This window comes from Enhydra lutris, unplaced genomic scaffold, assembly GCF_002288905.1.
Source record: "Enhydra lutris kenyoni isolate GAN:26980312 unplaced genomic scaffold, ASM228890v2 scaffoldscaffold113, whole genome shotgun sequence".
Classification (NCBI taxonomy): Eukaryota; Metazoa; Chordata; class Mammalia; order Carnivora; family Mustelidae; genus Enhydra; species Enhydra lutris.
Window position 1 is genome coordinate 578,278 of NW_019154197.1, and position 142,660 is coordinate 720,937.

General features: G+C 39.9%; 2 protein-coding genes across 7 annotated transcripts in view; one reads left to right on the top strand and one right to left on the bottom strand.

Annotated features, from left to right (window-relative positions):
* The first annotated feature begins 9,000 nt into the window (after positions 1-9,000).
* LOC111139709 (amyloid beta precursor protein binding family B member 1 interacting protein) lies at positions 9,001-119,762 on the top strand. Its single transcript, XM_022492056.1, has 14 exons — positions 9,001-9,378; positions 54,526-54,597; positions 60,068-60,155; positions 63,117-63,409; positions 66,220-66,297; positions 72,380-72,539; positions 73,748-73,869; positions 90,194-90,280; positions 92,618-92,761; positions 97,180-97,290; positions 107,728-107,826; positions 108,406-108,511; positions 116,482-116,585; positions 118,931-119,762. The coding sequence occupies exons 2-14, from the start codon at positions 54,526-54,528 to the stop codon at positions 119,438-119,440; spliced, it is 1,974 nt and encodes a 657-aa protein (XP_022347764.1). The 5' UTR covers positions 9,001-9,378; the 3' UTR covers positions 119,441-119,762.
* A 16,258-nt stretch (positions 119,763-136,020) lies between these two features.
* Positions 136,021-142,660, bottom strand: part of LOC111139706 (UPF0061 protein ETA_18310-like) — a 38,170-nt gene continuing 31,530 nt past the window's right edge. For 2 of the 6 annotated variants that reach the window (XM_022492048.1, XM_022492053.1), the window contains 2 exons: positions 141,805-141,884; positions 137,534-137,889 (listed from right to left, as the gene is read on the bottom strand). In XM_022492048.1, coding sequence (XP_022347756.1) covers positions 137,767-137,889; positions 141,805-141,884 — 203 coding nt within the window. In that variant the 3' untranslated portion in view covers positions 137,534-137,766. Of the gene's footprint in view, positions 136,767-137,533; positions 137,890-139,087; positions 139,800-140,575; positions 141,245-141,804; positions 141,885-142,660 lie in introns of those variants that run through there. The other 4 variants (XM_022492049.1, XM_022492051.1, XM_022492050.1 and 1 more) reach the window with 4 other exon arrangements.

Here is a 142,660-nt window from a genome sequence, read left to right on the forward strand (position 1 = left end):
TTCTAAACTTTTAAAATATGTAACACTAGTGTTTCTTAAACCATATGCTTTTTTTCAGTGTTCAGTCCCAGTACAAAACTATCTTTGCTATAGAAACACACCTACAACTATTTCAACATTTTTCTTTTTTTTTTTTTAAGATTTTTTTTTTTAAGTTGACAGAGAGAGAGAGAGATCGCAAGTAGGCAAAGAGGCAGGGAGGTGGGGGGAAGCAGGTTCCCCGCCAAGCAGAGAGCCCAATGTGGGGCTCAGTCCCAGGACCCTGAGATCATTACCTGAGCCAAAAACAGAGGCTTAACCCACTGAGCCACACAGGCATCCCTATTTCAACACTTTTCTAAAGTACACACAAGACCCTGTAATATCCAACAGCTTGTTGTCGCCTCTGGGATGAGGCTGAGCTTCCAAAAAGTTTGCAGTGTTTGATTTCCTATTTCTTCCCATTCAATTTTGTGTTCCCTCTCTCTCTTTCCTGTTCATATTCTAGATCGAGGCTTCCAACTATAAAATGTTTAGTTTTGACAAATCTAAAGCAGTGATCCTTTCTTATTTATCAATATTTGTTATAAACATTAATATTACAGACAATTTAGATTTCCTCTTGTTTTTGATGAATAAGATTTTAACTCAGATTTAATATATGTTTTTAATTACATTTTTGAAATCATGAATTAGGTAACGGTCCAAGGGGTGAAGGATTTTTTTTGTAACTCTACTGAGGCACAATTGACATATATTAAACTGCACACATATAAGTAGACTTTCCAGCCAGTTTTGACATATGGATACACCAATGGAAACCATCAGTAAAATCAAGATTATGAACACATTCATCCCTCCTAAAGGTTTCCTTGTGTCCCTCTATAATCCTCCCTTTCTCGCTCCTCCCTTCCTTTCTCAGTGCTTTTTACTCACTACAGATTAGTGTGAATTTTCAAGAATTTATACAAAAGATGAGATCGAACAGCATACGTTCTTTTTTTAATCTGGCTTTTGTCACTCGGCATAACTATGTTGAGATTCACCCACATTATTGGGTGTACCGATAGTTTATTCCTTTTTGTTGCAGAGTAGTATTCCATAGAGTAATTACTACACAATGTGTTTATCCATTCACCTATGATGGAGATCTGAGTGTTTCCAATTGGGGCTATTACAAATAGAGCTCTATGAATATTCATGTAATAGGTCTTTGGGTGGACATATGATTTTATTTCTCTTAGATAGATACCTAGGAATGGAATGGCCAAGTCCTATGGTGAGTGTATGTCTAACCTTTTAATAAACTGCTAATTTCTAAGTGGTTGTACCATTTCCACTCCCACTAGCAACGTATGAAGAGTTCCAGTTCTTCCACACACTTTCCAACATATGGTATGCTCCATCTTTTTAATTTCAGCCATTCTAGTGGGTGTGTAGTAGTGTCCCTTATAGGTTTAGTTGGTTTTCATATCTACACTTATTTTAAGATTTTAGAAAAGGCATCAGTAAGTTTTATATTTTAAGTATTGATTTTACACTGTGCATAGTCACACCCTTCATACTAACGGCCCCAAACCACTTCTCATCAGATTTGGTCTTTCACACAAAAGCTGACTGGTGGTAGCTGCCATTTGCTGTCACCATGTGAAAGGAAATGGGGGTGGGAAAAGAGGAGTTTCAGACTTTGCTAGAGGTAATACTGAGTGACCAGAAATTTCATATTAAAAATTTAGCATTCTCGAGGTGCCTGGGTGGCTCAGTTGGTTAAACATCTGCCTTCTGCTCAGGTCATGGTTCCGGGGTCCTGGAATCGATCCCCGTGTCAGTCACCCTGCTCGGTGGAGAGTCTGCTTCTCCCTCTCCCTCTGAGCCTACCCGCTGCTTGTGCTATTGCTCACTCTCTCTCTCAAATGAAAATCTTCTCAAAAAATTTAACATTCTCAAAATAAACAAAGAACTCTTATAACCCCACAATAATACAACAAAGCAAAAGAAAGTAAGAAAGAGAGGCAAAATATCTGAATGAACACCTCACCAAAAAAAGAGACACAGATAATAAACAAGCATATTAAGAGATGCACAACTTCATTTGTCATTGGGGAAATGCAAATCAAAATGACAATGAGATACTACCACGTACCTATTAAAATGGCTACAATCCAAAAAACTGACAATGCCAATTGCTGGTGAAGATGCAGAGCAGCAGGAGCTCTCAATGATGGGTATGGTATGCAAAATGGTACAACCACTTTGGAGGGCAGTTTGGCAGTTTCACACAAAGTATACATAGTCTTATTATATGATCCCGAAACTCTACTACTAGGAATCAAGTCAACTGATTTTAAAACTTACGTCCATACAAAAATCCTGCCTATGAATGTTTAAAGCAGTTTTATTCATAATCACCAAAAATTGGGATCAATTGGTGAATGGATAAACAAACTGCAGTTTATCTACCTAATAGAATACTATTCAGTGATGAAAGGAATGAGCTAGGAAACCACACAAAGACTTAGATCAGTTTAAATGCATGCTGCTAAGTAAGTGAATAAAGCCAATCTGAAAAGGCTACACACTGTATGATTTCATTTCTATGACATTCTGGAAAAGGTAAAACTGTAGAGATGGTAAACAAAAATGCTGTTAAAAGGTAGCTATTGGGGTGCCTGGGTGGCTCAGTGGGTTAAGCCTCTGCCTTTGGCTCAGGTCGTGATTCCAGGGTCCTAGGATAGAGCCCCACATCGGGCTCTCTACTCAGTTGGGAGCCTGCTTCTCTCTGTCTCTCTACCTGCCTCTCTGCCTACTTGCGATCTCTATCTGTCAAATAAATAAATAAAATCTTTAAAAAAAAAAAAAAGGTAGCTGTTCAGGGGTGTCTGTCTGGCTCAGTCCGTAGAGCATGTGACTCTTAATGGAGCTGTGGGTTTGAGGCCCACATTGGGTGTAGAGATTACTTAAAAACTTTTTGGTTTTAAGAAAGTAATGGGGTACCTGGGTGGGGGACAACATTATTAATGTATTTAACACCACTGAAGTGTACACTTACAAATGGTTAAGGTAATAATTTTATGTCATGTATATCTTATCACAATAAAAAAATTTTAAGGCAAAATAAAAAAGAGATAGAAAGACTTCCTGGTGGTCCTCTGGTTCCTAGTGTAGCTCCCCATGGGGCCCAGTGGTACTTCCTGTCTGAGTTCAGTGAGCTATCAGAACTTCTCTACAAGAATTGCTTTTGGCTTAAGCCATAGGTAGCAAGGATCCCTGCTTTACAGACGCATGCTCTGGAAGACACAATGTATGCATATGTATCTCAGTATTTCAAAGACGTTAATGCTTATTGAGTGATCTACCACTGGGCTCCCATGGGCATAGCCTCTGTGCAGTGTCAGTGCCAAGAAACCATCAGGCAAGTTTAATTTTCAATCAAGTCCATATTTCTTAAAATTCCTTTCCTCCCTTCCTTTTCACTCTCTACCACTCTCTTACCCAGCAGTGTCCCCAAAACATCTTTCTCCCTGCTTTGCTTTGAGCTCCCTGCCAAAAATCCTCTCCCAAGCTTTCTTGGGCTCTCTCTCTTCTTCCCTAACCTTCTCCTCCTGCTGATTTTTCTTCCATCCAGCCTGTCTAGTACTCCTCCCACTGACTATCACTCAGGTGTGAAGCAGGAAAGGAATGTCTGAGAACATTGGCCAGAGGACAAGTAGAGGGTCAGAGGTCAGGCAGAGGGAACATTTTGTTAAAGGGCAAGAAAAAACACATACACTAGATACAAAACATATAATTAGTAATAACATACTAATTATACACTTTTCTGACTAAAATAGAAACCACAGTTTATATTTTATCAGTTTATATTTTAAAAGGCCAAGCACAGAAGCTTTACTATGACAGAAACATGAGCTATAGAGGTACCCAAGAGGTCTTGAGTATTGCTTGAACAAACCACTATTGCTTAAACAAACCAAGACTTAGAGGCTTAACACAGCTATTTATCATTATCTCTCAGGAATCTGTAGATTGATTCAGCTCATCTGGGTGTTCCTCCACATACTCTGGTGTTGCTGCATTTAGATAAGAACTGGGGCTAGAATCTCCTGAAGGTTTGATGGGGCTGGGTGTACAAGATGGCGTCTTCAGCTCATGTCTGAGGTGGCCACTCTTCCCTCATGTGCCCTCTCTCTCTGATGGGATAGCCTGCTTCCTGGGTGTTCAGGGCTGAGAGAGGCAGGAAGAGAGGCTGCCAGCCAGTAAGTGCTAAGTCCCCCATCCCTTCTGCTGTCTTCTATCGATCAAAGCAGTCATAGAGCCCATGCACATTCAAGGGGGATTCCACCTCTTGATGGAGAAGGGAGATATGGTCAGGGCCATCTTTGGAAAATACAGTCTATTGCAGATGGTGTAAAAGTTATATGTTTAAATAAGAAGCAAATATTCCCTACAGTTAAGGATAATCCAAATAAAATGAACAGGAGAAACTTTATGAAATGTCAAACCAAAGGAAACCCTCCCCATCAAAAAGTGTCAGAAATCTTAATTCTGGTCAGTCCAGGTCCTTTGCCAGAGGTGAACACTCTTAAGCCAGAAGGCGGAAATGGGCAAAAACACGTGTTAGACTTGGTGGACATGCCAAAAGAGTAAGATAGTAAGTCATAGTTGAAATCCCAACTCAACTTAAACTGAGTTCCTCTGTGATGCCAGGGTCCACGTTGTCTATCCACTAACCATGTTTTGCAGACATATTCCAAGGAGATTGCTTCACTAGGGGAAATTTCTCCCATACCATCATCCCATGACACTCTGTTCTTCCTCACCTGTGATTCATTCAGCCCTTGTCTTCCCCACATCCCGAACTCTCTCACTGCCATTCCTGTATCATGAGGGGATTTCTGGAGTGTTCCTCTGTCCTGGCAGTTTAACTCTGCATTTTCATTGCAACTTTCTCAAGGAAAAGTAGATTATTCTCTCACACTCCATGTACCTTAAGTTTAGAAGGTGAGTTTGCCCTTGTCCATGCTCCGCATTACTACTGGAGGACTTTAAGTGGTTTCTCCTTTTATTCAAAACAAAAGAAAGCAAAAAGCAAGGTGACTTCTCTTGAGGTTCATACCATTTGGGCAGGCCACTCTGTCTACCGCTTCTGATCTGTCATCTCCACAAATCCCAGTCAGTCCTGATCTCTCATTTTGAAACCCTAACACCTGACTCCCAGTCTTCCTTTAAGATGACTTTGTATCTTGTCATCATTCTGTTTGTCTGGAAGAGCCATGAATTATACCTGTTTCTTGTGTTCTCATCCAGTTAGCATTCTGCTACTCTGAGAAGTGGCTCAGGCTCAACAGTAAATTGTGGGCTGCCCTAATCCTGGATGACTTAAACAGTTACCTGGGATGACATTTATAACCCCTTGGCCTCTCTTTCCTTGATCACCTCAGCCACCCAAACCTATGGTCACATTCTGGACATTGTGAGCTCCCATAATCTCAGTGCCTCCAGAAGCAAAATTCAATCTACCTACCTTCTGAACACAACAACCTATCCTTACCCATAACAACTAAACTTTCTCCAAACCTATGCAACCTAGTCCTGCAGGAGAATCACATGACTGAGCAGATTACTTACACCATCACTGTCGATTTCAAATAGTTTCTCAGGCTGTTTCTGGAAATCTCATGAAATTTTTCTGGTCAACTCACTCTCCCATTCTCTGCAAGGACCTTGTCAAACTTTTTCCAGCTTCCCTAATTTAGGGCAGTCTTTGATAGTCCCTCCTATCTCACTCCCAGCAGAGGGTTCTACTTCTTTTCTTACTTTACAAAAGAAAATAGTCTTTAAACTAGAACTTCTGCATCTCACAGCTATCAAAAAGAAGAAAATTCTTGTCAACTCCAAACCCACCCTCCTTCCTTTCTGGTAAAATAGAGGATATCTTATTTCTCTTTTTTAAGGACCAAACAATACAATGGGAAAAAGACAGTTTCTTCAGTAAATGGTCATGGGAAAACTAGACAGCCACATGCAAAAGAAGGAAGCTGGACCACTTTCTTATACCACACACAAAAATAAATTCAAAATGGATTTAATGTGGAACCTGAAACCATAAGACTCCTAGAAGAAAACATGCAATAAACTCTTGGACATTGGCCATAGAAATGTTTTTTTGGGCTCTGTTTCCCAGGCAAAGGAAACCAAAGCAAAAATAAACTATTGGAACTACATCAAACTAAAAGCTTCTGCACAGTGAGGGAAGCCATCAACAAAACCAAAAGGCAACCTACTGAATGGAAGATGTTTGCAAATGATACATACAATAAAGGATTATTATCCAAAGTACCTAAGAACTCATGCAACTCAACACTAATAAAACAAATAATGCAATTTAAAAATGGGCAGAGGATCTGAACTGACATTTTCTGAAGAAAAATAGAGGGCCAACAGACACATGAAAAGATGCTCAATGCCACTAATTATCGGGGAAATACAAATCAACACCACAGTGACATATCACTTCACACCTGTCAGAATGGCTAGAATCAAGATGAGAAATAAAAAGTGTTGGCGAGGATGTGGAGAAAAGGGAACACTTGCATGCTGTTGGTGAGGATGTTAATTTGTCCAGCCACTCTGGAAAACAATATGGAGGTTCCTCAAGAAATTAAAAAAAAAAAGAAAGAAATACCCTATGATCCAGTAATTCTACTTCTGGGTATTTGCCAGATGAAAATGTAAACACTAATTTGAAAAGATATGTACATCCTTCTGTTTATTACAGCATTATTTGCAATAACCAAGACATGGAAGCAACCTTAGTGTCCATCAGTAGATAAAGATAAAGAAGATATGGTATATACATACAATAGAAGATAACTAAGCCATAAAAATGAATGAAATCTTGCTATTTGTAATTATAGAGAGGGACACAAAAAGTATTTTAGTAGGTAAAACAAGTCCAACAGAGAAAGACAAATTTCTTATGATTTCCCTGATATGTGGAATCTAAAAAAAAAAAAAAAAAATGAACAAAGAAAATACAAAAACAGACTCATAAATACAGAGAACAAACTGATAGTTGCCAGAGATGAGGAGGTAGAGGGATGGGTGAAATTGATAAAGGCAATTAAGAGGTACAAACTTTGTTATAAATTAAGTAAGTCCCAGGAATGAAAAGGACAGCGTGGGAAATATAGTCAACAATACTACAATAATTTTGTATAGTAATGGGGGTAACTACACTTACCATGGTGAGCATTTTGTAATATATATAATTGTCAAATCACTATGTATGACTTGTACTATGAACACCTGAAACTAACATAATATTCTACATAAACTCTATTTCAGCTTCAAAGAAAAAAAGAACTTAAGAACTTTTCATCATCAGTTATCTCTACTCTCTTTAACATTTAACCTTGCTCTTCCTTCTCTTGGAATGTCTTTCCAAATCCTGGAAGGGCTGCCCCTTCCATTACTTTGCAAAGAGGTATTGGCTGCCCACTCTTCCATTCCTATTAAGTTACTCCGTTTGCTGTACTTGACTTTCTATATAGTACTGACTGTTCAGAACCTTCCTATGACTTCCCATCTCACAGTGAAGTCCCTACCATAGCCAGAAAGGACACACATGATTGGGCCACAATTTCCTCTTTGATCTCATATACCACTTGTCTCCCTCTCACTCTGCTCTGTCCATATTAGCTTACTTGCTGTTCTTCCAGCATCTCAAGTGCCTTCCTAACCCAGAGCCTTTGAATATTGTCATCCAAAAATCCACATGAATTAATCTCTCATGTCATTTAGGTCTGGCTCTTCAAGTGACACTATCAGAAAGATCTTCCTTGATAATCCTAATTAATGCAACGGCTCCATCCCCACTACTAACACCCTCACCTTTTAATTCCCTTCAATATACTTCTATTACTTAACATATTAAATATTAACTTGCTTTCTCCCATCTTGAAAGTACCATCCACCAGAGCAGGAACTGTTTTCTTCACAACTATTTTCATTGTTCTTAGATGAGTAGGTAGGTGCCTAAAAGGTTTTTTTTTTTTTTTTTTTTACTAAATAAATGACGGAACTATCTTAATTTACCTAATTATTTTACACGTCTAATGTATGTCTTTGTACCTTCACCACCTTCCCCACATAAAAGCCCTTGAGGACACAACTGTATAGGGGAAGAGGAGGTTAATTCAACCACATTTACAAATCCTAACTGTTTTTAACTTCTGTATTTTCAGATCTCCCCACCCTCAGGAGGCTTCACTTCCAGAGTCTCGGGTTAGTTCCAGTCAGTCCTTCGCTATTACAAATCCTGTGGCCAAGAATGGGCGTGGGTATTGCAAAACTTCTTGTCATCACTCTACTGTCCTAATACATTCCTAAAAGTGGGATTTCTGGATCAAACGGTAACTGCATAGACAAGTTTAATAGCTATTGCTGAATTCGCCTCCACGGGATTCACACGATTTTGGATTTCCACCAGCGATGTGTGTGAGCCCCCGGTTTCTTTACAGCCTCACCCGCCAACTCAGTGTGGTTAAGCTTTGGGGGCGGGGGTGAGGTGGTTGCCAATCGGACAGTTGAGAAATGGGCTGAGCCGAGAAGGCCCTTCCCCACCAGACCCCCGACGTCCGATGCCCCCACCCCGGGGTCGGGCAGACACCGGCCCCCGGGCGAGCGCGTCCCTGCGGACTGGCGGGCTGACGCGCAGGCGCGGGGTTGCTCTGCGCCGCACTCCCGCGCCAAGTCCCCCAAGGGTGGGCTCCGCGCGGGGCGGGAAGCTCCGGCCTTGCTCAACTGGCACGAAAGAGGAAGCGCAGAGGGGCTGAAGTAAGCACTTGGGAAGGCCGTTGCAAAAGAGGTCAGGGTCTCGGGCTTCTGAGGAGCCGTGCTCTGGCCACACCCCCTTAGCCACTAAGGAGCGACGAAGAAAGATCAATTAGCGAGGGGGATTCTCAGAGAAGGGGGCGCGCGTGGGGGAGGGGCGGGAGAGGAATGCCCAACTTTTCCCAGAACTTAAACTCCCCCCCCCCTTTAAGGGTGCGGTGTAAAGGAGGAGAAATAAGGGAAATGAGGCACAGACCCGATGAGTTGGGAAAAGCAGCCCCCGAGAGTTAGGAGCCTTCATCCACGCGTCCTCCCGCGGCTGTGCCTCCAACCGGGCGTCCCCGTTGCACCTCGATGCAAAGCGGCGCGGAGGGCGCCACACGTCTGCGCGCTGCGTGGGAAGGGCAGGGCTGACACCACTTCCTCCCCGAGGCGGCGGACCTGAACCCGGGTGGAGCCCAGTGGAGCCCCCGCGCCTTCCCTGCCGCTGCTCAGCTCCCGGCCCCGAGCCCCGCCCGCGGTCGCGTCCGCGCAGAGTCCCAGCTGAGTTCCCGCGGAGCCGTCAAGGTAAGCGGCGCCGGCCGCTCCGCGCGCCCTGCGAGCCTCAGCCGGGTCCCTCGGGGCAGCGGCGGAACCATGTGTCCCGTGGGTCTGGTCCCAGCTCCTGGCCGTGGCCCCGGAGAACTCGCGCCCTCCGCTTGGCCCTCGAGGGGAGCGCGTACCCGGGGTCCCCTCTGCTGACTTCAGCCCTGGACCCAGCTACGCGGAGGCGGGGGGGAAGGTTGGGGCACGGGCTGCTCTTCTCCGAGTCCTCTTTTATCACTCTTGAGTGGTTTCCTGCGCAGAAAATTGCTTCACGGACAGACGGGGAACCTAAGCCTCGCCCGTGCAGCAGCCCAGGAGCCCCCAACCTGACCCCTTGAAAAGCTTGCCTGGGGGGCATTTCAGGGCACTGTAGGTTCAGTGCAAGTCGTGTGAGAATTTGAGAGAGCCAATCGCAGTCGGACGTGTCTTAGGGTGTTTCCTGACTTTAAAACTTTTGGACGACTGTTCTTTTCTTTTTAAAAACATCTTTACCAGTGATTGGCCTTTTCACTTGAAAATAAGATAGAAGAACGATTTGGACACCAGAAGTCAGTCTCTTAATTTGGCTTGGAGTGAATGTCCAGAGTGCCATTTTACAGTATGAAGGAAACTGAGTAGGATGTCGTATCTGGGAGTCCCCCTGAAGACTTTGCCCCCTGCACCCCTGATTTTCCCTGTGGGGACGTATTTCTTATTTATACCATTGTGGAACATCAAACATGTAGTTTCTTAGAGTGGTACCACTCAGAGTAAAGTGGTTCCAAAAGGACTTTTTTTAAAAAATTTCTTTATTTATTTGACAGAGAGAGAAATCACAAGTAGGCAGAGAGCTAGGCAGAGAGAGAAGGGGAAGCAGGCTCGCCACTGAGCAGAGAGCCCGATGTGGGGCTCAATCCCAGGACCCTGGGATCATGACCCGAGCCGAAGGCAGAGGCTTTAACCCACTGAGCCACCCAGGCGCCCCCCAAAAGGACTTTTAATGTGTTACTAAGAGAAAGAGAAAAGGGGTAACCGAGGAAGGTAACATAGGGGAAAGGTACATGAGTTTATTACTCCCCGGGATATTATTTCTGGCTACAAAATGCGGTTTAAATAAAGGCAAGGGTACTTAATTCCTACTACTAATTCTCAGTTCTAGGCCTCTGAACAGGAATTTCAGAAAAGAGAGCTTTTGTCCACTGGCAATTTTCCCTCTGGCCTCACTGAAATAGTCTTACAGTTAAAGACTGGCTAGCAAAATCCACAGAAATCTGCCAAGAAATCTTCTATAATGTCTTCCGGTGGTATTTCCTGCCTGTTCAATATGTTGTGAAAGATCTCAGGAATATCATGTCATCTTGAGCCTGTTAATACTTAATAATTTTCACACTGATACTAATATTTGTGTCTTTGTTGCGTCCTTGGAAAATTTGGATTATAGCTCCATATATGCCTGTAGCTAGACAAGGGTGACTTTGATTTAATTGCTTTAACCTCCCTGGACCTGAGATAACTTATTCGTAAAGTGAGATTGTTGGACTAGAGGATGTCTGTCATTACAGCAGCAGTTGGAGAACTGTTATAGTTCTTTGAATTTGTCTTGTCTGATATGCTGGCAAAGTTAGAATTGCTGATCACACAGAAAAGAACAGAGAAAATGATAATGACAACAGATTTGTTTTTTAAAGATTCTATTTATTTATTTGACAGAGAGAGATCGCAAGTAGGCAGAGAAGCAGGCAGAGGGAGGGGGGAAGCAGGCTTCCTGCTGAGCAGAGAGCCCAACACACAGGGCTGGATCCCAGGACCCTGAAACCATGACTGAGCCAAAGGCAGTGGCTTAACCCACTGAGCCACCCGGGCGCCCCATGATAACAGATTTTGCTAGAGTCTAAAATATCAACATTTTTGAGGCCTTTTGTTTCTAAGAAGTTCCTCTATAAAAATAGTCAATTTTGAGTCTGTATGTAAGATGGCAGATTTCCATTCTGTTGGAAAACTGAGATGGGGAATTGATGTGCTCAGGCTTGGGCAGGTGGATATTAAATTTCAAAATTCTCCAATTATTATTTCCAAGAAATATAACTTTATAATATAGATTATTTTATGATTTAGTTACTTTAAATCTTAAACACAGTACTTGGTTATGTAGTGTCCATTAATTGTTTCGCATTTATATATCCTAGGAATTTATACCAATCACCTACTTTTTTAATCTTTTTTTACTTATAATTAAGAAGTTCTAAGTATTTTCATATTATTATTAGAATGAGCTATTTATAAAATTTATTGCCAAAATGTCTCTGTTTGATATGCTACTCTGAATTTCTTCAAACCATACTACTTTCAAAATCATTATTATTTTCAGTTACTTCTAAATCCTCTTCTATCCTATTTTAATTATCTTTACATCCAAAACCTTTTAGTGAATCCACAATCTTATAATAAATTAACCTGGCATTTCATAGTTTACCACAACAAAATATTTTCCATTTTAAATACCTCATGAGTTAATTTATAGGCAATAGAAGGATCTTAGTAATTCTTGCCTCAAAATAGAATAATTCTTGGGGCGCCTGGGTGGCTCAGTGGGTTAAGCCTCTGCCTTCGGCTTGGGTCATGATCTCAGGGTCCTGGGATCGAGTTCTGCATCAGGCTCTCTGCTTAGCGGGGAGCTTGCTTCCCCTTCTCTCTCTGCCTGCCTCTCTGCCTATTTGTGATCTCTCTCTCTCTGTCAAATAAATAAATAAAATCCTTAGAAAAAAAATTGAATAATTCTTATTAACATAAGTAATATTTTAGTATATAAATATGTCTATATTTTATGTCAGTTCTGTCATCCTGTGTGGCAAGTAGCTTAAAGTTCAAGAAAAATATTATAAATTCAAGTACATAATAAATGCCAGGATTTGAAGTATTAGATTGGTACACTGATTGTATAGTCATGTGTACCTGTATTACAGTTATAGTTGTCATGGGAAACATGATTTGTAGGGGAATGAGCTACACTCAGTTTAATGGGCTAGACTGTACATGTGGCATGACAAGGTGGGGCCTATGGACAGCTTCTAGGGACTAGAGGATGGGACCTGCCACCGCCACATCCTCATTACCTAGCCAAATTCCTGGGACCATAGCTGGGACTCAAAAAGTGTTTGCTAAGTGTCTAGATAATATTAGTTCCCCTTCTGGGTTGTACCATCAAAATGTCACAGGTCCCTGACCTAGGCAGCCCCGTTGGTACCAGTCCTGAGGTCTGAGCAGGTAGAGATGGAGCATCACTCCAAGGAACCATTCCTTCCCAGCACACACTGTGAAGCTTGAATTCATGAAGCAGTTTCCAGATATTTCCTGAAGATTGACGATGCACTTGAATCATTAAGAATCATATAGTAAGAGCTATCTTCTTTCTTCTCTGTCAACTCGGTTTCCTCTTTATCACCAGATGATGATTGTAAATAAATAGTCTTTTTATTTAGCTTAGATTTTGGACCAGACTCTGCTAATTAATTAAGGTGTGTCATTACACTAATCCTCACATCCTGAGCCTATGCCGTTGTTATTATCATTGAGGAAATGGAAGCACAGAAAGGTTAAGAGGGTTACACAGAGAGTGAGAAGAGGAGTTGACCTTTGAACTGAGCTAGTCTTATACCAAAACCCTAGGAGCTGTCACAAGGACAGAACTCAAATGGTGAAAAAAAATGGGACCTTTCCTCAGTGAACTTCTAGTCTAGTTGGGTGGGGGGACATTAATGAGCAGTTATAGTTCTATTCATGACCAGAATTGTGTGCTGTGGAGGCAGATATCAGATCCCTATACCACAGTGGGGTCAGGGAATAGGGGAGGATGAAATGAAGGTAACCAAGGAACTTGCCTTGCTATAGTGGGAAGACAAGATATTATAATCACTTGTGAAGTTATTATCTTTATATATGTCTTCTGAAAAAGTAATCTGCTTTGGCAGCCATCACATGTTTTCATTTTTATCTTATTCTCATCCCTCTTGATAGCTTGCTGGGTTGATTTAATCAATAAAGCAATGAGTCTAATTTTTTTGTTGTTTCTGCTGGGGACCTTTCTGATTTGATCTCTTATCACGGACTCATCAGTGAGATGGTTATGGGCTCGGGGAGGGTATAAGTGCTAAATCAACAGCAATTATGTTTCCACAAACTGGCTAGAAGTTTTATGCCCAGAGAGCTATATCATATCAAACTGGGGGGAAAATAGTGGTAGTAGAATAAATAAGTGCTAGACTGGATTTATTTTTGTCCTTCTTTTTTTATTATGAAGTGTTTCACACATATAAAAGATGGTGTATAATGTATATGTAAATTATAATAATAATAATGATGCCAATACCTGGATACCTGTCACCCAGCTGAGGAAGTAAAATATTACCAGTGTATCTTCTGACTTCCTCCTAATTGCATTCTCCTTTTTTCTCAACAGACACAATCAGTATTGAGAATGTGTTGATTTTTTTTAAAAAAGCATTTAGAAAGCATGTATATGCATTTGTAAACATGTCAGACTGGGAATTAAGAGTACATTGGCACTTGGGAAACTGAGATTAGAATCATGCCACCATCTGTAGGCATGATTATAAATAGAGTGCCCTGTTAAGTGAAGACAACTTATTTTAAATAACATAAAAGCAAAGTGGCTTATAAATGATCAGGAGTAAGTACCATGGAAATAGTTAAGGGTTTATCTTAGTCATTACTGAAATGACCAAGATTCACCAGTGGATAACTATATCTTTTAAGGGTAATAAAGAATATTTAATTTAGGAATTGCTCCTTTTTTAATATTACTTAGATTTCTACTTTAAATATAATTCAGTCATTTGAAAAATATTTGCCAAGCACTGTTTCAGCACATGTTAGCGAACAGGAGAGGCAAAGGTCTCTGCATTTATGGAGTTTATATTCTAATGGAAAGATACAGACAATAGTCAGTAAACAAAATTAATAAGTAAATAATATAGGTAGTAATAAGTGAAAAGTGTCAAAAAAAGAGTTGAGCAAAGTAAAGTTGTAGTATGTATGTATTTATTTATTTATTTAAAGATTTTATTTATTTATTTGACAGACAGGGATCACAAGTAGACAGAGAGGCAGGCAGAGGGTGTGGAGGGAGCAGGCTTCCTGCTGAGCAGAGAGCCCGATGCAGGGCTCGATTCCAGGACTCTGGAATCATGACCTGAGCCGTAGGCAGAGGCTTTAACCCACTGAGCCACCCAGGCGCCCCAAAGTTGTAGTATTTAATAAGGTGGTCAGGCTTGGCCTCATTGGGTAGATACGATTTGAAAAAATTTTGATGGAGTTAACTAAGAGGCTGTGTGGGAGAACTGTGTTCCCAGCAGTGGGAACAGCCAGGGCCAAGGCTATAAGGCAAAGGTCTGCCTGGTGTATTCAAGAAACAAGAAGGCCCATGTGACTAAAAGGTATATGAACAGGAAGAGAGTAGCAAGAGGTGTGGTTGGAGAGGAACACAAAGAGGTGGCAGATCATGTAGGGTCTTGTGTCCCATTATAAGAATTTTCGCTTTTACTCTGAATGAAATTGAGGAGTGATTGTAGGATTCTGACGAAAGGAGTAGCATGATCTGACCATTTAAAAGGCTCACTCTGACTGCTCGAGAATAAGATGAACAAGTAAGGATGAAAGCCAGGAGCCTGTTAGGAAGCTTTGGGAATCACCATGTATTTTGAAGGTAGAGCCAACAGGTTGTGGGGTTTGAGAGAAAGAGGAGTCAGTGATGACTCCAAAGTCTTGGCCTAAACATCTGGAAAATGGAACTACCATCATTTGACAGGGGGAAGTTGGAAAGGAGATGGTCAGAAGCTCAGCTTCAGGTATGGATATGAAATATCAACTGGTAATAACTATGCACTTATTAGATAGGCTAAGGTCATTTAGGCTAAGTAGTTATTTGGGAAGATACTGTTATTTTGATTTTACAAAATTAGAAATGATAGTTTGAGAGTTAAAGAAATAGAACATAAAACCAGATTTTTTAGGTCCTACAGCTTTAACCATTCTTTCAAAATTTGCTGAAGAGGGAAGAAAAGAAAAAAAAAAAAACCTCGCTGAAAGGGCTGACCAATAATCTTTATTACACAGATAAGAACATAGTCAACTAATCAGTACTCTTCCACCTCTGTGAGACTCTAGACAAGGAAAATTATTTTTAATGAGTGGAAAAGCAAAAAATAGATACTAAAGATCACACATAAAGTGCTAACCAGTGACATGGGCATTATGTAATACAAGGTTTCTGTGATTGTGTTTAACAGAAGATTCTGAGGGACAAAGGATAGAGGCCTTTTCCAAAAAGATTCTTATCTCAACCAAAGGTTAAGATATTTATATTTTCAAAATCTAAGACCAAATTCAGAAGAGAGGGGAGCTTTCCTCTTGGCATGGCTGGATTTCAGACAGATGCAAGTGTTTGAGCAGGGCTAAAGGGTCACTAACAGCTGAAGAAGAATGTTAGATGACACCATTATAGTATTTGAAAAGCTGAAAGTACTTCCTGCTTCATTAAGAAGTAGACTAAAATGGTGATAATTTATACTTCATTTGTTCTGGCTATAACAGGCATCAAAACAGCATGGTTATGGAATGTTAGTATTTAGTGGAATGCTGCTTTAGAGGTCGATGACCGTTTAATAGACTGTTTTTCACCAGGCACAACTCCAGTTAATTGAAGTTAAGCTTCAATTAAGTTTATTAAGATTTCATCTCAAAAATAGAAGAAAGGGGGCGCCTGGGTGGCTCAGTGGGTTAAGCCGCTGCCTTCGGCTCGGGTTATGGTCTCAGGGTCCTGGGATCAAGCCCCGCATTGGGCTCTCTGCTCAGCAGGAAGTATGCTTCCCCTCTCTATCTGCCTGCCTCTCTGCCTACTTGTGATCTCTCTGTCAAATACATAAATAAATAAATAAAATCTTTAAAAAAAATAGAAGAAAGAATTCATTAGGGGTGAGGGGAATACCACAGATTTACAGTATATTAATTATGTTACTAATTAAGTAAATTTATCTAAGACTCTGTTTATAGTACAACATTAACAAACTCATTCATGCCTGCTAATAATATAAAATCCACAACTGACAGGTCAATGAACTGAGTAGCTTTAGGATATAGTATTAGTTTTTCTGGTTTTTTTTTTTTTTTTTTTTTTGAAGAGGATGGCTTCCTTCTGATTAAATTCCGTAAATGATATGGCTTAGCAAACCAAGACTATTTCTTAACATGCTTACTAATTCAGTGACATTATATTTACTGTATTGCAAGCAACAAACATAAATGAAGGTGCTCGGGCCGTGACTGTGGGTAAATGCAATGCAGTGCTGTAAACACATGGCTCATAAGACCACTAGTGAATACAGAAGCTGAAATTCCAAGGTAGCTCACTCCACTGACTATCAGAGCAGAGAAGCATCCCTCAAAGTGAGGCTTAGAGAGGGAGTACGGTTCTTACACATATCTTTGAGTTGCATGAAACTGCTCAAAATGCTGCAATCAGAATTTTATTTTATTTTTTCAGTTTCAACACACATCTATTGAAGGCCAACCATGTGCCCAGGGTGAAGGATATAAAACAGAATAAGATGTGGCCCCTGACCTCAAGAAGCTTCTAGTTGAGTGGGAGAGACAGGCCTGTAACAAACATGCATAAACAAATATGCAATGATAGGTGCAGAAATAATATGGTGAAGAAGGCACTATAGAGAAGAGATTAATGGGGGGTGACCAAGAGGCACTTTAAAGGATAATATAGGTATTTCCGGGTGCCCAGTGGAAGAAGGCCACCCGAGGCACATGTATGAAACAGTTTGGCAGTGCTGGAGCATAAAGTACAGTGGGAAAGGAAATGGGGCAATTCTGATTTAACACTTGGTGAGTAATATTCAAATTGGATTCATATGATACGGTCACCACAATCTACCATCTTTGAGTCAAACGTTTAGGCACTTGTAATAACAGAACTGTAGCTCTCTAGACCAGCCCTGTTCAATAGAACTATAATGCAAATCATATGTATAACTTCAAATTTTCAAGAAGCCACATTAGAAGCAGTAAAAAAAAAAAAAAATCACTAATTTTAGTAACATACTTTAATTCCTATATATCCCAAATCGTCACTTAGCTGATTAATATTAATTATACTAAATTGCACTAAGCTTAAGTAATACTAAAATTATTGGTGAAGTCGTTTGCTATTTTTCTTCATACCAAGTTTTTTAAACCAAACATACTTTACCCTGATAGCACATCTCCGTTTGAACTAGCCACCATTGAAGGGCTCAATGGCCTCACGAACTACCGGCTATCAAATTAGGTAGCGCAGCTCTAGATGATGGCACAATTATTGTTACCCTAACTATGTGCTGACTCTTCAGATGCATGGAGGATATTAGATGAATTACGAAGTAAGCTAAAGGGAAAAAGAAGGGAACAGCATTTTCTATTAGTACGGGATCTATCCCTGGAACCTGATTTTAATTCATATTTAAATCTGCTCTCAAATACTTTATTAGTCCTCTAGCAGCAAAAACAAACAAACTTAGATTATCTTGCTTACGTTCCTTTTTACTCTTTCTCTTCCCCTCCCACCCTATTTTTTGGATTCTGCCTAATACTAACAGGGACCGAAAAAGAATGGAAATAAATGGTGGAGCAGTATGCTCTAAACCCACATCCGCCAAAATGTGAACTGTTGCCCTGGGCGACGGTGGTTACCACCTCTCTCTCTGAACCACTGCCCCCCCACACACACACCCGTTTCCACCTACTAGTTCATAAGCATCAACAGCAACTCTCTTTGCTGTGGTTCCCAAGTCTAGAAATACACCTCCTGGGGGGTTCAGGGAGGGCAGGTAGTGATAAGATTTGGAAGATGGAGTTGTTTTGATTCATGGGTTTGGTATGAAAAAGCCTCAGGGATATTCTGATGCTCTCTCTTGTTCAGAATGGTTAAGAATCTCTGTCGTAGAAACAGTACTTACAGATGTCCTTCCCAGTGGCCCAGTCCTTTTAAAATGCCTGCTCGATGAAAAAATGGCAGTCCAGCTAAGGTTCTAGGTATACAGAAATGCAGCAAACAAAAGTACCCATCCAGTTGTGAACACGGGAATGTGTGTGTGAATATGTGACTGACATTTGTCTACTACTGTTTTAGAGAGAGAACGTAGTAATAAAAGTAACTATGATGTTGATAACAATAATAGCTGATACTATCACTTTCTATGCACCTGGCACCCTACTAAGCACTCTACAGACACCAGCCCATGCCCGTGGGAGAGGGTCTGTTTTTCATTGCCATTTTACAGCTGAAGAAACTAAGCCAACCCGAGAGGTTAAATACCTGCCCAAGATTACCCAGCTGCTGAGTATGTTTACTGAGTAAATAGTGTGTGTCAACACTTGATGAAAATACAAGGTTCTGTATCTGAGCTCATGATGTAGTGTGAAAGACACACAATTATATTAGAACTGGACATGTAGACGTTATAACAGAGGTTTGAGCAAAGCAGCTGTCAGTTTCCACCTCTTAATAATCACAGTCCTTGTTTTCTGAAGGCAACATGGAGTGCTCATTGTGAACATGAACTTTTGAGTTAGACCCAGGCACAGTCCAGTTCACCACTTGCTAGCTACGTGAGCAGAAATTACTTAATTTCTCTAGGCTTGAGTTTTAAAACTATAAAATTAGAATAATGTCACCATGTCAGGGGTTGTTTTGAAAATTAAATGAGACGCTCTGGGTGCCTGAACTGTAGTGATTGTTCCATATTTGTAACTCCTACTCTAGTTACTTTAAAGTTGGTGTTATGGGGCGCCTGGGTGGCTCAGTGGGTTAAAGCCTCTGCCTTCGGCTTGGGTCACAATCTTAGGGTCTGGGATCGAGCCCCGCATCAGGCTCTCTACTCAGCAGGGAGCCTGCTTCCCTCTCTCTCTGCCTGCCTCTCTGCCTACTTGTGATCTCTGTCAAATAAATAAATAGAATCTTTAAAAAAAATAAAGTCGGTGTTAGTATATATTAATAGGAGCTAGCGTATAGTGAGTTCTAAGTGCCAGCCATGACACTCTGCCAGGTACCAACAGAGTTAAGGTATAAATTTTGCCTCTGCAACATAGTCTAGAAGATAACAGTACATACTAAGAGATAAACCATAAGGAAGCTGATGAACTGTCAAATTAGTGATCCTCACACTGCTGCTACCGGATTGAAGATAAGGGTAGATCACCAGGATCCAACAGTGAGCCTTGAACTGTCCTTGCATAGTGGGTAGGACTAATATAAGTCAAGAAAAAGAAGAAAATAGCACAGAGACAATACAAACAGTATATATGGAGGGAGAGAAATAAACTACTTTCACTGTAAGCAAAGGTTTAATGAAAGATGTTGGTGAATTTGGAGTGGTGTGTGCGGTGGATTGTTGATGAGCTCATCCTGGAAGATATTTTCTCTTATCAGCTTTTCTAGCCAGCTGGGAACAGGCCAGGATGGCCTGCACACAGGCAACAATGAGGGCCATAGATCAACCATCTAGCCTCGGCTTCCTGGCTAGACTAGACTAGACTTCCTGACCTACTCCTTCACCTTCTGCTTGTTTTTCTCTGATTGACATGGACTTTCCAGATTTGGTGTTCATACCCTTTGGAAGAAGAGTGTTCAGATAGCCTACTGACTTGACCTTGTAGACAGCTGATGTTCCTTGGGCTACAGTACAAACCCTGATCACTCCTGGAAAAGGCATCAGGGGCCAGTTGCCCCTGGTGCATATTGACAGAAGAGGGCTTTGAATGGCCCTCCACAATTTGATATAAAGGAACAAGAGAATAATTTCATTTCTGACAGGCTGTCTCTGCTGCACAGCTTCATTTGTGTTACTCAGGAACATGCTGGGACAATGAGCCAGATGGTGTAAGGAGTTCAAACTCTTTACCAAGAGGCAAATAAATGATAGAGATGCCATATTTTTTAGGTTATTGAAGTATGAAGGTGAGCCATGAATCAAGTGCTGTGAACTTATTATCATAAAAAAAGGATTTAAGGTTTGTAGTTTAACTTAGTAAAGTTACATGGTAGCTGCTCTGTGAAACACATATAAAACACATATACTTCTAAAAGTTGAATTTCACTCCATATCTGTTGATTCAGTTGTTTGGGGTTCTTGAGGTTTTGGGGTATTTTCTTTTGTTTTGTTTTGCCGGAATCTGTGTATTTTAAATCAAGGATGAATTTCTATGCCAGGTTAGTCACTAATCTTTCTATGGTTGGACTCAGTCTAAGCCAGTATTGTTGGAGTTTGGTTCTTTGCAGGAGCAATGATAAATTTACCCTAAATCCGTTTGGAATAGTCCTGGACTATAGCACATAGTGCTTGCTGTTACAGTTTCTTTATATTTTTATCAGAGTGGCTGGTTCACTGCTACATACGTTTGCATGAACGACTCAGTGAGTATTTTCTGATTCAATGTGCAGAACACTGTTAGTTATTACATCACAGAAAGGGAAAAAGACCTTTTGGGGAGGAACTTCAAGTATAAAAAACACTCTGTTCTCAATAGTATCCATTAAAAATGACTCGTACTCCACAAAAATGAACTCAAAATGGATCATAGACCTAAATGAAGTGCTAAAATTGTAAAACTCTTGGGAAAAACATAGGATTAGGTCTTTATAAACTTGGGTGAAGTAATAGTTTCTTAGATACAATACCAAACAAGCACACACATGCACAAATAGATAAATGGGACTACTTTCAAATTTAAAACTTCTGTGCTACGAACAGTGCATGTGTGCCATCAAGCGCCATCAAGAAAGTGCAAAGACAATGCACAGAATAGAAGAAAATATTCTATTTGAAAATTCTATACAGAGAGTTCCTACCTTATAACGGTTCGATTCATAGTTTGTTTGTTTTTTTTCAATTTACCATGGTGTGAAAGCAGTGCTCATTCAGTAGAAACTGTACTTTGAATTTTGGATGTGGATCTGCTCCCAGGCTAGCAATACGTGATGCTGGGCAGCGGCCCCAAGCCTCAGCCCTGCCAGCCTCACGATCACGAAGCTCAACAACTGATGGGCTTACAACTGTTCTGCACCCACACAACCCTTGTGTTTTTCACTTTCAGTGCAGTGTTCAATAGATTAACATAAGATATCCAAAACTTTATTATAAAAGATGTTTTGTGTTAGATGATTTTGCCCACCTGTCGGCTAATGTAAATATTCTGAGCATGCTTAAGGTCAGCTAGGCAAAGCTATGATGTTCAGTAGCTTCGGCATGTTAAGTGCATTTTTTACTCAGGATTTTCACCTTACGATGATTTTATTGAAACGTAACCCATCTGTGTTAAGGGACTTATATTCAGAATATTTAAAGAAGTCTTATGACAACAACATAATAATACATATAAAAGACATATAATCCGTTTTTTTATTAAATTTTTTTATTTTTTTATAAACATATTTTTTTTTTATCCCCAGGGGTACAGGCCTGTGAATCGCCAGGTTTACACGCTTCACAGCACTCACCATAGCACACACCCTCCCCAATGTCCATAACCCCATATAATCCATTTTAATACTAGGGAGAGGCTCTGAGTAAACTTTTCTCCAAAGATATAGAAATGACCAATTAGCACATGAAAATTGCTCAGCAACATTAGACAAATGGGAAATGCAAATCAAAACCACAGTGAGAACTTCATGCTGACTAGGAGGGCTATACTTAAAATGACAGACACACGTATTGATGAGGACATGGAGAAATTTGAAACTTCATACACTGCCAATGGAATGTAAAATCCCACCACAGATTTGGAAAAACAGTTCAGCAGTTTCTCAAAAAGTTAAAGTTATCATACAACCCAGCAGTTACATTCCTGGGAATCCTAAGAGAAATGAAAACCCATTCCATGCAAAATCTTGTACACATATATTCATAGCAGCATAATTAATAATAGCTGAAAAGTGGAAGCACCCATATGTTCATCAGCTAATTAATGGTTAATCAAAATATGGTGTTTCAATACAATGAAATATTCAGCAATAAAAAGAAACAAAGTGCTGATATTACAACATGGATGAACTTTGAAAACATCCTAAGTGAAAGAAACCAGACACAAAAAGCCACATTTAAAAAAAAAATTTTTTTATTTAAATTTTCTATAGTTAGTGTGAAGTGAAATATTGGTTTCTGGAGTAGAATTCAGTGATTCATCACATAAATACAACACCCAGTGCTCTTCACATGCACCCTCTTTGATACCCATCACCCATCCAGCCTGTCCCCCACTCACCTCCCTCCATCAACCCTCAGTTTGTTCTCTATCATTAAGAGTCTCCTAGGGGTGCCTGGGTGGCTCAGTGGGTTAAAGCCTCTGCCTTCAGCTCAGGTCATGAACCCAGGGTCCTGGGATCGAGCCCCGCATCGGGCTCTCTGCTCAGCAGGGAGCCTGCTTCCTCCTCTCTCTCTGCCTGTTTCTCTGTGATCTCCGTCTGTCAAATAAATACATAAAATCTTAAAAAAAAAAAAAAAGAGTCTCCTATGGTTTGTTTCCTCTCTCCATTTTTTCCCTCTCTCCCATATGTTCACCTGAGTGAGATAATATGGTGTTTGTCTTTCTCTGACTTTTTCACTTAGCATAATACACTCTAGCTCCATCCATGTCATTGCAAATGGCAAGATTTCTTTCTTTTTAACAGCTGAGTAATATTCATATATGTATGTATATATGTATATGTATGTATATATGTATATCCCGTCTTCCTTATCCATTCATCAGTTGAATGGACATTCGGGCTCTCTCCATAGTTTGGCTATTGTTGATAATGCTGGTGTAAATATCAGGGTGCATGTACCCCTTAGAATCTGTATTTTTGTATCCTTTCGATAAATATCTTGTAGTGCATTTTCTGGATTGTAAGGTAGCTCTATTTTTAACTTTTTGAGGAACCTCCATACAGTTTTCCAGAGTAGCTGAACCAGTTTGCGTTCCCACCAACAGTGTAAGAGGTTTCCTCTTTCTCCACATCCTTACCAACATCTGTTGTTTCTTGCATTGTTAATGTTAGCCATTCTGAAAAGTGTGAGTTGGTATCTCATTGTGGTTTGCATTTCCCTGATGATGAGTGACGTTGAGCATCTTTTCAGGCATCTGTTAGCCATCTGGATATCTTTGGAAAGGTGTCTATTCATGTCTACTACCCATTTCTTAACTGAATTATTGGTTTTTTAGGTGTCAAGTTTGGTAAGTTCTTTATAGATTTTGGATACTAACCCTTTATCAGATATGTCATTTGCAAATATCTTCTCCCATTCTATAGGCTGCCTTTTAGTTTCTCTGATCGTTTCCTTCACTGTGCAGAAGCTTTTTATCTTGATGAAATCCCAGTAGTTCATTTTTGCTTTTTGTTTCCCTTGCCTCCTGCAATGTATTTAGTAAGAAGTTGTTATGACCAAGGTCAAAGAGGTTTCTGCCTATGTTCTCCTCTAGGATTTTGATGATTTCCTGTCTCACATTTAGGTCTTTCAGCCATCTTGAATTTATTTTTGTGTATGGTATAAGAAAGTGGTCCAGTTTCATTCTTCTGCCTGTTGCTGACCAGTTTTCCCAACACCATGTGTTGAAGAGACTGTCTTTTTTCCATCAGATATTCCTTCCTGCTTTGTTGAAGATTAATTAGTTGACTATGTAGATGTGGATCCAATTCTGGGTTCTCTGTTCTGTTCCATTGATCATGTTTTTGTGCCAGCCACCATACTGTCTTGATGCCTACAGCTTTGTAATATAGCTTGAAATCTGGAATTGTGATCCCTCTAATTTTGTTTTTCTTTTTCAATATTCCTCTGGCTATTCGGGGTCTAAAATACTAATTTTAGAATTGTTCGTTCTAGCTCTGTGAAAAATTCTGTGGTAATTTGATAAGAATTGCCTTAAATGTGTATATTGCTTTGAGTAGTATAGACATTTTAACAATGTTTTTTCTTCCAATCCATGAGAATGGAATGGTTTTCCATTTCTTTGTGTCCCCTTTAATTTCTTTCCTAAGTGTTCTATAGTTTTCAAAGTACAGATTTTTTTCTTTTCTTTCTTTTTTTTTTTTTAAGGGATGGAGAAGGGGCAAAGGGAGAAAGAGAGAGAGAATCTTAAACAGGCTCCATGCCCAGCACAGGGCTCGATCTCACAATCTGAGTTCATGACCTGAGCCATAATAAAGAGTTGGACGCTTAACCAGCTGAGCACCCAGACACCCACAGTATAGATCTCTTTAGTTAGGTATTTTCCTAGGTATCTTATTGTTTTTAGTGCAATTGCAAATAAGATCGATTCCTTGATTTCTTTTTCTGCTCCTTCATTATTGGTGTATACAAATGCAATAGATTTTTGCACATTGATTTTTTATCCTGCAACTTTGCTGAATTCATGTATTAGTTCTAACAATTTTTTGATGGAGTCTTTTGGGATTTCTACATAGAGTATCATGTCAAAAAGACAACATATTTTATGGTTTCATTTCTATGAAATGCCCTAAATAAGCAAATTTATATGGAGAGAAAGTAGATTGGTGATTGCTTAGGGTGGGGGAGGAAAATGGTGAGTGACTGCTAATGAGTATGGAGTTTATTTATTTATTTCTTAAAGATTTTATTTATTTGACAGAGAGAAAGAGACCGTGAGAGAGGGAACACAGGCAGGGGGACTGGGAGAGGGAGAAACAGACCTCTTGCTAAGCAGGGAGCCCGACGCAGGGCTTAATCCCAGGACCCTGGGATCACGACCTGAGCCGAAGGCTGACAGTAAATGACCGAGCCGCCCAGGTACCCCAAATATGGAGTTTCTTTTAGGAGAGAAGAAAATGTTCTAAAATCAGATTTTAGTAATGGTTGCACAACCCTATGGAAATACCAAAAACTATTGAATTATAAACTTTAAATGTTATATGAACTATATCTTAATAAAACTATTTTTTAAAATATGGCATGCAGGGCCTGTGTTCAAGGTGCTGCTCTAACCCCTAAGAATATGAAAAGATGCATTAGAAAAGACTCCAGTACCTTAAAGAAAGCATCTGGTGTGCCTGGGGATTATAAAGAAAAAGTAGTTATAGCAACAGCGGAGGTTTTATGGGAAGAGCATGATGATGTCTGGAAGATGAAGTGGGAGAAGTTGTTGGGGACTGGACTGTGAAAGAACATAAAAGCCACACTAAAGAATATAGACTGTATCCTACAGACAGGAGAAAGCCACTGAAAAGTTTTGCTAATTGAAAGGCTATGAAGAGTACTGGGTTTTAATAAGAAAACCCTGATGGCAATTTAGACACTGGATTAAAGGAGAGACTAGAGGTAGGGAGATAAATAGTAAGCAGATGACAGAGTCCTGGTAGGACCTGTGGAGAGGACCTGAACTAGGGTAATAGTTGTGGAAAGACCATATGGGACAAGTTCAAGGGCATCAGGAAGGCTGCATTGACCAGACACAATGGCTCCAGCTGGGGACCTCAGGAACAGATGTCTAACAAGATGCCCCTGAAATTCCTGAGAATGACTGAGGGGAGATCATTGGACTACAGGTAAAGACAAATGTAGTCTTGTTTTTTTGTTGTTGTTGTTTTTTTTTATGTGGTGGGAGTATTATCTGGGCAGAGGGATAGTCATGTCTTGGTGGCTCCTTTGAGCCGTAAGTCTGAGTCTGGTCATCGCAAAAACCCATAGCTCTGAGGTTAACCCACCCTGTGTTTCTTCGCTGAGCCTGTTCTTGCCTTGTCTCATCTACTTTTCCACTTCCTAATGCTTCTGTTTCAGTTCCACAATTCTTGTGGCTCACGCACTTGACTTCAGTGCCTTCTGCCCAAACACCCAGTCTCAGCCTCACTTCACTGCACTGATCTTCCCTGGCATCTGATTAGCACCCACAGCTGTGCTGACTTTCTCCCCAGTTCCCAAGATGATCGCTAATTTAGATCTTACTCCACCATGACCTTACTCCACCCCCACGGCAAGCCGGGGGGTGGGGGAAGGTGGGGGTTGAGGAGCAGGGTGGAGAAGAGGAAGCTGGAAGGGGACCATGCTGTGGTTGAACCACTGCCCTCTGTGGGAATGACCTGTGGACAATGGAAGTATAAATGCAGGACTCGGTGTGAGGAGAGAAATAGAGACATGGATAAGCAAGCTGTTTCTGCTTCACTCTGCAGAAATATCTACAGAGATTAGATAATAGGAGTAAAGATAATAGAAAACAAAGATCAGGGAGGATCTACCCCAAAAATAATCCTGAATCACAACTAAAATGACTAAATCATTTTTATGAAGTGGTAACTTCATTGCTGCCTTTGTTTCGAAAAGTAGTTATAGCTGCATCTTTATTCATATTTGTGAAATCTGGATATTTTTATGGTCATACCTTTGCCAAGACAGCCACCTAGATAACAGGAAAATGAGTGGAATGGAAGGTGTGAGGACTTAATGTGTGGTTTCTTGGAAGTTTTACTGAGCCGTCTATCTGGAAAAGTTCATGAACACCTGATCAAAGAAACTAACAAGGAACAGTTTCCCATTTTTCTCTCTGTGTCCCTAATAAAATTAACCTAAATTGTCTCTTAATATATCATGTCTTTTATATCAGGACATCAGTGAACAGTTGCAGTGTTTTAAAATAAATTATTGGTGGTAAAGTTGGTGCAAAATAAAGATTATAATATGCCAGCCAAAAACATTTAGACTGCATTTCATTTTATGTTTCCCATTATGGTAAGATTATAAAGCACCAAATTCTTTAATATTCTTCATTTATTTCTACATTTGTTATGTTCCATCATTGTTTTATTCTTATACTATTACTGGTTTGCTTTAATTATTATCATTGTGGAAGGCTTTCATTCTCCACCCCCCCTCCAAATTTCCTCTGAATTTGACTCTGGCTAAACCGAGTATGTGTGTGTGTTTATGTTTTCCTATGGCTATTTTCTAGGTAGTTTGAAATTGTCCTTTTGAAATTTTTTCCTCTAATCCCAAAGTTGTTAGGGAAATACCTTTTTCTTAAGGATTTCTTTTATTTATTCAATATCTTATTAGTATTTTCCATTTTATTGTATTTAACTGGAAAATACAGCCTATACAATTTCTCTTTTAGATTTATTGAGATTTTCTAGTATATGACTAGTTTTCAATAAATATCATAAACTAAGGCTTAATTTTTAATGCAAAGCCTGATTTTTACTCAAATCTGTTGTAATATCTTAATTTTTTTCCATTAATCAATCCTATATAGGGAAGAAATGTGTCACCACTGCTAAGGACATAATTTTATAAGCCAAATCTTTAGTATTATTTCTATATGACATTGATTTGTCTTCAAAATAATTTGAATACATGAAAGTATCTATTTTTGGCTAGAAAGTTTAATAATGAATCATTTCTGAGTCTAGACAAATAATGCTAAATTCTTAGTTGCTGTTGTTGCTCCAAAGAAATAATGAAAGTAATTAGTTTCTGACAAGAAAAACACTCCCTGGAAAGCTACTAAGCATAGTAAAAATAAATAAATAAATAAAATAAAATAAACTGTCTTTTGTAAAACTAATCATAAAATTCACCAGTCAGAAGCAACACATGAAGGATACATTTTCATTTGAATTTTCTTTTCACTAAGAGCATGGGCAAGAAAGATAAGGAACCGTTGAAATACCCTTCCCACCTCAAATTGGTCACCTCAAATTGATTTGGCAATGTTTTGGAGAGGAAAGTCACAAACATATGGGGTGGAGAAGAGTCCCTTTTCCCTTTTTTTTGTGAGCAGCTCTCACAGTGGAATTTAATGAAAAAGAAGCTTATGGAATGGAAGAAAATATCTGCAAACCGTGTATCAGATAGGAAGTTGACATCCAAAAATAGATAAAGAACTCCTACAACCCCATAGCTACAACAACAAAATCAACAACCCAATTTAAAAATAAGCAGAGGACTCAGATAGACGTTTTTCCAAAAAAGACATACAAATGGCCAACAGGTACATGAAAAAGTGCTTAACATCAGGGGTGCAACAGAACCACAGTGCAATATCACGTCACACCTGTCAGAATGCCTGTCATCAAGAAGACAGGAAATAACGAGTTGGCGAGAATGTGGAAAAGAGAGAATCCTTATACACTGTTGGGAATGTAAATTGATTCAGCTATTATGGAAAACAGTGTGGAGGTTCCTCAAAATATTAGAAATAGAACTACCTTATTGTCCAGCAATCTCTCTTCTGGGAGAATTCATCCAAAGAGAATGAAAACAGGATCTCAAAGAGATACTTGTACTCTCATGCTCATTGCAGCATTGTTCACAATAGCCAAGATATGGAAACAACGTAAGTGTCCATCAATGGATGTGTGAATAAAGAAGAGGCAGTATATTTTGTAAAAGATTTTATTTATTTGTCAGAGAGAGAGAGCACAAGCAGGGGGAGCACCAGGCAGAGGGAGAAGCAGGCTTCCTGCTGAGCAAAGAGCCCAATGCAGGACTTGATCCCAGGACTCTGGGATTACGACCTGAGCCGAAGGCAGATGCTTAACTGACCAGGCCACCCAGGTGTCCCGATATGGTATATATGTATACATAAAGGAATATTATTCAGTCTTGAGAAAGAAGGAAATCTGGCCATTTGTAACAAAACGGATAGACCTTGAAAGTGCTGTGCTAAGTGAGAGAAGTCAGACAGAGAAAGACAAATACTATATGATCTCACGTAAGCGAGAGTATAGACTCTAAAAAACAAAGCTCATAGAAACAGAAAGTAGAATGGTGGTTTCCAGGAGCTGGAGGATGGGAGCATTGGGGAGAAGTTGAAGGGTACAAACTTGCCACTAGTAGATAAGTAAGTCCTCTTACCATAGCATAGAGATTATAGGCAATAATACTGTATTTTAAACTTCAAAGTTGCTAAAAGACTAGATCTTAATTGTTTTACCACAAGAAAGAAATGATAATTATGTAACATGATAGAAATATTAGCTAACATGTGGTAGTGATCATACTGCAGTATATAAATGTATCAAATCAACACATTGTATACCTTAAACATACATAATATTTTATGCTTAATTATATCTCAATTTAAAAATGTATATAATATGTATTAACCTCTGCTTTTGCCAGCATGCCCTTTAAATCAGCGGTATGGACTTGAACCCAAATGTGACTCTTAATTCTGTTTTAAATTATGAAATTAATACATGATGGAAAATTTGGAAAATAGAGAAAAAGAAACCAGCACCCGAATACAAGCACTACTTCACATGTTGATTTATCTTCTAGTATTTTTTATTTGCCCCTTGTTTTCTTGCATTATTGTAAATTAGAATATAAGTCATTTGTATCCTGCTTATTTTACTTAAATATATGGTTAAAAATAATAGCCATTATTTTTAAAAGTAACCAAAAAAAAAAAAAATACATTGAAAGCAGTACCATAATAGTCCTTCCTTTATTTGTTGGATGTTCAAATTGCTTTTAATTTCCAATAATGCTGCAGTTTCACCTTCAGGCATATAGTGTTCTTTCATAGTACGTAAATTGAATTAAATTTTTAAAGGCTGAATAAGTAAAACAAAAAGAATGAATATTTCTATGATATTAGGTATTTAATAAATATTTGTCAATGAATGAATGAATATAAAATCCTTCACTACTTGTAATGTTCAGAAGACAGAATCTGGGGCCCCTGGGTGGCTCAGTGGGTTAAGCATCTAACTCTTGATCTCAGCTCTGGTCATGATCTCAAGATTGTGAGATCTAGCCTCGCATCAGACTCTGCACTGATCATGGAGCCTGCTAAAGATTCTCTCTCCCTCCATCCCTCCCATCACCTTCTCAAGAAGGAAGGAAAGAAGGAAGGAGGGAGGGAGGGAGGAAAAAGAAAACAGAATCCATTTTAGTTTAAATGGAAAGGAGTTTACTACAAGGCATATGACTGCATACAAAACTGGGGGGGCTGGGGAGTTCAGTTTGATGTTGACAGTTAGGAATAACAGGCTGGAGAAATGCCCAACTGTACCTTCAGAACTGTTGTGGTGAAAGGTCACTGCTGCCAGTACCCACTGCTCAATCTCAAATGATAGGGACACTAAATTCTATACCTGAAATCAATATTAAACTGTATGTTAGCGAACTGGAATTTAAATAAAAACTTGACAAAGGTAAAATAGAAGGGACAGGACAGCTGTGCCTGGAAGATTGTTTGTCCACATGTGGCTTTCAGTTATGTTGCTTATTTCCTTGCAGATCCATATCATTGTGTCTCCTTGATTTGATCACAAATAGAACCCTAACTGCAAAGGAGTCTGGGAAACATTATTTCTAGATTTCCAGTTTCAGGGTTATGGGAACACATCATACAAGGCACTAAGAGAATGTGTTTCAGAAAGCCACTTAGTAATATCTGCCATAGAATTATAAAGAAGGAAAGGGGGGAAGGTTGAGAGGAAGGGGAGAAAGAAAAACCTTTTTTCTATGACTCTTACAGTTTTAATGTTACACGCAAATTCTTCACCCAGTTTGAATTTATTTTGTGTATGGTAATGGCATAGGGATCTAATCTTATTTTTTTCCAAATGGATAGCAATTTCTTAAATAATTTCTTATTTCTGCTGATTAATTGCCAACTTTTTCATGTATTAAATTCTATGATCTCTCTGTTCTTTTCTATTGGTTTATTTGTGTAAATCTTAAAGTATCAAATTTTTTCTTTAAAATAAATTTTTGGGGGGCCCTGGATGGCTCAGTCATTAAGTGTGTGCCTTTGGCTCAGGTCAAGATCCCTGGGATCAAGCCTTGCATAGAGCTCCCTGCTCGGTGGAAAGCCTGCTTCTCCCTCTCCCACTCCCCCTTCTTGTATTCGCTCTCTTGCTGTGTCTCTTTCTGTCAAATAAATAAGTAAAATCCTTTAAAAAATTAAAATACACTTTTTTTAATCTTAAGTACATTACTTAAGAATAATCTTTTATTTCTTGGATGAAGTTTATAATAAGTGTGTCTGCTTTTGTTCATTTGTTTTACTCCATCTGGAAATTTGATTGAAATTGCAGAAAGTTTTGTATTCATTTAGGAAGAATGATAACTTCACCATATTGGATGTTCCTTTCTAATAATATTTTCTGTTCATTTGTTCAAGTTCAAGTTTTCTTATATGCCGTATAGATTTCTCTATCTAGAATAAACAAATTGCTCATTATTTATTTCTGTATTCTTTATAGCTTTTATTGCTGTTACAAATTTGATTCTTTTGCCATATCCTTTTCTAACATTTATTGCTGGATATATAGGAATGTTGTTTTGTATATATTTGTATCACATCTATCTAATTAACTTTACTTTTTGCTTATATTCCTATGTAAACATTTATGTCACGTGTGTATTATACTAATTTCATCTTTTCCCTACTGGCTGTTAGCAAATCTGTTGAGGGGCTTTTGTAAATAAAGTTTGAGATCAAAGATGGTGGTGATGTAGGAGGACCCTAGGCTCCTCTTGTCCCATGAACACAACTAGATAAATGTAAAATCATCCTAAATATCCCAGAGACTGGCCTGAAGACTGACAAAACAAACTCCACAACTAAAGGGAAAGAAGAGGCCACATTGAAGAAGACAGAGACTTAGACAAAATGCAAAGATGGAGGAATTTATCCCACATGAAAGAACAATATAAAGCCACAGCCAGAGATCTTAGTGAAACAGATATAAATAACACGCCTGATGGAGAATTTAGAACAACAACCATTAGGATATTCACTGGGCTGGAGAAAAGAATAGAAGACACCAGTGAGACCCTTACCCTAGAGATAAAAAAGTTAAAAAAAAAAAGAATCAGAGATGAAGACTATAATAAATGAGATTGGCAACAGGCTTGATTAAATGAACTGCAGGCTGGAAGAAGCAGAGGAATGAATTAGTGACCCAGAAGATAAAATAATGGACAATAATTAAGATGAAGAAAAGAAAGAAGAGTGTACAAAATGAGAATAGATTTAGGGAACTTAGTGACTCCATCAAACATGAGAATAGACTTAGGGAACTCAGTGACTCTATCAGTAATAACATTTGTATTATAGGAGTCCCAGAAGAAGAAGAGGAGGAGGAAAGGGGGCAGAAAATTTATCTCAAGTAATAGTAGCAGAAAACTTCCCTAATCTGGGGAAGGAAATAGACATCCAGATCCAGGAAGCACATAGAATGCCCATCCAAATCATCAAAAGCAGGCTAGCACTGAGCCATATTGTAATTAAATTTGCAAAATATAGTGATAAAACAAAAATCTTAAAGGCAACAAGATAAAAGAAGTCCTTAACTTACAAGAGAAAACCCATAAAGCTAGCTGGAGATTTCTCAACAGAAACTTGGCAAGCCAGAAGAAAGTGGCATGATACATTCAAAGTACTGAATGGGAAAAAATCTGTAGCCACAAATATTCTGTCCAGCAAGGCTGTCATTCAGAATATGAGAGATAAAGATATTCCCAGACAAACAAAAACTAAAAGAATTTGTGACTACTAAACCAGCCCTACAAGAAATATTAAAGGGGACTCTTTGAGTGCAGAAGAGAGACCAATAGTAACAAAGACAAGAAAAGATCAGAGAAAATCTCAAGAAACAATGACAAAATAAGTAATAAAATGGCAATAAATACCTATCAACAATTATGAATGTAGGAAACAGTCAATAAACCAAAAGACAACCGACAAAAGGGGAAAAGATATTTGCAAATGACATATCAGATAAAGGGCTATTATCCAAAACCTATAAAGAACTTATGAAACTCAGTACCCAAAGAATAAATAATCTAATCAAGAAATGGGCAGAAGACATGAACAGACATTTCTGCAAAGAAGACATCCAAATGGCCAACAGATATATGAAAAAGTACTCCACATCACTTAGCATCACGGAAGTACAAATGAAAACTACAGTGAGATACCACTTCACACCAGTCAGAATGGCTAAAGTAACCAGTCAGGAAATGACAGGTATTGGCGAGGATCCAGAGAAAGGGGAACCTTCCTACACTGTTGGTGGGAATGCAAGCTGGTGCAGCCACTCTGGAAAACAGTATGGAAGTTCCTCAAAAAGTTGAAAATAGAGCTATCCTACGACCCAGCAATCACACTACTGGGTATTTACCCTAAAGATACAAATGTGGTGATCCGAAGGGGCACGTGCACCCCAGTGTTTATAACAACAATGTCCACAATAGCCAAACTATGGAAAGAACCTAGATGTCCATCAACAGATAAATGGATAAATAAGATGTGATACACACACACACACACACACACACACACACACACACACACACACACAATGGAATACTATGCAGCCATCAAAAATGAAATCTTGTCATTTGCAACGACATGGATGGAACTAGAGGGTATTAGGCTGAGTGAAATAAGTCAATCAGAGAAAGACAATTATCATATGATCTCTCTGATATGAGGAATTTGAGAGGCAGGACGGGGGTTCATGGGGGGAAGGAGGGAAAAATGAAACAAAATGGGACCAGGGAGGGAGACAAATGATAAGAAACTCTTAGTCTCACAAAACAAACTGAGGGCTGCTGGAGGTGGGGGGAGGGATAAGGTGGCTGGGTGATGGACATTGGGCAGGGTATGTGCTATGGTGAGTCCTGTGAATTGTGTAAGACTGATGATTCACAGACCTGTACCCCCAAAACAAATAATACATTATATGTTTATAATTTAAAAACAAACAAAAAAGTTACTTTGAATGTAAAAGGACTAAATGCTCCCGTGAAGAGACATGGGGTGTCAGAATGGGTGATAAAAGACAAGACCCATCTATATGCTGCCTACAAGAGATTCATTTTAGACCTAAAGACATCTGTGGATTGAAAGTGCGGGGTTGGAGTTAGATTTATCTTGCAAAATAAAGTCTGAGTAGCAATACTAACATCAGACAAACTAGACTTTGTTGTTCTTGTATTGTTTTTTATCCTGCTTTGTTATCAGGGTAGTACTGGCCTCATGGACGGATTTTGAATGTGTTCCCCCATTCCATTATATGTAAGATTTTGATGATGATTGTCATTATTTTTTTAAATGTTTAGTAGAATTCACCAATGAAACCATATGGTCTTGGGCTTTTCTGTGCTGGGAGATTTTTGATTCCTAATTCAACTTTCATTCATATTATGGGTCTAAGAAGATTTCCTCTACTTGTGGGAGTCAAGATTCATGATTCAATCATAATAACTTGTGTATTTTTAGGATTTATCTGGTGTTTTTTCGACATTATCTGATTTGTTGGTATATAATTATTTATAGTAATCTGTTACCACTTTATTTCTGTCGTTATCTGTTGTATTGTTTTCTCTTCCATTTCTCAATTTGGTTTCTGAGTCTTCTCTTTTTTTTCTTAGTTAATGTAGTTAACCTATTACCAGTTTAATTTTTTGGAAAAAGTGGTCTTTACTTTTAATGTCATGTTATGGTTTATTCTAATCTCTATTTTATTTATTTATGATTTTTCTTTGTTACTTCCTTCCTCTAAGTTTCAGCTAAGTTTCTTCTTTTTCTAGTTCCTTGTGGTGTAGTGTTAAGTTGTTTATTTGAACTTCTTAATACAAGCATTTATAGCATAAATTTCACTCTAACATCTGCTTTTGCTCCATCCCATAGGTTTTGGAACATTGTGTTTTCTTTTTCTTTTGTTTTGAGACATATTTTGAACTACTGTTTGATTTCTTATTTGGCCCATTGCTTGTGCAGCAGTGTGTTGTTTAATATTTACATATTGAATATTTAATATTTTAAAATAAAAAGTTGTATTGCCACTAGCCATGGCTTGTTATCTATAGCACTTTTTCCCTTCAACAGCAGACTTGAGTAGTTGTAATAGAGACTATGTGATCTGTAAAACCTCAAAGGTTTACTATTTGGCTCTTTATAGAAAAGGTTTGCCAGGTCCTGCCATAAAATATCTATAAATTTGAAATATTTATTCTGGCTTTGTATTGTCTCAGACTACCAAAATAGACAAATAATAGCAATAATGATGAGATTCTTTGACTTGTATCCAACTTTAATAGAGCAGTTTCTGTGTTTTACAATTAGAATCATGGGTGCCAGGGGCACCTGGGTAGCTCAGTCAGGAAGCATCCAACTCTTGATCTCAGCTCAGGTCTTGATCTCAGGGTCAAGAGTTCAAGCCCAATGTTAGGATCCATGCTGGGTGTGGAACCTACTTTAAAAAAGAAAAAAGAGGGGCACCTGGGTGGCTCAGTGGGTTAAAGCCTCTGCCTTTGGCTCAGGTCATGATCCCAGGGTCCTGGGATCGAGCCCCACATCGGGCTCTCTGCTCAGCAAGAAGCCTGCTTCCCCCCTCTCTCTGCCTGTCTCTCTGCCTACTTGTGATCTCTGTCTGTCAAATAAATAAATAAAAATTAAAAAAAAAAAAGAAAGAGTTTGGTAAATTCCATCTACAAAAGAAAAAGAAAGAAAGATTAATGGTTGCCATTGGTTTCTGGTAGATACCCTTATCAAGTTAAGGAAAGTAGGAAGGAAAGGAACTATTTCAACTTTGAAGTTAAGGTTTTAATTAAGAGGTTTTAATCAGGAGCACATATTGGATTTAATCAACCACCTACCTGTTCACCATGCATTAAGATGATAATATGGTCTGTCATTTAATATTTAAGTTCGTGAATTACTCCAATATATTTCCTACTGGTAAGCTGTCCTTGCATTCCTGGTTATTATGTATTAATTCTTTTGTATATTTCTGGAATCGATTTTCTAAAATTTTATATGGGATTTTTGCATCTATCTAAGTAGTATTAATTTTTCTTATTTTTTTGATTGCTTTTTTAATAGCAACCTATTCCTGTTGCTATGTTATCTTAAAATTCTCTGAAGACAGCAGTTGAAATTTTTCAAAAATTTCTTTTTCATTTCTCTCATTTCTGTATCCTCCGGGGTCAGTGTCCTGGTTTTTAGTCTTGAGGCTCCCATGCTCTTGTTTTTTCCTCAAATATTTCGTGACCCTTGTTGTTGATTCTTAATTTTAATGAAAGGGCTAGAATAATATAGGAAAATTGTATGGATGTACTTGACAGCTGTTACAACCCTCTTTTTTGGCTAGAAAGCTGACTGTAGGGTTGTTTCTATAATTGAATGTGGGGGTTAAAGACAGGCAGCTTTCCCCTTTGGTTTGTATAACAATGAGGCATATAAATTTTGCCCCTCCATAAATGCTGTTTACTGAGGCCAGCAAAGCTTTGTGCTGGAGGTGGAGCACATGAGAGTTCTTAGTGCATTTCACTGAATGTGAACATTTCTCTTTCCACGCCCTTCTGATTAACTGATTGAATGAATTGTTAGCTGGTTGGATTGGAATCTGCCTGTATGTCATGCATCTCCAACTTTCAAGGCACCGCTTCCCTTGTTTTGGGGCGCTTAATACTCAGCTTAGGAACCAGTAAGACACTTCCCATGTTATTTAAGGCAAAGATTCTTGCCGACTTTAGACTGGGGCAATTGTGACTGCTCATTTTTCCCTGTGCCACAGAAACTAAATGGTCCATAGCACTCAGTCCTTTAAATAATTACTCCTCCAGTTGGGGGGTGCCTCCTTGCTGACCCTGAGCTTGGGTGTTTTCTTGGCTCTATCTTAAGCAGCCCTCCCCTAGACTGTTTCCTTAGCTCTCATTAATCACTATTACGGTCCCTTCTCCTTAACATCTTCTAGAAATTCCTCAAATTTTTTAGTATGGTGATGCCACTCTTCTTTGCTTTCCAGACTGTTACGTAGTCATTTCCTTAGACTTTTAGTGGAGAGTATATATTTACTGCCCACTATTTGGAACCGGAAGTTGTCATTTTATTCTATTTTATCATAAACCTGAGCTTAAAGGATAGATAGGATAAATATATTTATCCCTGTGCCTCTTTGCCCTTGAACTTTTCCCTCCAACTCCTGGCCCCAAAAACTTGCTTTCAGTCACTATAACTATTCCTTTTCTAGAATATCATGTAAATGGAATTATATAGTATGTAGTATTTATGTTTAACTTCTCTCATTTAACCTAATATTTTTGAGATTCATCCATGTTGTTCTGTATATTACTATTTTTTCCTTTTTTATTGATAGTAGGATTCTGTGGAATGAATATGCCACAATTTGATTATTCACTTACCAGTTTTTGGTTTTATGAATAATGCTGTTGTGAACATTTAAACACATTTCTGAGTGAACATATATTTTCACTTTCCTTGGGTTAATACCTTAAAGTAGAATTGCTAAGTTGAGTGGTGAATGTATGTTTAATTTTATAAGGTACAGCCATATTGGTTTTCTTTTTCTTTTTTTTATTATTATTATGTTCAGTTAGCCAACATATAGTACATCATTAATTTTTGATGTAGTGTTTTTCAAAGAAGCTATACCATTTTGCAATTCTACTAGCAATGTATGAGATTCCAGTTGCTGTACAATCTCATCAACACTTAGCAGTTGGTATTCTTTTTTTTTTTTTGAGATATAACTGACATATAGCTTTACATTAGTTTCAGGTGTACAACATAATGATTCCATATTTGTTTATATTGTGACATGATCATTATAGTTCTAGTTAACATCTATCATCACACATAGTTATAAAATTTTTTCTTCTGATGACAACTTTTAAGATCTACTCTCTTAGCAACTTTCAAATATACAATACAGTGTTACTAACTATAGTTACCATGCTGGACATTACACACCTGTGACTTATAACTGGATGTTTCTGCTTTTTGACCCCCTCATCCATTTCACCTGCCCCTGGTAACCATCATTCTGTTCTCTTGTATCTATGAGCTTGGGTTTTTGGTTTGGGTTTGTTTTTTTTTTTTTTAAATTCTACATATAAGTGAGATCATACAGTATTTGTCTTTCTCTGTCTGTGCATTTTAAATTTACCTACCTACATACGAAGCACCACTGTGTTCCAGTTACTATGCCAGGGCCTGACTATGCTAATTTAACTCAAAGTAATTTGATGAATTAGGTTTTCTTATTCCCATGTTACAGATGAAAAACCTGGAGTTCAACAGGTTAAGTTGCTCAGTCATGCAGTAGTTAGGACTGAATTCAGGTTTGACTCATCCAGTGTCACACTCACACCTAATAAATTTTCTGATGATAGAACAGGACCCCCAGTATATACCATTTGAAAGATGATCAAGGGTTATTCCAAGTTCCGTATTCACTGTTTTTATTTTCTTGATATATGAATTAAGTAGAGAATTGGCTCAGTGGGTTAGCCAAAACTGACATAGAACTCTGGAGCATTCTGTGTTTTCAAGTACATCATTTTCATTCTTTATTTGTGCTCTCCTCACAACTGTAAGAGAAAAATTTTAAATACTATAGCTGTAGACTGGGTGTGATCCCATGTAGACTACATGGAGAAAAATTAAGTTAAAAGGTCTCATTTGCCATATATAAAAATAACACCTATAGGAAATTGTGTGTAAATAGCCTTCACAAGAAAATTGAAGAAATGCGCATAGAGCCATTAAATATTCTCATATATCCACAGAACTGATAGGTGTCCTGCTTTGTTTCATAAATGTCAGATCTTAACTATTTTGCTGTTTGTGATGCTCTGTAGTTAGGTTAATTTCTGTCTAGTTAGCTTATTCAGGTACATAAATTTCTGTACTTTTCATGACAACCATCTCATAATTATAGGAAAATAAATTAAATTATCAATGCTGACATTGTTATGGATTATATATTATAATGATGTAATTACTAATAGTAATTAATAATAAGTTAGTGATCTTTGTACCTCCTGATGAGTCGGAGAATGATTAAATTCTCCATAGAAAAAGCATTAACTTTTAAGTTTTTTTTAATGGTATAATTGTATCATTATCAATATTTAATTTGCCATTTCCTAGTTATCATCTTTAGGTGGCTGCACACTAACATTTTCGGCATTTCTATGCACTGAATTTTGACATAAGCTAGTTATTTGCCCCTGTCTGATACTTATCTTTTCAGAGCTTCCATTCCTTCACATGCAAATGGGGATAATATATTTTGCATAGAAAAAATACATCTCTGTTTGTAAGATGTGTGTGTGTGTGTGTGTGTGTATTTTTTTCAGAGCAGTAGAAAGGATAAGAGGAGGTGTAGCATATAAAACATACTTCAGGGTGAGTAGGTGGAGCAGTCGGTTAAGAGGCCAAGTCTTGGTTTTGGCTGTGGTCAGGGTCTCGGGGTATGATCTCAGGGTCATGAGATCGAACCCTGCATAGTGTTCTGTACTCAGCGTGGAGTCTGCCAGAGAGTCTCTCTCCCTCGCCATCTCTCCCTCCCCACTGCACACATTCTCTCCCGCTCTCTAGGATAAATAAATAAATATTTTTTAAAAACATGGTATAGTGCTTGACACATAGAAGGTGCTCTGGAATTCTGCGCGTTATGACTCTTTGTCGCACTTATGTACTATTGCATAACAAACTACCTCAAACTTAGTTCTATAAAATACACAGTTTTATTATAGTTTTGAATTCTGTGGGTCAGAAATTCAGGCCACAGCAGAGCTAGCTTGTCTCAGCTTCATGAGGTCCATGACCTCAGCTGGTAAGACTTGAACATCTGGGGGTGACCCAAACAGCTAGACATCTGGAGGGTTTTTCACTCACCTGCCTAGCCTGGGATTGGTGATGAGAGTCCTCCTGTGGCCCTTCCAGGTGGCTCAAGCTTCTCACACCGTGGCACCTAACTCCTATATTGAACATCTAGAGGGAGTTCTGAGAGGCCCAGGGGGATGGCTTTTGAAGGCCTACCCTGCAAAGACACACAGTGTCAATTATATTGCATTTATCAAAGTGATCATGAGCCTGCTCAGATTCAGGGGAAGGAGACACAGATTCCACATCACAATACAAGAAGTCTCAAAGAACTGGAGGCATGTTTAAAACCACCAAACATCTATCATTGTTATCATCATTATACTGTGAATATGCTTTTTATATATGAGTGAAGAAGGAAAGTACTTCACAATCCTATAGGAATTGAGTCAATATGTGCTTCAAGAGTTTACCAGATACCCAGGACAGGAACATTAACTGACCTTGATTCCCCAATACCTAACATTAAACATTACATTCTTTTTCATTTTGTACTTCAAACAATAAAAAGATGTGATAATTTCTAATGCATTTTTTACATTGAGATAATGCGGGGTATGGGAAGTGCCTTCTGTCCTTGTGTTTGATGTAAAATACAAGCCATTTGTGTCTTGCTAAAAGTTTTGGTTTTCATAATCCCTTTACATTATTTGTTTTTGGAGTTTGCCATCTATTTATAGAGCGGTGGTTCTCAAACTTTAGTGTACAATAAAATCATAAGGATAGCTTGTTAAAAAGATTATTCATCCTCAACCCTGGAGTTACTGATGAAGTAATTTCGGAGTGGGACCCAAGAATTTGCATTTCTAAGTGTCTGGGTATGCTGCTGCTGCTGGTCTGAGGACCCACACTCTGAGAACTACTGTTGAGGAGGAAATGCTCAACCAAATCCTCAGATCAGCTTTGGCCTCACTACATTATTCAAATCTATGAACCTGCCATGTGCTTTCAAGCGTCTGATAATGTTCTTGATAAGATATATGTATTATCTAAATGATGACAATAGAGCATTTAACATGTATCAGGCATCTAGTAAAACCTTTTCACATATTAATCCTGATAAAAACCCAGTGAAATATTCCTGTATTATGGATTTGAACACTGTAGGTAGTTAAGGTTTCCCAGCCTCACACCACAGCAAGTGCAGAGCAGAACACAAGTTTTTCAGAATCAGAAGTGTGTGCTCATGCTCTTAGCTGCTGCATGTCCTTCCCTCTCCGACTGCCAAGAACAACTCCTCACCCCAAAAGTATTAACGTTCTCTCCTCTCTGATCCTGTATTATTGTATTCATGTCTCTATGTTGTTACGTGGCATTAAATTATTTGCATATCGTCATCCTCTTTAGATTGTAAACTTCGTTCGTTGGACATATGTTCGGAGTATGGATCCTACTACTTACCGGAGGGTCTGATGGGGTTTGCATTGCGTTAACGGTTCTTGAGCTAATGATGAATTCATAAGTGGAAAGTCCTGATATAAAACCACAACCTATCATTATATAAGTAAATGAGCTCATGTGAAAATGAACAATAACTTTGTGTATGTGTTAGTGTGTCCCCTATTTCTGTAGGGCTTATTAACCTAAGGGAACAATAGGGAAATATGGTTATTACAGTAACATAAGGAATAGCCCCTGCTTCAGCCACCCTAGATGGTGTCTCTACACCCCCACCTAGTAGGCTTTTCCAGGCTCATTCCTGGAGCCCTGAGCTCGTGTGAGCCCTTGGATGTGACTGTCATGAACCAGGGAATGCAGTCATTCCTGCTGTGATGCTGTCTTCGCAGGCTAAAGTTCTTCCTGTGGCCACTTTGCTTTTTCCTTCCTGAAGTGGCAGTGCTGCCTTCGTCTTTTGACCTCTGTGCAGTCAGTGTGGCCTCAGCTGTTACCCTGGGAAGTTCCAGCGTACTCCACGAAACAGACACTTGTGTTCGTGGTTTCCATTAAGGTCTCAAAAGATGTAGTCTTTGTTTTTTCAACACTCTCCCTTTTTCAACTCATGGCCTCCCCTCCCCCACCAGTTGCAACAAGAACATCCAAGGCCCTGTGTGGTTTCTCTGGTGGGAAGGGATGGGGCAAGAGTGAGGACTCTGGTCTGGAGACAGTTGACTAACAGTATTCCATGCTCTCATCACTATCCTCCTCCTCTCCAAAGCCATGATCTGACCTCAGCCTGTGTCCTTGCACACAGAACTTCCAGGCTTCCAGGAGGCCAAAAGATGGCTGTGGTTCCAATTGCTTAATAATGTGAGGACCTCTACTTCCTGAGCTCTTCCATCCAAGCCAGGCCTATTCTGTGCGCTTTACATGTATTAATTAATAGAATTCTCACTTTGACCCCATGAGGTAGCTTTTTCCACCCCTTTTTCACAGATAAGAAAACTAACACACTGAGAAAGTAGTAACTTGGCCTAGAGTTACAGAGCAGTGAGTGGCAATGCTGGGCCTTGAGCCCAGGCATCCTGGTTCTAAACTCTAGTCTTGTTCCCAGGGAACGGTCTTGTCTGTCCCCTGCAGTTCAGTGGGTCCCCAGCCTGAGGCCCTAGATGGGCCCACATATCATTGAGGGGGAGATAAATGCACACAAAACAGAAGCCCCCACACACACCACACCCTAGCTACTTAAGGAAGGTCATTTAGGACAAAAATATTAGATGTTTTTTGTTTTATTTAAGGAATGAATCATCTTAAATATGGGGGAGTCAAGATTCAGTTCCTTTCTTTAAGATAGAGTGTAAAGTATTGTCAGTAGCATCTTTGAATTAGTAGAGAGGTAATTTACTAGGAGACTTAGGGAAAGAATTAAAACTAGGCTGTCACTGAAAAAAATCTCAAATGTACCTCAGATTTTTCCAATGTAAATTTTTTTCCAGGGCATGTTTCACCCTGATAGGTTTTGCACACACCAGCAGTCACGGAGATGGCTGCAGATAGTTCCAAACAGAAATAAATGGCACAGTGGGACACACACTGCTTGAGCTCATTAACGCAGAATTTACACACTTGACCCTTATCATTACCAAGAGCCCCAATCTTTGGGGGTTTCTAGTGACAGGTGCAGAATATTGACCATGATACAGCCACAGAAGACTCACCCCACAGAAAGTCAAGAATTGGTTGATATTTCCAGTGTTATCCTTAAGCCAGGCTGGATATAATTTTTCTGCAAATGCAGACATCTGGCTCCTAGCATCATATCTTGAAAAGAAGATCAAACCCTAAATTTCCAACAATAGACACTTGATTAGATGATGGTGCAGCACATCCACATGAAAGATGCTGGAAGCCATGAAAGTGACTTTGGAAGAATTCTGAACAAGCACATTTAATTGCTGTGGCCCCAGAAAAGTTGTCTGTGTTATCTCGGTTTCCCACTCATTTCTGAAACCCTCTGTTGGCTCCCACCCTCAATGCTCGGGAGCTAACTGGGGACTTACATGCATTTAAGCCAGAGGTCATTTTTCAGTTCTCATCTTGAGAACATTCAACGTGTCTGTCATCTTTCATTGATAAGTTCATTAACGTTTTCTCTTTTGGAGGTGGAAAGATGCTGCATTGAATGTTTAGAAAGATTTTAAGACCTAAGAGCACAAAGTGATTGATAGAATTACATATCATTTCTTGTTAGTATTACAAGTAAAACCGAGTCTTCACAAATTGAGAATCTAAAGATGTTAAGACGTGCAGAACATGTCAGGACACACTCTTGTTCCTTAAAACCCTTAGAGTTCACAGTATAATTTTTAGGCTTATCAAAGAAAGTTGGCAATTTTTGTTTATTTCTTTCTTGGCTAAATACAAAGATTTATTTTTCTTTATTATCTTAAGTACTATTGGAAGTTAAATAGTAGAAGCTTTGGATAGGTAGGCGTTTAGTACCTAAAGGCAGTCTTTAGTGATGCGTAACCTGCCATTTCAGTCTCTTTGCACTTTGAAAATTACAATCTGAAAGCTTTGGCAAAGAATTGTATAAGTAGCTCATCCCAATAATAATACAAAAATATCTAGGACTTTTTAGTTATAAGTGAAAAAGTGTAAAAAATAATAGTGGATGATTGGTATACATTCTTAGGAGATAAAAATATAAAACTTTAACAGACACTACATAACCTAGCAAGTATTGTGTTTAAGATTTAAGGTAGCTACATCATGAAGTAATCCGCACTACAGAGTTCTGTTTCTCTGTGTGTTTTTGAATGTGTGTCATCTCTAGGCAGATGCATTGTGCCAGTCTGAGTGTATTTTCCACCCACGCTTCTGTGTGATTTGGGGCCCATGACTCAAACTCCTGAGCACATGATCCTCATCTGTGCAAATGGGAGAAATATTTATCCCCACATGGTTTTTGTGGGGAATAGATGATATAACATATCAGCAGCTCACAAGATAAGATTCTTTTCTTTTACACTGTCTTTGTCAGCCTCTACTCTTTATCTCCCGTGTTCCTCTTTCTTGTTTTGTTTTGTTTTGTTTTGCCTTGCTTTTTTAAACTCAGGTCTGTCTGACTTCAAAGATTGGTTCTCTTAGTTTCAAAACTTCAGCAACAGCAAAAAAAGCAAGAATTGTGCAACAGACATCAATATTCCCTTCACTCATATTCACTAATTACCTACATTTTATTGTATTTGTTCTATTTTTTCACTGTTTGTCTCTTAAGAACAAAGACCTCTTACACAATCATGATACAATTATCACACTCAGGGAACTTAATTGATTTAATGCATTTTCTGTTATATAGTCTCTATTCAAATTTTCCAAATTATTCCTATATCTTTTTTTTTTAGATTTTATTTATTTATTTGATAGAGAGATCACAAGCAGGCAGAGAGGGAGGAAGAGAGAGAGAGGGAAGCAGGCCCCCCACCTAGCAGAGAGCCCGATGCGGGGCTCAATCCCAGTACCCTGAGACCATGACCTGAGCTGAAGGCAGAGGCTTCAATCCACTGAGCCACCCAGGCACCCCAGCCTGTATCTTTTCTTATTTAAAGAGTCCAAACCAGTCACTTCGTTGTTTTTGCAGAATGTCCCTCAATTTGGATTTGTCTGATTGATTCCTCTTGGCTCGACTCAGGCTAAACATTTTGGCGGCGGCATTATGGTGACACCGTGTCCTCAGTGCATCACTTCAGGGACAATGGTGTCAGCTTGTCCCATCAGTGATGATCCTAAGTTTGATCATTTGGTTAAAGTTGGGTCCACCAGATTTCTACATTTAGAAAGAGCTAAGTAACATTTGTGTTACTTATTGTGTTGCTTCTAAGTTAAGTATTTTGGGATCTTACTCAGCCGTCTCACCTACCCTGGAGCTTGACTTAGCAGAGTAGGGAGTTACTCTGAGTCAGTATCATTCCCTAACCATCTTTCATCCATTCGTGCCAACATCCACCATTTATTCTTGCCTCCACTAAGGTGGTTGTAGAATCATTTTCCTTTTTTTAATCTGTCTTCCCTTAGCTTCATTTCTTCTCTATTATTGTCCCTTAAAACATTCATTTATTCAGCAGATACCATTGAAGGTCTTCCCTGACCAAAGCGGGCACTAGAAATATAAAGGTGAATGCTGCCCTCACGAAGCCTAAAGGAATATATTACATTTTATTCTTTAAAAACTTATTATTCATCCACTCACTGAACAAGTATTCACTATCACGTATCTACATTGCCCTGCTTGTTGGGATCTAGCAGTGAGCAAAAAACAATCAATTCCTGACTTCATGTAGCTTACATTCTAGTTGGTAAGTGGAGAGAGAACAGAAGCAGGGAAAATGGGAGTTGTGGAGAAGAGCTGATTTTGAAATAGGTCAGGGAAGGCCTCAGTAATGAGGGAACATGAAAGGAAAGACATAACAGCAGGGGAGAACAAGCCACTTAAGTGGGGAACAGGTGTTCCAGACCGAGAAAAACATGTGCAAATGCATGCTTATGGTGTTCAAGGAACAGCTGTAGGCTGGTGTGAGCAAAGAGTTAGATAAAAGCAGAGAGGCAGGGCGGGGCGGTGCTAAGTACTAGTTCAATGTGTGAAATAACCTAGAAGTTTAGGTTGGAGATACACTTTGGGAACTGGCATACGGTATTTAAAGCCTAAAGCAGCATGATGTCTGCTAGGGGATGGATGTAGATAGAGGCCAGGAGAAAAACTAGATCAGGGAGAGGAGTAGAATCAATGGAGGAGACTCAAATGAGAGGCCAGTGAGATAGGCAGGGATGGTTCCAGGATACCTGGGGCCTAAATATTGTATGACTTGGGGAAACTCTCTAAAAATAGAATACAAGGGGACCTGGGTGGCCCAGTTGGTTGAGTGACTGCCTTCAGCTTAGGTCATGATCCTGGAGTCCTAGGATCGAGTCCCGCATCAGACTCCCTGCCCAGTAGGGGCTCTGCTTCTCCCTCTGACCTTGCCCCTCTCATGCTCGCTCACTCTCCTTCTCTCTCTCTCTCTCTCTCTCAAATAAATAAATAAAATCTTTTAAAAAATAGAATAAAAAATTATGAATAAAAATTAGGAATGGGCGGCTGGGTGGCTCAGTCTGTTGAGTGTCTGCCTTCGACTCAGGTCATGATCCCAGAGTCCTAGGATTGAGCCCCACATCAGGCTCCCTGCTCGGTGGGAGGTCTGCTTCTCTGTCTCCCACTTCCCCTGCTTGTGTTCCCTCTCTCGCTGTGTCTCTCTCTGTCAAATAAATTTTTTAAAAAATCTTTTAAAAAAAAAGGAACAGAAAAAAATATTTATTTAGAGAAAGGAAATCTCAGCAGATTACCGATTTTTTAAAAGCACGTATCAAACATCACAAAATACAAAAAACAACACTTATTTTTATTATTCCTATTACTTACCTGATATAATTTTTTCGTACATTTTGGCTGCATATTCTTCAACCACCTCTCTCTATGAGGGTGAATTTGAAATACAATTTTCTATAGAGATAATAGATAATTTAGTCTTTCCTCCAGCATGGTTGCTCAAAAGTAATTTTATTATTGATGATTTTTAGAAAAAGTTTATTCAGTCTCATAGCTCTCTGTGGTAAGACCTCATCTGTAACTTCCTCTGTGGTTTCTTCCTCTGGCAGTGTGTCTTGCCCAGGAGAAAGACCTCAGAGAACTGAGGTGTTTTCTCTCACTAGTTGTGGTGTGGGACCCCATGGCTCCCAATGGCCCAGGAAGCAGCTGGTCCCGCTCAGCCAGGACCAAATGGCTATCAGTTCTTGCTACCTCTGAACTGCTAGGCTTGTCCTGGGGACAATGGAAGGTGGCCATGAAGGTGACCCCATGCAAGGAGCAGAGAAGAACAGTGTCTCCTTCAGATCTTCTTCTTGGAATAGAAGGTAGATTCCATAGTCCTTGAGATCTATTATGGATCCAACTCTTGCTAGAGTCCAGGTGAAGTGGAGGTAGTGCTGGCAGCCCACTGGCCCCACTCTAAGCCCTGGAACCACTACTAGGATCATTTTCCAATATGAGAACTATGTTCCATACTGCTGCTGGGGTGCTAGAAGAGAAATGCTGTCCTAGAAAGGACTACAAATGAGGAGCCCCAAAGCTTAGGCTTTTTTGGCTTCAAGTGAATTAGCCTCTATTAGGAGGCAAAGCAGGAATGAAAGCTTTTATGGAAGCCAGGTGAAAAAAGTATTTCCAAGAGAGTGATCAATGAATGGTGATAAATGTTTGTTTAAGATGCTAAGAATCAATCATTGGATTTGGCAACATGAAAGTCATTGTTAATGTTGACACACAGTTGGGTGACATGTGGGAACTGAAGTCCAACTGGGGAATGTCCTGGTCAGGGTTGGGCTGCTATAACAAAAACATGAACTGGGTGGCTCACACAACAAACATTTATTTCTCACAGTTCTGAAAACTGGGAAGTCCAAGATAAAGGCACCAGCAGATCTGGTGTCTGGGGAGAGCCCTCTTCATGGTTTGCTCATGGCCATCTTCTTGTATCCTCACATGGCAGAGGGCAGAGAGAGAGAACAAGCTCTCTTGTATCTTTTCTTATAAGGGTGCTAATCCCAACATGAGGGCTCCACTGTCATGACCTTATTACCTCCCTAAATCCCCACCTCCAAAGACCCTCACACTGGGGATTAGATTTCAACACATGAACTTTGAGGGGACACAGATATTCAGCCATGGCAAGATAGATTGAGGAGAAAATAGAGATGAGTAAGAGATGGTGATTATAGATAAATGTTCACAGGAGTTTTCTGTGTGAAAATTAATATCCATAGTTTTATAAGTGAGTGAACAATATATTTCCTGTTTTCTATTTTTGTCTCTTAAATAAAAACCTTAAATTATGTTGTCACTTTCGTTCGATGTTATGGTGGATCCCAAACACAAAAGCAGCTCCCCATTCCTGATATGGATGCTCAAAATAGACTTAAAACTTGAGAGGGCTGCCTGGGGGCTCCGTGGGTTAAGCCTCTGTGTTCAGCTCAGGTCATGATCTCAGAGTCCTGGGATTGAGTCCCACATCGGGCTCTCTGCTAGGCAGTGAGCCTGCTTCCTCCTCTCTCTCTCTCTCTCTCTCTCTTTCTGTCTGTACTTGTGATCTCTCTCTGTCAAATAAATAAAATCTTTTTTTAAAAAAATGCAACTTGAGAAAATCTCAAGATTTTAAAATTCACTTTTCAGCCTATGTATATCCAAGTGAAAGTAGTCTACAGCTTATCTCCCCGAGGTACAGAAAAGCCATCTAGACAGATGGAAGTGAGAATATTGAGTTCATATGAGTGTGTTTCCCTGTGTAAACATGCTGTTTACTTCTTTGTCTTGTTGAACATTTTGGGGGCTCTCAGCCATCTCACTTTTCACCTACCGCAGGACTTGACCTAGCACAATGCTGCACTCTGCCCTCCTCCACCCTGCATTCACTTAAAAACAAAGCAGTCTGGAAGTAAATACATTTAAAAATCATACCTTAAAAAAATATGGTAGCCCATCTCATGTTCTATGTATGTGTCTGACTCTACACTGTGACAAATTCTAAGGCTTTTGAAAGCACCTCCTTAGTAATTTTTAAATTGCGAAATAAACCATGTCATTTCATGATTCCTTTTTCAGGTACAGATTTTTTTTTTCCATCTAACTCTTGCCATCACAATATTGCTTACCGTAGAAGGCTGTTGTCTTGACTGTTCCTTTTGTGTAACCAACATCCACATGAATTTCCTTTGTGATTGTTATGTTTGGTCTATGTTGTCCATGTGATCACAGTGATTATCCTACTAACTTAATAACTATTAGTTTATTTCTCAAAATTTTTACTTATCTCAGGTGTACTATAAAAAGTCTGTTAAGTTGGCCCAAGTGATTTCATCTTAGTTCTTTCTTGAGTACTGTTTGATTTATGTATGTTTAGAGATGCTTCTGTTTCCTGTTTTATGTTACACAGAAGCTTTAGTTTCTCCTTACCCCCAAACACTGCAAGAATTTTAACCACGTGCTGTGTTGTTCCGTGAACCACTTCCTCTTGATAAGTGCTTTCATTGCATTTTGGAAAAAAAAAAAAAAAAAACTACAGTGAAAGAATCAGGTAGAATTCAATATTGTCAATTATTTTCCAGTCATACTGTATATTAGCTATGTCATAGTTCCCACTAGCATTTGTGATCTTCTGGATTCTACACTCCATATTCCATACTAAGTGTGATCCCTGTAATGAACAGATTTGTTTTTTTAATTTTCTCTTCTTTAGTTTCTGTAGTTGTAATGTGTGGGCTTTTTTTTTTTCCTTGAAAAAAAAGGAACACTGTCTGCTATTTTTTTTTTAATTTAAAAATCATGAAGATACCAAAGCAAATTCAAATACAGCCTCAAATTTTTCAACCTTTTTTCTTATGAATTCTGCTTATACTTGGGCTCAGGCAATCTAGCTATAGACTGAAAGGGTGGCTTATCTGCACTGAGATACCTAAGATAACTCAAAAGTTACAGTTTCAATGCAAATACAAACATTTTTTTTTTTACTATCTTCAAAATAAAGACATACAGTATGTAGATAAAGTCTAGGTATTTAATCCTTGACACATTGAAGAAGAGAAATACAGTTATGGGAACCTCTTCCAGGGGTTTGTGAACAGTGTCTGGGATCAATAAATATTTGTTGACTGACTTAAATTGTATAGCCTTAGGCAAATTACTTAAGTTCTAGGTGCCGTAGTTCCCTCATCTGTGAACTGGGGAAAATAAGTGTCCATCAAGGGTGGTTGTGAGGGAGAAGCTTATCAGCCAGGACATGGCACAGAGTGAGAACACCTAACAGTGTGTTGATAGTTATTTTGATTATTGTCGGGCAGGTGATCAAAGGGGAGATTGCTCGCTCTCTCAACCCACAGCCATGCACAGAACAGAAAGAGAAGTAGCATCTGTTCTGGTGGAATTTTGAAGACCAATTCTTTTTTTTTTTTTGTAAGATTTTATTTATTTATTTGACAGACAGAGATCACACTGAAGACCAGTTCTAACTTGTCTGAACTTAACTGACAGATTCATTTTAATGATCAGGAAGTCCTTTTTTTTACACATCCCTTGTTACTTTATTGTTTTAATTTTACTAAGAGATATTCTTTCATTCTGTTATTGGTACCAGTACCTAATTCATGTAAAGATTATGCACAACTAAGAGCACAGATGAAAAGATGAGCCTTGCCAAACATTCAAATTAGACCATCCACAAATATATACCTTAATCTGGTGCTACAAGAAAGCAGGCACTTGACAAAAGCTCCTTCTAAACATGTTTATAACACAAGATTCTTCACTGTATTGATGTTGACTGCCATGTCTAGGTCATCGGGGGTAGATTAATAGAGAATTTCTATGTGGCCTGAACCTGCACTTCAGTTCACTTCTTCCCATTAATTTGGGAGGGCATTTAGTCTCTCTGGGCTTCCAACAAAGCATTTTTAAACACAAAGATGAACAAGATCTGATCCTTCCTTAATAACAGCTTCCAGTCTGGAAAGAGGTTTAAACACAGTAACAAAAAAGAGCGTGATTCACTACAGCAAATGCTATTACTAGTGCTCATGCCAAGGACTGTATGCTATTTTATTTAAATGTCACAACAGTTCTATGAATTATATATTATTCCTCTCATTTTACAGACAAGGAAACAAATCTAAGGAGGTGAAACACCTTATCAGGTTTGTTCCTGGCGCAGGAATTTATTGATACAGTTACCAAGGACAGTGGACAGCAAATCTCTCTACAGGCTATGAAGATGCCATTGAAGTGTTTACATGAGAGCTGGATTTTGAATAATTAATAGGATTTTATGAAGGATAGGTAGATAGGGAAGCATATTACAAAGACATAGAGAATTTTTTAAAGCCTCTTCAAATAATGTCAAAGGCTAGTATCAAGGACAGGCTGAGACCTGAACTCTTTACACTTCACCATGATCACAACATGTTTTTAAGCAAGGGAGTGACAGATTCAAATTTGTATTTCAAATTCACTGTTCTGGTGGTGAGGCTTAAGGGGGGATCCAGGAAACTGGACATTGGATGAGCTGATGAGGGGCAGAACCATAGCTTAACAGTGAGGTTGAAGGAAAGGAGAGTGCTCTAAAGGAAAAACTAACAAGATTTTTTGGACTGTTAGATGGAAGAATGGGAGGAGTCAGGGACTAGGCCAAGGTTTCTAAATCAGACTAATAAGTGAATGAATAATGACCATTAACTGAGTTAGGGCCCATGGGAGAAGAATGCACCAGCGGGACAATAATAATAGAAGGGCTCATAGCAGACTATTTTTAGGCAAGTGACTCTGACAGATAAAATAAGGTCCTGATCTAGGTCCAAAATTATGGCTGGAATTGCTAATCCATTGTATGGATAGATTTTTTTTTTAAGATTTTATATATTTATTTGATAAAGATCACAAGTAGGCAGGGCAGCAGGCAGAGAGAGGGGGCGAAGCAGGCTCCCCACTGAGCAGAGAGCCCGATGCAGGACGTGATCCCAGGACCCTGAGATCATGACCGGAGCCGAAGGCAGAGGCTTATTAACCCACTGAGCCACCCAGGTGCCCCGTGTGGATAGATTTTTAAAATATGTATATTTGAATTTTATCTATGAAATTTATATACATGGAGAAAATAAATTACTTGAGGGTAAAAACTGAGTCTTAGAAATTCGAGCCTTCAGGAAGCACCGAGCATTATGGCAAATTCCGTTGTCATTCATACAGTCTTTCTAAGGCAGAATTTCAGTCTGGATATGCAGCCTCAACCACCCACCCCTCTCCTAGCTACTCCCTCCCCTCCAGAAAAAAAAAAATCTGTCTGCTAAAGTCTTATTCCATTTGTTTTTTTTTTTTAAATCAAGAGTTTGTTGTCCTTTCCAAGACCCAAAAGGAACTCAGAGATTACGTATTCACAGAAAGATGTTAATCCCACCCGATCATGATGCCACGCCACTTGTTTTGTTGCTTGACTGAGGCAGCCCTACCCTCGCTCTTTGGGTCTAATCCAAGTTACATTTTAGCTGTCAGGGCTGGGCTATTTTTCCATGCGCGTACATATGTGTATGTATATATGTGCATTTGTATACACTGTATGTATCTTGTTCTGTCCATCCCCAAAATGAGGTTTTCTTGTAGGGAGGATGAATGTGTGAGATGATTGCATTTACAGATTAATCTAATTTACTTTAATAAAGGCACTTAACTCAAATGTCTTCCTGTTTTTACCAAGGTTGCAATTGTTTTAAACCACAATTCATTCCATAGCAGGCGTGCTATGTAGGGACACAGCACAATCTTGATGTTGTCCACTCCTTCTGATAATCCAGTACCAACAGACTTCTGGAAAAGGGAGTGAAAGGGCAGGGGGCAAGATTTTACCAGATGAACACGGGAAGAGTTTCAGCAGAGGTCATGAGAATGCTGTTGGTTTTGAGTTATTTGCATCTTAGGTGTGTGATTCTCTCTGGCACGTCCCTCGCCACTGTGTATCAGTGGTGTGTACAGGCTGAGAAACTGAGGTCTTTGCGCTCAACAGGTTTTCTGACTCATCCGTATCACATTTCTTTTCATGAAATTCTTCATCATTTTAGTGTTTTTCTGAATTTAATGATTTAAGAAAAAGCTTTAATGTCTTTTAATGGCAGGGTTCTTATTATTAACATCATCTTTGGTTTCTATGAGTTTTTTTGGAACACCGGCTGGCACTTTTGAGGTCGGCAAATAAATTTATTTTTTTCACTCTGAATAGATTACTTTTCTCTTATGAAAAATTTAAAATGTGTTAGCACTAAGATTCTTTTTTAACTTGAAATACAATTTACATATCGTGTTAGTTTCAGGTGTAAAAGATAGTGATTGGACAATTATATACTTTATGAAATGTTCACCATGATACACTTACTCTTAACTTTCCCTGTTAATAATAATTCTTCCGAAAGTTTTTTTTTTTTTTTTTTTGGTCATATCGTACTGCATAATATTTCTAATGAAAATAAACTCATATAAGTATTTCTGGAATTTTATTGTTTATCCTGCCAGTTTACTTTTATTAAAGTAATAAATGAATCATCCATGTTGAGATTTTGAATACCGGATGAATTGTTGGAGGGGACAGCATGTGAAACCATGAGTATTTTGTTGACTTAAATACTTTCTTTTCTCCATTTTGTAGGTAATTTAAAGAAGGGAGGGCATGACTTAGGTGCTTTGTAAGCAACTGAGAGGGAATAAAACCACATGTAAGTGGTTTCCTTCCCCAACCAGAGGCAGGACCTGTCTGCAGCAGCCTTTCCTTCCCTGACTTTAATAAACACTAAGCCTGGCAATCTACACAAAAATAGGATCTTCCTTCTTTGTTATTCCACCTTTGCTCACTGATGCTATGTTTGCGTCCTCCTGACTCAAACTTTCACCAAAGACACCTGCAGTGTCTGCCTTACTTGTCACGCACCTGAGTGCTCACTCACCTCCTTATGTCCCATGGTCTGACCCTGAGCATTCACTGAATGGCTTCCTTAGATTCAAATACATGCTTCCCTGGCCACGTGCATGTTTACCTGGTTCTTTCCGATGTGTCTGCTAGTTAGGATGTGCTTGTCCCATGTTCTCATTGTCCTCTCTTATTTTAACTGAAGTCCCCTCCCCGACCTTTCTGATCAATCTAGTTTTGTAGGTATTCACTTTGTCCACTTGGCCCTGCAGAGACTGGTCTAGTCTGAGAAAATAGAGTCCAAGCGTTGCTCTGAGACAGTTTTATGGTTTGGTTCAGTCTTGGACCAAGCAAACTGGAGAGAAGGCAGGCATGGAATTTCAGGGTGAAGTGAACTTTTCTCTCCAAAGCCTTCTCTTTTCAACTTACTTGCCCATGGACAGGGCTCATGGGGAAAATAAAGAGGTGGGACATTTATCCAGGACCAGGTTTTTATTAGACTGTTTATATGTTGTTGCTTTTTTTTTTCCTTTTTCAGATGGGTGAGTCAAATGAAGATATAGACCAAATGTTCAGCAATTTGCTGGGAGAGATGGATCTTCTAACCCAGGTAAGGACCCCTTTTTAACTTTCAAATTAGTAAAAGACAGGTTTATAGAATTTGACTTTAATATGACAAGAGAGCTATCTTTAAAAAAAAAAATTGGAGAATGACAATATTGTATCTTCCTGATATAACTGTAAGAGTGATAGAGAATGAAACCAAGCTGTTTTCCTGATTGTACTCAAGGGGGTCAGTTAATTGACTGCATTGACATACATTGTTATCGCAGTTCATGTGCTTATCATGTTCAGATATTTAGCCAATGGACAAATTTTCCCCAACCAAACCCACACAACCACCACTACTAAACAATTTTTCCTGCTGTTACTTTTATATAAAGACTAGCCAAGGAGCACCTGGGTGGCTCAGTCGTTAAGCATCTGCCTTCGGCTCAGGTCAGGATCCCAGCATACTGGGATCAAGCTGCGTATCAGGCCCCCTGCCCAGTGGGAAGCCTGCTTCTCCTTCTCCCACTACCCCTGCTTGTATTCCCTCTCTCTCTGTGTCTCTCTGTGTCAAATAAATAAATAAAATCTTAAAAAAAAAAAAAAAAGACTAGCCAAGAAAATCACATGATCTTTAGTAAAAAGTACCAGTCTTTGAGGAAATGCTACGTTTTATTTTTTTTTAAGATTTTATTTATTTATTTGACAGACAGAGATCACAATTAGGCGGAGAGGGAGAGAAGAGGAAGCAGGCTCCCTGCTGAGCAGAAAGCCCAATGCGATGCGGGGCTCAATCCCAGGACCCTGAAATCATGACCTGAGCTGAAAGCAGAGGCTTTAACCCACTGAGCCACACAGGCACCCCAAAATGTTACATTTTAAAGGATAAATAGGAGTTATTGTGACTTCTGATTAGTGTGTAAAAACTTAGTCCTCTCAGAGTGGCATGAAGAGCACTCAGACAAGCATCACATCTAGGAAAAAGCCCCTGCCACCAGGACTAGATTAACTCAGAAAACCCCATTGTTGGGCTGACTGGAGCCCCAGGGCTGCTGACCTGAGGACCACTGATCCAGATTACAAAGTTAGGTGAGCATTAGTATGTCTTGTAGTGTTCTCATAAATGCTTCTTTGATTCAGAGCATAGTCAGCTCATAACTTTCAGTGTAATATAATAAAATAAGAATAATCTGATATTCTTAAATAAGACAGGGATCTTAAAAGTTTCCTATAAAATAATCAAAGAATAGTCTATGTTTTTTAAAAAAAATATTTATTTCAGGAAAAATAAATCCATTTTAGTTAGCATCTGCTTTATAGTTCATGTAAAATTCAAGGAAGTTTAGACTCTGTGAAGGAAGAAACAAAAAATGAGACAGTAGGCTTAGATGAAAAGGCTGCTGGTTAACAGTGAGTGTCAGGATGGTCACCACATTCCTGCAGAGGGTACTTCTTATGCTGCCCATGAGAGGGAAGGGTTTGGGTGAACATTTGTGGTCTCCATCCATTCACTCACTTCTACTCCGGTTGGGAGAGTGACTGTTCTTTTTCTTTTACTTTTTCTTTTTTTTTCTTTTTTTTTTCTTTTGTTTATTTGAGAGAGAGAGAGAAAGAGAATGGAGGAGAGGCAGAGGGAGAGGTAGAGAGAGAGAAACGCAAGCAGAATCCATGCTGAATGCAGAGCCCAACATGGGGCTCCCTCCCACGACCCTGAGATCAGACTTGAACTGAAACCATCACTCAGGCGATTAATCCACCGAGCCACTCAGGAGCTCCCTGTGACTGTTCTGATTGGTCGTGGTCTGAGGTTTTTCATAGTTCCACCACTGAGTGTTGTTACTCTAACTCAAGAGTGGGAAGGGGGCCCCTCATTGTGTCTTGGACCCCTGCCTCCCCTCAAGACCCTAATGGTGTTTGCTCTTTCTTTATCATGCTCAAATGGATATGGTCACAGGGCTTCCTCGGCTAATGCACTTCTCCCAACAGATAGGCCTCAAGATTTCATGGTAAAGAAAAGACCCCACTTTGACCTTGAGTCTAAAACCTAAGCTTCAATCCAGCCATTATCAAGTGCCCTGTGAGATTATTGAGTGTTTTCTGAGCCATTAGAAAAGCTGTATTTTTATCCTCACTTGTGAATTTTGTGCAATAGTCTTTCTTTGAAGCTGCAGTGTGGTTGGAATGGTTGGATTGAACCTAGGCTTCCTGATTTCCCAAAAGAAGCAAAATTAAAGGAAACTAGAATATAATAATGACTTTAACTTTTTAAATTTGAATAATTTGATGTAATTATTATATGTCATATAATATGTATTAATATATTAATATATGTTATTATATAAAATATAACATATATTAATCAAATTTAAAATAATTTGAATAATTTCAAGCTTAGAGAAAAGTTGAAAGAATAATGCAATGAACTCCCATTTTCTTTTCTCCCAGATTTCTCATTAATTAATGTGTTACTCCATTTGCATTATCATTCCCTATGTCCATCTCTTTGTCTCTCTCTCTCTCTCCATATGTGTGTGTGTGTGTGTCTGTGCATGTGTATGTATATATGTGTACACATACATGTATGTCATGGATATAGAAATTGTGTATGTGTGTATGTATGTATATCTGTGCATAGGGAGACATAAAGTCCAGAAACCAATACATATATTAACTGGATTTTTTGTGTGGAAGGGGAACCATGCCATTTCCACTATTTATATGAGAAAGATTTAAATAGACAAATATCCGTGAAAATATAAAAAAGAAGAGGTAATGCTACATTTAGAAAGATTCATGAAGCAGAACTAGATTCAAATATATACAAGAATTTAAAATATGATAAAAGTGGCATTTTAAATAAGTAGAAAAAAGAGAATTATTTAATAAATTGGGTTGAGATAATGTCTGGAAAATCAAAAGCTGGATTTCTACCTCATACCTCATATCAAAATGAGTTCCATGAGTCAAAGATCTAAATATGTTAAATATATATGGAAGGAAACATGAGAAAAATGTTTATCCAGTACTAAGATGTGGTACCCTTCCTGAGGAAAATAGGACACTCAAAAACCATGAAAGAGGGAAATATTTAAAAATAAAAACTTTAAATATCTAACATGACAAAAACAAATAATTAAACTGTGAGTTCATATTGATACCAAGAATAACAAATAACAAGAATAACAAAAAATAACAAAAACAAAATTACTTTATCAGTCATCATTGGAAATTGACAGAACATTAACTTACCACTCTGAAAATTGATAAAGAACCAAGCTTTTTTAAAACTCAGTCTTTCTATGGTCCCAGTCAAACTATATTTCAGACTAAACAAATGATTGGTGAGAGTTCTTTTTTTTTTTTAAGATTTTATTTTTAAATAATCTCCATACCTGGGCACCTGGGAGGCTCAGTGGGTTAAGCCTCTGCCTTCAGCTCAGGTCATGATCCCACGGTCCTGGGATCGAGCCCCGCATCTGGCTCTCTGCTCAGCAGGGAGCCTGCTTCCCCCTCTCTCTCTGCCTGCTTGTGATCTCTGTCTGTCAAATAAATAAATAAAATCTTAAAAAAAAAATAATCTCCACACCCAAAATGAGGCTCAAATCCACAAGCCTAAGATCAAGAGTCATACACCCTAAGGACTGAGCCAGCCAGATGCCCCAAGAAAGTTCTTCTTTATTATAGAATTCCAATTAAACATATAAAAGGAGTGAAGAATTAGAAAATCACCATTATGAAACTTCTGATGAAATAATTTATGATATGTGTATACAGAGCAGTGTTCTCAATCTTTAGTCATACACATATTACCTTCATGATTTTTGCTATGTTGCAACCCATCTGTCCTTTATTTTTCTTAATATTTGTCTTTAATTGATTTTTTAGAATTATACTTTATCTCAAGTAGGTTAGATGTTATAACTTAATTTTTCATAAATATCCAAAGAGGTACATGATAATTTAAATTTTGTTTGTGTTTTTGTATATCACCTAAAATCACCAGACACATGGAGAACATACTACATTCTTTACTTCATGTTGAGCTTTGAATGACTTTCCTATGATGAAGGGAGCTCCTTCTGGAAATCAGTCTCCTCTTTTCTCTCTTTCCATATTTTATTGGAAGTCTGTCTTATCAAACATCTATGTATTAATATTTTGTTAGAGAACTACTTCTAATTTCTTTGAATACCATAGTAAATTATATCCTGAACAAAGATTAATTGTGCCCTAATTGTGATGTTAGACTTCTTAGTCACAGCAAACGAACTCACTAATGAATTTCTTTGTACTTTCACTAAATTTTTTGTTCTGGGATTTGCCCCTTAGTTCACCTGTCAGCCTACCCTCTTCACAATTTTGCTGATTCTGTTTTTCAGATTGAATTCTGGAACGGCAGTCACTTTTCTGTACCATTTATCTTTGATTCTGATTTGCTTAGATTGTTTTAACTTCTTGATTAGTGCTCTTTTTTTTTTTTGTTTCTACTTATAAATGAGTGTATCCCATTACTTTATTCTCAAACATATAATGATTCTCTCCCTTCAGAAATTTAAGACATGAACAAGGATATTATTTACCAAATCAAATTAACATGAAAAGATGCACTCACTGTCATGAAACTGTTCATGTTTCAGAGTGGGGGAAGCACATCTCAAACTATAGACATAAAAGTATTTTTGAAAATTTAGAGAGGAGATGCAACATGGGGGGTTAAGGGGGTAGGAGAAGAGTAAATGAAACAAGATGGGATCGGGAGGGAGACAAACCATAAGTGACTCTTAATCTCACAAAACAAACTGAGGGTGGGGGGGGGGGGGGGGGGGGGGGGGGGGGGGGGGATTATGGACATTGGGGAGGGTATGTGCTATGGTGAGTGCTGTGAAGTGTGTAAACCTGGCGATTCACAGACCTGTATCCCTGGGGATAAAAATATATTATATGTTTATAAAAAATAAAATTTAAAAAAAAAGAAGTATTTTTGAAAATTTAGTAATATAGCTTTTAAATCATATAGGAAGGCACTTTTTCAATTAAAAACCATTATTTACACAACTAATAACTTATTCTTTCTTAATTTCTTTTTAACAAGGATTTTATTGAATAAGAGTGTAACATTTTACTATCTAATGGCAGATTCATCCTGAAATAGCTTTTATCTTCCAAGTAACTAGACATTCCTTTTCTTTGATGTCATTACTAAAGTCCTTCTAGAATTGCATATTCATGTCACAAATGCACCACTACAAGAGATTTTTTTTGTTATTTATAAAAATAAACTATCTCATGCTCATTATTCTCAGTTGACCTAGTTTGTTTCAGGATGCACCTTGTGGAACAATTTTAAGTTATAGTTTTCTGTATGTGAAAAAAATCACATAAAACATTTTCATGTAAGAGTACAGTTTTTAAAGAACATATTCAGAAAGAAAATGTGTAAATAATAAATGATTTTTGTCTTAATGATTAAAATATGCTCCAGACATGTTTGTATAGTGAATAACTTTGGGGGCGGGGATCTTTTTTCACAGAGCTTAGGAGTTGACACTCTTCCTCCTCCTGACCCCAAACCGCCCAGGGCTGAATTTAACTACAGTGTGGGTTTTAAAGATTTAAATGGTAAGCATAGTAATTTCTTTTTTCTTAAGTAATTTGAGATCATAATGATATCTAAAATCTGTACAAAACTATGATTTAAAACAAAAATGTAAGGAACCTGGATGTTTTAAAGTCCTGGATTTCAGACTGTGTTTTATGGTGTCTGGATTAAATTGGGGCCTAAGAAGATATTTTTGCCTACAATGAAAGGGAATACTATCCTGCATTTATGTAAAGTATCAAAACAATTTTTTTAAGTAACGGGAGTTTCTCCTCATTACTAAGCCCTTAGAGTAATAAGGTACAGTAATATAACAAAACTATTAATAAGGAAATGTCCCTTCAAGGGTAATAATGAATTATTCATTTCAAAATGATTGCTTAATATATGAACGGATGCTTCAAAATATATTTTAATTGATATATAATTAATATGTAATATATTTGCTCTGACATTTTTTCTATCCTCCCTGAGATGGTCACATTATTTTATTAACAAAATCTCTCTTCTTATTTAGTGTGGAGACATTAGCTCATGTGCTATTCAAATAGCAATGAATCTTGAAGTAATTGCTTCCAAGTTAATGAGAATTCACTGCAACTCTTGAGAAAGATTTCCAAAGATTTTGCAATGCCCACCAAAAAATGAAAAACAGAATAATAGAGAAGCCCAAAAATCCCAAATTCCAAGTTTTATTTCTGTCACTCACTGGGTTTCATTGCTTCTGTTATTTTCAATAATATTTTTATAAACCCTTAGGTGCTGTTGCCTGTATCTGGATAAATTATAATACATCTTTTCTGACTTCTTTTTTCACCTTCTTTTCTGTTTGCCATAAAAATTTACTGTTCCTGTCCATCATTTCCATCACGAATGATGGTAACACTCACGACATTTCAAAAAAAGCAATATACTTTGTTACAGTGTATGACATTAATAAATAATGTATACTCGTCCATGTAAACAATGCAGATTTGCCTTATCACACTCACAGTGGCTGAGCTTTAATCAATTTAATTAAAATTAAAAATACTACAATGACAGGCAACTAATCCTTTCTAAGCACTCAGTACTTAATTTCCAAAAGTTACTGAAAATGATAGAAACAAAGAAACCCAGCAGTATATAAACATAGTAATGTTAAAGTACAGTAGCAAAAAGCTCATGTCCTTAAGGAGATAAGACATATACCTGTGGCACAATTTGGGTCTAGGACAAAACCATTAAAAAGTACTAATATGTACTGAAAATTAAATGTGTTGGGAATTAGAAAAGAAATAAATGTTTTACTCTCTTTGCTTAAAACACTGCTAAAAGGAGTTAAAACTGCTTTGCCCAAAATCATTCAGAGAGTTAGTGACAGACTTCTGAACAGAATTCATGTCATTCTTATTCCCCAATTCTATATTGCTCGATTCTATATAGATAAAGTGGGAATTACAATTTGCTTTGGAAGTTGTTAATATGAGAATTATTATGGGAACTTTATCCCTAAAATTTTTATAAAGGATTAAAATCATTTGCTTAGATGGCAACCATCACAGTGTAATTGCTGGCATTGGGAAATTGTGAATGTGCTTTGTTTGTTCTACATATATTGTCTCTGAAAATTGTTAGATTAATTTAATTTTATGAAGAAGTCATATGCAAAAATCGCTTGGAAGAAAATAAATCCTTTTCACTCAGACTGGAGATCCAGACCTTAGTCTAAGTGCTGTATACACTAGAACTATTAACATGTGGACAGTATGCCGCATGGTGTTTATTACGATGTGTGGCAATAAATTCTTTTTCAAAACCTCATGCCTGTCGCTAAGTAGGCTACATTTACTCATTCCAGTCCGTCCTAACACACAGAAGGTGACTCCTTTTCCTCGTGGATTACTTCCATCGTGCCCATCCTGTGTTCATTACCTTTGCCATCCACTGAATGCCAGAGTGCTCTGCTATCACTGCTCACTGACCCCACTCCCTCTAGGCCTCACTGTAGGTCATCTTTCAGGATCACATGTCTGATCGCCAATCACACATGGGAGAAATTCCAATGAGAACTTCCTCCCTCACCCTCACTCTGAAAATCTATGTCTGCCCTTTTTTTAAAACTTACCTCGCAGCTCATCATCTTACAAAGTCTTTACCACATAACCCCAATTTTTAAAAATTGTTTTTTACTTCAGCCTCCTTAGTGCTTTATTTACTGCTGCTTATCATTAATTGTTCATTCTTTGAATCTGAGAGTTTCTCTAGTTAGATGGTGTCCCTACAGAGACGTTATCCTTACCACAGGTCTTAAATCATATTAAACCCCAGTTGGTTGAGACTTACTTTCTTCTAAGTACATATATCAGTGGTACTCTGTCTGCCCTCCTGAGACCTAGGGAAAACTCCCCTCTGTCTGTTCCCAACATGTCCCCTCCCCATCTCCTAAAACTCTCAGATTTTGCACCAGAATATACAAGAATTCCTACTTAGCAAGTCACGTGCTTGGATCTGACTTTATAGCTAATCTGTGAGGGTAGCAAACATATTTTCCTCCTTTTACTTGGTGGGGGGACAGTAGGGGAGGAATTCCGTTTTGTTGAGGCTTAATTGACAAAATTGTAAGACATTAACGTGTACAGTGTGATGACTTGATACATGTATCCCTGGTGAAAGATGTCCTCCATCGAGTTAATTAACCCATCCATCACCTCACCGTATTTACCCTCTTTGATATTGTTGTTGAGAACATGTAAGTTCTACTCACTCAGCACATTCCACTTATACAGTAGTGTTACCAACGATAGTTACTGTGTTAGATACGTTAGATCCTCAGGCTTTATTCATCTTTACCACTGAAAGTTTACACCTTTCGCCAGCCTCTCCCTGTTTCCCAGCCCCTGACCGCCAGTACCCAAATATCACTCTTAAAAATGGCCTTCTTTCAGTTTTTCCCGGTATAAATTGTTGTTTTGATCCTTAACATGATTTTCCCTCATCAGAGTCCTTAAATGCACTGGAAGACCAAGATTTAGATGCTCTCATGGCGGATCTGGTGGCAGATATAAGCGAGGCTGAGCAGAGGACAATCCAGGCACAGAAAGAGTCATCTCAGAATCAGCATCATCCCGCATCCCCGGAGATGCCAGATTTCAGCGGTGCAGGGGCTCTTGGTTATGGAGCAAATGTCGTTGCAGTTAGTGTCAGCCACTATGAGAATGACTTACCTCCCCCACCAGCTGACCCCATGGTAGACCTTCCTCTGCCACCACCACCGCCGGAACCTCTCTCTCAGGTAAGTGTGCGGGGCAAAGATGGCAGAACTCTTTGCTCTGCTACCTCTGCTTCCCGTGATCTTTGACTTTCTTCAAGAGGGACAGTTACATTTATAAGTCTCTGGAGTTCTGAGATACTTAAAAAACAAGGATACCGAGTACATTCATTGCAAAGCCAGAATCCTCCATGAAAAGACATTGGTGTGTATAAAGAATATATTGGGGCCATATTCAGGAGTGAATAGAGCTTGGCTAAAGTTTATACTTGTGTGCAACGTTCCCTGACAATACTCAGTTTGGGGGTAATGTTTTATTACCTTGGCATCAGCTGTGGAGCTGATAAATACATATCTGTGTCCGTGTGCTAACCTGGTACGTAAAGAATTGTAAGCATTCCTTACATGCTTCTGAAATTAAATGGAATTTTGTTGACTCTGGCAGCTCTGTTCAGTGGGGCAAAGATACCCGTGAATCATTAGTAGTGTCGTATTTGGGTGGGGCAGTTGTGACCAAGCAGGTGGTAAGTGCTCGGTATTATCAAATTTCTGAACACTGGGAAGCCATACATCTGGGAAACTTATATCATCATTATTTGGGACATTAAGTTATAATATGTCTTTTATAGAATAAAAAGAGCACTTTTAAGGATTTTCCTTACGGTAAGCCACTTGAAAAACACTTAAAAGTAAGAGCCCTGCTCTGTCTCCTGTGGCTTGCTCATTGTTGTACTGTGTGATGGTGGTCAGTATTCATGAATACGACCCTAGTAACCCTGAAAGTTCCTACAGTGCCTTTTGAATGAATAATTATTAAATATAAATCAAATATTAAGTCATACTCTATCATGTGTATTGTTCTATTGTGTACTTATTGTAGAAAATTATTTAAAAATTAGTGATCCATGCAGAGACTCTTTTATTCCCCAGCTTTACTTCCTAATCAACATATTACACTGTATAATTTTAAGGTGTATGACGTGATGCTTTGGTACACATATGTACTGCAATATGATTTTTATAACAAGGTTAGACACACCTCCATCACTTCACATTACTTTTGTGTGTGTGCATGTGTGTACATGCACATGTATGTGGTGTGAACCCGTAAGATGTGTTCTCTTAGCAACGTTCAAGTACACAATACAGTGTTGTTAACTATAGTAGCGTGCTGTACATTTTTAGATTCCCATAACTTATTTGTCTTATAAATGGAAGTTTGTACCCTTTGACCAACATCACCCCATTTCCCCACCCTGTCCCAATCACTGGCAACCACCATTCTACTTTCTGTTTCTGTGAGTTCGACTTTTTTAGATTCCACATATAAGTGAAATTATATGGTACCTGTCTTTCTCTGACTTATTTCACTTAGCGTAAACCCTGTAGATCCACCCATGTTGTTGCACATGGTGAGATTTCATTCTTCTTTATGGAAAAATATATTCCATTGTACATCTACTGCATTTTCTTTATCCATTCATCTATCCATTTATCTAACACTTAGTTTGTTTCCATGTCTTGGCTGTTGTGAATAATGCTGCAGTGAACACGGAGAGTGATTTCATTTTCCTTGGATATATAACCAAAAGTGGAAATTTGGAGTCATTTTTAATTTTTTGAGGAACCTCCATACTTTTTTCCATAGCGGCTGTACCAGTTTACCATCCTACCAACAGTGCAAAGAGGTTCTCTTTTTCTTCACATCCTCCCCAACACTTGTTCTCTCTTAACTCTTCAACAACTGCCATTTGAAAGAGCAGAGGCTCTTAATGTAGTATCCATGAAGATTTCTAGGAGGCCATGATTTCCTGAAAATATATGCAAAATTGAATGCACATGTAAAGCTTTATGGGCTTTCTGGCTTTCAACATATTCCTAAAGGGGTTGGTGGCTCAAAAAAAAAAAAAAAAATTAAGGATCATTGGTGTAAGAAGATGTATGTCTGCTTTCAAGTAATTGGGATGTAACCAGAACAGCTCATTTCCTCATCATTATAAATAAGTAGGAGAAAACTGAATGGGAAGAAACCAGAAACGGAGACAATCCATGGGAGACTCTTGACTCCAGAAAACAAACAGGGTTGCTGGTGGGCAGGTGGGTTGAGGAGATGGAGTAACTAGGTGATAGGCATTAAGGGGGGCATGTGATGTGATGAGCACTGGGTGTTACATGCAACTAATGAATCATTGAACACTACATCAAAAACTAATGATGTATTGGCTATTGAATTTAGATTTAAAATAATAATAAATAAATAAGAGAGTCTTAATCTATTCTTGGAATATTTGTTTACAAAAATCAAAGGGCTTTTGGGCTCATAAAATATTTCAGTCTATTTTCTGCCTACTCATGTGTTTTGGTCAGTGTTTTCTTGGTGAATTATAAGTTTGAGTCTAAGTCTTAACTTTTAGGAAGGTTAGTACCCCTTTAGGAATCGGGTAAAAACTAGGAGTTCCAGAAAACTGCGCTGATCCGGAATAATGTGTGTAATTTCAGGGAGTGCTCAAATCCCTCGAGATTCACTAGCAGATTCCTCAGGTCAGCCCTGTCTAGAGCCACTCAGAGATTTGTGTGGACCACGTATGTGAAGCACTTTTAGAGTTGTCATAAAATTTTTGAAGTTACTAGCCCCAAGATATAAAGTGTGGCTGTCTCTACATCTTTGGGCTGAAGATTTTTGTTATAGTCATTTAAATTCTGAAAATCAAACGTGAAATTTGGTGCCAACTGTCTTCTGTCAGCATAAGGTAACTGAGACGTTAGCCATGGCGTGGGTACCTCCTCACTGCTCTTGTCTAGTGGACTGTGTTGAATGTCTTGCTGTTTTACAGGAAGAAGAAGCAGCCCAGGCCAAGGCCGATAAAATTAAGCTAGCATTGGAAAAACTTAAGGAGGCCAAAGTGAAGAAGGTAAGCCATGAATCACGTTTGCATGGGGCAGTTAAATTAATAACATGGTATTATGCTGGATGATAAAAGACATAAAATTTCGAGTGGTGTCTTCCAAATAGTTGTAATTTTGTGAAAATTTTAGTAGAGATAATCACATAGTTTTACTTTCTGTGACATCAGTTAGCTCATTTGTGCCTGATAAATCAGGACCTCTGTTAGTGTAAATGTGGAAGCTTCCAAGTTTCCATTCCCCCGGGGGCTCCCTCCCTTGGGGGCACACCCTCTTGGGTTCTGCTCAGGTGTTCTGTAATAGTAAGTGGCGCCACCTTCTGGACGCACCTTTACGGGGTCAGAGCTCAGCTTCCCATTGACCTCACCTTGGCATTTCCAGGACTGCTTTGTGCAATTTTCACAACCTCCCAGGCAGCCTACTTCCCTGCCACCCGCCCTAGATGTCCTCCTTATGTCCGGAGATCCCAAATGTTGTTTTGGCTAGTGCTCTGGGTACAAAGCTGCATAAATTTTGAGTGACCTGCTTAATCCTAGTTTCCCAGTAAGCCTGCAATTTTGAGTGTTTTCTGTAGACTAGGTTTTCTAGGAACACATATATTATAACAAAAACACGTGTATTTAACCTCAGTGGAAGCACATACCTAGTAATAGTTAACTGTTAATAACAGTTAATTTGGCTACTTAGGAGAAAGAATATCTGAAAACCTGAATGTCTTCCTGAAGTGTGTATCAGGTCTAAGACCACGTAAGAACTTTTTACTTCTAGTTGGGTGAAAAGCATGAGACTTTATGTTCCTACAGCACCCCTCATGGTTCCTTGAATGAAGGTGTTCAGCACATGTTGAATGATATTCAGTAAATAGTCCTTGACTACCCCTGGATCCAGACATTCAGGGTTCATCTATGAGGTCTTCCCAGACCAGTCTGTTCATTTTTTACCATTTTAAACATGCATGCACTTTTTAGCATTATTCTTCCCAGTTCTCTACATTGATTAAATCCTGTGGCCAGTTACCGGAATCACACATCCTTGGCTTCCTTGCCCTTCTCTCCCCTCGTACTAACCTTATTAAACCCTAAATGCAGCTCTCCTCCCATTCAGCTGCTCTTGGTACTGCCTGGGCTTCCCAACAGCGCAATCACACACACCCGCTCACCAAAGAAATGATTCCTATCTTTCCTCTCCTTTAAAACCTCTGATACCTCTTTCCTCATCCACATTCTCTCAGCTAATGCTGTTGCTGCCTGTGGCACTGAGAAAATAGAAGTACTCAGAAGGAAAGGTCCATAAGCTCCTGACATATTTGCTTTCCTGCCTGCCTGCCCTGTGACAAAGAGTCCATAGTCTTTCCTGTTACTGTGGATGAACTGTTATGTTTCTGTGTGTGCTCCAGTTCCTGTCCTGTCTCTCCTCCCTCTCATGCTAAAGCCTCCCAAGGAACCCCATCTCACACAGAAAAGCCCAGTCCTCACAGCAGCATAAAGCACCTAGATTATCTGGCTGCCCACTGTCCCCCACCACCTATACCCCATTCTCACTACCTGGTCTCACCACTGCTCTTCAAACACTCCAGGTATGCGCTGGCCTCAGGACCTTTGTACTTTACCATGCCCTGCCTTGAAAGCTCTTCCCCAGATTCCAGTGGGTTTTCTCTGTTCCTCCCCTCAGTCTGGTCACCCGCTCAGTCAGGTCTCTACTTGACATTGCACATACACCCCCAATACCTGCAGCCCTTCCCTACTTTCTTCTTCTCTTCAATGCTCATCACCATCCACATAACATCCTCCTACTTGTTTATGCTGCTTATTGCCTACGTCCACTCCCCACACCCACAGAAGTTCTTCCAGGGGTTTTGTGTTTTCTTCACTGATGCATCCCCATCTCATAGAGCAGATGCTGGGTTTACAGAGGTAAACCAGTTCAGGTGTGGTCCCTGCCTACGTAGAGTTAAATTCTAGAGGAATAAGTGTTAGGAAGGAAGTAAAGCAGAAAAAAGTGATGAAGAGTGCCCGAGTCACTTGTAGATGGACCTCGTGATGGGGGAGGCCCTCTGCGGAGGCAACACTGGAACAAAGACCTTGGCGCGAGAAGAGCCCAGCTCCCCAAGGGTGTGTTGGGGGAGCATTCCCAGGCAGGGCTGTATGGCCATTGCTCCAAGAGCCATTGAGTAGGAGGGAAAAGGGAGGAGGATTTGAGGTCAGCGAGGCAGGCCAGGCCACACAGTCTCACGGACCGGAAGAAGAGTCTGGAAGATATTATAAGTGCATTAGGAAGCCATTTGAGGGTTTTTAAATGGGGATAATATCTGGTTTTTAAAGATCATCCTGGCTACTTTGTGGAAAATGGATTGTAGGGGGAAGGATGACAAGCAGGATAGCCCTCTGTGCAACCCACTCCAGCGCAGTAGCTCACTGTCCATAACTGTGGGCTGCCCCGGGCCACTGACTTTACCTGTAAGATAAAACACAAAAGGAAATTACTTAAACTATTTTAAACCACTGGATTGTTTATAAAAAGAGGGCCATGTTGGCTGTATTTTCAGAGGGGAAGTGAAAAGAGAAGTTGATTGTTAGATAAAAAGGTAGGACAACTAGCTTATTCAGTTGATTTGCTTCGACTAGAGGCTAAGAGAGGGGTAGTAGATAGCAGCTGTTTCCTGCAGCGTGTCGGAAAGCCGGAGAACTTCTCCATAACTTCGGTGGGTAAATGGTAACAGAAAACCCAAAGCACAACCTGTTTTCATTCTACAAAGAAGATGTAAAACAGAAGCCACTCTGATCAGTGGGGAAAGAGAGAAAATTAAGAAGCCAAGTTGTGTATTTGGTCTGATTTCAGAGGTTCCAAATGTATCCCTTAAAACAAAGCTTGTGAGCATAACCGAGACATACTTGCACGTTACTGAAGTAACCAAGACGGGCTCCTACTAACCTTGCAACGTGGAAATCAAGTCTATTTGAAGGACTTGGCCCTCAAGTGTTCTGTAGGGTGTGGACTTCATTTGGATTGCCAGTGATGTGCACAGTTTAGGTTACAAAGTTTTGGAAATGGAAAACTGGTGAATTTCATATGTTTGTTTGTTTTAAAGCTCTGTGACACAGGAAAACAACTGTGTGTACATTTTTAGCACAGAAGCAAAAAAAAAAAAAAAACCTATGAAGGATTTAGGTCTAGCATATTCTTTTATTTAAAAACTGGCAAAAGAAAAGGGAGAAATAAAAACCATAAAGTCTTTACTATAATAGTTTAGAAAGGGAGGTTTTTCCATGCTTCATCATTCTACTCTCTAGCAAACAGCAATGATATGAAAAGTGCTCTGCTTGCTGAATCACATAACTGGGATCTAGCAATATTATGTGTTGGTATAGCTACTCCTCAGCTTGTAAATGTGATAGAAGCTCTTAAGAGTAGTAAAAATAATTTCTTCTTGCTGAAAGTCACCAGTGTTCTCTTGTTTGTTTTTTTTTATTTTCTAAGTTCTGTAATTGTAGATATTTGTAACTACATGTGGATTAAATTTGGTTTGCAATTTCTGCCAAAAAAAATTTAAAAAACAACCTTTCATCACTGTCAAATTATGTGGTTTAGTTTTTTTTTCTCTATATTAAAAACAAAACAAAACAAAACAAAACACAAACGTTTTCTTTTCTCAAGAATCCCTGTGCAAAAATGAATTGTGATCAGATATCATTAAATTTTTCCATCAGGGAGATTAAGTCTTCTCAGTCCTAACATTGGCAGTGTTTCTTAGGACCTATAGCTACTCTATAGCAATAATTCTTAGCAGAGAACAGTGGGTATACCTTCCACACACAGAAAATAAATGATAGTGAAGAAAGCCCGCTATTTGAGGATTTTCTATTTTTCTGTGCAACCCTCCATGCTTCAATTCTCAAGTCAGATAAGTGTATTTTTGACATTGTGGCACTTGGGCCTATCATTTTAAATATGTCAAAAGACAAACATACAATACAAAAAAAAAAAAAAAGCAACTATTCAACAAGAGGTTTCTGGTCTATAGGTTTTGTAGGGTTTCAAGGGAAAAAACAGTATCTTTCAGACAAACCTGGAGTAAAGGTCTAATCTGAGTGATCCTGGGGAGAGGACTTTTCCTGCCCCGATGTCTTTGTGTTTGACTCTCCGCGTGCAGGTGTTGGGAAGAGAAGGCCTATATGCACTTCAGTTTGTGGTCCCTGCCAGCCCCTCGTCCAGATTTCTATCTCCACCCAGACCCTTGGTTGGTTTCCGTAACTCTGCATAACAGCCCGCAGGAACCGGGCTCTTCGTTCAGCTCACTGCAGAACATGTTCAAGATCAGATTAGGTGGAAGTGGGACAGGAGGGGCCCTTTCTCAGTGGCTCAGAACCTGACCCAAACTTTTGGGGAGGAAGAAAAATGTTATCAATTGTATGGCCTCTTTAGTCCCTCTATTCATATTTTTTTTAAGATTTTATTTATTTATTTATCTTAGAAAGAGAGAGAGAGAGAAAGTGTGTGTGTGTGTGTGTGTGTGTGTGTGTGTGTGTGTGTGTGTGAGAAAAGCAAGCTCCCCTCTGAGCAGCAAGCCCGATGCAGGACTCGATCCCAGGACCCTGAGATCATCCGGAGCCAAAGGCAGACACTTAATATGCTGAGTGACCCAGGCGCTCCATGTACGTTTTTAATAGTGCCACGTCTCACTTAAGTAGCCAGCACCAACAGTAGACAAACAGAATGGGCAGAACTTGTCTTTAGCTATTTTATCCTTCGCTTTTCAAGTTAGAGTAGAAATTTAAGCAAGAGTTGTATCAGGTGTTTCTGGTTGGGGTGTTTCTAGGCCTCCTCTGGGGCTAAGGATAGTGCGTGTGGTTGCAGCACCACGGGCTGGTGGTCAGGCAGTGTTGTCTGAAAAGGGAAAGACAACATTTCTTTCTGGCCTTGCATTCAAAGATAGACTCCAACTAGACCTACTTCCCACTTAATTAAGTAGGATTAGTGATTATGGTAAAGAATAAAATAAAAGCACAGTTCTTCCCAGAAGGTTTTGTAGGAAATCTTCGCAAAACATAAGTGTATAGTGAATGAGTGGGCACATTTCCAGTGTTGCTTTTACAGACTGGATATATAACGCCATTATAACTGGTAGCACTCACAAATAACAACTACTATAATTAGATATACACTACAAATACACAGGTGTCAGAGAAAATCCAGACCCTAGCTGTATTATGTCATGAATTAATTCTGTTACATTACATCAGAATCATGGTCTCTCGAGGTAGGGGGTGGTTAGAAGATTTAATAACTTAGCCAAGTTGCCTGGGAAAAGCCAGTGAAATCCTATGTCCTTAGTGAAGATAAGTAAACTCTGCTCCCACCATACCCTCTAGATTCAGAATGGGATAACGACTAATTTGACTGTGAAATCAGAAGAGTAGAATTTTTAAAAACTGAAATGAAAAGTAAATTTGATCACTGATTTGTCTTCATGCCTCCATAATAGCTTGTTTCTCAGTCTTCTTTCATTTTGCTTAATCCACCTCTAATCTCAAACGCGTTCTGCTGTGACACAACCTTCTCGACCCTGTAAGACCTCTCAGTGGTGCTGTGTCGCTTGTACCCCTGATCTTCAAAAGAGTTGTAAAGTAACCAGCTTGGTCTTGCCTGTATCTTAGAACCCTCAGGTCACATGAAAAAGGACTCAGCTCCAGCTGGGCAAAAGAGAATTTATTATAGAGACCCTTTCAATCAAGACATGCTTCCAGGCTCTAGGATGAACCTGGACAAGTGCCAGAAAGATGTCACAAAAGCAGGAAGTCAGCACTTCTTTCTCTTTTCTGTCTCCTTCACCAGAATACAATGTCTGAAGGCTGGGCAAGGACTTCATTATGTGTGCAATTGTTTTGTTTTGTTTTGTTTTTGTGAATTGGTTTCTCTACACCTGTATTCTTAGCACCTTAAATAAGTACTGAGCATATGAGTTCATAGTGAGTGACTTTGCAGAACGCATTCTTACTTAAATTCACAGAAACAGTAGCAGTTTTGAAACCTTATGTCCGTGGCTTCCCCAGTGACTGAAATTTACTGGCTGCTCTGTGACTCTGTCCCCAGCTTGTTGTCAAGGTGCACATGAATGATAACAGCACCAAGTCACTGATGGTGGACGAGCGGCAATTGACCCGAGATGTTCTAGACAACCTTTTTGAGAAAACCCATTGTGACTGCAACGTAGACTGGTGTCTTTACGAAATCTACACAGAGCTGCAGATCGGTAAGTCCCATCCCCCGTGAGAAACTATGCTCCAAAAACACAGTTTTTGGAGCACAGTTTGTGGGTTTGTGGGTTTGCTATATGATGGGTTTGGGCCTATTAATAAGAAGAATTTTGTTCAAGGCTGTAAAGACTTGCCATAAATCACTCCCCTTATGTCAGATTCAGTGCTTGCCTCTTCATTTCTCTGCAGTGAAGAGACTCAGATTGTTACAACGGATCACAGCATTGGAGGATGACAGCATTGTCACTGCCACTTCTCTAGTGGCTCCATAAGAAAAAGAAAGTGACAGGATGATACCTCTCACTGCATGCTTATGAGTAAATTGAGCTGATTTGGAGAGGACCTGAGTGTCTATAGCTAATATCCTTTAGACTTTGCTTCTTTATAGCATGACTCTGCCGTACATCAGTGTTCATTTCCCTTTCCATCATCCCCACTCCCTTTGTCTAATTGAGGAGGCTCAGCCCCAAAGAGCAAAAGACAGTTGGTCAAAATGGATGGAGTTAAAAAATAAAGAGAGAGAGAGAGAGAGAGATAAAAAGGCAATTAAAGAAATACCCTTGCTCCTTCTCATTGTTAAGATCACGCAGAGCAGTTTTTTCCCCCCCCTCAGGAGAGCTTGGTGGAATACAGAATAGCCTGCCTTAGAAGCTTTCAGTGAATTTTTTTTTTTCCCTGAAGTAAAAGTTCTACAATGAAATAATCTCTTGAAGTACTTTTCAACTCCCGGAGTCAAATAGAGAAATGAAAACCTTCCTTATGTTTAGGTTTAGTTCCAACATGGATACATTATTTTTGGAGTCTTAGGGGGTGATGTTTTAGAGCACATATCTCGTGTCCCACAGCTTCATTCAAAGTTGTTCGGCCAATTACTGCTTCATGGTCCTCCATATGGATAGGAGGTTTACCGCCATCTGGGACTATTTAAAGTCAGAAATGCTAATAAGAAAAAAGTGCAGTGACTGGCCATTCTACGATATTGTATTTTCATCTGTCATTTTTTTTTATGGCAAAGGAGTTGAAGACCTGACACTGAAGAAGAAATACAATAGGGGTTTTACAGTGTGACATCATGTAAGAGTTAGGGATTTCTAAAAACCAGTGAGACGTGGGAAGCATTGTGTTTAACTCAGTACTAGTTTATTTCTCTGTTGGAAGGCCTAATGTCTTGGGTCCTTAAGAATGCTTTTTCTCATTTCATCAGAAAGGATTTTTGAAGACCATGAAAATGTCGTTGAAGTCTTATCAGACTGGACAAGAGACACAGAAAATAAAGTGCTGTTTTTGGAGAAAGAGGAAAAATATGCTGTGTTTAAAAACCCCCAGGTAAGATAACTTGTATATAGTTAAACCATATAAAGTATGGAAGATTTTATTTTAGGTTCACCTGTATACTAATAAACATCATTCATTATCTCACAATATAGCACAAATTATTCCTTTCAAAAAACACAAACCCAACTCTTAGGTCACACATCAACTAATAGGCCCTTGAAGGATTTAGAAAGAAAAGAAGCCAATTTGTTTCTTTGGATTCAGCATATCTGTCTGTTGACTAATCCTCTTCTTCTGTCCTTATTTCCATTTGGCTACATTAATTCACTGTACCTTGATGATTCACTAAGGGTCATTAATGCTTCGTGTTTTGTTTTTTTTTTAAAGAATTTATTTATTTATTTTGACAGAGAGAGATCACAAGTAGACAGAGAGGCAGGCAGAGAGAGGGAGGGAAGCAGGCTCCCTGCTGAGCAGAGAGCCCGATGTGGGACTCGATCCCAGGAACCTGAGATCATGACCTGAGCCGAAGGCAGCGCCTCAACCCACTGAGCCACCCAGGCGCCCCTATGCTTCGTGTTTTAAAGACACTCCTTTTTGCTGTTGCTCATATTTGATGCTTATTGATGCTGGGATAACTAAAGAGAACACCTAGAAAATGTACTACTTATTGTGATTTAATTCTACAAACAGTCTACATAATAAGCATTGTTCTCCATATTTGAAAAGGCTTCCTTAAAGTCATATTTACAAGGATATCACAGAACTAGAGGTCTTTTCCTGTTGGGGCCTCCAGCCAACTGCAATTGTAGGAGAGTCATTAAGTCTTTTTGGAAAGTCAAAGAATGTTAGACTCAGAGGAGATCACTGGATACATCCAGACACCTTTATATTTTACAGGTTAAAAAAAAAAAAAAAAAAAAAGTCTCAGGGTGCCTGAATGGCTCAGTTGGTTAAGTGACCAACTTTTGCTTTTGGCTTGGGTCATGATCTCAGGGCCCTGGGATCGAGCCCTGCATTGGGCTTCATTCTTAGCGGAGAGTCTGCTCGAGGATTCTCTCTCATCCTCTCCCTTTACCCCTCCTCCTGTGCACTCTCTCTAAAATAAATCAATCTTTAAAAAAAAAAACAACAACACTGAAGCCCCCTATCACTAGAGACAGAAATAGAAGGATACTCTCAGCTTCCTCATGAGACAATATTCTTTTCCCTGCCCTGTGCTTTTTTCTAGAGTCATCTCTAGGTTTTGTGCTGGCGCACTGACAACAAAGCAATTAGGTACTATTGTCTTTTTACAAATATTGAATTGTAAAAGTATGGTTGACCCTTGAATAACACATTGGGGGCTCAGGGGGACGTTAGGGCCATCAATCACCTGTGCAGTTGAAAATCTGTGTATAACTTTTCACTCCCCAGAAACTCAATTACTAATTCCCTACTGTTGGCTGGGAAGCCTTACCAATAACATAAACTGTTAGTTAGCACATGTTTTGTATGTTATATGTAGTATATAATGTATTCTCACAATAAAGTAAGGTGGAAAAAAGAAAACATTATAATAAAATCATAAGGAAGAGAAAGTATGTTTATAGTCCTGTACTGTACTTATTGAAAAAAAAAAAAATCTGTGTATAAATGGGCCCTGAGTTGTTCAGAGATCAAGTGTACAGAGTTTTCAAACTGTAACTACCTTCAATGGCATGATTTAATGCCTATATTATTTAGGGTACCATCTCAGCTTCTGTAACAAGGAGACTCCCCAAAATCAGTGGCTCAAACCAGCTAGAAGCTTAATTCTTCCTCACATACCAGTCCAGACATAGGGGGCTTGTGCCATCTTCTATCTTCCTTCTATCTCTAGGCCCGAGGCAGATTTCCACCTGGCCATTTTCCAGTCCTTAGGGAGGGAAGAAAGAGCCAGGGAAGTGTACAACCAGACTTCTTACTGGAAAGACCTAGAAATGGCACTTTTACTTCTGCTCCCATCCTATTGGCCAGAACTGAGTTACAAGCTGACAAAAGCAATCTCTGTCCAAACAACCATACACATAACTACAACGGGGAGTTACATTCAGAGTCCCCACCTCATACAGCTTCTCCACAAGGAAGCTTTCATATGGAGTCTATAAAAATGGTGCTCAAGAGTGTATGTGTGTAATGTGGCTCTAGTACTGTATTAACCAGAAGGAGAATGGGTGTCAGTGGATCTGCCGCTTGCCGTGGTGTCCAGTGCATCAGTGCACAAAACCTAACTACATGCTATGAATGTTTACCAAGTGCATATCCCATTTAAAGGCCACCCATGTCATGATGAGTGGTATACCAGTAGACTCACTTCTATCCTTCCCAGCCATTGATCTCCATTACCAAGATAATCACAATTCGGACCTCTCTGGCCTTGATTTTTCCTGCTTTTGAACTTGGTATAAAATGGAATCATCATGGGGCGCCTGGGTGGCTCAGTGGGTTAAGCCACTGCCTTCGGCTCAGGTCATGATCTCAGAGTCCTGGGATCGAGCCCCGCATCGGGCTCTCTGCTCTCTAGGGGAGCCTGCTTCCTCCTCTCTCTCTGCCTGCCTCTCTGCCTGCTTGTGATCTGTCAAATAAATAAATAAAATCTTTAAAAAAAAAAAAAAAAAAAAAAAAATGGAATCATCATTACTCTTTGGTGTTGACCTTCATTCATGTTGTTGCACATGGCAGTCCATAGTTTGTTCTTTTTCTTTGCCGTTTAGTATTCCATTGTGTGATTATACCAGAATAAGTTTCTCTGTTGTATATTGATAGACATTTAATTTTTCTTGAGTTTGAGGCTTTAGCAAGTAATGCTGTTGAGAGCATTCTCATCCCTGTCTTTTGCCGAACATATGTAGGCTTTTTTCTTATATATTTACCTATAAGTACAATTGCAGCTTATGCACATATTTAGCCTTAGGATAGAGTACCGAACAGTTTTCCAAAGTGATTGCATGATTTACCTTCATTAGTATTGAATGAGAATTCCTGTTATTCCAAATCCTTGCCAGTCCTTAGTGTTGCCATGAAAAAAATAATAAATTTAGTTATTCTGTGTGAATGTATAGAGGTATCTCCTGTGGTTTTAAGTCAAATTTTCTGTTGCCAAAGATTTGAGTACCTGAACTATTATCCATGTTAAATATCCATTTCTGTGAGGTGCCATGATTCTTAGCCTCTCACCAGCTTGGGGTGGGGGTAGTAGGCGGGATGTGGCTCTCACAATGTCTCCGCACCTCTTTTTGGTTCTTTTCTCTCTTGGATCTTGGCCCCTTGAGTCCTGGTTGCCTCCATTGCTCGCCGAAGCCTTTGCACAGATGTTTTTTAATCCAGCTTTTCTAGCTCTTTTTGTGGAGCTTTGGTCTAACTGCAAGCTACTTTATCACAGGAAGAAGCAGAAATCCTCCTGCTGAATTCTTCTGGATAATAATATGTTCTTAAAAACCATATAAGTCAATTCTTCTAATTGACAACCACAATTAAAGACCAAAATGGAAGTGGAAGCGCTTTTGAAGTTGGTGATTTTAAGTATTTCCATTTCCTTAGTGTTTGGTTGGATAATCTGTCTTTTCCGATCAGCGGTCCATGTGAATAGCTACTTCAGCTTGCTGATCATAGGACTCTTTCAACTTGTTCTTGAAGTAGATTGTGACCATTCCTATGTTGATATCATGACTCCTAAAAGGGAGGCTTTGTAATTTTGAAATACCCACAGTCATTTTGTAAGAACTGTATGCTGAGACCCTTTGATCGTTTCTAACAGGAACATTTTTTTAAGTTTACATCTTAAAGGAATAACAAATCCTAGAGAAGAGTATTTCCAGAGGAAATTTCTTATGGAAGCACAATCTGGAGATTCTTTTGTTTAACTGCCTTAGATTTTCTCCTTAAGCAGTGTCTCAAGCAGTTAATTCAAAAATCCAAATACATCTTGTGTTTTGTTTGGGTTGTTAGTTATTTGTCAACATTTACACGTAGTGGTGAATCCCAGAACAGAGTAGTACATAACTGATACCTGCTTCCGCTCCTGAGTCCAGGCTATATCTGTGAGCCTACAGGCTTGATCTTAGGGCCCAACTGGATTAGGGCACTGTCTAGGAACTATGTCAAGTATTAGTTGGAAACTGTGCATGAAGAACTAGATTCAACCAGAAATTATCAAAGGAAAAAGCTAAGACTATGAACAATTTATTTGTTCTTCTCAAAAGGTTTCAAAATATTGAAAGTCTTTCCTATATTGACTTATATGATGAAACTTTAATGGAATTCACTCCGTTTGCTTGGCAGTAGCAGATGTTGTAGAATATCCGCTTATATGAGTAACCTGCACTATTTATGGAGAATACAAAAATGAAGATTATCTTTGCTCTTACAGCTTTAACATGAGAGCAGTGTAGGACATAGACCGTGGACTAATGCCATCTCATGATTAAGTCCCAGTACACAAAATGCTCCCGACAGTACAGAAGAGCCTTAGTGAAGGTGTATGCTGAGAAGTTTAGTTTTGTAATTACCACATTAGTTCATAAAACCCAAGGTCAGAAGAGCAGTGAAAGTAGGAACTGGGCAGTCAGTTAACCCTACAGTTCTAACCATAAGGCAAAAATATCTTCCACACAGATGCAAAGAGAGTGCAGCTCTAGGCAAACCACAGATCATGCTTGCTGATAGTTACTAACTACAGAGAAGTCTTGCCCTGATTTAGGGTGAGTGAAGGGAAAAAACCATCATTGTGTTTATGACAAAACAGAACCTGACCGGAAATAGCATCAGAAAGACTTTCTAGACAATATATCAATTACAATTAATCAACTGCAGGATTCAGAAGAAAATTGTAGAAAATTATTATCTTCAGTAGAAGGCGGTCACATGTGGTCCAAATAAACCAGTGGAAAAGGCAACTAAATAAGAGTAAAAGAAAAGAGAATGGGAGGGAAAAGAAAGGAAATAGGAAATTAGAATCGGGTCTGGAAAACTCTGAGATGGGGCAGAGGACCAGCTGCTGTGGAGCACAGGGAGGGCGGGGAAATTTACTCGGAGAAACTAATGTGCGAGCATTCACCTGGTAAACCTGTGGGGGTTAGCCAGGGGAAGAGTAGAGAGGAAGCAAGCACCCTAAGCAGTGGGTGTCCACAAAGTCCAAAAGGAAAAAGGGACGTGCATCTGGGTCATGGGAAATGGTCGTATGGCTGACCATAGAGCGGTGAGCGTAGGGACAGGGAGTCACAGTGCATTCAGATAAACTGGTGAAAAAGAAACTTGTCAAAATAGTATATTGATTAAAATAAAAACAAGTCAGAAAGAAATGTTTCCAGTCACCAGTTCATGTAGTTGTAATTGTATGAGATTCATTTAAAGAGCATTTTCAGGCAGGTTGGTCAGTTTCCAGCATTCCGTTATTTTTAAGAATCCAATCACGACCATCAATGCCTACTTTGCCTATTTTTCTTTTATATTAGACTGCATTTCCCTGCCACGGTGCGATCCAACTTTGCTATCATGACTGAAGCTGTTGAATAGAATGTGCTGTACTCGTTGGCACACAAAGCTGAGCTTTAGGCTTTGTTCTTGCAGAAAAATGATTCATGGAAGTAGAGATGATGAGCAAAATGCCGTCTGCCGAAGGTTATGATATGAGAGAAGGTTTTGCAACCACTGAGAATAGTCGAGGGTACTGTTTGTTGTAGTCAGACTTGGGGGGTATTGTGCTGATTCCTGCCATCTCGGGGCCTGTCAGAGCTGATGGAGGCCTGACCCCTGTGGGCACCCACTATTCCTGGACGAGGTCCTTGTCTACCTGGCTGGGAGCAGTGCACTAGCCAGTGGCATCAAGCCTTTGGTTTATATGCACTTCACTCATCAGTCCCTCACCCCAACTCAAAACTTGAGGAATAGATGCCAAACAAGCAAAACTGGCTAAGAATGAAATCGAGAGGAGCACCTGGGTGGCTCAGTGGGTTAAAGCCTCTGCCTTTGGCTCAGGTCATGATCTCAGGGTCCTGGGATGGAGCCCCGCATTGGGCTCTCTGCTCAGCGAGGAGCCTGCTTCCCTTCCTCTCTCTCTGCCTGCCTCTGCCTACTTGTGATCTCTGTCTGTCAAATAAATAAATAAAATATTAAAAAAAAAAAGAATGAAGTCGAGATAAAAAGAAGAAACTTTAAAAAGTCTGAGAGATGGCCCCAAAGTCTTAAAGATGGATAAAAACTTACACACTACTAAATACTGAGAGTGCATCAGAATCAGTAAGATCTATATGCTCACATCCAGAATTTTTCAACACTAGTTTAAACAGATGCAAATAATGCAATGAACAGCATATTATGGATCTTGCCATCATATTATGGAGGCTAAGTATAGTTTCATGGCAATTTGATTTCCCACCAGCATCCATGTAAGAAGTACATGAATAGCGAGTTTTTTAATAGACTTTATTTTTTGGAGCAGTTTTCAGTTCACAATAAAATTGAGACAATTCCTGTGTACTCTGGACATAGGCATAGCCTCCCCCAATACAAGTGGTGTCTTTGTTACAGTCAGTGAACCTACACTGACATGCTATTATCGCCCAAGTTCACAGTGTATGTTAGGGTTCACTCTTGGTAGTGGACAACAAGCTTTTTAATAACATTTGGGAAATTTTACATTGTTCCTTTTTTTCCTCTTGAACTATTCCCATTCTGTTTTCTCCACAAAGACTTATCCTACTGTAATATATTTCTATGCTCGTTAAGTCTCTTACTGATCTCTCTCATACTTACCTTCAACAAATTGTTTAAAAATTGATATGTAATTTTTTATATCCTGTCATCATAAGGTACCTAAGTGTTAAGAAATTACACAGTTGGTTAAAACAACTTAAAAACATTAAAATTATAAATATCAATATTAGGCTTAAAGAGGAAAAAATCCAGGGGAAACATCTCATATTGAGATAATAGATGAAACATTTTGCCCTCTGATTTGTTCCAGGATAAAGGAGTGAATTTTCAGTATCAATTATATTGCTCTTTTTCATTTCTATAGAAGTTAAGTACTTTTTATAGGTATCAGTGTGAGAAACCTTGTTCACATAAAAAAGTGGATGAGAATAGAAGAGGTTTGTGAGAGCAGTGCCACTCCGTTTCTTGAACTCCTTCCAAGTTATCTGTCACTGAGGGATCAATGATGACTCTTTTAATACACCACTGACAAGCTCACTAGATGCCTTCTGTTGTGTAGATGCAGAGTTAGAAACCACTTGACTTCCAAAAAGATTTGTTTTGAGTCGTAAGTCTTTCCCTCTCTCAACACTTGTGTCTCAAGTTGTCCCTTTGTTTAGAGCCTTTGAAATTCCCACCTAGGGCAGTAAGATTTTGTGTGGCTGTGAGGTGTGCCTTTCTTACATGAAGTGGGAAAGGGGCCTTCCTTTCTCAGGCAGATCTGCTTTAGAGAAGAGTGCACGTGGAAGTTGAGGATGTGGAAACTGATGCCTGTGTACCCTTCAAGGGGCTTCAGTACACGCTCCAAGGGGGACACAGTTGAAGGCCCCTAGCCTTGAATGGTGGCTCAGGATCCCCCACAGTGAACTGTCACCCTACTTCTGAATCTGTCACAACTACTGTAAAATAATGATTTGTGTCATTTTCATCTTCAACCATCAGGAGGCTCAAGGAGGGTGGGTGCCATTGAACTTCTTGTCAGCCAGTAAGGACACTTAGCTAATGATAGCCATTGAAGTGTGTATTGTAATGGGAACAAACCAGAAGACTCTGGGAGCCTCCAGCAGGAGTCAGAGACAGCCTCCCTGAGGAAGCAGTGTTTCTGATGTTCACCAAGGGAATTGAGATGAGGGAGAGAGGCAGGAGGGGAGATTCCAAGCCATAGTGCAGGATTATCAAGGCCCAGAATCAAGGTAGTATGCCATGGTCAAGGAATAGAAAGACCCACTGAGGCTGCTGTGGAGAATGCTATGGGGACAGTGGTGTGCAGGGCCAGGCTGATGGGCCTGCCGCACTGTGCTGAGTGTTTTCAGCTTCATAAACAAGGCATTTTCTGTTCAAATGTGCTTTCTACAAAACTGCCTCTCCCCAGAAAGCAGTCTCATGGAGTGGCCAAGATTTTGGGTCCTAAAGTCAGATGGCTGGATTTGAATCCTCACTCCATTGCTTCAGGGTAAATACCCAATAGTGTAATTGCAGGGTCATAGGGTAACTCTATTTTTAATTTTTTGAGGAATCTCCACACTGTTTTCCAAAGTGGCTGCACCGGCTTGCATTCCCACCAACAGTATAAGAGGGTTCCCCTTTCTCCACATCCTCTCCAAAACTTGTTGTTTCCTGTCCTATTAATTTTGGCCATTCTAACTGGTGTAAGGTGGTATCTCGATGTGGTTTTGATTTGACTCTCCCTGGTGGCTGATGATGAACTTTTTTCATGTGTCTGTTAGCCATTTGCATGTCTTCTTTGGAGAAGTGTCTGTTCATGTCTTCTGCCCATTTTTTGACATGATTATCTGTGGGGGTTTTTTGTTTTGTTCTGTTTTTTAAAGATTTTATTTATTTATTCGACAGAGAGAGGTCACAAGTAGGCAGAGAGGCAGGCAGAGAGAGAGAGAGGAGGAAGCAGGCTCCCCACCAAGGAAAGAGTCCGATGCGGGGCTCGATCCCAGGACCCTGGGATCATGACCCAAGCCAAAGGCAGAGGCTTTAACCCTCTGAGCCACCCAGGCGCCCCGATTATCTGTGTTTTGAGTGTTGAGTTTGAGGAGCTTTTTATAGATCTTGCATTGCTTTTTAGCTGTGGGCCCTTGAGCAAATCATCTAACTTCACCAAGTCTCTATTTTCTTGTCTGAAATTGGAGATAATTTGTTCTTAGAAGTGTGTGGTGAGAATTAAAGGCTGTCATCCACACAAAGTGTAGTAACTGTCATTCTTTTAGTTTGCTTCATTATAGAGATTAGTCTGGAGAAGAGAAGCAATGGAGGCACATGGGAGGATGTTAGCAGCTCTCCAGAAGGCATCACCAATGTTCTTGGATCAGGATGATCACACTGGAGCCAGGCCAGACTTTGATCTGGGACAGTGGTGCTGTATAATCTCAGAAGTTTTGGGCAGGGACTCAAAGAAGTATGATTAGGAGTCTAACCTCAGGCTACCTGAAGTTGTTCAGGACAAATTGAGTGGGTAAGTGTTTCATCCCTAGGTTTCCCAGGATCCCAGGCATTTGCTCAAGAACTACCAGCAAACATATCTTGAGCATCTACATTGTAATGGAATTAAGCCAGGGAAGGAGACTGTAGGTGAGATACAAGGCCAGTGGCTATGTGCTGGATGTAATGGGCAGAAGGAGCAGGAGTATCTAGGAACTACTGTGAAAATAAAAGAAGCAGCCAGCATTCTTTAGGAAGTGAAGTCCATGCAGAGGCCAGATGGGTGACATGGGGATATCCTGCTTGGCTGGGTGCCTGGAGGTAGGGGGTCAGTAGCCAGTGAACTAGAGCCAGAATGCTGTGGGCTGAGGAAGGGTGGTTAGCCCCATATCCTAAGCACCAAGAACAGAGTTGTCAGAGATGGGGACCTGTTCCAGCCCAGGGCCCAGGGTGTAGACTTACGGGATATAGTCTGATGAGCAGGAAAATCCAGGATGAGGAAGGGGAGATGTCATGTTCTACTCATTAACAACTGTGGCTATTCTATAACTGAGAAAGTTTCCCAAGGCTTCAAATGTCCCAGAAAATTAAGCACTTTCTCAAAGAGAAAGAGTCTTAAGGAATTCTTTTTTATTTCTAATTTGCATTTCAAGTAGGCCTGATGACTAGGAGAAGAGAATAAAAGGATGGGGTGCGAGGCCACATGGAATCCCACAGGGAATGGAGGACAGGCCTCTGTGCAAGCCCACCCCCAGTATTTTAGGACCTGGGGCAAGACTGGATTGAAGGCTTACATACCATATATCTATATATTTAAAGTTCTAAATCAAATTAATAAGCAGTTAAATGTGTTCTGTCCTCCTACCTTAGGGCCTTCATAATGACCTAAAAGTTTGGACTAGTATTCTTAGATTTCTTTGAGTTCTGTGCAAGGTGGTTTCTTGGAGCTGCTCATTGCCTGCCTCTGGACTTCCTCCCTCCACCCATCCCGTCCATCCTGCACCATGGGAGCCTTGCACGCATGATGCGAACCATCCAGCCCTGAAAGTAGGCTCCAAGCAACCCATCACTCCCGTGCAAAGAGCTGCCCCTTGGCCACCCTCTGGCATAGGATGCACATTCTAACAGTGCCCTCTGCCCTCAGGAAGATGGATGTAGGGCAGAGTCTCAGGGTCATTTGGGCAGGGAATTCCAAGGCCCTGGGTTTGTGGAGTGTGGACTGAAATGTGGGAGGGTCATTGGCTCCAAGTGGGCATAGCCTTTTGGCCCCATAGACTTGTCGCCTTGTGAGTAGGGGAATGGCTGGGTGAGGGTCAGAGCAGGGACCCCCTAAAGAGTGGAGTCAGGGCAAGGGCCCCTCTTGCTCAGATGGTACTGCTTCTTTTGGATAAAGTGGGTTAGTACACCTACTCTCCATTTATTTATTTATTTATTTATTTATCTATCTATCTATCTATTTATTTATTTAGTGGAGAGAGAGTGTATGTGTGCACATGCACAGGAGGAAGGAGTAAAGGGAGAGGGAGAAGCAGACACCCCACTGAGCAGGGATCCCAACACAGGGCTCCATCTCGGGACCCTGAGATCATGATCTGAGCCGAAGGCAGACACTTAACCAACTGAGCCATCTGGGCACCCTTGGACACTTAGTATCCTAACAAAAGCAACTTTATTTAAAAAGCAGCTTAGTTTCTCAGCCTGGTTGTCATTAGAAAGTTCTTCTTCCCAGTTGATTAGAAGCACAGGGTGGTCTGCTATTCCCAAATAAGCGTCAACTGTTGAAGCCGAAGTCAGCTGTGACCTGAAGAGTTTTGTTTTCCCGGGGTTATGCTGACACAAAGTCCCTCTATGCAAAGACCAGTGATGTTGTCTGAAAACCAAAAAAGAGGTGTCAGAGCTGAGAAGTGTGTCTGGAGGTAGAACTCTCCAGCATTAACATTAGCCATTCTTCTTGCCGGGAGCCTGAACAATCCATTTTTCAAAGAAGGTACCGGCAAATCAGTTAGTATAAGGTGGCTTGCTTGCTGAATTGCTTTTTATTTCTTTTAATAACATACTTTATTTTTCTGACTTCAGAAATAATGTCAACAATAAGTAAAGAAAAAAAGGTGACAAACAGAAGAAGTGAAATTTAAATGATCCGTAATCCTGCACTCCAGCAATGATCATTGTTGATATTTTAGGCAATGTTCATTCCATCCTTTGTTCTGTTCCATAACTGAAATTTGGCAGTGTTTGTGGTTCAGTGGTGTCTGCCCGAGTGAGGAACAGAGAGAGAAACACAACCTCATTCTGCTCCTCAGGTGCAGAAGGGTGCCAGCCACTGAGGGAGAAAATTACCTCATGGCATCTTTCCGCTGTTCCTTTCCAACCTCCCTCTCTCACCAAGGTTCATCTTTGACAATCCAGGACCAGGCCCAGCAGGAGGAAGTCTTACAGTAATCGCATTTCTGGTCTCCAATATTGCTTCCTATTTTAAAGGAAAGTCTACCCTTGGCTTTGGTGCCCTAGATCCCCTCCCCAGCCAGTGTGGGTGTGTGTATCAGTTAGTGTTCGATGCATAAAAGCAGCCTCCGAATCCCGGGGGCTAACAGCCATAGACATTCCCTCTTTTCTGGGTCTGCAGGTCATCCTTGGCTCCAGAATGTGAGTCAGATCTTGTCTCTTCTGTCCTCAGACCAGCGACTCCCAGTGACACATTCTTCTCATGGTGAGCGACAAGAATAGAGGAGGACGTTTGGAAACACGTGACATGGCCTCTTGAGTCCTGTGCTCAGAATTGATGCCCTGTCCCTTCCATGCACATTCTGTCCATTCCACCCACATTCTTGCTCTGTCAAAGCAAGTCACATGGCTAAACCCAACACAAGTAGGGCAAGGACATGAATACCGCCCATCGTAGGGGGAGGCACTGCTCCATCACCCGATGACAGGCCATGGGTGTATTCTGATACAGGCAAGAAGAGAAGAATTGGAAGGGATAGTCTGGTCATTAGCTGTGCTCCATCTGTCCACAGGCATAACCAGACTGTTCACTGGTGGCTTGAAGATACCCAGTCCTTAACTACGTCCTGGCCTTGGAACATGCTTCTCTTCCTGCCTCGAATGTTTTCCTCATTCCTTTTCCCTATCTGAATATGGAACATCTTCCAGGCCAGTTCGAACTTTGACCTCCTCTGCAAAGTCTTCCTTGACCATTTCAGCCTACAGTGGTTTTCTTCCTCACTGAAAATCTATAGAAATAGCTCATTTTGCATTTATTTGTACCGTGTCTCATGTAGCTCCCCATCTACAGATCATAGCCATCTGTTTAAACATATCTTCTCAATGAGACAGAAAAAGATTCTCAGAAACCAGGGGTATTTTACATGTAAATGGTGCTCACAGGTATTTATTCATGGGCAGATAACTGCTTGGTTTGTTCTTAATTCCAAGAAGGTGGTATTTTAAAAGTAATGTATTTTTAAACACATTTTTAAAAAGTAATGCTGTTTCTTTCCTTTTCAGCTGCCCCCACATCTTGCATTTTCAGCCATGAGAAAAGGGAGCAAGCTGTAACTGAAAGTCTCATTTCCCATTTTAAAGTTCTCTTATTGCTCAGCTCAGATGATCCACAGTCCCCTGTGTAACAGATAATGAGTTCACTCCTGAGCTCTGCTCCTTGCCTCAGAACAGCCCAAATGGAGTTGGCTGACCACCCGACTGATGAAAAGCTCTGACCCAAGGGCCATCAGTCCATTCTAAGGTCTACGCTCCCCAAACTGCAGCTCGGGTTTACTTTGTGTTTTTTTTCCATTTTCTTTAAAACAAAAACAGTATAGCACTATCTCTTGGAGGGGAAAAAACTTATTCTGAAGCTGAAAAAGTGAGAGGGGTCTCAGAGAAAAATCTCAGAGGAAGGACACAACTACAGATCCTGACTCTTTGGGATACCCTCATAAAATGAGGCCCTTTGCAGTTTGGAAAGGTTCTTGACTTACCTGTCCCTGCAGAAGGTGACACATGTTCCCCTTTTCCCAGATGATGAGGAAAACCACTTGCTACAGAGTTTACTCGTGTTCTCTGTTCATTCTTCCAACTCACACATAATTCCCATTTCCAGGACTCTCAAGGGAAGAATGCTTGCAAACAGCACCCTGCCTTCATTCTTATGACTGCTTGTTTTGTTTTGTTTTGTGAAAATATACATAACATGGAATTTACCACTGTAATCATTTTTAAGTGTAGTTCAGGGACATTAATTGCATCCACACTGTTGTGGATCTGGATTCTCTCCTATGGTATTTAGAGCATTTTAATGCTGAGGGGGAAAAAATAGGAAAAACTCAAAGTTTTGGCACTGATTGGACTTAACCCTTCTGCTTCCTTATCTGTAAAATAGTAATATGCCTATGTTTTGGGGTTCTTGTAAGTGAGACCTCGGCGCAGAGTTCTGGCAGGTGCTGTATCTTACCTGTTGTGGTTAATCATGGTCTTCAACCCAAACATGTACAATTAAAATAGTTTCAGAACCCTAGGTGGTAATCACACTGATTCATGATATACTGTCCTTTCAAATAAGTAAAAGTCAAAGGTCTTGAAAAAACTTATTAAAAGATAATGCAATAAGAATTATCAAAGTAATTGTACTTGATTTATTTCCTCTATTTAAGTTGGCAGATCACCATTTTTTATGCATCCCATTTCTTGGAAATGTCCTGATTTTGCTTATTTTATTTGCCTCCACTCTGCTTCCTTCCCCTCTGTCCAGTACACTCTGTTTTTAAAAAATATTTATTTATTTACTTCCTTATTAAGTTTCAATTTTAATTCTAGTGTAGTTAACATACAGTGTTATATTAATTTCAGATGTAGAATATAGTGATTCAGGAATCCCATACGTTACCCAAGGCCCATCACAACAAGTCCCCTTCTTGATCCCTACCACCTGTTTCACCCATTCCCTCACCCACCTCCCCTCTGGTAACCATCAGCTTGTTCCCTGTAGTTAAAGGTCTGTTTCTTGGTCTGTCTGTCTCTCTCTCTCTCTCTCTCTCATTTTCCTTTGCTTGTTTCTTAAATTTCACATATGAGTGAAATCATATGGTATTTGCTTTCTCTGATTATTTCACTTAGCGTGCTATTCTCTAACTCCATCCATGTCATTGCAAATGCGTGATTTCATTCTTTTTAGGGCTGAATAATATTCCTTTGTGTATATATACCACTTCTTTATCCATTCATCTATCACTGGGTACTTGGGCTGCTTTTTAAATTGGGTATTGTAAATAATGCTGCAGTATGTATGGGGGGTACATGTATCCCTTTGAATTCATGTTTTTTTATTTTGGGGGGAAATACCCAGCAGTGTAATTACTAGATCATAGGGTGGTTATATTTTTAACTTTTTGAGGAATCTCCACTCTGTTTTCCACAGTGTTTGCACCAGTTTGCATTCCCACCAGCAGTACAGGAGGCTTCCCCTTTCTCCACATCCTCGCCAATACCTGTTATTTCTTATGTTGTTCATTTTAGCCATTCTGACATGTATGAGGTGATAGCCCATTGTAGTTTTAATTTCTTTTTCTGATGATGAGTGATACTGAGCATTTTTTCATGTGTCTGTTGGCCATCTACAGTACACTCTATTCTTAAAATTCAGTGTCAGTAAAAATCATGCAGGAAGCATGTTGGAATGCAGATTTCCAGGCCCCATCCCAGAAGTTCCAGTTCAGTAGGTGGGGGTCCCAGGAACATGCATTTTGCTGAGCATCACCCTTGTCTGGGGAATCACACTTGGAGAAACATCCTTGTGATATAAATAAATATTTGTGTCTAAATTCAGGAGGGTCCTGGGCGCCTGGGTGGCTCAGTAGGTTAAGCCTCTGCCTTCAGCTCAGGTTATGATCCCACCATCCTGGGACTGAGGCCTGCATCGGACTCTTTGCTCAGCGGGGAGCCTGCTATCCCCTCTCTCTGCCTGCCTCTCTGCCTACTTGTGATCTCTCTCTCTGTCAAATAAATAAATAAAATCTTTAAAAAAAAATAGATTCAGGAGGATCCTTATTTTAGTTACTGTGCTCCAGAGGTATATGTTCTAGTTTTAATACATTTTTTCATGCATTATGTCGTAAAACTCTACATTTTCACTTTAAAATCTTCAGTGTTTTAATTATGACTGATCACTCATAATAATCAGTTTGTATGTTGATACCTCAGTTACAGTGGTTATGTGAAGACTAACCCTTGGATACTCGTGATTTTCTGGAAACATATTCATTTAACATTTAGCTTCAGCCATCTCATTGATACTCAGTCTTAATAAAATATGATACATAGATTAATAACAAACTCCACTTAGAAACGAAGCACCCATTCATTAATGCTTTTAAACCATGGTCTTTGTAAGGCTAGTTTTCTTTCCAAAAATGCCCTTTCTTCTTCCGTCTGTCCCCAGAAGGTGCCAAGCATCAAACTCCATGCTATGATTGACCCAAATGGTTTTTAAAAATTAAAAGTCATCACCGGCATTTATAAAACTCCAGATTTCAGGGACACTTGGGTGGCTCAGTCGATTAAGTGTCCCTTTGGCTCAGGTCATGAGCCCAGAGTCCTGGAATCGAATCCTGCATTGGGCTCCTTGCTCAGTAGGGAGCCTACTTCTCCGTTTGCCTGCCATGCTTTCCTCCCCTTCACACACACACATAAATAAATCTTTAAAATGGATAAATAAATAAAACTCCAGATTTCAGTCTTCTCTTAATAAGCCAGAATATCTAGTTCACAGTGCCTTGGGATGTCCCATGACACCCACGAGCCAGAGAAGTCTGCCTCTTACACTTGGGACACAGGCTCCCCCTGCTAACCAGACCCAACCTCTTCCATGATATTAGGGTCTCCCAGCCTCTGGGAGGCCTCTAGCATTGGGCACATGTCGTAAACAATGGAATTTAACAACTAAATGGTGTCATATCCTTTGCTAGTGTTTTCAGTCTTAAGTTTGTGTCCTCATTGACCATGCACAGTAGCAAGATGAGAAGTATTCACATCAGCCTCAGTGATGCCATCGTCAGCACAGCATAGAGTATGCGTCCACCCAGCTTCTACTGACCATTTACACATACCCTATGCTGTGGTTCCCACTTCATTTCCTGTAGGTGTGTGTTCTCCCTCCAGCAGGACCATGAGATTCCTACAGTGGCTAGCATGACAGTGAACACTTTCTGATCTGCTCTTTTAATATTTTATTTAGAATTTTTACCTGGATAACAAAGGAAAAAAAGAAGGAAAGGAAACAAACGAGAAAATGAATGCTAAGAACAAGGAATCCTTACTTGAGGTACGTTTAATTTTGCTGAGTGGAAGAAAAGAGAAGAATATTAACTGTATCTATTTTTAAATTATTTGCTTCTTGGAACAATGGGAGACTCTGAGACACACTGAAATTTTAACTTGGGGTTTTAAAATCGATTATTACTAAATTATAGCTATTTAGATAATTAAACTGTTTCTTTGAATCAGTTGTTTAAAAGTATGGCCTCAGACTATATTTTACTTTCATGAAGTTGAGTTAGAAATTCTTGACTAAAACACTTATGAATCCACAAAAAACTCATCTCTGAACATTCCATGTTTTTCTTTACTTTAGTGTTCCATTGAAGTTAGGTGTAAGGGGTTTCTAAACCTTCTTTACAATTCTGTGGTGCTCTTCCAGTAGCCAGGTGTAGTAGGAAGTATAAACTTTGGAGTTGGGAGACCTGACACAGGAAGGTCTGGGTCTGCCATCGAGGTTCATGTTATTGGGCAAGTCCGAGAACCTCAGTCTCCTGGATGATACTGAATTATTACAGCTGTCCTGGGCGTAGTGGAAACACAGTATCCATTACTGTGCACATGTTTGTGATTATCGCTCTAGGACCATGTTCCAGAAGTTCATCTGACGGTTTTTTCTGAAACTTCTAGTGAGTTTTCACATACTAGCCATGCTAAAACTCAGGTATCTGTTCCCAGCACACAATGCAGAGGAGGGCAGAGATCGCAGGTCACAGGTGGGCGTGCTGGAGCCCTGGGCAGGCTTTCTTTACCTTCAACAGTGTGTTGACCTTTTCTTGAGTTCATAGATTTGAGGCTTCTTCTGAAAACTCAGAAGACCTGGTGACACCGGGGCCGCTTTCACAGCCGGAGCCAGCTCGCTGACATTGACAAGCACCCCTCCCCTTCACCAAGGTCTGGCTGGGCTCCCACACAGGTTTCTGTCCCCACCAAGTTCTCCAAGCCCTGTACCAGATGGGGTGAGCAAAAGAACCTTCTGCCATCCCCAAGCTCCTGAAAACATGTTACAAATTCTGCTTTGTGGGGCCAAGAGCACAGTGGGTGTTGCCCGAGGAGGCCCAGCAGTGGGGATGATGTTCTCTGCATTTACCAGGCTCCAGGTGGAGCTGAGGAAGAGAAAGCTCCAGGGGTGCCTAGCAGCAAGGAGACTCAGGTCCTGAGTATACCTAGCAGTGACCAGTGACGGGGACTGACAGACATGGACGGGGAGGGTGAAGTTTCCTGACAGCCATCTGTTTATCATCTGTGCTTGTCCATCAGCTGTAAATCAGGGACTGCTCATGCCTTGATTTATACAATTGCCTCAATAGTTTTTGATATAGGAATTCAGCAGTGTATTAAAAGCTGGATGTGAGAGAAAATACAAAACACGTTACACCATGACTAATCAGCATTATCCTGCTTTCTACTTTGGACCAAAAATCTGACTGAAGAGATTATTGACAGGGCAACTAAGGCTAGCTAAATTGGGGGGAAACAGGAACAAAAATGTATCCCAGCTCCACTACATATAAATTTACTTGCAGGGTACAAAATTGAAAGTTACCCTACTTTTATGAGATGGAATGAAAAGAGGTTGAAAGTTATAAAAAAAGAAAGCCCAAAATAAATTTGAGTATTTGAACTGGGAGATAGAATGATATGTAATTTTAGTGTACTGCTTTTTGAAATAAATTTACTAAGAATTATATAATTGAATGCAAGTTTTGGTAGTTGAAAATCTATACTTAGAAAAAGTACTCTGTCCCTTTCCTTTTCTGATACTGTAGCATTAATTGCTTTATTTATTCTTCAGTAAGAAAACCCTCGCAAGAATAAATTAACTTACCCATATTTAGGTATAGGATTATATATTCTAATTTTTCTATTTCCTAGCAGTAAAATAACATTTTTTTTTTTTTTACTTACAGGAAAAGGAAGAATTCCTCTATTTACCAACTTATAATACAAAATAATATGATACAATATAATATAATTACAGAAATAACCGTTATGTAATTCTTACCTTTACAGTAAGCCAAGATTGTGCTCACAACCTTTCTTATGAATCTGGGCTACTATGACTTAGTTTTTATTAGTTTTTTATGAGATTGAGTGACTTGCCCACATTCACAAAGCTAAGTGATGAAGAAGTCTTAAGTCTAACTTAAGAGCTGAGATTCTACCACCATGGTGTCCCTCCTCTCTTTTCCCAACTAGCATGAAATATAAGTGTATGCATTCCGAGTTATAAACAAATGATTTCTAGCTTAAAGCCTAGTTTGCCTTAGTTTGTTTAAATGTGAACAAAAATGTGGTTTTTGTTTCTTTCGTGTGTTCTCTATAATTGGAATTTCGATTTCAGGAAAGCTTCTGTGGATCATCCATCATTGTGCCTGAACTTGAAGGAGCTCTTTACTTGAAAGAAGATGGAAAGAAATCCTGGAAAAGACGCTATTTTCTTTTGCGGGCTTCTGGAATTTATTATGTTCCCAAAGGAAAGACTAAGGTCAGAAGGAAAAATAATCTCTTCATCAAGAAATCATTTTATGGAAATGAAACTAAAGAAATCCTCAGGTGGCAATTTAAATGCACTAGAAATTCATGTTGTTAACAATGTTTTACAAACACATTCCCTATTCAGACAGAACCGCAGAAGTTCTTTTGAGTTTTGCCATAGCTTTCTCCTGAAGATGAAAATTTGTTATGTTTTAAAGTCAGGTTTCAAAAATTATGGCAGAAGCACTTTCCTACAGATTCATTTGTTACTTTACATATCTATTTCTGAAGATTTTTTTCCCCCTGTATTTACTCTCTTGTTCTATGGTCATTATAGTAAACGTCCTTTATCTGGAATCCTAGAGGTATAAGTGTTGGGAGATCTACATTAAGACTATAACCCTTCTACTCTGAAATTTAAATTGTTCTCTGAGGTGTACTAGATTTATTTACCTGCGTATTTTAGAGGAGGATTTTAGGTGTCATTAAACTACTTGGTGGGGCGCCTGGGTGGCTCAGTGGGTTAAAGCCTCTGCCTTCTGCTTAGGTCATGATCCCAGGGTCCTGGGATCGAGCCCCGCATCAGGCTCTCTGCTCCGCGGGGAGCCTGCTTCCTCCTCTTTCTCTGCCTGCCTCTCTGCTTACTTGTGATCTCTATCAAATAAATAAATAAAATCTTAAAAAAAAAAAACTACTTGGTGATTTAGGATTATTGCCTCAGATCTACAAGCATATCATAAATTCTTCATCTTTGAAATGAATTTTGACTCTCATTCTGACCGTTAGCTTTTTCTAAAACCTTTTTTTAGATGCTTGGAGCATTTCCACCTTTTGCTTGAAAAGCTTTAGGATACCTCTCCTGTCTCTATCTGGGGTTCGCTGAAGCATTTTGCCTTCACTGCCAAATCCAGGGCACCACCAAATGGCATATGTACAAATTGCAGGCTTCTTCTAATAAGGCTTGACCCACATTCCCAAGCAGGTGAAGTCCCGGGAAATATCCAGGTCTGCTCCTCTAGTTAGAAGACTCTCTGACCTCTGTCGGAAGGCAGGAGAGGCATTATGAGTAGGGCTTGGTTTAGGGCAGCTACTGCTCCTACGTAGTGTCAATCTTAGAGAACTAGTACTTTCCCATTTGTGCCATCTTCAGTCCAGTCCCACACTGTGGACGTAAGAACTGACCCATAGATAATTTTATTTTAGAAGTGTTTAGGGGGGATAGTCTTTGGCATGGACATGTAAATGAGATGTATAAATAAACCTATCACAACACACTTAGTGATAAAATGAGAAGTGTTCACACTGGCTTTGGACCAGAGTACTTTGTATCACTGCTACCATTAACCTTGGAATGGAGAAGCAAGCCAGGAGTCAAGAAAAAGAATAAGAAGTAGAGTTTTTGGAAAGAAGGGGCAAAACTGTCTTTAGTCACACTTGACATGATTGTCTACCAGACAATATAAGACACTCAACTGAAAAACTATTAGGACCAAATAAATTTACCAAATGAGAAATTGTTTTATTTTGTATTAACAATATGCAAATTAAAGTATAATGCAAAATATTTTATGCATAGTAAGAACAAAAAATACTTAACAATAAACTAAACAGGAAATGTTCAAGACCTATGTGGCATAAAATATAAAATTTAATTAAAAAGAAGTGAAACAGAACTGAAATAAATAGAAATGTACTATGTTGGTGGATGAAAAGATATTCTCTCCCAAACTTTCTATATATTAAATCCTAAGAAAATTTTCTTTTTTTTTTTAAGATTTTATTTATTTGTCAGAGAGGAAGACACAGAGAGTGCGCACAAGCACGGTGAGAGACAGGCAGAGGCTCCCCGCTGAACAAGGAGCCCGATGCAGGACTTGGTCCCAGGACCTTGGGATCATGACCTGGGCCAAAGGCAGCTGCTCAACCAACTGAGCCACCTGGGCGTCCGCCAAGAAAAATTTCAATAGGATTGTTTTGACTTGAATTTCACAGACTGATTCTAAAATTTATCAGAGGCATGCCTGAGTGGCTCAGTTGGTTAAGTGTCCAACTCGATCTCGGCTCAGGTCTTGATCTTAGGTTTGTGAGTTTAAGCCCCATTTTTGAAAAAAAATAAAAATAAAATTAATCAGGAAGAGATACTGTTACCCCCCCCACGGAAGGTTGTGAAGAACATTGAGGTAGAACTCCTCCTCCCAGATGCCAAAACATTAGATAAAAACAGTACAAGCAGAGAAAACAGATCAACACAGAGATCTAGTAAATTAGGGAAATTAAAGTGAGCATTTTATACTAGTGGGGAAAGAATATGGTATTTAATAAATAACATTGAAATAATCATATATCCATTTGGGGAAAATAGTTTCTTACCTCGTTCCAAATTAAATCATAGATTGATTAAATATATTTAGAAAAAAATATAAAATCTTCTTTATATTTTGTTTTAAATTTTCTGAGAAAATACAGGTTAATATTCTCATAATTTGGGGATGGGGAAACCTTCAGCAAGACTAAGAACTCAAAATTATAAAGGAAAAACTTGACAAATTTGTGTTAAAGTGTTTTTTAATTATTTTTTTAATTTAAATTCAATGTAATTAACATTTGGTATATTCGTTTCAGAAGTAATTTAGTGATTCATCGGTTTCATATAACACCAGTGCTCATTGCATCAAGTGCCCTCCTTAATGCCATCACGCAGTTACCCCAACCCCCCACCCAAGTGTTTTTTTAATTCTTTACTGCTAAAGATACCAAACAGGAGGTTAAAGACTAGCTCTGGAGTTAGAGAGTACATGTAGCATCTATATACAAATATGAATATCCATCAAATATTAAGACCTCAAGAAATCAACAGGAAAAAAATGCCCATAGAAAAATAACAAAGCTTATTAAGTGAAAATTTACAGGAAAAAAATATCAATAACCTGTGAACAACTAAAAAGTTGCTCTGTCTTACCAGTAGTATATCAGGGAAATGTAAAATGAAAGGTGAAATATTTCTTCCTATGAGATTGCTAAAATGAACAATCTTGATAATATCCAGATTTCAGCAGGAATAAGAAAAATGGGCACCGTCATGTTCACAAGGTTGGAATATAAACTGGTACAGCCAAATTGGGGGACAATTTAGCAAGATCTATTCAAATCTAAAGGGGAGTGCCCTTTCAGATGGCAGCTCTGCATTTTGCAGTCTGCCCCACGGAAATATTTATTCATATGCACCGTGTTTTTTGCAAGAGCAAAATATTTCAATAATCTGCTGTCATCTGTGGTAAGAATGGTTAAATAAATCATTACGCCATGGAGTGGAGTGCTGTGCACTCATTCCGTGATTGTCATGTATTCATTTGCATGTTTGGACGTAGAAAGACCCCAAGACACTGTTAAGCAAATAACGAGTTAATGAGCAGTATTTGTAGTAAAATCTCATCCTTCTTAGTTTTAAAATTGTATGTGTATATGTATGTATGTGGGTATGTGTACACATACATATGCATATAAATGTTCACCCAGAAACATCTGGAAAAATACGTCCAATGTATAATATATGTAATTCATTTAATTATATATATGTGCAATATGTTCTTAAAATTATGATGACTAGGTTTTCTTCAATTTAAAAGAAAACAAGACTTTGAAAATCCAGAATACCTTATGAGAAAAAATACTGTACAACCATCTTTGAAGGAGGAATTGTGCACTGAGGTGTCACGATTCTGCCCTCTACCCTAACCTGGTAAAGAATTACAGAATGTGGAGGTAAAAAAAAGGAGTAATAGGGCGAATTTGTAATTGAAGTGTAACCGAATATGTAGATGAGAGGTTGCAGTCCTCACAGCGCACATTATACATGGAGGAGAGGTTTCTGTCTCCATGGCAACACTGCCAGCAAGGAAGAGAAAGCATGAAAGGAATCTTTTTTTCTCAGGCAGAAGTGCATGAAGAGTGTGCTAATTTACTGAACATCAGTTTTACCTCTTATTGTTCATCCTGAGGAGGACTTTTTCTTTTTTAATGCTCAATCATGAAATCCGACACTGACTTGGAATGACAAAAGCCAGAATGAAATTCCTGACGAGTGGTCAGTCCCCTTGTCCCGGGCTGCATCAGTAACTGGCGTGTCAAGGTCAGCCCCTCCGCTCCGGCCCCCAGAGACCTGGTACAGGTGCTACAAGAGCAGCAGGACAATACTCCTCTCCATTTCCGGGTCTGTGGTGCCCCGTGTTGTCTTGGATGTGCTCTTTAACCTCTAAAAATGCCGGCTTGACTTTTGGCACATATATACAGAATAGATACTTAGATAAGTTACCTACAATTCAATATTTTTCTGCTAATGTGTAATCCTTAGTTGTACCATCAAGGACAACCTTAAAAAATTATTAGCTGCCAACTCTGTTAAGATTAGTTTTTTTCGTTCTCTTTCAGACATCTCGAGATCTGGCTTGTTTTATACAGTTCGAAAATGTCAACATTTACTATGGGATTCAGTGTAAAATGAGATATAAAGCACCCACTGACTACTGCTTTGTTTTAAAGGTATGTCGTAAGAAGTCCTTGATTTAGATGTGTGAGCAATTCGAGTTAGTATTTCCTTTTAAGGGAAAAAAATGTTAACTGTCATATAATTAACCACAACTGTATCCTAATAATTTTTTCATTTTAAACCAAAATAGGAAAAGTGGAAACATTTCTGCACTCAGTTCCTGTTTCTGAGTCTAAAACTTTATAATGAATCTATCCAGGCTTCTTTGTCACTTATAAAAATGCAAGCTCTCCATATTGAACAGATCTGATATAGTTTTTCGGTTTCTTTATCAGATCATTATTACGTTGTAAGAAGCTTTTAGAAATTAGGAACTTTACAAGATGTACTAGAAAAGTACAGAAAATACAAAAATTAGGAAAAAAATAACCTTTGTCTAAAAATAGCATTACTGGGTCTTGAACCTTCTTAAGGTGTATGTTATCAAAAGGCAATTATCTGGTGTTTGGTAAGGTTGACATTAGCACCATATTTTGGAAGGTTGGACAGAAGTAACTGTTTTCTGCCAAATTAACGACTGACTCCTAGAAATGGATTCGGGGAATTTATGTAGCTGTTCTGACCATACCACCCCCTCAAACACCATAAATTCTTCTCAGCCCCTCAATCACATCTCACACCAAAGAGTGCGGGTTATAGGTATGGCCCAAAGCTGTGTGCAGGATTTCTCCTGAGAGTCAGCTTCCTCATTTTCCACCTGGGATGGAAGTCTGTGGAACAGGTAGCAAATAAGATCAGGCTCCTGGTGAGAATCTTTTGTAGGTTGGTCACCCATCCCCCACAAAGGAAGAACCTCATCACAATGTTGCTAGAAATGTATGCTGCCGGACTCCGTGTGTGTGCCCATGTCCTCCTTGGCAAAGCTGTCACCTCTCCTGAGGAAGTGGTTCAAAGTCTATACTATAGGTTTCCATCATTTTCATAAGTGGAGGACAACGCTTAACATTTAACGTGTAGAACAAACATTCTTGGTAAAGGAGCACATCACTAGAGATGAGCTTGTACCCACTGTCATTTCAGAGGTGCCCCACTAGTGTGGTATTATCATGCATCTGTTACTCTAGGAGCTGGTTGTCTCCTAGACCCAAACATTCCCAGAACCCTGACAGCGCAGGCAGCCTGGGCATTCATTCACTCATTTGTTCATTCATTCATTCATCTACTCAATATTGACTGAATGCCAGCTTCCTACTAGGTACTGTCCCAGGCGCTAGGAATACAGAGTGAAGCTCAGGTCTTGATCTCAGCGTCATGAATTTAAGCCCTACATTGGGCCCCTAAAAAAAGCAAGCAAGCAGGCAACCAGGTGGTGGCTCAGAGGCCACTCTCTAAGACTGCTGTTTGCTTGCATGCAAAATCTCTGCCTCTCCCACCCCGGCCACCAGCCGGCCTGAACCGCATCTTCATTGTGTTCCTAGCTAACCCCAGAGCCCTTACTTGGAATTCTGAGACCCTGAGAAGTTACCAGACGGGAGGCCTTCATTTCCACGTGTGCTTTCCAATGCCCACATCTCTGAAGCAGGGAGAAGGTTTTATGTCTTGTTTTGTTTTTAAGATTTTATTAATTTATTTATTTGACAGAGAGCTAGAGAAAGAGCCCAAGTAGACATAAGAGCAGGGAGAGGGAGAGGGAGAAGCAGGCTCTCCACTGAGCAGGGAGCCCAACGTGGGGCTCGATCCCAGGACCCTGGAATCATGACCTGAGCCAAAGACAGACACTTCACCAACTGAGCCACCCAGGTACCCGAGGGAGAAGGTTTTGAGAGAGTTTCTGAAGTGCTGACCAGTAACTGGACAACTCAGACTCATGGTAGAAATACAAGTTCTAAGACTCTAAACCCACTGACTCAAAACACTTAAGGATGGGGCCCAGGCATTTTTGCTTTCCCTGAGCACAGCCAAGTTTTACACTCAAGAGTATTAGAATGTGTCTTACCTCTAACATCCACAGTTAGGGCTTAGCTGGCAGGGGAGTATACTTCAGAGTGGACAAATTGAATGACAACTGTCAGGAGGGAGCAAAGGCCCTGACCCCAGGACTGGGGCCCAGAGACTGGAGCAGGGATGTCTGGTGAGCGAAAGAGAAGATCCCAGACCCAGAGTTTCCCAAGATGAGGTTTCAACACAGTGAGCGGGACAGGAACTCAATTTCTCGTGCCAGCTTGCAAGTTTGGAAGTAGCTCCTGGAATCATGATTTGAATGATCTGACTGGGTTGTGGGTAACTCTGGGCGGCACCAAGAATTGCCATGCTGAGGCCCAGGGTATTGAACTAGAATACCTAGAACCCACATATCCCAGGCGTAAGCCTTCAGGAGAGGGTTGGGGGCCTCCCTGAAGTGGGGTGTAGGGTTGGTACAGGGCTCCAAGATAGAGAAAAAGGCAGACCTGATGGATATAGAAATGGCCAGGAGTCAGGAGGAATCCTCATGGAACATCTCCCTTTCCCTCGGAATGGGATCAGTCTTGTTCTCAAACCAGTTTTATGAGCAGTCACCTGCTCACTCTCCTCTTAAGCATGCTTCTCAGTACCTTCCCCAAATACCGGGAATTGTTATTAATTTGCTGAGTAAAAAGCTCTGTCACAGTTTGGAGAGCTTAATTTGTTTATGAACATTTGGTCACTCATTTCCCTTTCTGTCCAAATGGAAAAAAAGTCTCTTGATATTAACATACTTCATTAGGGTGAATAGATGTATAGAATTCAAAGAATACATACGTATTTTACAAAAGGAAATTGGGATATGGAGAAGCAGGTTAAGAGATTGTATGATTCCGGGGCGCCTGGGTGGTTCAGTGGGTTAAAGCCTCTGTCTTCGGCTCAGGTCATGATCCCAGGGTCCTGGGATCAAGCCCCGCATCGGGCTCTCTGCTTGGCGAGGAGCCTGCTTCTTCCTCTCTCTCTGCCTACTTGTGATTGCTGTCTGTCAAATAAATAAAATCTTTAAAAAAAAAGAGAGAGAGAGAGATTGTATGATTCCATTTAACGTGCAGAACAAACATGCCATGCACTGATTGAGAAATCCCATCCAAAAGTGTCTTATTCAGTGTGAGCTCACTGATATGACAGTCCATGGGGGTGCTGTCAAGAAGATGGGAGTCACCTGGCCCATTATCGACACTCTCTACACTCACTGCCCCTTCCACAAAGTGGGGATGATTGTACCCAGCCCTTCTTGTGTGGATTAAATAATGTATGTTCAAAACACCCTGAGTTCCATGTCTAGAAACAGCATTCATTAATTGGTAGTCATTATGACAACACTTTATCATCAACTAATATTTCTGTTGACCAGAGATTCTCAAATTTTACTGTGCATGAGAATCACTAAGAGAGATACTAAAACACAGATTTCTGGGCCCCTAGAGTTTCTGATTCAGTGGGTCTGAGATCAGGCCCAGGAATTAGCTCTTCCAACAAATTCCCAGGTACTGCAGCCGCCGTTTGCCAGGACCACACTCTGAGAAGGCAGGATAGACGTCACCTCTCCCTTAGTCTCTTAGAGGTTGTGCATACTCACGGGAAAGATATCAGAATCTAAAGAAAGGACTTAGTGCTCAAGAATCATTTCTCTCCTTGTACTCTGTCTTTGAAGCACATTCCCATTCTGAGCTGTCGACAAAGTTCCTCTTTTGTGAATTCTTTCTCACTCCATTCTGAGGCTAAATGCAATGGGGCAGGGGAAGTAAATATCTTCCAGGAGAAATGATGTTTTTCTCCAGGTCTGTTTGGAGGCATCGGAGTATCACGGAGAAAGCACTGGAATTCTGTTCCGTTAAGTCATCTCCTCTCCACCCCTTATTCTGCTACATTTTCTTCACAGAACTTTTCACAATCTGAAATTATGTTATTTAGTGTTTTATATTTTTATTGGATTTCTACCCTAGTGGAATATAAACACCTCAAGGGCAAGGACTGTTTCTTTTGTGTTTATTGTTATGTTCCGGAGCCTGAATCAGTATTAAATGCTTAATTCACATTGGTTGAAGGAACGAATGAACAGAAAGGCACATCAACTCCCCTGCCCCATTGTGTTCTTCAAAACCTGGTTCTGTCATTAATATTATAGTAATAGTAACACACTCTCTCATGGTACAGGCTCTGTGTTGGGTCCTTTCTTGCATTATTTTGCTTAATCTTTCAATAGCCCTTCGAGGGAGGTATTATCATCTCTACATTATAGATGTGGAAACAGAAACTCCTAGAGGTTCATGAACTTGACCAAGGTCACCCATGCTTATTGTTAAACATGGTGTGTGTTCTCTTGAGAACAAACTCTCTTTCCTCCTATCTTGAGCTGAGATTCAGGGGCAGCATTCTTTCAGTACTGCACCTTCCCTTCCCTAGCCTACTCAAGAGCCACATCACGTGTGGGGCTCGTACAGTTGAGCTATGTGGCTCACTTTTGGTTCTTGAGTCTGCTTTGTGCTGACCAGGTCAGCTCCTGCACTCACAGATTTTGGCAGCTTTTCCCCTGCTTTCTGCTCAACTCGATCTTCTGTTTCATCCCCTGACATCATCTATACTCTTCTCAAAAGAGTCTCTCACCTACGAACCTCTCTGGTCAGCACACCTTGCCTTCCAATTGGAGAAAAAGGAAGGATTGAGTTGTCCTGGCTTACTTCCTATTTTCCTCTAAACTTAATCTAACAGTCATCATCCTTCCAGCTTTGTGTCGCAGAGGAAAAGTCTCCTTCCTCCACGGCCAGTCCCTCCACCAGGAGCCCTTCCCTGGGACCGGGCCACCCAGGACTCCCTTTGGCGTCAGCATCTTCACCTCTCTCCAGAGAATTCTTCCTTCCAAATATTCCTTTGGCGGGGGTTCCAAATCACTTCCCTCGGTTTGATCTGCCCCACACCTGTGGCTCCCGCCTTCCCTTTCACTCAGACTTCTTGAGAAAGCAGTATGCCCTCCTCATCCTCAACTTTTATTCTGTCAGTACAACTCATTCATTCCAAAATATTTCTCTCCAGCCTACTGTTATCCAGGACCTTAGAATACATAGAGAATAAAACAAAGAACTTGGCTTTGTGGTGCTTGCCCTCTGGCTGGTTTCTCCTCCCTCCGGTGCTGAAACTACTATTAAAGTTTCTGGTAAACAATCCGCTGTTTCAGTCCTCAGCCTTCTTGTCCTCCTGGCATCATTTGCTTTGGTGATAAACGCTTCCCCCCCCCTTTGCCCCCTCTGTCCACCTGCTCCTCCATTTCTATGGGTTCCTCCACCTCCCACACACACTGGAAAGTTTCTCCGGGGTTCTATATTCCATTCTCACCAGACTCCTGCTCTTTAGGAGAAATCCTATTCACAACCACAGCTCCTGCCATTGTCTGGACGCAAATAATTCCCAGTCTATAGCGAATTGTTTCACCTTTTCTCCCAGTCTTACACCTGAGATAACTAAGTGTCCAAGGGCACTTCAGCCATAACCCGTCAGATGGTGACTTCAGCTCTCTCCACCCTCACAAACTCCTCCTCTCTGCAGTCCCAGTCGAGACGAATGGTACCATCACCCACTGTCCGACTGTTGGGGGGCCTCCATAACAAAGTTGCTCAAACTGGCTGGCTTAAAGCAACAAAAATTTATACTCTCACAATTCAGGAATCCAGAAGTTTGAAATCAAGGTGTCCGTAGGGTTGCTTCCTTTCGAAGGACTCTGAGGGAAAATCTGTCCCATGCCTATATCCTAGCTTCTGTCAATTTCTAGCAAGCCTTGGCCTTCCTTGGCTTACAGCCACATAACGCCAATCTCTGCCTCTGTATCACATGGTCTTCACTCTCTGCACGTCTGCTTCTTCTCTTCCCACAAGGACACCAGTCATATTGGACTAAGGCCCACCCGAATCAGGTGTGACCTCATTTTGACTTGATTATGTCTACAGAGATCCTATTTACAAATACAGTCACATGCACAAGTACCAGCCGTTAGGATGACAACATGTCTTTAGAAAGGACACAGTGACACCCGTAATACCCAACTCCTTTTCCAGGCTACAAATAGAGAAATCATCCTAGAAGTCTGTTCTCTTCCCTTTCTTGTCCAATCCGTCATCAAGCTCTGATTTCCCATCCGCGACGTCTCTCATCCAGCCCTCTCTGTCTGTCCTTCCTCCGCACCCCAGGCCCATCTTCCACATAACTGCCGGTAGCTGCCTGTATCCCTCTACTCTTCTAAAATGTCTGGTGCCTACAGGACAATATCCAGATGCTAGCCTGACACCAGGCTCTGGACTCTGGCTCCGGCTCATTTTCTGCTTCTTTCCATGGCTCCCTGGCCTTAGCCACGCAGAATTTCTAGATGTGCCTTAGATGGGATCAAATGATAGAATACACTTCTTCCAAAGAGCCTTTCTCAGACTTTTACTATGAAATTCACCATGTCATAGGGTAATCATATATTTGTTGACATATGTCTCCTCCAGCAACATCCCAACCACCACTTTCTAATTATGGTGTGAGCCTCTTACCCTCCTTAGTAATGACAGGAATATTTCTTAGCACCCAAAGGTATTTGGTGAATTCACAGGTCCTTAGTTCTTAGCCACTCCTTCAGCCTTTGGTTTAACATTCTTGACACAGTTTTCTCATTTGTAACACATAGTTCCCTCAGTTTAGAGGATCTGTAAGATCCTTTTTAACAGCAATGTTCTGCAGTTGTCCTGACCCTTGTGTATTGTGCTGCATGAAAGAGCTTCTCTCTTTCAGGAGCAAGCCAACCAATTGCACAAGAGTCTGGCCAATGGTACCAAACCAGCATTTTTTTTTTTTTTCTTAAACCGCCTTGCAAATAATTTTTCAGTGAAAGACTTAGGGAGGAAACCCCTTGGCAAGATCCCAAGCCATGACTGGAAAACAAGCGCAGTGACTTTGCTGTATAACGCCCTGAGAGCTGGAAAGGAACCTTGTGCCCACGAGATAATTCATCTTTGAACCATAAAATCTGAGGATTGTAAGCTACCTCGGAGGTCAATGGACGCTGACTCCCCAGTATACCTTTGGAGTGTGCGTGTAGTGTAAGGAAGTCAGTGAGAATGTTGAAGACAATGAACCAAGGTCCGTACAGTGACCTCATCATCAGAGGAGGAGCCAAGTTCAAGTGTTCTTGCCTCTGTTTTATCCTCAAAACCCATTATATTCATTGAAATAACCACATTTTACTCTATCTGGATAAATAACATACTTAAGAAATTATTTATCGTGCTGTTTAAATGGGAGCATCTATACAGACAGCTGATTTGCCCACCTCATCGCAAGCACAGTGTGACATATAGTCTGCTCTTGGAAACTGGCTCTCACATGGCATGAACCAAAAAACGAACGAAAAATATTTTAATATACCAAGCCCAAGGTAACAGTGTTAACTTTTAAATTTTCTCAGGAATAAAAAAAAAATAACAGCTGCTTTCTGAGAAAAATTATAAGCATTAAGTTGCTGAAGAGACCCATGTTTGCTCCTCTTACATGACCGTCAACAAGAATGCTGTTGTATGTCAGGGAGCTGTGTTTCTGGTATCGAATAACAAGAACTTTGGTTTGGCTTTGTGGATTCTGTTGGAGGGAGTGCTGCAGGCATCTGTGGAATGTTACATTCCATCCAGGAAATAAGTCACTTGTCATCAATATGACCTTCCAGTTAATTAATGTTACAAATCCACTTTTGCCGTTGGGCCACATTATCTGCGTTGATAGAGAGTTTCCTTTTCAAAGCCCTCCACAGAGGATGATCACTAGGATTATAGTAATAATAAAGCTAAAATCTGACATTCAGAATTAATCAGGAAGCACTGAACCCCAGTAATGGGAAACGGTGCAGCAGCCATTCAGAAATGTATGCTGCCATCTGCTGGCCATAATGAAGAACTACATGCAACGCCCGTGAGCCAGGTGTTGTTGCCCTCGGAAAACCGAAGACCATTCTTCAAGTGATACGGAGGCAAATTCTCAGAGTAAGGACCTAAACAAAGAGAACAGTCCGTTTACAGAGAAAAGTATGAAAGTGGTCTTTCCTCTACTGGGTCAAAAGGCCAAAAGGAAGAACTCTTTACAATTTCTGAATTTTTCTGTTACCTTTAAAGTTTGGAATTCTGCCCTAATAGCTTAATGTAAATACAGAAATTCTCAGTAGCAGGACAAGAGACCCCCAAGACACTGGTGGACCATGGCGTAAAATATATAGTAACTTCTCTGGGCCTCAGTTTTCTTATTTGTAAAGCCAATACTTACTAAACCCTCATCATGCTCTTAGAGTCTGTAAGAGTCTTGTTATCCTCTCTGGGCAGTGACAGCAGTGAGTTGTGGGACAGATCAGCGGGGTGACCATCAGATGCTGCTTCTCCAATTCAGACTGACGTTCGAAAGCACAACGCCCTTCGCTTAGGTCAACTTTGAAAATAGCCATTTTCTTGATGGTCAGTGATGGAGCCGAAAGCAAAAGTGAAGGTCTGTGCGACACTGTAGAAGAGGAATGCCGGCTCCACTCCTTTCCTGCCCCCGAACACGGCTCCAACTCTCTTGGCGTTCCACTTCCCCACCTGTTCATCCCCATTCTAGCAGGGTTAGCAAGCCCCTCTGAGAGGTAGAGGCAAAGGAGTTGGTCTTACACATACACGCACACACACACACGTGCACACACAATGGTTATGGTTGTAGTTATTCTATAGGATAATTACTAAAAATTATAATGACCTGGAGCACCTGGGTGTCTCGGGCAGTTAAGCCTCCAACTCTTGTTTTCAGCTCAGGTCATGATCTCAGAATCCTGGGATGGAACCCTGCCTTGGGCTCCATGCTCAGTGGGGAGTCTGCTTCTCTCTCTCCCTCTCCTTCCCCAACTTGGGAGTGCTCTCTCTCTCTCTCTCTCTCTCAAATAAATAAATAAATCTTTTTTAAAAATGATAACAACCCATGAAAATACATGTGGCACAAATCTTAGAATCTAGATTTTGTTGCCTGCCGCTCATTTCATAGCCATAAGACTTCTGGCTGAACAGGAAATCTTGCTCTTGTTTATTTCTTTCAACAAGTATTTCCAGCTCTGGACCAGAATACTGATCACACGCCAGGCATGCGCTGACATGGGGCACTTCAGCAGGACATGTTTCAGACATTTGTCCCCACCCTCATGGAGCACAGTCTATGAAAGAAACGCCCAACAGAAATTACAAGGGCAATGAGGATTAAGAAAGAGGGGCCCAGTATCTTTCTTCTTCATACCTGCGGGCATCACTCCTCTCTCTGAATATGAGCTCCTGGAAGGCCCAGATCCTAGTGCAGCACCTTAAGCCATTGCCACTTGAGAATAGACCGAGTATTTCTTCTCTGGGCCATCCTTCCAGAGGCCATAATGGCCAGTTTGCAAAAGAAAAGACAATTAAGAATGGGAGAAACCGGGGGGGTGCCTGGGTGGCTCAGTGGGTTAAAGCCTCTCTGCCTTCAGCTCAGGTCGTGGTCCCAGGGTCCTGGGATCCAGCCCCGCATTGGGCTTTGTGCTCAGCAGGGAGCCTGCTTCCCTTCCTCTCTCCTTTCTCTCTGCCTGCCTCTCTGCCTACTGGTGGTCCCTTGTCTGTCAAATAAATAAATAAAATCTTAAAAAAAAAAAAAAAAGAATGGGAGAAACCTGAATTCCTCATAACAGAAATACCCCTGGGTCTGACTGGGAGTCACAGAACATTAATTCTGTGACATAAGAATTACATCATGTAGGGTCCTTTATCTGAATGGAGAGACGATTCGGATTTCTTGTGGGAAAGGAGACATGGTGTATGCAGATGTTTTCAAAAGCTAAAAAAGCAGAAGAGAAAATTATTATTGCTAATATAGTAAGAAGTGCTTATGACAAATCATGTCACAGGTTTCTTAAGTCCTTTCAAAATTTAGTCCATTTAAAAGTACCCCTATTCTTCATGAGGTCAAGCCCTGCATTGGGCTCCACACTCATTGGAGAAACGGGGAGTTTGCTTGAGATTCCCTCTCCCTCTGCCCCTCATTTCTCTCTCTCTCTCAAATAAATAAAATCTTTAAAAAATAATAAAATAAAATATAAAAATACCCCTATTTCTAAATCCTAAAATTGCTAAAATTGCTACCAGCGATTTTCCACCATCTCAGGAAATCATATACATTAAGTTTTTTAAAAAAATTCAAACTAGGGGCATCTGGGTGGCTCAGTGGGTTAAAGCCTCTGCTTTCGGCTCAGGTCATGGTCTCAGGGTCCTGGGATCGAGCCCCGCATCGGGCTCTCTGCTCGGCGGGGAGCCTGCTTCCTTCTGTCTCTCTCTCTCTCTCTCTCTCTCTCTGCCTGCCTCTCTGCCTACTTGTGATCTCTGTCAAATAAATAAATAAAATCTTTAAAAAAAAAAAGAAAGAAAGAAAAAATTCAAACTATCCTAATAAATAATTTATAAATGGTCTTTGAAATTACTTTTTTCTAGCATCCCCAAATTCAGAAGGAGTCCCAGTACATCAAATACCTCTGCTGTGACAACGCAAGGACCCTAAACCAATGGGTCATGGGAATAAGGATTGCCAAGGTGAGAGAGCATTTGGACTCACCCTGTCTTGAACTGCACACCAGCGTCCTGACCTGGGCGCAGGCTCTGTGCTACTTGCAAACGGCTGACCCATCCTTGGCTGGTCAGTGCTGCAGATGCCGGCTTCTTTACTTGCCCACAGGGCTTTTTTAATAGGCGAGAGTGATGGAAACACAGACCTCTCCAACGACCTGAGAATCAAGGGTTTACTCTCCTGTGAGGCTTCTCAGATCTTTATTTACTTATCGAGAGCTTTATTTACTCATAGTATGTAATTAAGAAACACAACACATAACCTGTGGTAGATTTCCGTGGAGACCCACGTAATCAGAACTGAGTGGCGAAAGCCCCCCTCTGACATCTAGTAGAAGTATTAACTGACTCTGCTAATCTGGCAAATCATTTAACATGAGAGAACAATCTGTGGATTTTTTACTGAAATAAACTAAAAAACAGCTCAGGAAAGAAGTAAAAAGAGTAGTTAGAAAGTACTTTTTTCCCTCAATATGTATATTGCAGTTGGGTGCGAGATTTGGATAAATGGATTTCTTTCTTGCTTCTTCTGTGTTTTCTCCCCAGTATGGCAAGACTCTCTATGATAACTATCAGCGGGCTGTGGCGCGGGCCGGGCTCGCCTCCCGGTGGACAAACCTGGGCCCTGCCAGCTCGGCCCCACCTACTACAGGTACCGTGCAAGGAAATCCTGACAAGCTTAGAGCTCATGTTCAAACTTACCGAACACATTTGATAAAAACAGAACTTTGTTGGCTCAAGATCTCTTCACACACCTGTATGTTTCTTTATGAATAGATTCTTAGCAAAGCTTCAACATTTATAATGTTGAACAATAATACTATACAGCTTCGGCATTTATAACCAACATTTATAAATATGATTCTCAGCAAAGTTTCAACCACTTTCTCATGATAGGCTTGTGGATTAGATGGTGATCGCCGGTGTAGGCTGAGCTAGTAGAATACTGTGTCTCAACAGAGTATAAAGGTGTCCAAAGCTCCATTAGCACCCAGCAGACAGCCCACACAAAGGACGAGATCATTTCCTGGTGTTTTGCCTCATGGTATCATGGCCAGAGCCTTGTACCCGATCTTGGACATCACATTCCGTGGTAACATAACAGCTTCTTATTTGGATTTTTGAGAAGGACAGAACTTTGAGAGATGAAGTGTGTACAAGGCATCATTTGATATAAACTATTTCTGGTTCCTACACCAACCCTGCAAAGTATAGATTATTATCCACACTCCGCAGCTGAAGAAATTCTGAAGCTGGGATAAGTGAGTGTCTTGTGGCTGAGCTGTAATTCAAACACCTTGTCTTTATGATAAATAATGATTGAAAGAACTGGAACCATTTATAGCAGGAAAGTTCTGGCCTTTGTCCTTCAGTGTTAGAGAATGGTCATATCAAAGGCCAGTATATATATTCTTTGCTGCTGAAAGGGTCAAAGCTGCTTGAAAGTATAGAAGGTGCAATATGGCAGATTTGACCCAACACCTGAAGAGGTTTTCACTGGATGTGTCCAGATGGGCTGCTCTGTGTGCAGTGAGCTTCTGACATTGTTTTTGCTGAATAAAACCATTTTCTGCAGAGCACTTACCACGATTTGTAATTATTTTATGTATTTATGAACATGTTTGGTGCCTGTTTTCTCCACTGGACTCTAAGTCTCCAAAAGACAAAGGACCATCTCATCATGTTGCACATTGTGTTCCCGGAGTTTACAAGCCAGGCATATAGTAAATATTTATTGAGTTACTAAATGAAGGGTTGTTGAGTTTGGTTGGGAGTTGGGTTTCCTAATTCTATCAGTCTTCAGCTTGGGAGTGAAACACCACTTGGAGTTCCAGACTGTCAGTTTTCCGCTTCCCAAGATGGAGTCCTTCTTTGGGATGAGGCATCCTGAGACCACCTGGGGCATCTTTCCCAGGAGCACAGGACTCTTTTCCAGTAAAGGCTCCTGGGCTATTTCTGAGGCAGATCCCATGGCCTCAGGTCTTACTCACTGAGGGTGAGCCTGTAAGGCTCTAAGTCTTTTGATTTGAGGGAACAGTAAGATGCCTTTCCTTTCCAGACAACCAAAGAATTTTTTCTTCTGAGCATTTTTCTCTAAAATTGGGGTCACTGACTTTAGCAAAAAGCTCTGCTTCTTACCAGCTAACAGTTGTAGTTATTTTTCACAAGCATTGACATCTCAGCCATTTCCCAGAAGGAGGCAGCTAGTATATACTGACAGACACACTGTCACCCAGACAGGTTTCATAGCCTGCCTCTGGCTGACTAAGTATCCGTCAGGGAGTTTGGGCTTCCTGGTCAGCAGCCAGGAAGAGCCATATCCAGTCAGATGCTCGGGGGTCATCTGTGGCATCAGCTGTATTCATTTTGCTCATTCAGATCACAGACTGTCTCTGCGGTTCAATGAGAAATATATCTGGTCTTCGGCCTCAGTTCCAGACACAGCCTCAAGAGCCCAAGGAATTTCCTGAGGGATCGTGTCTTTGTTATGCCAATGAGGCGGCTCCTTCCCCGGGCCCCGTGGTAGCTTCAGGATGGGGGCTGGTTGCCAAAAAGACCAAGCAAGTGATTCCGCCACAGAGCTCTGGACGTCACCCACAACTGGGCCCTTAATACCGCCCACTGATCTTACTACGGTTCCCGAGACTAGCGGCTCTCAGCTGAAGGTGACTTTGCCCCCTAGGGAAGATTTGGCAATGCTTACAAACAGTTTTGGTTGTCACACCTTGGGGGAAATGCTTATGATATCTAATGGGTAGAGGCTAAGCATGCCGCCTGTCCTAAAATGACAGCTCCACACACAATAAAGAATTTACCAGTCCCAGATGTCAATAACATTGAGAACACCTGTTCCTGTCAATGTAATTCCTAGGTTCTCTCACTGTTTCACATGTTCTTCACTCTCCTCAGTCTTCCAACCCCCAAATCCTTCACTCTCAGCAAAGAAAATGGAACCATCAAGTGGGAACTCCTTTGACTTCCCACCACGAAACCCGACAACTTACCTGCATCTGTATCCATCCCAGCCTGCGTCCGTTATGTTACTCCCTAACAAGGGCCAGTCCTTCCATGCCTGCTCTGGTCCCCTATTCTGACACCAGTCGATCTTCTGCAGTATCACTCTGATGCCCACCACTGGAGTTAGCTCAGACCCCACAGGCCAATGGTACCATCCCCAACAAGGCTGCCTTTCTTCAGATGCCAGCCATACTTTTGACCTACTGCCTACAATTTTAGGTGTTCCCACTACCCCTTCAGATTCAACACATCACCAGAATGACTCACAGAACTCAGGAAAGTGCTATCCTTATTATTATTATTATTATTATTATTATTATTATTATTATTTTATTATAAAGGATATAGATCAGGGCCAGCCAAATAGAGTCACACAGGGCAAGGTCTAGGAGGGCCCTGGCTGCAGAGCTGCTTTGTCCTCTCATCAACCACATGACTGATTTCAGCGTCCTCCCCAGAGGTTGGTTTAGCTCAAAGCCCCCAACCCTCTAATCACCTGTTAGTGTTTCTGGTAGCCAACCCACATGCCAAGCCATCTTGTTAGCATAAACTCAGATGGGATCCTAGGGTTTCATTGAATAACAAAGACATTCCAGTCATTCTGGAAATACCAGGAGTTTTAGAAGTTCTGTGCCAGGGACTCAGGACAAAGACTAGACAGATGCTTTATCATACCATCCTTTTCTACTTTCTCTTCTGCTCTGCGGGGTCCTTCTCATCAACATTGTCCCCTTCTTCAAACAAATAAGTTTTAAAACCCTCCTATAATTCCACATCTCCCTCCAGCTACTGCCCCCCAACAAGCAAACTATTCTGAAGGGTAGACCGCATGTGCTGCCTCCACTTTTCTACCCTCACTCACTCTTCCACTCATTTCAAGCAAGTTTCTGCCTTTAATATCCCATGGAGAAGGCTTGCTAATTCCACCAGTGGCCTCCATGCAACTAAATGCCTCTGTGCAACTAAACCCATTTTCTTATCTGACCTTTCAGCAGCCTCAACATGATTGACCTCTCCTCCCCGAAACAGTCTCCTGTATTGGCTTTTCAATAGCACACACTCCACATCTTCCATCCCACCCCCAACTTCTCTGGTCATTTCTTTTCTAATGTCCTCTACTAACTCTTCTTCTATGCCACCTTAAATTACCCACAACCCAGTCAATCCTAACCCTGTTCTCATGTTACACTGTCTCTCTAAGTGGTCTGAATCCACTCATGGCACCATTTTTGTGCTGACTACCCACAAATCTATAAATCCAACCCAGACTTCTCTGTAAACCTCCAAAACCACGTATCCAACTGTCTGCCCAGTGGCTCCACTTGGATACATCAGACACAGCATCATCATCTTACCCTCCAAACCTGCTCTTCCATTGTTGTTCTCAAGTTTCTGTTAATAATAATCACCATCTGCCCAGCAGCTCATGCAGGACACATGCAAGAAAAGCTCACTCATTCCAAATCCAGTCACCCCCAAATCCTGTTGATTCTACCTTCTACATATTGGTCAAATCTGTTGAGGTCTGTTCATCTCCGTTCCCACAAAAACCAAGCTGCCATGATTTTTCACTTGGCCTCCGGTGGTGGTGGCATACCAGCTCAATTCCCTACATTTGCAGACTTCTATCTCTCCCTGAGTCACCTTTCTAAATGCAAATGTGATCTCTCCCCTATGTGTAGCATTTCAGAAGCTTTCCACTAACCTTAGATAAAGTCCCAAATCCTTAGCAAGGCCAACCAAGCCTGCATAATAAGAGCCTTGCCCAGCTCTGCCACCTCTTTTAATCACCTGTCTCGTCCTGTTCCTGGCTCATAGGCCACTTGCTTTTCCTAGTTCTTCAAAGCCCCAAACACCATCCTTTCTTAGGGACTTCAGATGATGTTCCCTCTGTGATGTTTTTTCTTTCATGTGGCTAAGCCCTTCCTATCCTCAGGTGTACAATGAATTGTCCTTTATAAGCCAGTTTGATTAGTTTAGAACTGTTTTCTCCTCTAGACACGAAAGGGCATCATGAGGTTTTTCTGCTATGACTTCCCAACTGAAAAAACATGGAGGCATTGTTCTGTATCCAAAGTGCTTCACAAGTAATCTATTCTTGGTAAATGACAGCTTTTTTTTTTTTTTTTTTCATATTAGAGAACAGCCATAAAGGGTTTTGTTTGGGGTTTTGTTTTGTTTTGTTTTTAGCACTTATTAAATCACTTTGACTTTAGCAACTATTTTTAGTCAGGACTTTTCACATGGCAATTGACAGAAATCCAACTCAGTCTGGTTTAAGCAACAAAGAGTGAGGGGGAGAGATTTATTAATGCACAAAACTAGGAGGTCCGGGGTAGGCAGCTTTCAGGCACAGCAAGATCCAGGACCGTAAGTGATGTCATCAAGATATGGTCTCTTTCTTAGTCACTGTCTCCATAAGGTGGCGAGGACCGCCAATGATTCTCTAGGCTTACATTCTTCACACAGCTATAAATATTAGTACAAATAGAATGCCTCATTTCTGGGACGCCTGGGTGGCTCAGTTGGTTGGGCAGCTGCCTTCGGCTCAGGTCATGATCCCAGCGTCCTGGGATCGAGTCCCACATCGGGCTCCTTGCTCGGCAGGAAGCCTGCTTCTCCCTCTGCCTCTGCCTGCCATTCTGTCTGCCTGCACTCGCTCTCTCTCCCTCTCTCTCTGACAAATAAATAAAATCTTTAAAAAAAAAATAAAATAAAACCTTTAAAAAAAAAAAAAAAAAGAATGCCTCATCTCTGAAAACGCTCTGGAAGGGTTCTGTTTCATGCCCATTCCTAACAATCCCACTGTGCCCAAGAGGTTGCTGCCCTCGGACTTGCCTGGTCAAGTGGGAGAATTGGCCTTTCGCAAACCATGTGAGTTAAGAATGAGGGGTGTGGGGCTTGGTCCCCTTTTCAGAATGCAGTTGAGTCCTATAAAGCATTTGGGGCTCATATTTGTTCAATCAGCTTCCAACCCCTAATTTCTCTGAGGACTCCTAAAGAGAGAGTGGGAAAGACTATATGCTGCTTGACGGCTGGGACTGTTAATACAGTGAACCCAGACAACCTGGAACCCAAGTCAGTAGTACCTACAGAATATGTGGGTTATGTGGGTACCCATGGGTTGTCCCAGGATGGGGCAGAGAGCCCACAGAAAAGATTGGATCTCCTGGTACATGGGAAGACCGCAGCTTGGAACATTTGGGATATTATTATTATTATTCATTTGTTCTCACAGACAGATTAAAGACCAGCACATCATAGTTAACATAATAACACACACTGTGTTGGTGAGAAATCAGCCTGTATATGTGTTTGGGCAAAAGAAGCAAAAAGAAAATACATTTGCGCCCTTTAAAGGAATTTCCCCCAATGGTCTTCAGGATTCAGCTTCAGTTTCTGTTTGCTTTGTACAAGTGTTTATATATAAAGAAAGGATTTGAATATGTATAAGAAAATCCTAAGTATAAACATCCTAAGACTTTAAGATGCTTAGACTTGTTGCTTCCTGACCTCCAGAACAAAGCTATGGCTAATTAGAGCCATTTAATGAGCCTTAGAGCTAGAGAAATGCACATTTACCGGTCACATCCTGTAGGTTCTGACAGCACAGCTAGGGCGTGCTGAGGAGGGAAAGGGAAGGTCCGCTCAGAACAAGGAGGTGGCTGTCCTTGCTGAATGAGGAACATGGATTTTGTAAGAAAAAACTGGCAGTAGAGAAAGTGGTTATAGCCTGTTCTAATATTTTAACCGCATAAATGGACACAAATACCTTTATCCTGAAGTCACTTCAAACACACAGAAAAGTTGTTAAGGACAGTACAATGAACCCTTTTCCCAGATCACCAATACTGAAGATTTGTCATATTTGTCTTATTTCTATCTCCCAACACCCACTTCTCCATACCCTGTCCACAGACATGTGCTTTCCAAACCCCTTCAGAGTAGACTGACTACCTCACACACGTTTCCCCTCCAGTCTTGCCTTTGTGGTTCCTAAAGTCAAGACTATTCTCTTACTAACCATAGTACAATTATCAAATCTGGAGAATTTCATATTAATATTATCTAAACCACAGCCCGTGTTCCAGTTCGGCCGGTTGTCTCAGCAGTGCCTTCGATAGCCGCGGGTTTCCCTGGCACAGACTCCGTCCGGGATCGTGTGTGGCATTTACTTATCATGTCTCCTTAGTCCCCCTTCATCTGGAATATTCCCCTAGCCTTTCTCTGTCAGGACACTAACACTTTTTAAGAACAAGGACCATTTATTTTATAGAACACCCCTCAGTTTGGATGTGTCTGATGTTTCCTTATGATTCATCTCAGGTAGTGCGTTTTTGGCGGGAATCCTGCGTGAGGGCTGCATGTTCTTCACAGGGTATCACGATAGGAGGCATATGGTGTCTATTTGCCCCTCATTGGAAACATTCATTTTGACCACTCGGCTAATGTGTTTTCCAATTTCTGTCCTGTACAGATTTCCATCTGGTATTTAATAATTTGTAGAGAGATACTAGAGGCCCTATTAATATTCTCTTATCAAACACTTGCTTCTTGCCAAGCTCAAGTTCTTAACAGCCTTCTTTGAGTTGTTATGTAAATGGAAGAGTTTCTCAAACTATTGGAAAAATATTTGAAGAAGCAAGTAAAAGGTCATTTCATAAATATCTGACAGAACAGCTGGCATTGAGCATAGCTAAAGCAGTCTCTGAGTTCACTCTGTCATCGTGGGCTGGGTGGCAGTTCGGTCATTGGAGAAATGGCTTTCGTGTGTGGAGAGATGGCCATGCTTTCCAGGATGTTCTCTAAGGAACCACAGAGATTCCATGTACATCTGAAGAAATCTATCAGGTTCCCTGAAAACTGTGAAACCTCAGTCTCACTTTTGTGACAAAGGCAGGAAAACTAAAAGGCAGGAAAATAAGTGCTTATCAGAACTTTCTGGAAGAAAGTCTATTCCAGGTTATTTCAGAAGTCTGCACATTTTCCTTAGTCCCCTTGGTCTACTATTTTTGTGCCCATAATATGTTTTGTTGAGAAAAATGTTCAAAAGTTGTTCCTGTACACAGCACAGTATGGAACTAGAAACATATTTTTCAGAAAAATCTTCAACAACAGGAATTTTTTAAACAGTTTTTCAGAGTTTATTCTCAACTTACAATGGGGCTTTTGAGGGATGCCTGGTGGCTCAGTTAGTTAAGTGTCCGACTTTTGATTTCAGCTTACGGTTATTGAGATAGAGCCCTTAGTAGGGCTCTGTGCTGGGTGTGAAACCTGTTTAAGGTTCTCTCTCTGCCTCTCCTTCCCTACTCTTCCTCTCCAAAAGAAAAAAAAAAAAAAGGTCTTTTGAAAAAGAACACACTATTCTCTAGGCCCCTAGTTAATTGAGATGTTGTAGCCTATATAAAGCATTCACTTTCCTGAACCTTTGCTGAATCTCATGAAGTATTGCCATAGAACATCAGATTTTCTGTTAAGGCCTGTGTACCTATGACTCCTTGTCTTTTGCTTTGGAAATATATAAACTACTTTATGTTTTTAGATGAACTTGCAAGAATGTTGAATATGCCTTACCCACCCTTCTTGTGTTTCTCCCCTTATCAGGGCTTAAAGCAGGCACCACTCAGGCCAATGGTCAAATCCCCCAGGCTGTACATTCTGTAAGTGCTGTTCTCGAAGAAGCCCAGAGGCATGCAGAAACAGCTAAGGTAAGGCCAGAGAGGAACTGACATCATTCTCAGCCTCTTTCTGGTAAGCCCGTGTTCTAAACCATTAGCAGTGTGCAGTAAGTGCTCTGAGAAAAGAGAAAATCTAGTTACAACAACTAAGAAGTCATTATAATTTCATTTAAGTAATTGCCTTTTTTTTTAATCTTAAACTTATACAGACTAGAATAGAAAGTTAAAGCCAACTGTTATCACATTGCTCCAGGAAGAGGTAAAAAAAAAAAAATTTTTTAATACTTTTGCTTGGTAAATAGTTTTAATTTAGCTACACTGATTTTGGCTGAAGAGATTTTCTTGGTTTAGATAAGTGGTTTTAGCATTTTGAAAGTAGACCCTGAGTTTTAAGTCTTTGGGATTTTTACTTATCTTTTTCTGAATAAATTAGAGCAACCAGTTAATCAGAAGCCCTATATTAAATGCTGACTAAGCCCCAAAACCAGATTAGATGACTACTAAAAAGATTCTATTAGAAAATGTGCATTTTACATTTCTCTGTTAATGTTCTACATACATCCTCAGGGTGATGGAGAAGAAAACACATTTTAAAATAATAGCCAAATTGATATAACATTCTCTGTAACTTTTTCTTCAGTAGAGGAGATTAATGAAGATTTATTTAATCTGAAAATTGTAGCTGAAAGTTAAAATCTAGTTACTAGTCTAATTGGGGACATATCAACTGACTATTCCATTGAATATTTTCCATGTGTGACTCAAGCAGCCTTGAATAATTGTACCTTCCATAATTTTTCACTTCACTCCCCCCTTTCACTTTGTCTATCAGCCTATGGTGAGAGGAATTAAATCTTGTATTTATAGAAATTGTTATAGTTTTTTAAAACCGTTGTAGATCATTGAAAGTTGTGTTTCTCTAATATTCTTACGAGCTTCTCAAGTCCGACATCAGGCACTGAGCCGTCAGCTCTTATTATTTCTATGGTTCCTGTGAGGCAACTGAAGAGAAACACTCGAAAATACTGAAAGCAATGAAAGGATCCCAGAATAGAAATGACTTAGCTTTGTGTGAACATCAATTCCCAAACTGCCGGTTGAGAATTTTTTTTTACGTCATCACTAGTCAACTAGCTCATCTTGCCAAGCAAATAAACTGAATAAAATAGAAACTCAATCATAAGGCACTTTGTAGGAGAAAAACAAAACAAAACATAACTTCTAAATTTAATCGTCAGTGGTAAGAGGTTGTTAAGCAAAAAAAAAACTTGATAAATTGTAAATTGCAATGATAATTATCACTAAAATAGAGGGATTCAGCTAAGCTGCCTGAAATTCCTGAGGAAGTTGCATTATATAAATGTAAGTTACTGTTATCTGTTCCACTGTTGGCAGAAGGAGGACTCTGCCTCTTCAGCCTCTGAGCAAGTCTGGTGTTGTGGTTTCCACCACAACACGGGCTGCTTGACTTTCCTCTTTCAAACCCAGGCACACACCTGGCTCATTTGATATCATCATAACCTTGAGGCATTAGATAATAACTAAGCCTGTGATGCTCATTTTATTCCTGACAGCCAACTGTCACACAGTTTAACAAAAAGTAAATCTAAGATTGTGGACTCGGTGTGTGCCTTCTCCGTCCACCCACCACCTCCCTTGAAGTTGTCATGCCGAAGGCGAAAAGCACGTAATTGGCTTCTCCCTGGTAGCTCAGAGTCCTGGGGAGCAGCACGTTTGTTCTCAGCAGGCCAGCAATCACTGATGCAAGAGAAGGCAGAACAGGTCTGCTAGGAGAGTTATTCTTTGTGCCCAGATTTGTACAAAGGTTACCGGTAACCTAGTGAAAACTCCGTTTAATTTTTCCCTTCCATCTTCCTTGTACTAATCAAAGGAGGATATCTAAGCCAGGAGATTTGGGGAAGATTTGGGGAAGCTTCTTAATCACCTCTCTGCCACCGGAGGTATGATATAGAAGCAAAATAATTTCATAGATACCTGCTCCTCAGACCAAGAAAAATGTTGGCTGCCCATTCCCAGGATCGGGGCTGGCTTGTGTTGGGAACCAAGACATGAGTGGGAATTCCAGGAGAGCCATTTTGCTTCCGTTTTGAATTTCCTTAGACTGAGCTCAGGGTAGGTAAAAACCTCCTGTTCCATTTACTTAAGAAAACACAGTAGATAAGCGTTAAAGAATGTTATTATCAGTAATAACGTTAAGGGCCATTTGGAGTCATTCTCCTAAGGCAGAGCAAAGAGGAGCTAGCTGGTGAACCGCCTGTGGTCTCAGGGCCTGAGCAATGGAGGCTCCCCCCACCCCTCAGGAGGCAGATCTCGCCTTTCAGTGGAAATGTCATGCTGTGGTTGCTCTGTTGAAGGACAAGAAGCCAGCCCTTGGTAACCACGAGCCAGGAGCGCCCAGGGCCCACCAGCTGCCCAAGTCCAGCCTGCCACCTCCCCCTCCCGTGCGACGGTCTTCAGACGTCTGCGGCAGCCCCGCGACAGTGCCCAGGGCCAAAGGCCGGAGCGGAGGCTTCCCTGCCGCGCCCGACGACTCTCTGCCACCACCCCCGCCGCCGCCGCCCCTGGAGGAGGACGAGCTCCCTCCGCCGCCCCCTGATTTTAACGACGGGCCCCCGGACTTCGTGCCTCCGCCACCGCCGTCGTTTGCAGGGGATGCGGGCTCACAGTTACCGCCCCCGCCGCCTCCCCCACCTGCACCTGCACCCGAGGCCCCGAAGCCGCCCCCCGTTGGCGTTAAAAGGCCTCCTGCTCCCCCGAAGAGGAAAGAGAACCCGGGACCGCCCGGCGGGGGAGGCAGCGGAGAGCAAGATTTCATGTCTGATCTAATGAAAGCTTTGCAAAAGAAAAGAGGCAACATGTCCTAAGGAAAACGGATAAATATCTTCTTGTGATGGGCATAATCTTTCTAACCTCAAGTGCATTTTTACTGCTCTATTTTCGTGACATCTTGTTCATTTTCGGTAAAATATCGACACATTAAGACGAGAAATGATGTAAAATGTCTCACTGTAGCTCAAATACATTCATAACCATTAACCTAACACAGAAGTTTAAGAATCTGCCTAAATGTACATATCTTCACTGTTTCCACTTCTGTGAATTCATTTTCCCTTCCAAGTTAACTAAAAAATGTTTTATGTTCATTCATTTTAATATGTTCAGAAGCATCAAATTAATAAAGTTTTTTTTCTTGAAGACGGTATTTCTAAAAATATTTCTAAAAATAAATCTACTGCGATATCCATGTTATAATATACTTGACCTTTTAAAATAGCTTTCAAAGTCGTGGGCCATCTAAAGTGTTGTTAATCTTCGAGATATTTTCCATCTCCACCCCCAAAGACCTTCAGAATTTTCCGGAAAAAAATTGAAAGGGAAAAACAGGAGAGGTAGAGTGAATTCAGTTTCTTCGAGACTCATGGCTTGATGGATGGGGGTACTGGACATCCGCTGTTTTGGTTTTCCAGTGGTCAAATAGCATAGTAATGAAGAAAAGAGACGTGTAGAGTTTGGGGCTTCTCTGTTATAACACCGTTGTAAGTATCCTATAAATTAAACTTAGAGACAGGAAAAGGCAGTCATTTATATTCTTTAACCTGGAATGTTTTCTCTCAGAAAATTTTTTTTAAGATTTTTTATTTTTATATTTATTTGACAGAAAGAGTGAGTCAGCGAGAGAGGGAATACAAGCAGGGGGAGTGAGAGAGGAAGAAGCAGGCTTCCCACTGAATAGGGAGTGAGATGTGGGGCTCGAACCCAGGACCTTAGGATCATGACCTGAGCCGAAGGTAGACCCTTAATGACTGAGCCACCCAGGCGCCACTCTCAGATAAATTTGATGCTCAATTTTTAATTTTTTTTTTTTAATTTGACAAAGAGAGAGATCACAAGTAGTCAGAGGCAGGTAGAGGGAGAGGGGGAAGCAGGCTCCCGCGGAGCAGAGAGCCCAACTCGGGGCTCGATTTCAGGACCCGAGATCATGACCTGAGCCAAAGGCAGAGGCTCAACCCATTGAGCCACCCAGGTGCCCCTTGATGTTCAATTTTAATAGCTAATTTACCTTGAGCTCCTGTTACCTATCTCACTTCTCTTTCAGGTTGACTTCTGGGAGCCCTTTTAGATTTTCTTAACTTTATTTCAGTGGTTCTATTTTTCTTTTTAATTATGGAACATGTCAAAGACTTTTTTTTTTGTAGTGTAATTAATATAGAGTGTTAGTTTCAGGGGTACAACATTGTGATTGAAGAACTCTGTATGTTACTGCTGTGTTCACCACAAGCTATTACAAGATCATTGACCATATTCCTTATGCTGCACCTTTTATTCCTGTGGCTTACTCATTCCATACCTGGAAACCCGTGTCTCCCCCTTCCCTTCACCCATTTTGCCCATCCCCCCACCCTCCTCTCCTCTGCTCCTCTGGCAACCCTCAGTTTGTTCTCTGTGTTTAAGGGTTTGTCTCTGCTTTTTTTGTGTATTGATTTTTTTTTTTTTTTTAGATTTCGCATATAAGTGAAATCTTATGGGATTTATCTTTCTCTGACTTGTTTCACTTAGCATAATATCCTCTAGGTCTATTCATGTTGCTGCAAATGACAAGATTTTTTTTTTTTATGGCTAATATTCCATTGTGTATATATACACATCTTCCTTATCCATTCATCTGTCAATGGCCACTTAATTTACTCCCATATCTTGGCTGTTGTAAAAATGCTCTAATAAACGTAGGGGTGCACATAGCTTTTAGAGTTCATATCTTCCTTTTCTTTGGATAAATAGCCAGTAGAGGTATCATTGGATCATACAGTGTTTCTGTTTTTGTTTGAGGAACCTCCATACTGTCTTCCAACAGTGGCTGCAGCAGTTTACCTTCCTACCAACAGTGCACGAGGATTCCTGTTTCTCCACATCTCAAAATCTTCTTAAAGCGGGTAGAAAATAAATAATAACTGAGATGTTACTTTCCACTTAAGGAAGATGATTAATCTTTTATTTTACTATTTGTGGGGAAGTAAGCTCTAAATTGACATTTAAAACAAAAAAACAAATTCAGATTTTAAAGCCAAAATATTTAGTAATTAAAACTGATGAAATGGGGGCACCTGGTGGCTCAGTGGGTTAAGCCTCTGCCTTTGGCTCGGGTCATGATTTCAGGGTCCTGGGATCGGGCCCTGCTTTGGGCTCTCTGCTCGGCAGGAAGTCTGCTTCCCCCTCCCTCTCTGCCTGCTTGTGATCTCTCTCTCTCTGTGTGTCAAATAAATAAAATCTTTTAAAAAAGATGATGAAGTGTTCTATACTTTAAGCATGTTCCTAAGATAGGATAGAAGGTAAATGCTTTACATTAAACGTCTCCTCGTGCACAGTAACCCTTTCCTGTTCATTTTTGTTTTGTGATGATCTTCGATGTCAGGTGCAGTAAAAACATGGTGTTTCTGAGACCTGGGGAAAGCCTGATCACTATGCAGATCTCTGGGACAATACAAGAAAGTTGTTAATGGCAGAATTTTCTTAGGAACTGATTTGGAGATGGAGAGCTCACACAGATTGTCTGTGGCCAAGCAGAATTGTCCCAGTTGCTTCAACCTGACATAGGCTAATGAACCAAGCCTGTGAGGTTCAGGACAGAAGATTGTTCATTAGATTTACCTGGATCTTAATTTGTTCAAAATGACCACCTAGTTCACAGATGAGGAAATGCATTAGTACTTGAGAATAACTTAGAATTCAGCATCTCTGCAATCGAAAATATAATAACCCTTTGCCAACTTGATTTCAGAGTATAAAAACCCTGATGGCACTTTCCAGTCATGTCCAGAGCAGGAAGCAGAAGTGTTCTCCATCCCACAGCCACAGAATCACGAAGATGAAGGGACCCTGGAAAGGACCCACTACATTAATTAGGATCATGGCTTTACGTGACAAAGCAAAGATTGCTTTGCAAATCTAGAGCCATCTTGAGCAAAAAATAGGACTTGATTACACAATTCAGAGCAGAATGCCGATACCTGAGGCCACATGTGACCCTAGACTGTTGGGCAGGGCCTAGAACTGGTACCTGGAAATTCTTAGTCTTCCCCTCTACTCATCTCTGCTCCTGTCCATATGCTTGCTTCCTTGTCTCTCTCTTTGCAAACATTGTTATTCTCTTTGTGTTGTCACTCCACTTTTCAGCTCCTATGATGGAAGACAGTCTCACTCTCTAACTCCCACATTTCTTTTCGCATCTGTCTAGAGGTCAGGACAGACTGGTGGTATACCTTTTAGCCCCGACTGGGAAAATTCTCTAAAAGAGAACCTCGTTGGCATGAATGAATAAAGGGTCATTGCTCAGCCACATCATTGGTAGCCAGAACATAACACAAGAGGTACTGGGACCCATCACTGTGGATCAAAAAGGCTCAGAGAGTAGGATGAGGGCACTGAGGAGGGGAAAGGGAGAGCTGTGGTTGTTACAGGCTTCACAGAAGAACCAGAAAGTGTCACTTCAAACATATTCCCAACTTAACAGAGAGAAATCGGGCCTGACTATGTGCTTAACCTCGAGCCCACAGAGCTGGGTCCCAGCCCCAGTTTCCTAACTCCCATCCATTCCATAACTTTCCTTTACAGGGGAAAAAAATATAAAAATTCAAACATTAAAATGTTTGTGAGCTTTAGCATTTGATAATATGAATTTTAGGAAAGCTCCTGAAGAGAAGTAACTAGTTTTGTAGTCAAAGTATTGATAGTTTTTTTTTTTTTTTAAGATTTTATTTATTTATTTGACAGACAGAGATCACACGTAGGTAGAGAAGCAGGCAGAGAGAGAGGAGGAAGCAGGCTCCCTGCTGAGCAGAGAGCCCGATGTGGGGCTTGATCCCAGGACCCCGGGATCATGACCTGAGCCGAAGGCAGAGGCTTTAACCCACTGAGCCACCCAGGTGCCCCAAAGTATTGATAGTTTTAATGAACAAAAGGGTTGACTACCTTGGGTGTCTCCATTCCTTGTTTGCCTGTATGGTGGGCCGACTTTGATCCCTGTTGTATGAGTATCGAAGAAAGAATCCAGTATTAAGGTCTTTTAAGTCAGGAATCTTAGAGACTAGGCTGCTTTCACCTCATCTTGAGGCAGAAGTTTGCTTTCAATAGGCCCAGGCACCAGATCAGGAGCTCTGTGTGATTTTCATTCAAGTAGAACAGAATCTCTGGTGTCTTGCAGGAAAGTCTTCACAAACAGTACTTACACATGAGTCTACTTAGTTCAGCCTTGAAAATGCACCAGAATTTGTTCCCCTTTCATGAAAAGCGTAGCCATAAATCCGGACGTGAGGGCAGTACCAGCTTTGGGGTCGAGGCAGCGATGAAGGAACTATGGTATTAAGACAGTAATCCTGTATCAGAACTTAAAATAACTCCAGAATTTTGTGCATAATGTTGCCAACAGGACAGAGATCCAGGTAATAGAATAACTGCGAAGCAAAATAAAACAAAACACGGGGTTTTTTTTTTTTTTAAAGATTTTATTTATTTATTTGACAGAGATCACAAGTAGACAGAGAGGCAGGCAGAGAGAGAGAGAGAGAGGGAAGCAGGCTCCCTGCTGAGCAGAGAGCCCGATGTGGGACTCGATCCCAGGACCCTGAGATCATGACCTGAGCCGAAGGCAGCGGCTCAACCCACTGAGCCACCCAGGCGCCCCCAAAACACAAAACACTGTAAACTTGGGTTTTGATCAAGTTTACAAGAAACAAGATTTAACATGCCAGGAGACAGACTCTCTTGCTTTTAGTGGGTCTGAGAGGGAAATGAACATTTAAGCTTCTACTGTGTGTTTTACATATTTTATTTAGTCATAAAAACAATGGCTGGTATGATACTGAAAAGTCAATGATAACTGAGCCTTTGAAATTTGAGATCTCTTTATGGCTTGATATATGGTCAGTTTTTATAAACGACCCACATGTGTACAGGTACAATGTACTGCCCAGGTTACTGAGAACGACCTTCCTAAGCATGTGGCTTAAGACTTCCACAGCCTAATATCTAGTCTGCTTGATCCATTGATTACTTGGAAGAATGTGTTAATATCCCCTTTGATGAAGGTGGATTGGTCAATAGCTTCTAATTGTACTGGTAAATTCTGCCTTACGTATTTTGATACTTTATTAAGTATAAAAATTTGTGTATTTTCCTGGCAAATTGAATGGCATACCTCTGTGTACCACCCTTTGCTTGTTTTATTCATACAGCTATCTCATCTCTTTTCGGTCATTTCCCTGAAAAATCCTTCTATTCATTTACTGTCAAACTTTTTACATCATGATGTTCCAGGTTTGCCACTTATAAATAGAAGTGGATTTTGTTGTGTTTCTATCTAGTCCAGCCATCACTGTCTTTTAACTGGAAAATTTATTTTTTTAACTCTTACTGTGATGATTATATATTTTTATAACTCATTTTGTACTGTTTTTAATATCTTATTTTGTGCTTTTTATATTGTCTGGATTTTTCTGGGGCTTTTTTCTTTCTATCTTCTTTTCATGTAACTAAAGATTTTTCTCTTATTCCATTTTAAATCTTCTTATTGAAAAGTTACACCCTGTTTCTTTTCTTTCAATGGCTACCTATAAGTGATATCATACTTAAGATAAGTCTGAAGTTAAACGATTTTAACCAGGACAATACAAGATTTAAGAACACTTGAATTTCATTCACACACACACACACACACACACACACACACACACACACACGCAGAGTATTGTCGTCCAGTGTTTGAGTTTTGTCTTGGGTTTTTTCCCCCTAGAATGTCTTTATTACATACTCATTCTTGAATGATGGTATCACTGTATATAAAATTCTGGGTTGGCTGTAGATAAACTTTAGTAAGTACTAAATAACAGTGAGTTCTTTGAAAAGGTTGTCCCCCTATCTTCTAGCTTCCAATGATGCTATTGAGAAGTTGACTGTCAAATTATCATTTCATTTTGGTCATCTTTTTGTTCCCCCTCTGGATGATTTTAAGACTTTTCTTTATTGGGATCTAAGTGTGGGTTTCTTTTTATTTGAATGCTTAGGAATCTGTCAAGGCTCCTAATTTTAAAATATGTGGATTTCACTATTCTGGAAAAGTATCATATATTTTGTTTTCAAATATTGCCTCTCCTTATCCAGTTCTGGAGCTCCAGTGAAATGTATGTCAGACCTTCTAACTATCCTTTATATTTCTTAGTTTTGTATATTTTCCATAAAGTACCTAAGCATTTCATATTTGGTGAACCAATAAAAATGGTATCTTTGGGGTGCCTGGGTGGCTCAGTGAGTTGAGGTCTCTGCCTTCTGCTCAGGTCATGATCCCAGGGTCCTGGGATAGAGCTCCGCATTGGGCTCTCTGCTCAGCGGGGAGCCTGTTTCCCCCACTCTCTCTCTGCCTGCCTCTCTGCCTACTTGTGATCTCTGTCTGTCAAATAAATAAATAAGATCTTAAAAAAAAAAGAAAATGGTATCTTTAATTTCATATTTTTAGTCGTTCATTGCTGGTATATAGGAATGCAATTGCAATTGACTTTTGAATCCTGCAACCTTTCTGTACTTGCTAATTAGTTTTCTTTTGTCAATTGTTTTTTAATTTTCTACATATACAATTATGTCATCTACAAAGACAGTTTATTTTCTTCCTCCCCTATTTATATACCTTCTATTTCCTTTTCTTATTAAGTTAGCTAGAACTTCCAGTATGACGTTGAAAAGCAGTGGTGAGAGGGGACATCCTTACCTTGTTCCTGACCTTAGCAGGAAAGCTTCTAGTTTTTCACCATTAAGTAAAATGTTAGTGGTACTTTTTTTGTAGATGTTCTTTAGCAAGTTGAGAAAATTCCCCTATATTCCTAGTTTGTTCGGACTGTTTTTTATGAATGGCTGTTGAATTTTGTCAAATGCTTTTTTCTGCATCTGTTGATGTGACCACATGATTCTGGTATTGTTAATTTTCTTTATTGATTTCCTGTTTTCAATTTCATTGATTTCTGCTTTAATTTTCATTTCTTTACTTCTGCTTATTTTGTATTTAATTTACTCTTCTTCTTCTGACTTCTCAAGGAGGAAGATTAGATTACTGGTTTTAGTTCATTCTTTTTTGCTGTATGCATTCAGTGTTATAAATTTCTCTTTAAGCACTTTATCCCACAGATTTTGATAAGTTGTATTTTCATTTTCACAAAATACTATTTCATTCCTCTTGAGATTCCTTTTTTGACTCCTATGTTATTTCTTTTTTTTTTTTAATTTTATTTATTTATTTGACAGACAGAGATCACAAGTAGGCAGAGAGGCAGGCAGAGAGAGAGGAAGGGAAGCAGGCTCCCTGCTGAGCAGAGAGCCCGATGTGGGACTCGATCCCAGGACCCTGGGATCATGACCCGAGCCGAAGGCAGCGGCCCAACCCACTGAGCCACCCAGGCGCCCTTGACTCCTATGTTATTTCAAAGTGTGTTGTTTAATCCCAAAGTCTTTGGAAATTTTCCAAGTATCTTCTGCTATTAATTTATAGTTTAATTCCATCATGATTTTGAGAGCAGACATTGTATGATTTATATTCTTTTACATTTGTTGGGGCACTGGGTGGCTCGGTTGGTTGAGTGTCTGACTTCAGCTCTAGTCGTGATCCCGGAGTCCTGGGGTCAAGTCCTGTTTCGGGCTCCCTGCTTGATGGGGAGTCTGCTTCCCCGTCTCTCTCTGCCTTCCGCTTCCCCAGCTTGTGCTCTGCCTGGCAAATAAATACATAAAATCTTTTAAAATAAGTAAATAAATACATAAATAAATAAATTTAAATTTGTTGAGGTGTGGTTTATGGCCCAAAATATGGTCTGTCTTGGTGAATGTTTCATGTAAGCTTGAGAAGAATGTGTATTCTGCTGTTATGAGATAAAATAACCAATAGATGTTAATTATATCCAGTTGGTTGATGGTGCTGATGAGCTGTGTCCTTACTAATTTTCCGCTTGCTGGATTTGTCCATTTCTGACATAAGGGTGTTGAAGTCTCCAGCTATAATAGTGGATTCATCTATTTTTCCTTGCAGTTCTATTAGTTTTTGCCTCGTGTGTTTTCACACTCTGCTGTTAAGCACATACACGTTAAAGGGTGTTATGTCTTCTTGAAGAATAAACCCTTTTATCATTCTGTACTATGCTTATTTATCCCTGATATTCCTTGCTCTGAAATTAATACAGCTATTCCAGCTGTCTTTTGTTTATGTTAGCTTGGTGTATCTTTTTTCGATCCTTTTAATTTTAACCTGTATGTATCCCTGTATTTAGAGTGGATTTGTTGTAGCCAGAATATAGTTGGGTCTTGCTTTTTGACCCACTCTGATAATCTTTGTCTTTTAATTAGTACATTTAGACCACTGGTGTTTAAATCAATTATTCATGTAGTTGGATTACTAACTACCATATTTGTTACTGTTTTCTATTAGCTGCCCTTGTTCTTTGTTTCTCCTTTTGTTTTTCATTCTTTTTCTACCATTTGTGGTTTTATTTTATTTTTTTAAAGATTTTATGTATTTACTTGACAGAGAAGGAGAGAGAGACAGAGACAAAAACAGAGAGCACACACAAGCAGAGGGAACAACAGAAGGAGAGGGAGAAGCAGGCCCTCTGCTGAGCAGGGAGCCCAATGTGGGACTCAATCCCAGGACCCTAGGCTCGTGACCTGAGCCCGAGCTGATGCTTAACCAACTGAGCCACCCAGGTGCCCCCCATTTGTAGTTTTAACTGAACATTTATATGATTCCATTTTCTCTCCTTGTTTAGCACATCAATTATACTTTTTTTCCTTTTTTTTTTTTAACTTTGTTAGTGGTTTCTCTGGAGTTTGCGGTATATATTTAAAATTAATCCACGTCCACTTTCAAGGAGCGCAATGCTTCATGGGCAGAGCAAGTACTTTATAACAATATGTTTTTTATTCCTCCCTCCTGCTTCTTAAATCATTACTGACCTTGGTTGCACTTACATATAAGCCATAATCATCTAATACACTGTTGTTGCTGTTGTTTTTAACAAAGTGTTATCTATTACATTAATTAAGAATAAGAAAAATAAAACTTTCTTTTATCTTCACTTATTCCTTCTCTAATGCTCTTTCTTTCTTTATATTTCTTTATATATTTTTTTCTTCTCCCTAAAGAATTTCTTTAAGCATTTCTTACATGGCAGGTCTGCTGGCAGCAAATTTTTCTCTTCTCCCTCTCTTTTTTTTTTTTTTCTCTCTTTCTTTTTTGTCTAGGAAAGTCCTTATCTGTCCTTCCCTTTTTTTTTTACAGACTTCATTTATTAGAGAGATGGAGAGAGAACACAAGTAGGCAGAGCAGCAGGCAGAGGGAGAAGAAGAAGCAGGCTCCCTGCTGAGCAAGGAGCCTGATGTGGGACTCGATCCCAGGACCCTGGAATCATGACCTGAGCCGAAGGCAGCTGCTTAACCCACTGAGCCACTCAGGTGCCCCTGGCCTTCACTTTTGAGGGATAATTTTGTAGGATACAGAATTCTAGTTTGGTGGGGTTTTTTCTCTCAACGCTTGAAATATTTCACTCCATTCTCTTCTTGCTTGTGATGGTTTCTGTGAAGTCAAATGTAATTCTTATCTTTTTTCCTCCATTTATAAAATATTTTATTCTTCTGGCAACTTCTGGGATTTCTTATTTATCTTCGATTTTCTAGATTTTGAATATGATATGCTTAAGTACTGGTGGTGTTGTTTGGGGAGGTGTTTATCCTCCTTGGTGTTTTCTGAGCACTGTGGATCTGTGGTTTGGTGTCTGGCATTATTTTGGGAAAATTCTCAGTCATTCCTTCTCTTCCTTTCTTCCTAGTATGTGTATAATATACCTTTTGTAGTTGTCCCATAGTTCTCAGATATTGTTTTGTTTTCAGTATTTTTTTCTCTTTGCTTTTCAATTTTAGAAATTTCTATTAACATATCCTCAAGTTCAGAGATTCTTTCATTAACTGTGTCTAATCTACTAATGAAACCATCAAAGGCATCTTCATTTATAGTTTTGATCCCTGGCATTCCTTTTTTATTCTTTCTTAGATTTTTCCATCTCTCTGCTTACATTGCCATTCTATTTTTGCGCGTTGTCTACTTTTTCCATTAGGGCCCTTAGCATATTAACCATGGTTATTTTTAAATCCTGGTCTGAGAATTCCAACATTCCTGCCATATCTGACTGTGGCTCTGATGCTTGCTATGTGTCTTCATAGTGCTTTTTGCCTTTTAGTATGCCTTGTGATTTCTTTGTGAAAGCTGGACATGATGTGTTGGGTAAAAGGCACTGTGGTTACTATGCCTCTAGTAATATGATGGTGAGGTATGGGGAAGGAAAAGTGTTCTATAGTCCTAGTTAGCCTATGACACTGGGCACTGGTCTGTGCACTTCACAACTGCTTCTCAGTTTTTTTCCCTCTTAGGTGGGACAAGATGGCTACAGAGGGTTAAAGTCAAGTATTTCCCATCCCCGACATGAAAGGCTAGGGGAGGCTGGTGTTGGGCATTTTGCTTTTCTCTGGTCAGTTAAGCTGTGATAAAACCTCATTAAGGTAGGCTTTGGTAAAATATTTTTTTCCTGCAGGCAGGTCTTGTTAAGAAGAATGAAATGCTCTGGCATATTTCAAAATGGCTACTTTCCCTGCTGGAAACAGGAGGGCATTTTTCTCAGATCTTCATTGTGAGAACCTGGTATAACTCCTGGAAATAAAACACAAAAGTGTGGGAATAGCACCTGGCTGTATCTCCTTGCAGTTCCTAACTCTCAGACTTGTAACACATCTCTCTCAAAAATCTAATAACTAAAGCAGAAACTTGGAACTTAACTTGGAAAGTTAAAGCAACTACCATAGAACTCTCAGGTTAAAAATAAAATCAATATGAAAAATGCAGATTAATGGGGTGCCAGGGTGGCTCAGTCAGTTGGGTGTCTGCCTTCAGCTCAGGTCATGATCCTGGGGTCCTGGGATTGAGCCTCACATTGGGCTTCTGGCTCAGCAAGGAGTCTGCTTCTCCCTCTCTCTCTGACCCTTCCTCCTGCTCATGCTCTTGATCTCTATCTCTCAAATAAATAAATTTTTTAAAATGTGGATTACCTAGAAACTAATGACAATGAGACTAGCCAAAGCAGTATTCACTAGAAATTTTATAGTCTTAATTTCATGTATTAGAAAATACGATTAAAAATAAACGAACTGGGGTGCCTGGGTGGCTCAGTCGGTTAAGCGGCTGCCTTTGGCTCAGGTCATGATCCCAGAGTCCTGGGATTGAGCCCCTCATCATGCTCCCTGCTCAGTGGAGTGCCTGTTTCTCCCTCTCCCTCTGCCTTCTGGTCTGCCTACTTGGGCTCTCTCTCTATTTCTCTATCAAATAAATAAATAAAAATCGTTAAAATAAATAAATAAATGAACCAAGAGTATATTAAAGGAAAGTCAAAGCTAAAGAAATCAGATTTCACTTACAAAGAAAATAAAAATTAAACACTGAAAAAATAGAATTAAATTTAAAAAAATTAAACAGAAGATCAAAAAAAAGCAAATAAATGACCTGAAAAGACCAACATAAAAGACTAAGGTTTAGCAAATTTAATCAAGGATAAAAGATTGAGAACATATATTAAGAAGTTTAGAAATAAGTACAGGGACAACATTACAGATATGGAAGAAATTAAATATTATGAGACAATAAATAGCACATGTAATATGTGTCAACAAAATTAAGCATCTTGATGGATTAATTTTGTAAGAAACATACGAATTACCAAATTGGATGCAAGAGGATACAGAAAGCCTGTAGTCTCATAATCACAGAAAGAAATGAAGAGTTTTCATCTACGTCATATCTGATTTCCCTTTCTTCTTAATTAACAGAAGATCTAGTTGGAATGGCAACATATCTGGCTAAAAATAGTTTCCTAGACCCACTTTGCAGCCAGAAATGGTCATGTGACCCAGTCCTTACCAACGAAATACAAAAATAGAAATGAGATGTAAGTAAAAGACTGTTGGGGATTTCTAGGAAGGATTTTGTTTCCCTGTTACAGGCACCCTCCCTTCTTCCCTGTTCCCTTCCTTCATCCAGACTGGACCAAGATCAAAGCTTGGAGGTCATCAGTTATTTGCTCACCATGAGGCAACAAGCAGAGAAGGACCAACTCAATGCCATAAAGAGATGGGGGAATGGAAAGGCAAGGGTGGGCCCTCAGGACATTGCTGAGCTGCTGCACCAGCCTTGGAACGCTTGGTCATGCCCTTCCCTTTGTGAGACTCAAACCTCTATGTGGATAAGACGGTGTTGGTCAACTTCCAGTTATTTGCAGCTGAACAAAAAGACAGAATTTTCCATTCTCAGGTGATGTGAATATCTAGTTAAAAACAAAGAAGACTGGGGCGCCTGGGTGGCTCAGTGGGTTAAGCCGCTGCCTTCGGCTCAGGTCATGATCTCAGAGTCCTGGGATCGAGCCCCGCATCGGGCTCTCTGCTCAGCAGGGAGCCTACTTCCTCCTCTCTCTCTGCCTGCCTCTCTGCCTGCTTGTGATCTCTCTGTCAAATAAGTAAAAATAAAATCTTAAAAAAAAAAAAAAAACAACAAAGAAGACTAAAGCAGTCCATTGAAAGCTGCATATGTTCAACAACACGGCTAAGATGAACCACAGACACCAAAAACTGTCCTACGTACCAGTGAGTCCATTTAGAAAATGTAGTACTAAAGTGTACTTTTTACACAGTGACAACAAAAACTACAACATATCTAAGAATTGATGTAAGAAATCTTCAAAGTTGGAGGCACCCAGGTGGCTCAGCAGTTAAAGCGGCTTCAGTGCAGGTCGTGATCCTCCATCCGACTCACTCTCTCTCTGTCTTAAATAAATACATACAATCTTAAAAAAAAAAAAGAAAAAGAAAAAGAAAAGAAGAAACTTTTTTTTTTAAATTTTATTTTTTATAAACATATATTTTTATCCCCAGGGGTACATCTCTGTGAATCGCCAGGTTTACACACTTCACAGCACTCACCATAGCACATACCCTCCCCAATGTCCATAACCCCACCCCCCCTCCCAACCCCCCTCCCCCCAGCAACCTTCAGTTTGTTTTGTGAGATTAAGATTCACTTATGGTTTGTCTCCCTCCCAATCCCATCTTGTTTCATTTACTCAAGAAGAAACGTTTTTTAAAAAGAGAAATCTTCAAAGCCCATATGAAGAAAACTGTAAAATTTTTATTTCAGGACATAAAAGAAAATGTTAGGAAACAGGTACAAGAGAGCCCTTACTTTGCATAGTTCCAACATGCACAAGTTCCAGTAACCACAATTCAGTTAAATAACACTAGTTTCCCAACATTTGCTACCATGGTATTATAACCGAACAGTTGGGTAAAGTACAAACTTCACCGTTAGCATTACAGTCCACAAATCACTACATAAAAAACAGATGAATATCATGATCAGTGACCAATCATATCACTTCTTTCAAAGTCTGTTAGTGGTTGATCACTGAATACTTGTTATTCTTTTTTTTTTTTTTTTAGATTTTTGTTTTATTTATTTGACAGACAGAGATCACAAGTAGGCAGAGAGGCAGGCAGAGAGAGAGAGAGGAGGAGGAAGCAGGCTCCCTGCTGAGCAGAAAGCCCGATGCGGGGCTCGATCCCAGGACCCTGGGATCATGACCTGAGCCAAAGGCAGAGGCTTTAACCCACTGAGCCACCCAGGCGCCCCTGTATACTTGTTATTCTTATGCACAGACAGCGAAGTGTGTAGTTACACTGATTCCTTATCTCCCAGTGGTAAACCCATGACATTTTATAAAAAATGATCACTGGAAGAAGGAAATTGGCCAATAAAGATAAAACTGCAATACATAAATGAAAAGCGATAATACTGAAAGTCAAATTCAAACTGAACATAAATGGAGTTATAGAAAAAATAGTGGCAACTCACTAAGATATAGAAAAGATTCTAGTTCTGTATTATGAGTTAAATGATGAGAAAAAAGCCAACCACTGTTCAAGCCACTCTTAATAAGTCTCTTAGAAATAAAATACTTTCTCAATGTTTCTAGTGTTTTAAATTACAGTGCACTAAATATTAGTTTTACTGTTTTATTTCCCTATATATCCATAGCCAACAGTGAAAGAGTTTTCAAGGTTTTGACCAAAATTTTTGAAGATCACAAAACAATCATAATTCTCCCCATTGATTATTAGATCACTTTGCATGGTTTTAGTTTGCGTGGCCATTTTTACAGTCCTGCAGTACTACGCAAAGGGAAGAATGCCTATAGCATGTTCCTGGATGGGAAAACTCCATGTTGTAAAGATGTTAATTCTTTCCAAGTCACTCTATAAATTTAATATAAAACCAACCAATATCCCAACAAGATTTTTTTCTGAAAATTAACACATAAAAATTCAACTAAAATAATTAACTAGCAAAGAAAACATTTATTTTTTATTTACAGAGAAAGAGCATGTGCACTCTCAAGTGGTGGGGAGGGGCAGAGGGAAAGAGAGAAATTTAAGCAGGCCCTACACCCAGTGCAGAGCCCAATCTCATGACCCTGAGATCATGACCTGAGCTGAAATCATGAGTCAGCTACTCAACCGACTGAGTCACCCAGGCACTCCACAAAGAAAATATTTCAAAGGAGTAATGATGGGGGTGCCTGAGTGTCTCAGTCAGTTCACCAGCTCTTGATTTCAACTCAGGTCATGATCTTAGAGTCCTGGGATGGAGCCTTGCTTTGGGCTCTGCACTCAGCAGGGAATCTGCTTTGGGATTCTGTCTCTCCCTCTGCCCTTCCCCCTGCTTCTCTAAAATAAATAAATAAATCTTTTTTTAAAAAGATTAATGATAGCAGAATAACTGTTGAAATATATTAACTGTTGATACTATACAATCAAAATAACTGTTGCATTGCTAGAAGAGCTGAAAAAAAGTCTAGCAGTGAGCTCAAAGATATGAGGACATATATATGATAAAAGTATTTCAAACATGTATGAAAAGGATAAACTGACAAATAGTATCGGGACATTATCTGTCAATGGGGTAAAAATAATAAATCTCAAAGGGATTAAACATACACATTCTAAAAATACTAGAAGAAAATATGAGGAAATACTTTTTATAAAATATAAACAAAACTAAATAAGACATAAAATCCAAAAATACTTTTTAAATTACCAAATTCAATATATGAAAATTTTTAAAAACCTGTTTAAAAAAGCACCATTAAAGAATAAAATATTAATGATAGAAAAGAAACACTATTTACTACATGAAAATCAAAAATTATTTGCTACATGAATAATAAAAATTGATATTAAAATAATATTTTTATGTATTAGACTGCAAAAAATATATAAAATAATATCCAATGCTTAGAGTATAAAGCAACTGATATTGTGGTATGTCATTGGAAATATCAACTGGTAAAGCCTTTTGGGGGTTTAGTTTGGCAGTATACATAAACATTTTCAATGCAGAGACACCTGGGTAGCTCAGTTGTTAAGTGTCTGCCTTCAACTCTGGTCATGATCCCGGGGGCCTAGGATAGAGTCCTGCATGGGGCTCCCTGCTCAGCAGAGAGCCTGCTTCTCCCTCTGCCTGCCACTCCCACTGCTTCCCATGCTTGTGCCCTCTCTCCCTGACAAATAAATAAAATCTTAAAAAAAAAAAAAATGGGGGCACCTGTGTGGCTCAATGGGTTAAGCCTCTGCCTTCAGCTCAGGTCATGATCTCAGGGTCCTGGGATCGAGCTCCACATCAGGCTCTCTGCTTAGCAGGGAGCCTGCTTCCCCCCTCTCTCTCTGCCTGCTGCTCTGCCTACTTATCAAATAATAAATAAAATCTTTTAAAAAAATTTAATGCATACACCTTTTGACCCAATTAATTCTATTTGTAGGACTCTAAAAGCAAAGACATATAGACAAGGATGCTGTATTTATAATGGAAAAAAATCTGGAAACACAAATGAGTACCAAATACATAAATAATTTGACAAAATATGGTATATCTATACTATGGAATATTTTAAACCATTAAAGCAAATGAAGGAGATCACACATGTTCATATTTAACAATATATATAGCTAAATAAAAGGCAGTTTACAAAACAGTGTGTCAAGTATGCCTCTAGTCACATAAGCGTATACACATATATAAGTGTATGTTGGTATGCAAGTATGTACATGTACGGCAGAAGTCTGAAGAGATACAAGCCTTATAAAACATAGTTACTTCTGGGATACAGAATGGATATAGGAAAGAGGGGAAGTAGAGTGTGAAGGATGACTTCCACATTTTTTCAATATACTTATTTAAAACATTTTTACATGAGCATTTATTACTTGACATGAACAATCATTACAATAACAAAAAAATAGTAAAATTTTGAGAGGTTAGGACTTTTTTTACATTTTAATAATGTATCTTTTTGTTATTTGGGTTTTTTTGTTCTTGGCTCATGTCATTTAATTTTAAGGAAGGTTTTAACTCAGATATTGGCTATCATTTAACAAGCTCTGTAAGGAGTTTCAAATATTCACAAGGGATTCAGCATCTAAACTGTGATCTCTAATATCATTTCCCTAATATCATTCCCACTCCCCTGAATATATTTTCCCTGAATGAGGTCTCCTTAGAAAAATGACTGGCTCCAGGGCTAAGGCAAGAAATATGCACAATGAACCTGGAACATCTTACCCCATCAGAAAACAAAGCTATCAAAACCTTCTAGGAACGTGTACACGAGGAGCCGTCGTGAATAAAACCTCGCTGGCCACACATGGGACAATTCGTACACCAGTTAGGATAATAACTGCAACAGTCCAAAACAAAATGGGCTTAAATTCAAGAGTTCATGATACTAAAACCAATCAACAAGCCTACTGACTGTCTTTGGAGCATGCTTGGGAACCAATTCTTTGCCTTTCGGTGTCTCAGGATAATCAAATAATTAATGATAGAAGCTTTTCCTTTATAGAAGGATTCCAGCTAACGAATGATAGGATTAGATGATCATTTTACAACCTTATTGAATCAGTGGGTCCAGGAGATGACTGTCAGCGGCTGCTGATATCACAGAAAGAAACAGCCAATCTGTACTTGTTGGTGGAAGTGCCCACAGTTGCCTTCTGATGGCAAGTACTTCCTCCGGTAAGCTGAGGGTTTATAGAAACACAGACGACAGAACAACATGTTAAACAATAACACGAGATGCAGCTAGCGAAATGCACACTCTGGGACACACTCTGGGATAGGTGAGCAGCTTTCTTCAACCAAAACGAAGGAAAAAGAAGATGCAAGTGGTTGTACCCAAAAGTATCAAAAGAAACTCAGAAGAGCTGTTATCATCTAATTTGAATGTATAGTCCTTACTTGGATCCCAATTCAAACAAGCAGCCATAAAATGATAATAGTGGTGATAATGACTTATAAAACAAAAGGAAAAATCCAAAAACTAGTACTTGGATTTGATGAATTAGGGAGTTGTTCAGTTGTCTTAAGGTATGATAATGGTATTGTGTGTGTTTTCAGTCATTGACGTTTGGAGATGCAGACAAAAATATTTGTAAATTAAGTGAAACACATCCAGGAACTTATGTGGGGATATAGAAATTATACCTCAATAAAAACAATAACTAAAAATGAGGGGAAGTGTGTAGGGATGTAGATGAAATAACACTGATCACACATTGATAATTAAGAAGCTGGCTGGTAAGTCAGATTCATTATACTATTCTCTTTACTTTGATTAATGTTTGAAAACTATCATAATAGACAAAAAAGCTCTAGGAGTACAGTTAAACTACATACTGATCTGATGTGCCCCACAGCACTGGGTACGTAGCATGTCTTAAATGAATACTTGTAAGTTCATTAAAAGATTGCCATAAGACTTTTCAGTTATTGAAAGTAACACACGCAGTTGCCAAACATATTTTATTATTCCACTGAAGTTCTTCATTAGAACAAAAATGATCACAAAGTTATTCCAAAGAATAGGTCCAGTTTATATGATTAAAAAATATTTGCAATCATAATCCTTTTTATGAAATGGGGCATTATCATCAAAATGTAGATAGTCATTAAGAATTTATCAAATAGATCATTCTATGTCGAATTCAATGACAGAATATTCTTTAATTTATTTACCCTAAACTAAGATGAGCAGCTAACTCTGAGGTCTTCAGCCCAAGAAGGAGTGGGGGAGGCGTAGCCTGCTTTCTCAGCGGCAGAATGCTTCTGGAAAGGATGCTGAAGAACATGCTGCAGAAGACGGACCTGGCAAACAACAGAAGCACACGGATACAGATTTCTTCCTCAGAACCCTTACCAGTTTTCTAAATTCCCAGAATGACAAGGCTAAACTTATATTTCTTTAAAAATGTTTAATCATTTTATGTTTTATTAGGATTTCAGCTATAGCTGTTACTTAAAATTCCTATCATCCCACAGAAGTTCCTTGAAGTACTAGTTTTGTGCTAAAACAGGACAGCAAAACATACCCTGTCACGAGCACTACATATATATGTCCCAATAACTTTGAAGTTCTTTTACAGCATAAAGAGAATTATAATTTTCTAAAATATTTACAAAAATAGGGGCGCCTGGGTGGCTTAGTGGGGTTAAAGCCTCTGCCTTCCGCTCAGGTCATGATCCCAGGGTTCTGGGATGGAGCGGGCATTGAACTCTCTGCTCAGCAGGGAGCCTGCTTCCCTTCCCCTCTCTCTGCCTGCCTCTCTGCCTACTTGTGATCTCTGTCAAATAAATAAATAAAATCTTTAAAAAATAAATAAATAAAATATTTACAAAAATAAAAGAATGTCAGTGGTTTGCAGCCTTTCCAAATCAAGGGCATGGATTCCAACTCATGCTGCTTCCTCATTTGTAATTTGAGCCTTGGTAATAGACTGAAGCATCAAAGAACACATCTCTTTCAACAATAATTCTAGGATCAAAATGCATATTTTTATCCAGTTATAAAATAAGTAAGTCATGGGAATGTAATATATAGCATGGTGACTAGAGTTAATAATACTGTATAGCATATTTGAAAGTTCCTAGAAAGTAGATCTTAACTCATCAAAGTAAGTCAAGCAGAGAGAGTCAATTATCATATGGTTTCACTTACTTGTGGAGCATAAGGAATAACACGGAGGACATTGGGAGATGGAGAGGAGAAGTAAGTGGGGGTAAATCGGAGGGGGAGACAAACCATGAGAGACTATGGACTCTGAGAAACAAACTGAGGGTTTTGGAGGGGAGGGGTAGGGGATTGGCTGAGCCTGGTGGTGGGTATTAAGGAGGGCACGTATTGCATGGAGCACTGGGTGTGGTGTATCAACAATGAATTTTGGAACACTGGGGGGAAAAAAAAGAACTCATCACAAGAAAAAAAAATTTGTAACCGTCTATAGTGATGTTAACTAGAATTACTGTGGTCATAGTTTCACGATAGATACAAATATTGAATCATCATGTCATACACATGAAAGTAATATAATGTTACATGTCAACTATACCTCAACTAAAATATGCTTTTTGGTGGTTTTGTCATTTCCTTGGGTATTGACAAAGGAATGCTTGGTTCTGACAGAAAAAGGTTCATGATTATCTATACTAAGAAAGTACCAAGAGATCAAATAGAGGGTATTACTGTATTACTAATATTTTAAATAGGAAGACTCATCATAATCAATATGGTACCTCTTAATTTCCCTAGGTGCTTAGAGTCCCTCTTAATTTCCCTAGGTGCTTTCTATACATCTCCTTTTATTGAAGTTACTTTTATACCTATCTAATCTTACTTGCTAACTAAAAATCTCTCTGAATGCATTTTTACATACTTCTTCATAGCACCTCACATAGATTCTCAAGAAATGTTTGATACAGGCAGGTAAATACAAGTTATGTGTGCAAAGGGTTCCCTGTATAAAGATTTAAAAAAATCTTTTTCCTTCCCTGCATGAGAATTAAACCCTTAATTAACTTCCTACATCTGTTCCCCTAGTCACTTGATAAGGCAGTATGACAACCGCATATATCACCATATAGCATTGCTTAGGACGGACAAGCAGCTTCTGCATGGGAGGTCTGTAGATACCTGCCAGAATGCTTCAGGCTTTGTTTAGTGTGGTGACTTGGTACAAGGCAGATCTCTCGTGGGGACACTGGAAACGATGCCTATGGAGCTGTGACAAGAGATACGAGTGTCTATGGAACAGGAAGGTTTTAAGCCAGGGCTACCCCTGCATCTTCCCAGGGTGGGCCTTGTCTCTGCACACCTGAGCCTCGCTGCTGCGCAGAGCTGCTGGCCTGGGTCACCCCAGACCTCCGGCGAATGGGGAGCCTGATGCCGCCCCGCTGGTCAGCCTGTCTATCCTCCGTCTGAGTTGGGTGGGGCCGAGAGCAGCCTGTGTTAGTCTTGTGAATCTGAATGTTCACTTGAACCAATAAAGACCTCTCTCCACCCACCGTGGGCAGTGCACCCTTGCTCAGATATAATTTGGGGGAAGGGAAGAAAACAAGGAACAAAAGATAGGGAAGGAAGGAGAAAGAAGCCAAGGGACAGCTAATGAAACAATGTTTCCTCTTCTCAGCTTAGGCTGACTTAACGATAAACACTGAGCTCTCTCCCTTCTCTCTCTTTAATACCATAGAAAGATTACATTTTAAAATGTTCTGTTTTCTAAAGTAAAAACCTAGATTTGTCAGGCTAATGAAGCTACTAAAATAAAAAGTTAATGCAAGTCCCAAATTAGAAATAACGAAAACAAGGGGCCCCCGGGGTGGCTCAGTCGGTTAAATGTCCAACTCTTGGTTTCCTCTCAGGTCTTGATCTCAGGATCATGAGATCGAGCCCTACATCTGGCTCCGTGCTCAGTGGGGAGTCTTCTTGAGATTCTCTCTCTCTCCCTCTGCCCCTTCCCCCACTCACACATGCTCTCTCGCACTCTCTCTAGAATAAATAAATCTTTAAAAAATAAAAAAGCAAAAATAGTTTCTCTGATTTCTCATCAGTTTCTCTGATGCCAACTCTATCACTTGGTTGTGACCACATACATGCTGTGCTGGGAATGATTCTGAGGTGGGACCAGTGTCAGAAAGAGAGCCATGAGCATCGATAACATCTACTCCAGTGCAGGACAGTGACAGCATGAGTTCCAAGGCCAGTCCTCTTCTAAAACATGTATTATGTGCACTGCATTTTCAATAATTGATTATGAAGTACTTGAAGCATACAAGAAGGTATGCAGAACAATACACGAACCCCCGTGTACCCTCCAGCCAGCTTCAGAAATCAGATACTCCCAATAGCATTAGAGCCCAGAGTGAGTCTCCTTCCCTAACTCAGATTTCTTCCTCACCTCGAAGTAACCACTGTCCGAAGATGATGTTTATCATCTTTATTCATGTTGTTACTTTTATTATATATGCATGCCTCCCTATGTGGCGTATAGTTTTGCATGTTTCACACTGTATTTAAGGGGTGCCTGTCATATGCCTTTGCCACTTGCTTGTCTTGCCGAACATTGTATGTGGGATTCATCCAGGCAGATTCATGTAGATTTCGTTCATCCCATCTTCACTGCTGTCAGGATTAGTGGACCCACGTGGCTCGTGCCATGGACACCTGCTAGAAGCAAAAAGCTAATTCCCTCTGGAGAGATGCACCCTTAAATCAGGCTTCACTGGGGCACCTGGGTGGCTCAGTCGGTTAAGCATCTGCCTTCGGCTCAGGTCATGATCCCAAGGTCTCAGGATCAAGCCCCACATCAGGCTCCCTGCTCAGTGGGGAGCCCGCGTCTCCCTTTGCCCCATATCCCACTCATGCCCTCTCTCTCAAATAAATGAATAAAGTCTTTTAAAAAATCAGGCTTCACTGGATCTCAGAGATTGAAATCCAGAAGTCCAAAACATAACCAATAAACAGCAGAATCAGACCCTCAGAAATTTGAATACAGATACAGGATAAACTGAATCTCTAAAATTTTAAATCCATTAAAAAATAAATTAGAAAATATGAGAAAAGAAGATTCACTGAAAAGCAAAAAAAGGGAGACCAGGCAGCAAGAATTCTGGGAAGTTGGTACTGGCAATGGTCTAGTTTAGCATGTCTACAAACAACATAAGTGTGCGTAAAATACAATACATTTAAATTACTAAAAATAAAGCCAGAAGACTCAAACATCTTACCTCTGAAAAATCATTCCTTTCTGCTTTTCTCACTGCGGACTCTGCCATCCAGTTCTTCAGTACATATCTAGGATTAACAGCTTCAGGGGGAAAAGCACGTTTTGGAACAATAAATTACTAAGTCCACACAGGCCATATGAAATTATCCCCCAAATTAGATAAGCTTTAAGAACGGCGCTGGAAGGTACAAATGGGAAGAAATGATTGGTATCGGTCCATTTTTATTGTTTGTAACAATGTACGCTGCTATGGTATAGAAAACACTTTTTGATTACGAGCAATACTCTGTTTGGTTTTTCTCTTCAGTGTCTCATCATTACTTTGGTTTCTTCACCATGTTCAGTTCCCTAAGCACTTCCTAAAGCATGGAGAAAGTAGTCAAGGCATCTGAATTAGGCCCTTTTGCCTAGGTGGAGGTTGGGGAAGAGAAGGTGCTGCTTTTAACATCTTTAAGCTCAGAATTCAGATCTGGCGTAGTAGGACTGCTTGATGTTAATGCTGACAAGAGCAAACATGAAAGGTTACATGCAGGCAAAACTCTTTATAAATTTATATTTTTGAGAGTAACCATGCATTTTGCCTTTTTAAAGGAATTATAATAATGGCACATTTAGAAAAATTCCAGAAACTATGTCTTTAGTTGAGATGAGCCTTTTTTTTTTTTTTTAAAGATTTTATTTATTTATTTGACAGACAGAGATCACAAGTAGGCAGAGAAGCAGACAGATAGAGAGAGGTGGAAGCAGGCTCCCTGCAGAGCACAGAGCCCGATGTGGGGCTCGATCCCAGGACACTCGGACCATGACCTGAGCCGAAGGCAGAGGCTTTAACCCACTGAGCCACCCAGGCGCCCCTA

Bases quoted from the DNA above. Each gene is read 5' to 3' on its own strand.
- LOC111139709 (XM_022492056.1), top strand. From the start codon at position 54,526: ATGGGTGAGTCAAATGAAGATATAGACCAAATGTTCAGCAATTTGCTG. The intron at 92,762-97,179 runs GTCAGAAGGAAA...GTTCTCTTTCAG, and splicing joins TTCCCAAAGGAAAGACTAAG to ACATCTCGAGATCTGGCTTG. The intron at 108,512-116,481 runs GTACCGTGCAAG...TCCCCTTATCAG, and splicing joins CTCGGCCCCACCTACTACAG to GGCTTAAAGCAGGCACCACT.